Below are 144,179 nucleotides of genomic sequence, written 5' to 3' on the forward strand. Positions count from 1 at the left end.
TAAGTTGGCAAATTTCTAGAGCCTGAGTGTAGACTAGCTTGAAAGATGAAAACCCCGCAAGGGGGAGGGGTTCCCAGACTGATGGGGCCCCCCTGCTTTATTGCAGGTTTTACCTCTAGGAGCTTTACCAGGTTTTAACAGTGAAGATAGCAAAAAAAAAAAAAAAAAAATCCTTCATGTTTGGTCAAGGGATGGCGAAAAGTCACAGTTTTGAAATAAACTCAGTATTCTCCATAACAAAGACTGAAAACCTTACATAAATGACTCTTTGCCTCTGTTTCTTTTCTTTTTGGAGTCAGGAATTGAACCCAGGCCTGCTTAACCAATGAGCCACATCTCCAGCCCTTTTTAACTTTTTTTTTTTTTTTTTTTTAAATTATGAGACAGGGTCTTGCTAAGTTGCTTAGAACCTTGCTAAGTTCCTAAGGCTGGCTTTGAACCTATGATGGTCTTTCCTCAGCCTCCCAAGCCTAGGGTTACAGGTGTGCAACACTGTAACCTCAGTTTCTTTTACCCAAACATCATATCCCTCTTTTAACATAAAATTACAGGCATCTAAAAGGCAAGGGGAAAAAAATCCAACTGAAGAGAAAAAGCAAGCATCTGAATCACAATCAGATATGCCAAAATTTCAGAATTATCAAATTAATATAAAGTAACTTTAACAATCTAAGGACTCTGATGGACAAAGTCAATGACACGCAAGAAAACAAGGGTGAGCTGGGTGCGATGGCCCATTCATGCCAATCCCTCATGCCAAGGTTGAGGCAGTAGAATTTCAGGTTTGAGGCCAGCCTCTGGAATTTAGTGAGACCCTGTCTCAAAACAAAAAATGAAAAGGGCTGAGGATATAGTTAGTTGGTAAATCGTTGCTAAGTTCAATCCCTACTACCAAACAAACAAACAGACAGACAGACAGACAAACGGAAACTGTATTAAAAGGAAATATAGACATCAAAGCCCCTTTTACCAAAACAAAAAGAAGGCCTTTGATGGACTGACTAAGCAACCTACTGGACATGGTCAAGGAAAGAATCAGTGAAACTGAAGAAGGCATATCAATAGAAACAGCTCAAACTAAAACAGGGAAAAAAATGATAAAACCAGAGCAGAATATTAAAAAACGGTGAGAAAATTACAAAAGATATAACATGTGCATAATGTGAATACTATAAAGAAGAAAAAAAGAAGCAAAAAATATATTTGAAGTAACCATTAAGAATTTTCCAAACTTAATGATGGTATTCAATCCACAAATCTAGGAAGCTCAGATAATAAATAGAATAAATAGAATACATAGAATAAATAATAAAAATGTACATGTAAGCATATTGCATTAAAACTACAAAAAGCAAAGATGAAGAGAAAATGTTAAAAGTAGTCAGAGGGGAATTGCTCTTGTGCCTATAGAGAAACAGGAATAAGAATTATATCCGAGGGCTGGGGATGTGGCTCAAGCGGTGGCGCGCTCGCCTGGCATGCGTGCGGCCCGGGTTCGATCCTCAGCACCACGTACCAACAAAGATGTTGTGTCCGCCGAGAACTAAAAAAAATAAATATTAAAAATTCTCTCTCTCTCCTCTCTCACTCTCTCTTTAAAAAAAAAAAAAGAATTATATCCGATTTTTTTTTTAACAGACATGCAATGATAACAACAAAAATCATTGGTGGTAGACATGTACAATGGCAAAGCCATTCTAGAAAATAGTTTGAAAAATATATTTACCATATAATCTAGCAATTGTGCTCCTGGTTACAATGTATTTGTTCTGTAGTATTTCTTTTTGGTTTCATTTCTTAGTTTATATTACCTCTGTGCTTGCATGATATTTATTTTTTCTTTTAGAATTCCTAGCTCTATCACAACCATGATCATAATTATTTTATTTTTCTGATACAGAGTCTCATTATTTAGGCCAGACTGGCCTTGAACTTGCAATCCACCTGCCTCCCAAATAGTTAGGATTACAGTTACAATGGCTCTCTCATGGTTAAGAACATATTTTTAAAATGTATCTAGTACTTGGCTGAGCATGATGGTAAATGCCTGTAATCCCAGGAAATTGGGAGGCTGAGGCAGGAGAATTGCAAGTTCGTGGCCAGTCTCAGGGACTTAGAGAGATCCTGCCTCAAAATAAAAAACAAAAAGGGTTGGGTTATAACTCAGTGATAAAGTACTCCTGGGTTTTTAGTGTTCGCCGAAAACTAAAAAATAAATGAATAAATATATATATATATATATATATATATATATATATATATATATATATATATATATATAAAGAAATATACACATCTCAAATTCAGTCATAGACAAACAAATGGAGAATGGACTTAATCATGAAGAGACATTTCACCAAAGCCTCTACAGATGGTAAATGTGCACTTGAAAATACGTTCAACAATATTAGCCATTGTAGAAATACAAAGCAAGACCACGATAAGTCTTACTACAAACCTATCAAAACAACTAAAATACAAAATAGTGACAGTATCAAATGCTGATAATGACTCAAAGAAGTTTGATCTTTCCATCATTGGTGACTGGAATATAAAATGGCATAGCCATTCTAGAAAAGAGTTTGATAGTTTCTTAAGAAACCATCCATATGATCTAGCAATTGCACTCTTTGCCATTGATCTCAGATAAATGAAAACTTACATCTATCTGGAAAACATGCATTTTTAAAATATTTTTTTAGTTGTAGATGGACACAGTTTATTTATTTATTTATTCATTCATTCTTTTATGTGGTGCTGAGGATCGAATCCAGGGCCTCACATGTACTAGGAGAGCACTCTACCATTGAGCCACAACCCCAGCCCCTGAAAAACATGATATTCATAGTTGTTTGTTATAGCCCAGAATTGTAAAAACCAATGGCCTTTAACTAGGTGTATAGTTAAACTAACTTGTAGGTGTCTAGCATAGAAGACAGACATCAATAAAAAAAAGAACCAACTATTGATACACACAACTTGAATACCTCTGAAGGACATTATGCTGAATGAAAAAATAAAAAATAAAAAGTCATGTGTTATTCCATTCACACAACATTCTAGAAATGAAAACTTTTAGGTGTATCTATCAAATTGGTTGTTGCCATTGGCTAGGGAGACCAGGGGGTAGGAAGATAGCTGTGACTATAATTGGTGTAGCACAAGAGAGATACTACTGTTGCGGGAATAGTTCTGTGTCTTGGTTTTGGTGACGGTTACACAAATCTATATATGATAAAAATGACAGAAATATTCATATATACATTATACAAAATCAATTTCTGGTTTTGCTATTGTACTACAGATATTTGAGATGAAAACACTGGAGACCAGGCTAAATAAAGGGTACAATGGAGACTCCTCTGTACTATTTTACAATTTGTGAATTTGTAATTATTTTTCAAATAAGAAGTTAAAAATATATGTTTCTATTCAGATAAGATAGCTCTTTTAAGGGAAAGGTTTAAAAAAAGAGAAGTTCAACTTTCTTAGAAGCTCTGGGTTACTCTGGGTATGATAGAGTAGCCACCTCTTTCCTACTCTGCCTATGGTAACCACCTTTGTGTGGAAATCAATGCAACAAAGAATTCTTACTACCCCCCGCCCCCCATACACAATAAGAATCTCTGCAGTACCATTTAGTTTTGGTTTTGTTCAGTATCATATAACAGACCAAGTCAACACAAAAGAAAAGAAAAAAAACTCCCACAAAACCAATTAAAATATTCTTTTTTTTGGGGGGGGGGCGGGGTGGGTATTGGGGATTGAGACCATGACTTCAGAATGTGCTAAGCAGGCTACATCCCCAGCCCCTCTTATTATTATTACCATTTTAAATTTTGAGTCAGGGTTTCACCAAGTTGCTCAGGCTGGTCTCTTACTGCCTCAGCCTCACGGAGTCACAGGGATTAGAGGTGTGTGTCACTGGCCTGCAACAATTCCTTTTTTATGAAAGCATCACCTGTCCTGATTTTAAGGGGGTAGAAAACACACTATGGAAAGCTACTTACACAAAAATTCCCGCAGGAAATAAATTTTAAGACGCTTATATTCAAGAATTTTTTAAGCTCCATTTGTTTTTTCTAGAAAAGCTAACCCAACAGCTAGCTACAGAAGTTCATAAGAACAGTAGATACACAACAATTATGTTGAGCAAAGGTTTTTTAGTCTTTGTTCTGACATTTGCAGGGAAGGTCATCTTTGTGTCATATAATTAATAGTCAGTGAAAATTGTACACTTTTTAATGTGGTTTTCCAAGTGTTCTTGGCTTTTAGTTCACTTTGACTTAATAGTTAAAAATAGACCCTTCAGAGAGGCATTCACTTCTGCGTGCGTAAAACGATCTGTTCCGTGGGCACATATTCTAAAACAATTCCACACTGACTTATATTTGAAAAAAAAAATTCATAGGACAAAAATTTTCGTTCCTGTAGACTAAGTTGCCACTGCCCCTATGATATCCAATAATTTAGTCTTCGTCCCTTACGTCCCACCCTAGTCCCCCTGGAACCGAAGCTGTCAAATTTTAGGTTTTCGAAGAAAGTCTAAGATGCTCAGAAACATTAAGACAATTTGTCTTTTATCCTACAACAGTGGTTTTAATTAGGGGAGATTGGGTAGGCCACAGAGTCAAGATCGGAAAAACTGAAGACCGAACTCGCTTTCTGGCTTCCCCAGGGGGTAAAGCTTTCAGGTCTTGGCCGCCAGGGGTAGGAACCTTCCCCAGACCTGGCTGACTCGCCGCCGCCTACACCGCGCTAGGGGACGGGGCGGGACTAAGGAAAGGGGCGGGGTCTGCCTGGAGACAAGATGGCGGCAGCGCGACGCTCTGGACCGCCTTGGTCACAACTCGGTATTCGGAAGTCCTCCAGTCTTCGCCTTTAGGAAGCGGAAGTAGAGGGGCGGCTGGCTGCTAGGCTTTTGCTCTGGGACCGGCTCGTGAGCCGAGCCGCGGGAAAGGCGCGTGTCGGCTTCTCACTGGCGCAGCCTCTGCCGCTGTCGCTGCCGCCCCGCCCCGGCGTAGTCACAGGCGCTGTAGTGGACTAAACGCGGCCGGTGCGTGGGCAGCCAGGGGGTCGCGAGCAGCGCGTGTGTCGCGGCTGCGCGACCAGTGACAGGTACCCAGGGGCGGCGTGGGAAGGCCTCGTGGATGAGGAGAGGGTCTGGGGCGCGAGGCGACCCTGTGCTCAGGTCACCTTGAGCTTCCGCCTTTACCCTGACTCAGTTTCTCCTCCATCGTTTCAGCCTTCCTCCTCCTCAGGAGCCCAGGTTGTCCGCAGTGGTCGTCGGTGCAAGGTAGCTCTTGCTCCGGGGTGGTGGCGGACTCTTGATCGGTCTCAAGCCTTCTTTGAAGAGCTCTTAGACCCACGTACGAAAGTGCAGATGGAGGAAGTGCCCTAACATGAATCTAGACCAAGCCTGACCCTAAGTAGGTCGAGAACCAGCACTTTGCAGGATTCTGATTGATGAACTCTTTGGTCTTTTTTATAGATTTCTGTTTTCCTTACCATGAATTCGGGGGAGGTATATTGGTTGCCGTTTTCATTTAATGCTAGGCTCTGTTGGCTGGAAATTGGGTGATCCGGTTTCACTTTTAGTGTGGGACCTTCCAGAAGAATATCTGCGTGCATCGCCAATAAGTTATGAATGTTAACTGTTCTTGTTCCTTGGCCGAAATCTCTATCTTGTTTGGCGTTTTTTACAGATTTGTGAAGGGACATATTTTGTTTATTCTTAGTCCTGGTGTCTTATACCTTACTATGCTTTGGAATCATTCATCGGTGCACTTGGTGAACAATTTTAGTATAAAGTGCCCTCTTTTCTTGAAATACCTTGTACCTGGCAACACTTGAAGGCATTTTAAATAGTTTAACACCACAAAAGTGGAGATGATTGTAGCCTTTCCACTAGGTTTGCTTTTGATGAACTTATTTGAAACTTTTTATTAAGAGAAGTAAACATAATACGTTATACACACACACACACACACACACACACACACACACACACACCCCACTGAGTCATATCCCCAGCCCTTTGTTGTATTTATTTAGAGACAGGGTCTCACTGAGCTAAATTGCGGAGGCTGGCTTTGAACTTGTGATCCTCAGCCTCTGGAACTGCTGGGATTACAGGCGTGTGCTACCGTGTCCAGCTGCATCAACACAGTATCTTAATGCAGGTTTAACTTCAATGGAATAAGTTTAACTAGGAGAAAATTTAGTTATTACTTCTGCAATTAAACTTCTCTGATCATTTTCAGGTTAAATACAATATACTTTTAGCTGAAATTAGATTTATGTTGTTCACCGCAAACTTCTTTGCTAATTGATATGCATGTATCAATGTAAATCTAATTAGTTGAGAAGTTAATTCTTAGAAGTTGCTTCTTAATAGTTTTTCTCTTTACTACCAACTATGTTGAAACTTAGCTGACCACATAAACTTGCAGATTGCAAGTTATTTTTAAAATGTTTGTTAGCTGTTCTCTCCACTGTAAAAATGGAAGATGAGAAAGTTGTGATGACTTAACATCACTCTGCCAGTTGTTTTCTAAAAAATGAAGTATTAACCATACATAATTTTTCGTTTTATATACATATATTTTAATACCTTTATTTTATTTATTTTTATGTGGTGCTGAGGATCAAACCCAGGGCCTGCTTGTGCTAGGTGAGCACTCAACCACAACCCCAGCCCTAATTTTTCTTTTATATTTTCTATATCTTACTGTAGATAAATGAGCAAAAGGTATCATTTTAATTTAAGCATAGTAGTATCTTACAGATATTTGATGGTACAGTTGGACTTAGAACCTAAGAGTGTTTTCTATTTAGCCATCATAGTACAAGCATTGTGCCTGTGATTGTACAGTGCCACACTGCACAGTTTGACAGCTCTTATCACTCAGACTGTTCATCTTTATGAGCAACATTGAAGAGCCATTAGGATCTGAATAATAAAAGATCTCATAAGATGAAGACATCCACAAACAAACAAACAAAAAGCACTTGAGTGAGATTCTTCTGTTTCTTTGGACAACCTTTTCCTGTGGTGTTACTTGTAGAAACAATGTGGGGTTAGGCAAAACTCTTTAATGTGTACCTTTTCTCTTGTTCTCATCTCTAGTGGTGTTGTGCCTTCTCAAAAACAGACACTTTCTCTTTAAACAGAACAAGGGGACCTTTGGGTAACTCATAGATATGTAGGATTTTCATTTTCATCTTTCTTATAGTCCTAGCCTATTTGTATGAGCTTTATTCTTGGGGCCACACTCCCTTCTTTTTTAATTTTGTTTTTATTTTGAGCAGAGGTCTTGAACTTCTTAGGCTCAAGCAGTCCTCCTGCCTCAGCTTCCCAAATGCTGGAGCTATAGGTGTACATCACCATGTGCCTGGCAAATTTTAGATGTTGCCAAACAGCAATTTGGAGGGGGATGTGCTGGGGAACAACCCAGTTCCATACTTCTTTCTGTTCTATTGTTTTTTTTTCTTCCTTTAATGAATGAAGCTTGTTTATTTCAGGCTGAGTACCTCCTGTGTTCTAGACAATATGCTAGGCTCGGTGACCATGACAGAATTTCCTGCTTTTGGGGAGCTCACATTCAGTCCCTGAAGCTAATCTAAGTATGGATTTGTCAGGCTTGTTTGTCAATTTGTTTTCATTCCAGGTTCAGGCCTACTTCCTTGGTTTTGGGTTGAAACTGTTCCTCTCTTAGCCACTTGTGTCCCAGGTTCTTGTTTCATGAAAAATCCTTGGATTTGCCTTGGTTCTCACAGTGAAGCCTTTGCTTATTCTCAGTCTGTGCGGTATGAATTTTTCTTTCTCCTAAAACCAGAGAACAAGGGGAGACAGGATGGTACTTTAGAACTTTAAAAACAGGTAGAAATGGGTTCCAAGGTGCTGTTTATTAGTTGCCCAGTATGCCTAAGGTAAAAGCCCCTCTTAGCTTTTATTTTCTTGAAGTGGGGATGTTATTATCCATTCATGGAACATTAATGGACTGCCTACCATGTGCCAGGTACTTGTATTGTTTACTATTTTGAAGAAAGCAAACAAGGTTGCTACCTTCAAGGAACTTCAATTCCCAGATTATTATGTAAAGATTAGGTAACATGGTACCTTTAGAACATCTTTTTTTTTTTCCAGTTTTTTTTTTTTTTATTGGTTGTTCAAAACATTACATAGCTCTTGATGTATCATATTTCATACTTTAGATTCAAGTGGGTTATGAACTCCCATTTTTTTTTTAATATTTATTTTTTGGTTCTCGGCGGACACAACATCTTTGTTTGTATGTGGTGCTGAGGATCGAACCCAGGCCGCATGCATGCCAGGCGAGCGCGCTACCGCTTGAGCCACATTCCCAGCCCAATGAACTCCCATTTTTACCCCGTATACAGATTGCAAAATCACATCGGTTACCTTTAGAACATCTAACATGATGCTTAGCCCAAAGTCATTGTTCTGTAAAGGCTGAGATTTCTCAGAGGGCTTTTATTGTGCCCTTAGTTCCCTACTTGCTGTCTGCCTGGGGTTACTGTGTAGTGGTGTTCAGTTGTCATCAGGAATCACCACTTTGTGGGTATTAAGCATCTAGGCCCTTTCAGGACAAATTGTAAACATAGCCAGAATCATAATAATGCTTCGATATGCTTCAATTTAGAAATTCAAGTGACTTTTTTGGAGGATTTTTTTCCTCCTAGCCACAGAGAATAAATTTCCAGGGCCTATTTTTGATGATGTGTCATTCTATAATTTACAATTTGTTTTTCTTATGATAAAATGTTTTATTACAGTGATTGATTCTGGGATAGTAGTTTTTGCACTTTACAAAGTGATTTTCATATTGTCTTTTCATTTTCACAGTGATTCTGTGTGATAGATTGTTATTCCTATTTTATAGTTGAGAGTGATCTAAAGTTGTATGTATAAGTTGGGGCCCTTGCTCACTCTTCTTTGGGATATGTCAGTAACTTTACTAGATTCCTGTAGCTGGTAATCACTTCTTATAGGTTTCATTGTCAAATATCTGCTTTGGTTAGCTCTATTTTCCAAAGATTTTATTTTTTGCATATTTTCTTTGATAGCAGCAGGCATTCCTTGGCTTGCAGTATAATTGAATGTCTACCTGTCTTCACCTGGCATTCTTCCTGTGTCTTTTCATATTGTTTTCTGTTTCTGTGTCCAAGTTTCTCTTTTATAACATTGGTTATATTGGATTAGCCCATCCTAAAGACCTCATCTTTATTGATCACTGTGTAAAGACCTTGTCTCCAAGTAAGTTCATAGTTTGGAGGTTAGGTTACTAGGGATTAGGACTTCAACATATCTATTTTTGGAAGATAAAATTCAACCAATAACAACCATCCATCATTTGTGTTCCATCTGTCTCAGCTTTATTGCTATGTTTTATAAAATCCGGTTACATGCAACCTGCTGTGCCACCCACTGACTTTTATATTTCTGTTAGTATAGACTGGAGAAAGTGAACTGGACCCTCAGTAGGGAAGAATAAAATATTCTACCTGCCTTTAGTTATGTATCAGTTACTCAGAAAATATCTATTAGACTATGTAGCTATTAAGTGCTGTGTACCTTTCAAAAATGTTTGTTTCTGTAACTTTAATGTTATTTTGTGGCTCCTAGTATTAATATTGTTATTTTTTTTTAATCTCTAGGTACTAAGATTGTTATTTTGTGTCTCCAAGTATTAAGATTTAAACTTTACCTTCTTTTTCCCCTTTTAGGGCTTTGCTATAAAATGGAACTTCTGATTGCACTCACTGGACTATGGCTGTTCTCTTCAGTAAAGGCAGATTCAAAAGCCATTACAACCTCTCTTACAACAAAGTGGTTTTCCACTCCACTGTTGTTAGAAGCCAGGTAAAAAGACATTCTTCTCTTGCACATATTGGAGTGTAAAAGTAGGCTCTGCCATGAATATTCAGGTGTTTTTTAGGGAGTGAGATTATGATCCTCAGATACATTTATTAAGAGCCGCCCCTTTCAATGTATACTATAATACCTCCCATAGAAAGCCTGTTAGGATACAGAACCTGTCTTTCCCTAGGACAGGGCTGTATTGATTCATAGAGACATTTAGGAACTTTCTTAGATAAATATAATGAAGTGATTAAATTATCATGTGAATTTTTTTTTTTTTTTTGGAAAAGTTTAAGTGTGGGAATAATGGAAGAGAGTATTATACTTAAAAAAAGTCTTTGTTTATTTGAAGAAATGTTTAATAAATAGAATATAAAAGAGGTTGTTAAGGTAGGGGAACGAACGAAGACACATTTTTCCTAAGAACTTGGAAGAAGACCCCAGGACAAAGGAGAGCAGGGGGAGGGGAAGAGCTGAGGAAATGACCATGCTTTACCTGTTCTAAAATGTACATTGTTTACATTTTAACATTTCCCAAATCAGGATATGTTTTTATCAAATCAGGAAGTTATCTTTAATTAAAATTGGTAGTATTTTCAACAAAACTCTAGTATGTCTTCAAATCAATAAAATATATAGACAACAATTTCTTGGGAAATCTTGTATTCCCAGTGTGCTTTTTAGCTAGTGTTTATAATATAAATACCATATTTCAGTTACCTTTGTGGTTTATCTTTGTCATCTTCAACTTAGAATTTTGTCTTCTAATATTTTCTCCTTAATTCCTCAAAAAATATGAAAGCAGAATTTTGTTACATTGATTATTTATATGAGTAGTTGCCCTTTCTAAGCACAAAGCAACATTTGGTATTGCTAAGAGGGTCCATGGGCGTGGGGCACATAGAAGCTGAGTTGGACATGTTCAGGGCCTAGTAGACATTGCTTAACAGATTTTCCATTACTTCTTTGCGTCCCCTTTCCCAGCATCGAAATGACAAAAAAGACAAAAAGCCCCTCCAAAACATACACTATATTTCATAGGATATTACAATAACTAATTTGATAAATATATTGAGCTCCTCAAATGTCAGAACTTCATTAGTAGTCATAAAATTGAAGTAACTGAAGGTTATTTGACTACCTGAGCCAGGACTCTAGTAACTAAAGTTTTTTTGTTTTCTTTTGCTGATTTAATTTTGGATCATTTGTCTGGTATAAATCTAAGTCATTGAGACTCGCTGTTATTCTCTGAATAATCTTGAAGAATTAACCGTAACAGATGTTTTGTGATATTCTGCTTAACATTCTTAACTGACTTACATCTCACTTTTTTTTATATTAACTAATTTCTTGGTATTTGTACTTTGTCCTAGAAGATTTTTATGACATATACTTATGGATTTTTGGGAATGCCTGCTAAAATTGCAGCCTTAATTGCTTAATATTTTTTTCTTTTTAATATTTTTGATCACTATGAAAAAGGTAGAATATGATGTTTCCTTCACCAACTTCCTCATCACAAACATCTCCCCTTTTCATGATACCCCTGGTTGTTTGCCTTTTGGGTCATTATTTTTAGGCCTTTTCTGTGGCTAATTGCAAATAGATGTCCAAGGTAATGGGACTTATAGACAACTCAGAATGGAACTCTTCTTATCTGAAACCACTCCATGTTTACCTCCAGAGCTGTCTGAGGCCACTATTTTTCCCTCTTGTGTGTAATGATGGGCTATGGCACTTTGTCCATTTGGTTGAGGATGAATGGTCAGAATCTTTTTCTACACATCAAGGTGTGTAGGTATTACAGACCGTTTTGCTTTCTTTGCCTTTAGCCCTTAGGGACTAAAAATATTCCTGCATATATTTTAGATTATGCCCAGTGTTTAATGAAGGGGGTTGTAGTTTCATGGTCACTAATGTATTTGATTGAAGTAAAACCCTGAATATGGTTTTTTTAAAAAAAATTCTTTTTAGATGTTGATGGACCTTTATTTTATTCATATATATGTGTTGCTGAGAATTGAACCCAGTGCCTCATACATACTTGGCAAGTGCTCTACCACTGAGCCCTAGCCCCAGCCCCTGAATATGTTTTGACAACTATAATTACTAATAGAAATGTTATGTAAATAGTTATTACTTTAAAATATATATAATTTTTAATATCTTTATTTATTTATATACGTGGGGCTGAGGATCGAACCCAGTGCCTCATGTATGCGAGGCAAGCGCTCAACCACTGAGCTACAACCCCAGCCCTGTAAACAGATATTTTTTTTTTTTTTTTAAAGAGAGAGAGAGAATTTTTTAAAAATATCTATTTTTTTTTTTTTAGTTCTCGGCAGACACAACATCTTTGTTTGTTGTGGTGCTGAGGATCGAACCCAGGCCGCACGCATGCCAGGCGAGCGCGCTACCGCTTGAGCCACATCCCCAGCCCAACAGATATTTTTTTTTTTTTTAAAGAGTGAGAGAGAGGGAGAGAGAGAGAGAATTTTAATATTTTTTTTTTTTTTAGTATTTGGCGGACACAACATCTTTTGTTTGTATGTGGTGCTGAGGATCGAACCCGGGCCGCATGCATGCCAGACAAGTGCACTACCGCTTGAGCCACATCCCCAGCCCCAACAGATATTTTTAATAAAGTTGAAATCAATACTCATTTATTGGGTGCTTAGTATTTTAATGGCCCAAGAGTGTAGCATCATAGAGATAGATATCAAATAGACATGAATTTATATTCTGGATTTTTTCATTTACTAACTCTGTGCCCTTAAAAAAAGTTTCTGTTGCCTTCAAATCACAGTTTCTTTATTTAGAAAATGCTTATAACTGCTGGTAGCTGTAAGGATTTGTTGACATTGATAGATATGCCAAGTATAATGACTGCTGCATAGCAGACCCTTCTTATACTTAAGTCCTTTCCCTTCTTCTTCTAGTCCTGTGTAGAAAATACCTCTTCTGATCTCCAACAATAACTTTAGAAATCTAAGAAAACAAGTTAACCACCAGTTTGTGCTATCTGATGGATAGTTAGGTTGTTTGCAGGTGTTTCTTTCTTTCTTTCTTTTTTTTTTGGTAAGTGAAAAGCTTTTTATTATGAGAATTCTTTTTTTTAAAATATATTTTTTTGGTTGTAGTTGACACAATACCTTTATTTTATTTATTTTTTTATATGTGGTGCTGAGGATCAAATCCAGAGCCTCACACATGCTAGGTGAGCGCTCTACCGCTGAGCCACACCACAGCCCCTTATTATGAGATTTCTTAGTAAGTAATTTTTTTCATGTCTTGGACATTTCTTTTATTTTTCCAGACTTTTGTTTTGTTTTTGTGGTGCTAGGGCTCAAACCCATGGTCTCTTGCATGCTAGACAAGTGTTCTATCACTAAACTACATCCCCATCCCTATTTTGAGACTTCAGAATGCTTACAAATGGAGAGAACAGTATAATCTGTTCTCCCTGTACCTTTTAGCAATTATTATTTGAAGTCCAGTAGCTACCACCACCCTTACCATCTTATCCCCTTTTCCACTGGCATATTTTTAAAGCAAAATCTCAGCTATTATATAATTTTCATCTATAAGACTGCAGATTTACTCAGTGAAATGAGTATAAGAAACAAAAGAAAAAGTGAACTTAGTTATGTTGTAGAAAAATGGCAGCATTCTTTTTAATAATGTCTTCTATTTACTTCTTTCCTGGATTATTTCAGTGGATCCAGTAATTCATTTTCTTAAGACTCTTCTAAGCTAGATCTGTAAGACTTATTTATGTAGTGGGATGTAAAAGAATGTGTATTTCAAGAATTTTTCCTGTAATTGTATGAAAAGCACATATTTAGCCTAACTGAATCTTTGTTCTTATCACAACTGATGAGTATGTCACATACCACCCCTCTGCTAACTTATGAACACAGCTGTAATTCATGAATTTTGTGTTTATTTGCAAATCATGACATATGTTAGTACCTATTTTCTTAGACTGTAAGGTATTCTATGGTTGGTCTTTTGTCTATGTCAGTTACTAGAAAGTTGAGAAAAATAGTACCCTCAGGAGGCACTAAATAATTTAATACATTATGATAAGAGGTGTTTTCAGCAACCTATTTTTAGAGAAGCTGTGCATTACCAGGAAATGTTTCTTATTTTTCCCATATTTCTGTGTCTAGCTGTGGAGTAGAGTGAGAGTTGTACACCCCAGTGTTGACAAGTAATGGGAAAGTCTTCCTTTGGCTAGGTAAGCAGAGATACAGATCTGTAGTTTGCTTTAAGACACTGAAAGATCACCACTGCATTAGTTTTGTGGCTTGGAAGCTAAGATAACCAGTTTACATGAATCATTCTTTCAGTTATTACATGCATTTTCTCTTAGGGATTTTAAGATTATTTAATAAAGGGAAATTCAGAGTGGTCATTATTTTAGGGTAATAGTTTAAGGCTGAAAAAATATTAAGATAACATTAAGTTCTGAGATCTGATTTTGTTAGATCAGTGCTAATTTTAGATTCAAGTTTGATGATCTTGAAAATTTGGATTTTTGGATGTTAGCAAAATTTTAGTCTCCTAAAATTTTTTTAGGGTTCATGTTTTCTGTGGGAGAACCTTAGGCAAAACTTTTTATTCTTTGTAAGGTCTTTCAGAAAATCATAGCAGAACTAGTACTAGAATTATCAATTCCTAATTCTGCTTCCATTACCAATAGCATTTTTACTAATGAGGTTTCATAAGCTTTCTTTATATTGGGACTTCCCTGTTAACAACATTTTTATTACTCCAGGTTTCTTAAGAAATAGCTGTTAACCTATTAAATGAAAAAGTTATTAATAAGTTATTAATTGAGCTAATGAGCTAGTAAGACTTGCTTAGCGTTAAGAAAATATACATTGTATGTAAAAATGTATAACATATATTATAAATTAAAAGTCAAACTATGGACATTTGGAAACTTCGAAACCTCTTTTTATTCTCTGTAGTAATATATTTTATATTAGAAGATTTTATTAAGTTTTTTTTTTTTCTGACATTTCCCCCTTTTCTCCCAGTGAGTTTTTAGCAGAAGACAGTCAAGAGAAATTTTGGAATTTTGTAGAAGCCACTCAAAATATTGGATCATCAGATCATCACGGTAAAATTGAAGCAAATGCTTCTTTGACTTTGGTGTCTGGGAAAATATTAGAAAAAGTGGTTTCTTTTATAGTATGTGTGACATGACAGTTAATGGAAAACATTTTTATCTGTAAGGGCTAGAGTTGTGATGGTAGGCAGGAAGAGCCAACACAGCACACATAGTTATTTATTTTTGGTGTTAGGGATTGAACTTGGAGCCTTGTGAATGCTAAGTACATGCTCTACCACTTAGCCATACCCGTAATCCCCATAGACTTATACCAATTATTTATTTATTTATTTTTTAAGAGATGGGATCTCTTACTGTGTTGCCCAGGCTTTGAACCCCCCTGAGCTCAAGCAGTCCTCTGACTCAGCCTCCTGAGTGGCTGGGACTATTGGCCCAAATAATAATAATATCAACAATAATAATAATAATTATTATTATTTTTGGGACTGGGCATTTAATCCAAGGGCACTTTAGCACTGAGCTGTATCCCTTTTATTTTTTTATTTTGAGACAGGGTCTCACAAAGTTGTTGAGAGTTTCATTAAGTTGCTGAGACTGGCCTTGAACTTTCAATCCTCCTGCATTTGCTTTCCCAGTTGCTGGGATTATAGTCCTGGACCACTGCATCTGGCCCAAATAATTATTTTTGATGCAGTTTATAAATTTGAGTATAAGCCTTGACTTTTTGTCCCAGTATTTGTATTGTTCTTTTATTAGAGTGTGGAAGTACATTTGATTTTAAACCATTTAGTGTTAATTTAATATCCATCTGACCTGATTCACTCTCTTTTATTACGAAATAATTACACAAGTGATCTATTATCTATTAAGTTTTATCATTAAGTTCCTGCCATCCAGAATGTTTTCCATTATGCCTGCCAGCCACCCACCACTTAAGTGTCAAGGTATCAAATTAGTGATATATCCTGGGTCACTCATTACTGTTTATGATGTGCTTTCACAACACTAATTTGATACATTGCACACCTCTAAAGTGGTGGGTGGCTGGCAGGCATACATGGAAAACATTCTGGATTAGCAGGAACTTAACTGCATAAACATTAATAGATATAGATCACTTGTGTAATTATTTCGTATAAAAGAGAGTGAATCAGGTCAGATGGATATTAAATTAACACTAAATGGTTAAAAATCAAATGTATTCCACACTCTAATAAAAGAACAATACAAATACTGGGACAAAAAGTCAAGGCTTATAACTCAAATTTATACTGCATACAAAAATAATTATTTGGCCAGATGCAGTGGTCCATGCCTGTAATCAGCAACTTGGGAAGCGGCAGGAGGAAGTTTAAGACCTGCCTCAGCAACTTAATGACCTAAACAAGTTAGCAAGACTCTATCTCGAAATAAAAATTAAAAAGGGCTGGGTATGGGAATCAGTGGTAAAGTGCCTCTGGTTTCAATCCCCAGTACAAAAACAACAACAACAAAAAAACCCAAAAAAACCCCAAACAACCCAAAACAACTCATTCCTTGAATATTACATTTACAGGTGTAAGTCCTTATTAAAGAAGAAATTTTGAAAACTATATAACTGCTGTTAAGTATTAAAATTGATTTTTAACTCTTTTTTTTTTGAGATGTGGGTCTTGCTATGTGTCCAGGTTGGTCTTGAACTCATGGGTCCAAGCCTTAGTCTCCCATGTAGTTGGAACTACAGCCGTGTGGCACCATGCCCAGTATAACTTTTTAATTTCATTAAAATAACACCAATTTTATTAGAATAATATACATTTTAATAGTTGTCTGAATCTTTTTTTGGGATAGAAATATATAAAGGTTTTGAATAAGCATTCTTATATATATTTTAGAGTCAACTACAATTAAGTTATGAAAAATCATTTTACTTCAGGATTTCATGGAACAAATTAATCAAAGTTGATTTTATCATGAGACTTGAAATTTGACATTTGAAAGGAAATTTCCTCAATATATTTGATATATGTTCTTGGTTAAAGTTTCAGGAGTATGAATTCTTGGAAGTGATCATAGAGTATGTTAAACATGTTATTTATTTGAAATATTCATATTTCTACCACCCAAAGATTGACACCATTAATATTCTGGCAACATTTTGAGGTATTTCTTTCTGTTCTCTTTTTCTGTGTAAAAGATGCTAATATTGTATAGAACCTTTTATATTCAGCTTTTAAAAATGTTAATACTTTTCCTTTTAAAATTGAATAATTTTTTAAAATTTTTTACAATATACAGACACGTGTGTATGTATATACACACACATATACACACACAGACAAGACAGATATATATCCTTATTTCTCATTCTTTTGGTAAAAAAACATAGTTTACTATGTACATTGTTTAGTACCTTGTAGTTTTTATTTACCTGGGAAATTTTTCATACTAATAGATGTTTTTTATTCCCGTTCAAATAATTTGGTTCAACTTTTTGTTTAAATGTTTTTCAAACTTTATGAATTTATCAGTTTCTTTTAATGCCTTGTATTTTCTCATCACATTGCTCAGTTTCTATTTTTTTTAAAATTTGTTTTAGTTATTTGAGTAAATAGCATATGCTAGGTAGAAAACATATGCTAAGTACCCAGGATACCCAGATAAATAAGTCATGGCCTCTGCCTGTGAGGCCTGAAGTTTAGTTTAGTAGATAGACAGTGAATAAATAATTTAGTAAATGATGTGAAAGCAAAGAAATATTCTGGGATCCAAGAAATACTGTAACTAGTTCATTGATGCATGGAGTAGAGATCTGGGTGACTTCCTAGAGTAGGTGATTTCACAGTTAAATTCTCCTTTTGAAAGTAGGGAAGAGTAAGTCATCCAGGTAAGTGGGAAAATAGTCCAGGAAGAGGTAATAGTTTGAACCAAAGGATGAAGAGAAGAATAATCCAACTGCATTGTATATTCTAGGGAATTTTTAAGCATTTGACAAAAGTTCAAAAAACTATCTTATTTGATATCTCATGTCAAATACAACTGTTTTGGTTAATTTTCTTCCTCAACAGGTACTGATTATTCCTATTATCATTCGATTTTGGAAGCTGCATTTCAGTTTTTGTCACCTCTACAGCAGAATTTGTTGAAATTTTGTCTGTCTCTTCGTTCCTACTCGGCTACAATTCAGGCCTTCCAGCAGGTAAATCTAGTGCTTCTAGCTAACAGCATTTTGAATGGTGTATGACATGATAATTGGATAGATTACAGTTGTTCTGGAATTGAATTACAGAGCTATCACTTTTTTGCCTGACTTTTTCTGGGATTTGTGATTTATTTATAAATAATAAGCAAAACAGCAAAACTAATGTTAAGTCTTCAAATCACAGATACTTAAAAATGTAATTTGCACTTATGTTTATATGAGAAAGGAAAAAATATCTGCACAAAAAGGGGAACCAGATTTTGTGTGTGTAATACTGTCTGGGAGGTGTAATCTTGCTAAACCAATAAACCTAAATCTAATCACAGCCTTTAGATCTGAAAGCAGTTCACAGGAAATACAGGAGACAGGAAGTGTCAAGCAGCATCACAGGGATGTAATCAGGAAAATTTATCATTAGGGAAACTTTTTGCAGTCAAGTGATCTGGTTATTTCAATGAATAAATGATTAAAGGAAAAGAAAAAGGACAGAACAACTTCAGGAGAGAATTTTAAAAATGTTTAATGTAGTGCAGGAATCTTGTTTGAATCTTGACAAAGACGGGAGCAGAAGAGACAAATATGTGTACATTAAGTGGACATTTGATATGAAAGAAAAGTTCATTTAAAAACCATTTTGTAATATTAGATAGGTATAGAGAACCACTCACAATGGTTATATAGTATAAAGAATTATTTTATTTTTTTAAAACCTCTTTTACCTCTTTTTCTTTTCATTCATTCATTTATTCATTCATTTAATGTTTTATGCCGTGCTGAGGATTGAACCCAGTGCCTCTCATACAAGGCAAGCATTCTGCCACTGAGCCACAATCCCAGCCCCAAATGAATTATTTTAAAGTGAGCATTCTTGTGATTTTCACCTAGTCAGAGAAATAGGACTTAATCAGGCACCCTATAAGCACTCCATGTGCTCTGACCCCATCACAGCCACCTTTTGTCTTCTGAAAGGAACCACATTGTCATGTTCTGTTGGAATCTTCTCCTATGGTTCTCTATCATTTTACTGTGTAAGCATGCACATCGACTCAATTTAGTTAGTTTTGCCTAGTGTTAGAAAATTTGATATCTTTGGAAGAGGTTTTCTTAATTTATTGTTTTCTTCCATCCTTTTTCCATTGTATGACTTGGAGTGTTTGCACTGTAGTTTTTTTTTTTTTTCATGGACTATATTTTGTTGATCACATACTTCTGGCACAGTTCAACTTTTTCCTCTGTTGTCTGTTTCCTACAAATTGGCAGTTGAGTCCAGAAGCTTGATCAGAATTGGGTCTTGGGGCTGGGGATGTGGCTCAAGCGGTAGCGCGCTCACCTGGCATGCGTGCGGCCCGGGTTCGATTCTCAGCACCACATACCAACAAAGATGTTGTGTCCGCCAATAACTAAAAAATAAATATTACAATTCTCTCTCTCTCCCTCTCTCACTCTCTCTTAAAAAAAAAAAAGAAATTAAAAAGAAAAAAGAGAAAAACAAACAAACAAAAAAACAAAACAAAACAAAACAAAAAAGAATTGGGTCTTTGTTCAGTCTATAGGTAATGTTCTGTTCTTAGAGACACCTAATAATTGGTTTCTTTTTTTCTGATTTAGCAGTCATTATTGCTCTGTGCTAAATTATTAATTCTTTGGGGGTTTGTAAAGTGGTGATTCATCCTGTCATTTCTTATTCATTTTTTCTGGAATGTGATATATATCCTAATCTGGTATTGTTCGGTGATATTGTTCCACATAGGAAAGGCAGAACACCTACTTGATTCTTTGCCTTTATTTACCAGAATTCAATATCATCCTTTTAGTTTAACCATTTAGGTTTTTGTTTATTTTTTTCCTTTATTTTGGTAAAATACATATAACATTTATGATTTTTGCTGCTCTTAAGTTTAAGTGTACAATTTATTGATACTAGGTGCATTAATGCATTTTCAGAACTTTTTTCACCTTACAAAAAAAGATGTTATTTCACTGTTGGCCACATCGTTTTACATTGCCATTAATAATGCATGAGGGTTCTAATCTCCATATCTTCCTCAACACTTGGTATTTCCTGATTTTTAAATTGGCCATTCTAATGAGTTTGTAGTGGTTTGTTCTTGTGGTTTTGATTTGTGTTTCTTTTTTTTTTTTTTTTTAAAGAGAGAGTGAGAGAGGGGGGGGAGAGAGAGAGAGAGAGAGAGAGAGAGAGAGAGAGAGAGAGAGAGAGAGAAATTTTTAATATTTATTTTTTAGTTCTCGGTGGACACAACATCTTTGTTGGTATGTGGTGCTGAGGATCGAACCTGGGTCGCATGCATGCCAGGCGAGCGCGCTACCGCTTGAGCCACATCCCCAGCCCCTAATTTGTGTTTCTTTAAGACCAATAATATAGAACATCTTTTTATCTATTTAGTGTCATTCTGCATATCTTCTCTGGGGAAATGTCTTTTTAACTCCTTTGCCCATTTTGAATCAGATTGTTTGATTTTTGTTGAGTTGTAGGAATCTTTATATATTCTGGATAGTAGTTCATATCATAATTTGATATATAAATCAGTTGACCTTATATGCAAACATTTATTTCTGGGCTCTCTCTTCTAGTCTTTTGTTCTGTCTTTATTTCCAGTACCACATTGATTGCTGTACCTTTGTAGTAAGTTTGGAAATCAGGAAGTGTGTATGTTCCACTATTCTGTTTTTTTTTTTTTTTTTTTTTTTTGTGTGTGTGTGTGTGTGTGTTTGTGTTTGTGATACTAAAGATTGAACCCAGGGGTTGCCCTGCCACAGAGTTACATCCCAGTCCTTTTCCTTTTTGTTTTGATATTTTTTTTTGGCTTACTTTAGGCTAACTCATTTCATCTTAGTTCTATAATTACTTATATCTTTATTACTCACCACTAGTCTAGGCAAATGTCTCTAATTATTTAGCTTTTTTGATGTTGCTGTTTGCAGATTACTCAAGAATGGCTCATGGGAATAATATTTACTCAGTTTTTGTATGTTAAGGTAATTGTTTCTATGTGCCCTTTGCACTTGAAGTCTAGATATGAAACCTTGGTTCATATTTTCATTTCTTGGATATCTTAACCATTCATTTCTCTTTTATCATAGTCTTCCACATATAATGTGATAATAATCTCAGTTTCTTTCCCTTGAAAGTTTTTTGGCACTATTTTTTTGTCCATAGTAGTGCTGAAATCAAACCCAGGGCCTTATTCATATGAGTCAGCTTCTTTACCTCTGAGCTATATTCTCAATCCTCTTTTTGTCTATTAAGTCCAGAGGATTTTTTCTTTTAAGTTATAATTTACTAGAATATTGGGGCTGGGGATGTGGCTCAAGTGGTAGCGCGCTCACCTGGCATGCGTACAGCCTGGGTTCGATCCTCAGCACCACATACAAATAAAGATGTTGTGTCCACAGAAAACAAAACAATAAATATTAAAATTCCCCCCCTCTCTTTCTCTAAAAAAAAAGAAAAAAAAGAATATAACTTAGTGGTGATTTTTATGAGTCAATATTATTTGGTATATAATATGTGCTTTTAGTACAGAATTTCAAATAGTTTCTTTGTTTCAGATTTTTTTTTTTACATTATAGTTTGTTCTTTCCCCTTTTTTTTTGTTTACATATTTTCTCTGGTGATTCATATTATATATGTTGATTTTTCTTTGCTGATCTTCATTGTTCATCCTATTCTCTTGAATGTCTTCTTTCTTTCTTTTTTTTTTGTACCAGCAATTGAACTTAGGGGTGCTTAACCACTGACCCTAGCCCTTTTTTTTTTTACATTTTATTTTGAGACAGGGTCTTGCTAAGTTGCTTGGATTCTCACTAAATTGCTGAGTCTTTGAACTTGTCATCTTCCTGCGTTAGCCTCTTGAGCCTCTGTGATTACTGTGTATGCCCAGCTTTTCTTCTTTTTTAAATTTAAGAAAATTACTTTTGTTTCTTTATTTCTCTGTCTTGGGCTGGGAATCAAACCCAGGGCCTATTCATGCTAAGCATGCACTGAGCTATACTCCCAGCCATTATCTCTAACTTCTTTTTTTTGTTGTTTTGTTTTGTTTTGTGGTGTTGGGGATTGAATCTAGGGGATCAGACATAGGGCTTCACACATGCTAGCCAAGTGCTGTTACCTTGAGCTACTCTTAATTTCTTTTTTTTTTTTCAGTACTGGGGATTGAACCCAGGGGCACTCAACCACTGAGCTACATCCCTAGCCCTTTTTATTTTTGAGACAGGGTCTTGCTAAGTAAGCAGCCCAGGCTGGTCTTGAATTTGTGATCCTCCTGCTTTAGCCTTGGAAGTTGCTGAGATTACAGGCATGTGCCTCTGTGCTTGGCTGAGCTACTTTAATTTAAATCATTACTTGTTGTGTTTATTTTTATATTCTTTCTAGCTTAGTTTTTATTTCTAAAATGATTTTTTAAGTCTCTAAAATTCTTTAGTTTTATCACCTCATTTGTGAGTTTTTCTAACTTAAAGTTATTTTTTGTCTTGTATTATCTTTTTTTATTATTTTGTTGTAGATCGACACAATGCCTTTATTTTATTTATCTATTTTTATATGGTGCTAAGGATCAAACCTAGGGCCTCACGTACCAGGCAAGCATTCTACCACTGAGCCACAATCCGTTGTATTATCATCTTAATACATTTTAACTTGTTTGTAATAGATTACATCTTTAATCTATCTTCTGGCTGTATATTTCTGACATGGTTTTATTGCCTCTAGCTATATTGTCCAATATGGTAGGCCCTGGCAATGTGTGGCCTTTTAAATATAAATCAATTAAAGTTAAAAAAAAAAGAAATTACCTCTTCACTTGAACTTGCCACATTTTAAGTGCTCAGAAGCCGCATAAGGCAAGTAGCTACCACTTTGGACAGTACAGATATAGATAATCTCTCTCTCTTCTTTTTTGTGGTAATAGGAGTTAACCCAGGGATGCTTTACCACTGAGCTTCATCCACAGCCCTTTTTTTAAAAATTTGAGAAAGGGTCTCATTAAATTGCAGAGGCTTGAATTTAGGATCTTGGTGCCTCAGCCTCCCAAGTCTCTGGGATTATAAATTTGTGCCACTGTTCTGGGCAGATGTGGATTATTTCTATCCCTGTAATTTCTGTTGTATAATGCTCGTCTATAAATGTTAATTCTGTTTCTTTTTATGCCCTTTACAATAGTTTTGTATGGGATTTGATATAGAGACTTTTCTGCTCATTTTGTTGTGAGATTAGTTTTTCTTAGCTATTAGAAATTAACATTGCTCCCCCTGCTGTTGACTTTATATGGTGTTAAGAAAATACAATGGCTTGTTGTTTGAGATTTCATTATTGTTCCCTTCCTGCATCTTTTTTTTTTTATAACCTTAGTGTTTTCTTTTTTTAAAAAAATATATATATATTCATTTTTTTAGTTGTAGATGGATACAACACATGCCTTTATTTTTATGTGGTGCTGAGGATCGAACCCGGTTCTACTGCCGAGCCACAATCCCAGCCCCCCTTCCTGCATCTTTATTTGGACCTTCTCTTCCATGGTTTCTGTGTATCTGGCCTCCTCAAGTTTTCAGCGGTTTCTCCTTTCAGTTGAGCTCTGTCCTGAAAGAGAGTCTTGGCTCATGAGTTTTGAGAGATTATACAGAGTGGCTATATCTCCCCAGCCCTTTTCAACTTTACTACTGATGCTTCATGCTCACCTGTTGCTTAGTTGGACAGAAATCATTGGGCCACCTTCCTTTCCATTGAGAAACTATTGTCTGTTTTGGAGTTTTGTTGTTTGAAGGATCTTTACATCCTCTGTTACTTCCCACTACATGACCTCTGCATGTTTGCAGGTCTTATTGTATTTTGTGTCATAGAAATGTCTTCTCATGGAGCTTTGCTGTTTAGTTACTCTGTTTTTGTGGAGTAAATTAGGAAGATTGAACAACTATGAAGCCATTTGTCATCTTTGCAGAAGATTTAAAAAAAAAGTGTGATAGTGGTATATTTTTAAAAAAGATCTCTCTTATTGATATAACTAAGAGACTTTATAAATAAAACATTATAAATAAGTTATTTGGGAATTGTGTCAAAGTGGAGTATGGTGGAAAGGTGGATGAAATAAGATTGACAACCAGTTGATATTTATTGAATTTGGGTGATGGGAATGTGAGGATTTGTTATATTATTCTTTTTTTGGTTCGTACTTTTTAAAAAATAATAATTAATAAAAATAGAAGAATGTAATGAAAACGTTAATATTTTCAGTTTTTTATAATAGACTTTCCATTTTTCCCCATCTTTCTCAATTATTTGTATTACATATATAGAAAAGGACATCTTAACATTAGTATGTTGCATAGATGATACGAGTGTACACACCAGGGCTTGTCATTATATCTTTTCCTTTTCCTATCTGTCATACTCCTCTTCAGAGTTCTTCTTCTTAAAGTTGCAGTACATTGTCTCTTTTATTCCTTTGGTGTTAAATGTGTTTCACCCACTCTACACAAAAACTCATGTCTCATTCAGCCTTGTTCTTGAATATCTTTGTGCAGTGCTTATAATTTTCCTTTCTATCTGAAGGGATTTTTTTTTTTTTACTCAATTAATTTTTAGAGTCTGTAATTCTTCCTATTCAGTGAGGGGCTTAATGTTAATTTACATATTATCTTTAATTAGAACAGCATAGTTATACCTTGGCACTTAAAATTGACATTTTGAGCTTCATTTTTTACATGCTACATTCTATATTCATTCCATAGATATCTTTCAATATCTTCCAAGATGTAATTTTAACATTTATTTTGGAGAACTACTAGCACCTACCTCCTGATGTGGGAGGAACTGAGTGATATACGAAGAGCACTGGCCTGGAAAGCTCTTACTTGCCTGGCTCAGAGTGGGTGTTGAGTAGATGTTAGTTTTGCCTTTATTGGTGATATCTTTTTATAATTTAATCACATATTTAGAACATACATGTTTTTAACTTGACTTTGGTAAGAAGCTGTAAAAAATTATTGATATTGTCTTCTACAACAGATAGCAGCTAATGAGCCTCCACCAGAAGGATGTGATTCATTTTTTTCAGTTCATGGAAAGAAGACCTGTGATTTTCATACTTTGGAAACTCTTCTACTTACAGCATCTGAGAGGTAGATTTTCTGTTTTTTAATTTAAGTGTCATGCATTTTTTTTTGTGTGTGTGTGTGTTTTTCCCTGTGCTAAGTCTTCCTTCTGATTTTTCTTTTCTATTTTATAGTCTATAGGTGTAATAGTTTATAGTCTGGATTCTGAAACCAGAGTTACTGGATGTGAATCTTGTTTCCATCACTTAAAATAATTTTGCAAAATGAAGCAAAGTACTATCTTTCCTATTCTCGCTTCAAAATGGAGATAATAACAGTATAAATATTCCTGTTGATTTAGTACTGTTGTCTGAGCTATATTAACTAGGCTTTGTCATTAGCTTAGCAGGAATACTGTGTGTATAAAATCTAGTGCCTAAAGTAATAATATTAATGATAATGATCTCTCATGATATTATTAGCTTAAGACAAAATAAAAGATAATTGCATCCTGATTTTAAAATGAAATTGGTCTGGAGGTATAGCACAGCTAGGTGGTAGAGCTCTTGTTTATTATGCACAAGGCTATAGGTTTGATCCCTGGTACTGTTAAAAAAAAAAAAATCAAAAACCAACCTCCACCCCACCAAATTAGGCTTCTTTGCCTAAAGAGATTTAGGTTTCTGTAATAAACAGCAATAATAAGTACCTACTTTGCTGTCTGGCGGTAGCAGCAAACCCTCAGTACCTCCTCTAATGCTGCTGTAAATATAATATAGTGGAGGTCTGCTCTATCAGAAATGCTAATGGCATTTTTGGTGGTGTGAATCTCCTTATGGACATTGTGTGCCCAGCTGTGTCTGCCCACCAAATGACATTAGTGCTCTTAGTGAGGTGACAACCACTGTATTAAGTGTATGTTCTAGGTAGCTCAGGGTCAAGTCAAGAACATTCAAGAATGGCTGCATAGTAAAATGGTGCTCTCTTGAGCAAACAAAATTAATAACTTAAAATTCTTTAAAAAACTTTAATCTATTATAACCATAATGCAGACCTTTATAAAGAGAGCAATGGTGTCTCCTCTTCTGAGAGGCTATAAGTACTTTTCATAATTTGGCATTTATCCTATTAGATTTTTTTCATGGTAAGAGGCATCTTTCCATTTGGTACATTTAGGTGTACCTCAGTGTTTTAAACACAGGCATAAAACTTTTATAAAAAATGTCTTACTGATGGTTTTTCCATTTTTTTGTTTTTATTTCTTTCTGCTCTTCTAAAAAGGCTACAATGAACAACTTCATTCATATGTCTTTTCATTCTGTTGAATGTGTCATAGTAGGGATTAGTAGGTAGTACATTAAGATCTATTAGTATCATGATCACACTTAGGGATTTTTTTTTTTTAGAAATTTTAAAACATGTGAGGAAACAGAAATGTTAGATCCATTAGTGGAGAGACTATAATAGTTGCAATGGTACAGGAGAGACTTGCTATAATTGGCATCAACTTTGAAGCTTTTTGCAGTATTTGTACTTAGGTTTTTAGACAAAAGAATCATCATTTTTATATGGTAAAAAATATCCTGCAGAGTTAGTACTGAGAGATTTGGATATGTATTATTTTTCTTGCCTTTACCCCTTCTCTAGGAATTGGTACAATTATTAATCTGTGTTTGTATTTATAGTTAGTATTTATATAATGTATTTTTATTTTTTGTAATCATGAACAAGTCAGGCTTGCACCTGACAATATTCTTACCAAGTGACGACTAAGACTGTGATACCATTTATATAAAGATTCTTATAATCTTTACTTAAGTCATTTAGCTATACTTTACATTTTGTACCTTTTTTAATGTTTAAAATCTTTTTTAACTTGATAATTTTGAGCTTTCAATGTTTATTTCCAGACCCAAACCTTTGTTGTTCAAAGGAGATCACAGATATCCCTCATCCAATCCTGAAAGCCCAGTGGTGATTTTCTACTCTGAAATTGGCCATGAGAACTTTTCTAATTTCCACCACCAACTTATATCAAAAAGCAATTTAGGCAAAATCAATTATGTATTCAGACATTATTTATCTGTAAGTATTGAATTATATTTTAATTTTTGTATATTAATTTGCCTTCCATGACCTTAGAACATAAGCTCATAATTTCCCTTTTTATGAAATAACTTAGGAGCTGGAGTTGTGGCTCACAGGTAGAGTGCTTGCTTGCTTAACACATGTGAGGCACTGGGTTCAATCCTCAGCACCACATAAAAATAAATAAACAAAATAAAGGTTTTGTGTTCATCTGCAACTAAAAAATATTTTAAAAATAATTTAGTTATTTGAACTTCTTTTTGAAAAATCAAATAGATTTTATCAGATCTATTATTTGTGCATAGATATTGCCTGGCTTAACTTTTTGAAGAGATATAAAACAATTTTACTAAAAAAGTGGCTTAATAAAGTGTGCATTTTATTTCACAATTAATTATGTAAATGATCTTTGTTAAATTTAATATGGCTGTCATACTATGAAATTGATTCTTGAATTCAGTTCCTTTACATACCTTTTTTTATTTTCCTTTTTGGCACCTTTTCATTTGTAGGAAAAGGAAGATTTCTAAAGAGGTGAAATCAGGCAGAATTGATTTAAAATTAAGCTTTTTGTAACATTTAGCATTTAAGATATTTTTATGTTAAGATTGTTAGCCTTCAAGGTTTGTGTGTAATCATGAGTTTGGTGAACATTGGGTGCTAAATCTGTACAAGTAAAATAAAATTTTAAATGAAAATTTAAATGAGCAGAAACAAATTTATCAAAGTCGAGTTTTTAACAACTTTTCTCCCTCTTTCTTGCTAGACCCTTGTTGGTTTTGAAATTTAAACGTCTGAAGGGGCCAGGCATGGTTCTGCAAGCCTATAATCCTAGCTTATGTGGAGGTTGGGCAGGAGGATTTCAAGTTTGAGGCTAGCTTGTGCAACTTAGTAAAACCTTGTTTCAAAATGAAATAAAAAGAGCTGGGGATGTAACTCAGGGCTTACATAGCCCTATGCAATGTCCTATGTTCAAACCTTAGTACAAAACAAAACAAGTTTAAAAGGACCATCATTTATTTAGGATGGTGGTGAGCCTGTGGCATTTTGTTAGCTCATGCCCTGCCAGAAGCATTTAAATTTAGTTAAAAAAAAAGGCCGGGTGTGGTGGTGCATGCCTGTAATCCCAGCGGCTCAGGAGGCTGAGGCAGGAGGATCTCCACTTCAAAGCCAGCCTCAGCAAAAAGCAAGGTGCTAAACTAAACTCAGTGAGATGCTGTCTCTAGATAAAATACAAAATAGGGCTAAGGATGTGGCTCAGTGGTTGCGTGCCCTTGAATTCATTCCCATTACCAAAAAGAAAAAAAAATTCAGTAAAAAACATACATATACACATATGGTACTAACAAAGCCCTTCTGGGTTTGAGACCTCACCAGTTTTCAACCCTGCTCTGTATGTAGGTTCTAGAGCTACTTGTTCTCATTCTCCATTTTCTCACATGGTTTAGAATCTTTGCCCTTTCAACTGTCCATTCATCTGATTTTTGCTTCTACATTGGAATTTTAATTCTCACAGTCCTGGAGATGCAATATGTAAAGGAGGCTAGGATTTTCTGGAGAGAGAAAAATAAAGTTGTAATTGACTTTTTTTTTCCAAAAATAGAATGAATATTTTAATGGTAGATAAGTGCTTTTATTACTGTTGGTATGTAGCAAACTCTCTTGAACACACAGTTAATATCCTTAAAAAAATAAGCTAAAGATTTTTTTTTTTAAGAAAGAGGAGAGGGGGAGAGAGAGAGAGAGAGAGAGAGAGAGAGAGAGAGAGGAGAGAGAATTCTTTTTTAATATTTATTTTTCAGTTCTCGGCAGACACAACATCTTTGTTTGTATGTGGTGCTGAGGATCGAACCCGGGCCGCACGCATGCCAGGCTAGCATGCTACTGCTTGAGCCACATCCCCAGCCCCAAGCTAAAGATATTTTAAGTACATGATCTTAAGTGATATCTAATAGATGCAATGTTAATGATGTATAGTCAAGTGTGCTGTGACCCATAACAAACTTTTTTTTGGGGGGGGGGCTGTACTGGGAGTTGAACTCTACCACTCTACCACTGAGCTATATCACCAGCCTTTTAAATTTTTATTTGAGAAGGGTCTTGCTAAGTTACTGATGCTGCTCTCCAATTTACTATCTTCCTGCTTGAGCTTCCCAAGTTGCTAGAATTACAGGCGTGTGCCTTATAACAAGCTAGGTAGTAATGATGGAATACTTGCTTTATCTACAGAATCCCAGAAGGGAGCCAGTTCATCTCTCTGGTTATGGTGTGGAATTGGCCATTAAGAGCACTGAGTACAAGGCCAAGGATGATACTCAGGTGAAAGGTGAATTTATAAAATTAAGACCAATGTGTTTTCTTTAAATATAAACTAAAAGGGAATTTGTTTCCATATGAAAAAGAACAGATTTAGGAGTCATTACTGCTGTTTTCTTTGTCCAATAATTCTTTAGAGGTTGACCTTAAAACAACTTCTCTAGGTCCTAATTTTCTCTCACTGTAAATGCAGGTGATGACAATATTCTTCTTTAAGTATTTTGGATGAATAAATAAGTAAAGAATTTAGCATAGTTTTTTGCACAGAAAGTTTAATAAATATTAGTAGTAGCTGTTTTTTGATGTTATGATTTGCAAATAACCGTTAATTTGTGATTACAATGTGAAATTTTAAATATACTTTAATGAACAGTTTTTTATTATTTTCTCAACTTAAATGGTTTACTCTGAATTTTTCTTGTTCTAATTTTGTGGGATTTTGAAATCATTATTTCAACCACAAGTTTTACATGCTGTCTTTTTTCTTTTTAAGCATAAAAGTTACCAGTTTGGGTAGTGAAGCAAGTAGAAAATAGCCTCGTACTCATTTTGGCTTTTCAATAATTATATTTAGGATTAAGTTGCCTAATTGCAGGTTCTTCAGAATTTTGATTTTGAAGAACCCTTTGTTCATAATATTAAAAGCTGTTAATTTTGAAATTCTAGCATCTGAAATTTTTTACAGTTTATGGGAAAAATATTCTTTTTGATCACAGGAAATGTTAAACACATTTTTAAAAGACATTGCAAAATGATAATTGGGGTATTTACATTTTAAATGGTTTTATTTCAGGTGTTTCTGACTTTTATTTTTACATTACTCAAATTTTATCAAATTATAACATTTGTATTTCTAATCTGAACCATTAGACATATATTTACTGTTTTTATAGGAACTGAGGTAAACACTACAGTAATTGGTGAAAATGATCCTATTGATGAAGTTCAGGGATTCCTCTTTGGAAAATTAAGGTATGTAAGTATATTCTATTTATTTCTAAAATGTCCTTTATTCTCTTTAAATCTTCAGAGTTCTCTGTATTCCTGGTGTCATCTCTTTCATGATTATTTAAGTACAGATCTAATAGCACTTTATATTTATAGTCTAAACTGGAGAAATGCTCACTTTGCTTCTAATTAAAAGTAAGCAATTTTCAGTTATTGTGAAATTTGTTAATTTTATTTATTTATTTATTTTGCATTACTGGGGATTGAACCCAGAAGTGCCCTACTATTGAGCTACCTCTTTGTTTTATTTTGAGATATGTCTCAGCAAGTTGCTGAGGCTGGCCTTGAACTGGAAATCTTCCTGTCTCAGCCTCCTGAGTAGCTGGAATGACAAGTGTGTCCCATCACACCTGACTAAATCTCTTTTTTCTTAAATGACCTGCCTGTAGCTTCAGTTAATTTTCTTTCCCTCTCAGTTAATGGAATAAAGTTAAATACCAGTTTTTGATTGAATAATAGGGTGAATCAAATTGTTTTATTTAATGTTTTCTCATAGATGGGTTTTTAACTTGGAGTGATTGTAGCTATTTGCTTATCCTAAACATAATCTGAAAAAAAGTAAAAGATGTATAATAGATTTTGTACTTGCTCAATTAAAATACATTTTATTAGACTAGGCTTTATGAAAGGGGAAATTTTTTATTTATTTTATTTTTTTGTACTGAGGATTGAACCCAGGGGTGCTTATTCATTGAGGCACATCCTTAGCCCTTTTTTTTATTTTTTATTTTTTATTTTGAGACAAGGTCTCACTGAGTTCTTAGGAACTTGCTAAGTTGCTGAGGCTGTCCTGGAACTTGCTATTTTCCCGTCTCTGTCTCCAGAGTGTTTGGGATAAGGCTTGCACCACCACCATTTCCAGCTAGAAAATATTCTCTTTTTTTTCATACTGGGGATTGAACTCAGGGGCACTCAACCACTGAGCCACATCCCCAGCCCTATTTTGTATTTTATTTGCTTAGCACCTCACTTTTGTTGAAGCTGGCTTTGAACTTGTGATCCTACTGCCTCAGCCTCCCAAGCCACTGAGTTTTACAGGCATGTGCCCCGCAAGAAAATATCCCCCCCCGCCTTTTTTTTTTTAAAGAAATGTAAGCAATTTTTAAAAACATTTTTTTAGTTGTAGATGGACACAATATCTTTATTTTATTATTTATTTTTTAAATAAATGTAAGCTTTTTAAAAAATATACCTTTATTTTATTTATTTATTTTTATGAGGTGTTGAGGATCGAACTCAGGGTCTTACACGTCCGAGGCAAGCACTCTACCGCTGAGCCACAACCCTAGCCCTGTTGTTTATTTTTTATGTGATTCTGAGTATTGAACCCAGTGCCTCACATGTGCTAGGCAAACGCTCTACCACTGAGCCACAGCCCCAGCTCCTAGAAAACATTCTTCTTCTTCTTTTTTTTTTTATTAGTTGTAGACAGACGCAGTATCTTTATTTTTATGTGGTGCTGAGGATCGAACCCAGTGCCTCACGTGTGGGAGGCAAGCCCTCTACCACTGAGCTGCAGCTTCAGCCCCTCCTAGAAAATATTCTTTAAAACAAACAAAAAAATTTTTTGTGTTTATTTTTTTAGTTGTAATTGGACATAATACCTTTATTTATTTACTTAATTATTACTATTTTTTTATGTGGTGCTGAGGATCAAACCCAGGGCCTTGCATGTGCTAGGCAAATGCTCTACCACTGAGCCACAACCCCAGCCCCTAGAAAATATTCTTAATGATACTATTTAAAGTTTCACAATTCCAAACCATTTTTATGAAAACATCGTAGTATTTTATAAAGAAAAGTCTTCTTAGACATTATTTTATCCTACTATTTATTTATTTTGGTTCTGGGAATTGAATCCAAGGGCATTCTACTACTCAACTACATCCCCTGCCTCTTTTTTTAAACTTTTTATTTTAAGACAGACTAAGTTGCCCAGGCAGGCCTTGAACTTGGGATCCTCCTTTAGTTTCCCAAGTCATTGGGATTTCACCCATGTGCCACTGTGCCCATCTTCTAGAACCTCTTTCAAGGGAATAAATCCCATTTATGAAAGTTCTGTCCTCGGGCTCGGGATGTGGCTCAAGCGCACCTAACATGCGTGCGGCCTGGGTTCGATCCTCAGCACCACATACAAACAAATATGTTGTGTCCGCCGAAAACTAAAAAATAAATGTCAAAATTCTCTCTCTCTGAAAAAAAAAAAAAAAAGAACTGCCCTCATGATTCAATCACCTTCCAACAGCCCATCTGCTAATAGTGTCACATTAGGGGTTAAGATTTCAACATGAACTAAGGGTGTGGTGGGAACAGTCCATCAGTCTGTAGGCATCATCTATAGATTCAAGATTAAAAAGGCATAATCAATTATCTCTCTCTGTTTTGAAGAAAAAAGAGAGATAAGTGTCACAGTAGAATGGGTAGAGAGAGGTGATGGGAGGGGAGGAGAGGGGAGGCAGGGGATAGGGAGGGCAGCAGAATACAACTGACACTAGGATTATTGTATGAATGCACATGGATATATAATCAATGTGATCCTGCAGTCTGTACATGTGGAAAAATGAGAATTCATACCCTATTTGAATCAAATGTATGATATGTCAAGATCATTGTATTGTCTTGAGTAATTAATAAAAAAAATTACGCTACAGAAAAAAGGGAAGAAAATACCCTCCCCCCCCCAAAAAAAAAACGGCATATCAAAACAGGATATGGTGGGGCAGGAATTGTGGCTCAGCAGTAGAACACTTGCCTAGCACATGTGAGGCCCTGGGTTTGATCCTTAGCACCACGTGAAAATAAATAAAATAAATAAAGGTAATGTGTCCAACTACAACTAAAATATAAATATCTTTAAAAAAAAAACTGGATATTGTGGTATATACCGATAATCCCAACGACTATGGAGGCTGGGTCAGGAGGATCCCTTGGGTTGTTTGGAAGGTGAGGGATCTGAGAGAATATTTTAATTTCTTCATTTTGCATTTAAGAAATTTTAAGTTTCTAGCTGGACTTACTCATGTAATTCCAGCTCTTTAGGAGAACTGAGTCAGGAGGCTCACAAGTTCAAGTTCTACCTTGGGGATTTAGGAAGACCCTCTCTCAAAATAAAAAATTTAAAAAAAGAGTTGAGCTTGTATCTTGGTGATTAGAGAAGGTTAGAGTACCTCTTGGTTAGGGTAATTGAGTTTTTAGCACTTAACAGAATGTAATCTCCCAGCCATAAGTCTGTCTGACATAAATGTTACATCTCTGTCTCTGATAACTATTTCAGTAGCTTTAAACGGATTGTACTGTATTTCAGTATAAGAATTCATAACTGATTAGACAATTTATCACTATATATAGGCTGAAGGAAATTCATCTTGGGACTGGAAGAAATTTTTACCCAATTTTCTTTGAGAAATTAAAAAGATCTAGAAAAGTAGAGAGAATAATATATACCCATACAACTCACCGCCCAGAATTGATTGTTGGTATACTTGTTTTTGTATTCTAGAGAACTACTTTGTAGAGTTTTCTTTTTTTCCAAATCCTAATATAAGACTTCTTTTACTTAAAAATAAAACAGTTCTAGTAAAAAACTACAGGTAAAGTTGAAGGCCCCATTTTTTTCTTCAAAAAAGAAACTCCTAGTTTCACTAACTTCTGCTATAGTTGGGAATCCCTATTATAGTGCTTTATATTTCAATGTGTAAATTTTACGGTGTTTGAAATAACTGATTTCCTATCTTATTTTTAGAGGAATATAATTGTATTGTAATTTTTTTTACCTGTATCCAAGAAGGTTTTTTAGAGTTGAAAAGGGGAAATTGTGAAGTTGGAGTCCTTGTACAAGTGTACTTTGAGAGAGAAAAAACAACTGAGAGGAAAGGACTGATTTTATATTTCTTTCAGAGACTTACACCCTGACCTGAAGGAACAGTTGAAAGAACTCAGAAAACATCTTGTAGAGAGTACCAATGAAATGGCACCTTTGAAAGTTTGGCAGTTGCAAGGTGATGAAAATTTAGAGAGATCGTTTCTGTCCTTATTTTATAAATTTTGTTGTATTAAATGCAGAATTTGAATTTGATTGAATGTATTCACATAATTCTAAGATTTTAAAGACCAAGCAGGTATGATTAATTGACAAGAAAGCAAGTCCTTTTGTAGACAGAGAACATTAGGCCTTAAGTACAGCATAAATGAATGTCAGATCTTTCAGTGACCAGACGTATAAGCTTGAATGTCAGAAATATGTATCTTGTCTTTATGTTCTTATATGTGTACTTTTTTGTTTTTGGTGATACAGAGGATTGAATCTGGTAGTTGCTACGCAAGGACTCTATCATTCAACTACAACTCTCATTCCCCATTCATTTCTTAAAATATATACCTATATATATTTTAAGGAATGTGATATAATGTGAAGGAATGTAGGGGGTAGAACATGCGTGTGTACTTTTCTGTTCTGAAGAGCAAGTTACCAAGCCCCCCCCAATGTAATTTACTAAATGTCTTAATGTTATATTGTGTGCTATATTGTAAATTCAGAAGAAGGAAAAGAATTTGGGCTTAATTTAGCCTCTTCTAAAGGTGTTAGTATGTGTCCTAGTGTTTTATTACAGAAAGATCAGGATTGGCTCAGTGAACACTCTAGGGATCCATGAGGTGGGAAACCTGAAATTGCACCATGGGCACTTTTTGGAATGGTTGCATTCTATGACATTCTTTATTATCAAGAAAATAGTGGGAACAAAAGGTGGTGTTTATGTGCTTCTCATTGTGTTAGGCTAATACCTTCTAACTGGTATCTGGCATTGTTGCAGACCTCAGTTTCCAGGCTGCTGCCCGAATCTTGTCTGCTCCTGTGGAGTTGGCTTTAGTGGTGATGAAAGATCTTAGTCAGAATTTTCCTACCAAAGCCAGGTAACATCGAGTAAGACTTTGATATGTTCTTCTTCTTCTTAGTTATATACCAATTATCTTCATATTTACATGCTAAATGACATAAGTAAACTTTGAAAATGCTTAGAAAATATAAATTTTTATTCATCATCACTATTGTGAGTGGAACCCTCTTTGTGAGAAGAGAACAAGATCATGCATGGTGTGGTTGACAGATGTAGGCAACATTCTTGTCTATTTACTAGTTGAAGTGACTTTGCAAATGAACAATTTCTATTTACATCACTATCAATGATAGAGTGGGAATAACAATACCTGCCTTTTAGAATTGAGTGAGTCACAGAGTATAGCATATGCTGATGTTACTAATCTAGAGTGTGCCAGAGACCATGGCTTTCTCAGGGGTTGTACGTGTGTCATCTCATCGAATCTTGAAGAAGAAACTGAGTCAGGGAGATGAAGTGACTTGTTAATGGTGACAGAATAAGTTTTTTTTTTTTTTTTTTTAGATTGTGCTGAGGATCAAACCCAGAACCTTATGCATTGCTAACCAGGTGCTCTAACACTGAGCTACCGCCCAAGAATAACATTTTGATTTTTTGTTAACATTGCTTTCTATTATTAAGATTATTTAAAATTGGGGCTGGGGATGTGGCTCAAGTGGTAGTGTGCTCGCCTGGCATGCGTGCGGCCTGGGTTCGATCCTCAGCACCACATACCAACAAAGATGTTGTGTCCCCTGAGAACTAAGAAATAAATATCAAAAATTCTCTCTCTCTCTCTCTCTCTGTCTTTCTCCTCTCTCACTCTCTCTTTAAAAAAAAAATTTTTTTTTTAATTGTTTTAAAAGCCAAATTTTTAGAAAGCATTGAGATAGATGGTTGCCTGCTTCTTTCTTGAGTCACTGCAGTGTTTTGACTTTTGATGTGGGATGTTTTATAAATAAATTTGTTTTTTACTTAAGTGTTGTTGGTCTAGCATCCTACTTGAAGATAAAGATGGAGAATTCCACCTTCACCATAAGTGCTTAAAAAGGATGTACAATCTGCTGCCTTAGTTATTTAATATTATCTTTTAGTCTGTGAGCAGTAGAAATCATATATAGGAGCATGGTACACATTTAAGTAAGAACTTGGAAATAACTCCACTTGTTTTAAAGTACTGCTATTTGCTTCTTTTTTTTGTTTGTTTTGTTCTGTTTATTTATATTTTATTTGTTTTTCAGTACTGGAGATTGAACCCAAGGCTTTGTGCATGCTAGGCAAGTGATATATAGTGATTTAAAATCGGACATGTATGAGAGTAGAAGTATGTTTATCAATTGTATAGGTTTAAAATTTTGTTCATTTTTTGTAATTTATTGAACAATATGTTTTATAATTAGAAAAATAGAAACTGAAGATTTGTCTATTGTGAGCGCTGATAATGATTTTGTTCCTTAGAGCAATAACGAAAACAGCTGTGAATTCGGAACTTAGAACTGAAGTGGAAGAGAATCAGAAGGTATTAACCATTGGAAAACATTGACTGTTTTGTGTTGTACCTTTCAAGAAGAAGTCTGAGTTTAATCAGTAGCATTTAATACTGCTACTTTTCATTTGTCAAGGATGGTGATATTTTGTTCATTTCTATCTTATGTTTTTAGTTTTTGACCAAAATTGAATATGAATGTACTTGAAAGATCAAGTGGTTCTACCACATTATTTAAAAAACAGCATTATCTGATGTTTCACCCTGTTGAGTTCCTAACATGTTCCCTAACAGCATTTCATACTATGTTTACCTCTTCTTAGAGCATCCACTTTCAACCTTTAGCTGATTCTTCAGATAATTTTCTTCAGATTTCTAGTATGCCTAAGTTGGTATTTTATTTTTTAGCTTTCTATTTCAAGGATGATATTTATCTTTCTTCCACTGTCAACCCCTTAGTGTGCCGTTACCTCTCCATATTGGTACTTGTCCCATTTTGTCAGCCTTCCCTATTGCAATTTTATCCAGTTTTGATCACTCAAATTTGGATAAGTTGCTTTTTATGTCAAATGTGTACAAGGCATCCTGGGGCTTTCCTTTAACCGCTTTTCTTGGGTTCCATGTCTTCTTTGTTTTTCCTCTCATTTTGATACAGTATATCCTTCTATGTGAGAAAGTTGCAAGGGAGGTCAATTTTAACCTTTGTAACATAAATTTTTCACTTGTTTTCATTGATCAGTTGCTAGGTATGTGGCTTTAGATTGGGAGTCAATTTAGAAGTTTGAAGGATTACTTTTTGAAATTTTGATGTCCATTGTGCTCGTTGAGAAGTATGAGACCTCTTTATGCTTCCTGGAATTATTTGGAACCTTTTTTTTGACTCTAGTAATTTGAATAAACTGATTGGAAGCCTTAAGGATGAGACTTTTTTACTATAGGGTGTTCTGGTGTGGCCATTTCCTAGGGTACCCTGATTTGTAGAGACTGCCCAGGCCTATCAGATTCTTAGTGCTTTGCACTTCAATATAAGCAGTTAGCCACTTATCACTAGACACCTGAGGAAAGCCTCCAATACCAAAGACAAGAGACTGACATCCCAAACAGGCTGCTTTAGAGGAAGTGAGCTGGGCACTGTAGTCCAGCCACTAGAGAGGCTGAGGCAGGAAGGTCATTTGAGCCCAGAAATTCAAGGTGAGACTAGACAACATAGCAAGGCCTGTCTGGAAGAAGTGGGGTGGAAACAAAAACAACAAAAAGAAGAGGAAGTAGGCATCGCAAAGAGAAGAAAACAAAGGCACTCTTTTCATTCTCAGAGAGCCATGCGAATACCAGCAAAGAAGAATTCAAGAGCATGAAAAACTCCTGGAATTTAAAAATTTGACAGCTGTAGGAAAACTCTCATCAAAGAGACTGATCAGTCTCCAGAAGATTTGTGAATTTTCTGCCTGGAGTGTATAGTCTGGCTGCCAGGGTTATAGAAACCTGGTAGGGAAGAGCATTTGGAAACATCTTCAATCTCCCATTTTCAGCAGGGATGCCTGTGCTTATCTATAATTTCCTACAGCCCACAGATTCTCTGTTTTGCTCTTTCTAGGCCATGAGCCTCCATTTTTCTGGAGTGTAGGGTTCAGTGACAATAGTCACCTGGCTGTGTGGCATCAACAGGAGGGCCATGTCTTTTTTTTTTTAGAGAGAGAGAGAAAATTTTTAATATTTATTTTTTAGTTTTCGGCGGACACAACATCTTTGTTTGTATGTGGTGCTGAAGATTGAACCCGGGCCGCACGCATGCCAGGCAAGCGTGCTACCACTTGAGCCACATCCCCAGCCCAGGGCCATGTCTTAAAGAGGCTTTCTGCCAGCCTCTTTTATACATGTGTCCTTTGGGCTGTGAATTCTTGAGTCTTTGGGTGCTCCACAGAGTAACTTGGGTTTCTTATTGACTTTTCCTACCTTCTACCTAGCAATAAGCTTTCTTGGAATTACTAGTCCAGTTATTACTTACCCCTTTCCCTTCGGCTTCCAAAATTTGTTGGCCTTTTTCTTTTCTGTTCTTTTTGCCCTGTGAACTCATAACTAAAAAAGGTTCTTTTCCTGTCTTTTCAGTACAGTTTCAGGAGGGAAAAAAATACTTGTGTTCAATTCACTGCCTTTACACCAAATTTCCTTAACTTTTATGTGTAGGATACTAATTAATTAAATAGTTCTGAGAAATAAGTAAACCAAGTATTTCTCAAATATTGACTGAATTGATAAAACTATTTAATTCAAATTTCCAGAATAATAATATCAAATATTACTTAGGCTTTCCCCCACTAAGAAGACAGAACATTAAATTGTTCAGGATAGGGCTGGGGATGTGGCTCAAAAGGTAGCGCACTCACCTGGCATGCGTGAGGCCCAGGTTCGATCCTTAGCACCACATACAAACAAAAGATGTTGTATCCGCCGAAAACTGAAAAATAAATATTGAAGAATTCTCTCTCTTTCTCTCTCACTCTTAAAAAAAAAATAAAATAAATTGTGCAGGATATATTGGTGTTTCCTGGGTTCTTATTGCTTTTGAGTAAAACATTTTATTAAAACATAAAGTACATAAAAAATGCATCCCAAAGTATAAAACATACAAAAATGTGCCCAGATCCCGAATCTTCCGTTTGATTAATTTTCCCAAAGTAAACTCACCTGTGTTACTAGTGTCCAGATCTAGAAACAGATATAAACTGTATTTACCAGCTGAGAGTCAGTTTTTCTGACTCTGGAATAAGTGGATGTGTGTAGTTCTTCTCTCCCATGGAAGAAATGCCAATTCTCTCTCTCTTTTTTTTTTTTTTTTAAAGAGAGAGAGAGTTTTTTTTTTTTTTATTTTTATTTTTTTTTTTTTTATTGGTTGTTCAAAACATTACAAAGCTATTGACATATCATGTTTCATACATTAGATTCAAATTGGTTATGAACTCCCATTTTTACCCCAAATACAGATTGCAGAATCACATCTGTTACATATCCACATTTTTACATAATGCCCTATTAGTATCTGTTGTATTCTGCTTCCTTTCCTATCTTCTACTATCCCCCCCTCCCCTCCCATCTTGTCTCTCTACCCCATAGAGAGAGAGTTTTAACATTTTATTTCTTAATTTTAGGCAAACACAACATCTTTGTTTGTATGTGGTGCTGAGGATCGAACCCGGGCCGCGCGCATGCTAGACGGGCGCGCTACTGCTTGAGCCACATCCCCAGCCCCGAAATGCCAATTCTCAATTGATGCAACTCTGCATTGTCCCCTTACCCCCCTTTTTTTTTAAATTGGCAAGTATGTATTCGTGATATACAACCCAATATTTTGAAATATATGTGTATTTTAATATTATCCCCTTATCTTGCTTACTACTTAATCCTGATGGCCATGAAGCAACAGCTCTGGCTTCCTCATTGTTTTGTTCTTTTCCCATGTGACACTAGATCTTAAAAGTATATTTTTTCTTAGTCTGCCTACAATTAGTGGGTGAAGGGAGCTCAGTGGTTCCCTGTCCAGCTGTAGATTCCTAAGGGATTAAGTTTTGCTTCTGGTATCTAATTTCTTCTGGTTTCCACTATGTGGCTCAGTTTCCTGTGGTATAGAATATACCAATAATAGTTTCTTTTGAGAGAAAGAGGAATTGAATGGAAAGCTCATTATTAACAGATACTTCAACATGAAATCAGAGCAATTTCCATTGGCTCAGGCAAATCTCAGAGACTGCATAGCCACCTGAGTGCAGGGCCGTCAGCATCTGGGGTCTGGCAGGTGAAAGACAGCATGGAGGGCAGATCTAGGCAGCAGGAGGCATTGTTGTCCCCAGCACAGCAGCTTAGTTTTTTGGTGTGCCTTGGTTTGAAGGAAACCCTTTTTGGTGTGATCCCTGAACTTCATCAAGAGGGTTCAGCTGTTATTATTGACTGCTGTCACAGCCTTAATTGATATCACAGATAGGGAAAACAGCAGAAATGTAAAAAAGATAAGGATAGAAAGCTTGCCCACTATTGTCTGGCACTGGTGAACAAAAGTAAGAGTCTTTGGGTGCTCCACTGAGTAACTTGGGTTTCTTGTTGACTTTTTTTTCAGACAGGTTTTAGAATTTCCCTTATCATCATTAGAATGAGGGAAGGAGGAAATGGAAGAAAGGTGTATGTCCTATGTATCAGCACTTTCATTTATTATATTGAATTCAAAGAAGATGTGTGAGAGTATATGTGAGAGTATATGGAAGGAAATATTAACCCCGCCTTAGAATATCAAGATTTGTACAGACAGTAAACCCCAGCAATGCAGAAGGGTTTGTTCAATACTCTCTCACCATTCTCTAATAATTTCCTTTTTCTTTTTCAGTATTTTAAGGGAACTTTAGGATTACAGCCTGGAGACTCTGCTCTCTTCATCAATGGGCTTCATATTGATTTAGATACACAGGATATATTCAGGTACAGATGATATTTTTTTTCTCATTTTTTAAGTTTTTATAATGTGTATGTAGCTCCTTGTGATGTGTTCAGATTGTTGTCCCTTCTTACTGTGGCATGAGGCAAAGACAATTTACCAGGCTGTACTCCCCAACCCCAAAGGTGTGGAGGTGGGCCCATGCTGTCCCTGGGGTGGACATTGTGATCTAGTGCCACCTTGTAACATAATGCATGTTCAAGGACTCTGTTTTTCAAGGATGCCCTTTTAGAGCTAAAGTTAAACTGTTAAGGATAGCATCAGAAAAGACCTCTTGCTTTTGGAATAGTGCGAAGGGGTTTATTCAAAATGCTGTCTCTGAAGGCATTATTATTTGAAAACCTACTTTTTTGTTATTCTTAAAATGTTGTTTAAAACTATTTAGCCCCAAATTATCTTTATGATTTTGGTGGGAGGGGATAGTCAGGTAGAATTCAGATTTTTTCCTTGGAATTAAAATCAAGACAGTTGTTACTGGCTTCCTAATTGCAAAAATAAAAGTAATTGTTAATACTTCAGAAGTAGTTTACACAATAAAATATTTTCATATTAGTTATTTTAATTAAACATTTATGCCTGTTTATTACATTATGAAGCTAGTGATAAGTCAGTTAAATGGATATGAATACTTTAAAAAAATTGTTTTTATTGAATGGTTTATTAAAAACATATACAGCCCTTTTTAGTATATTAAAATGGTGTACTTGCTCATTAAAACCAATGCAAAATAATACAGAGATAAAGGAACTAAGAAGTAAAATTTCATCCCATCTTATTTCATCCAACTCCCTTTCTTTTTCCCCAGCAATTCTCCAGATTTTTTCTGCGGTCGTGTGTGTGTGTGTGTGTGTGTGTGTGTGTGTGTGTGTGTGTGTGTGTATGTGTATACATGCCTCTGTCAATTAATATTGATATAAACATTAAAGATATATAATTTAGTATCTTTGTGGTGTTTTTTTAAACTTTATTTTGAGATAATTGTAGACTCACATGCAGTTGTTAGAAATAATGCAGGGAGGCTAGTGTACTGTTTTTAAAAACATGCAGTGTTGGGCTGGGGATATGGCTTAAGGGGTAGCGCACTCGCCTGGCATGCGTGCAGCCCCGGGTTCGATCCTCAGCACCACATACAAAGATGTTGTATCCGCCGATAACTAAAAAATGAATATTAAAAAAATTCTCTCTCTCTCTCTCTAAAAAAAAAAAAAAAACATGCAGTGTAGTGTAGATTTAGAGTTATTTCATCCTCAAATTGTATTTATACTTAGAGATAATCTATATATACACTGAGAAGTGTAAATAAATAGGAGCCAAGAAGCGTGTTCTACCCCTCCTCTCTGCACACTTTGATGGGATAAAACAAGGGGAAAAGTTTCCTTGTTGAGTTTCTCAGTTTAATTTGGCACTGAGTTTGACCTGATGAATCTTCTTTTCTTTTTTTTCCCCCACAGCAAGGATCTAAATTTTTCTTACTAAATACCTAGGTTTGCTTTTTTAATTTATTTTTCCCCCTAGTTTGTTTGATGTATTAAGGAATGAAGCCCGGGTAATGGAGGGTCTGCATAGACTGGGAATAGAAGGCATCGCTCTGCATAATATTTTGAAGCTGAACATCCAGCCTTCTGAGGCTGACTATGCTGTAGACATCAGGAGTTCTGCTATTTCAGTGAGTATTCCTTTGAGGTATCAAGGAGCATTCTAGTCAGGCATCTTAATTATCTAATTTGTCTTTTTTGAGAGTTCAGCTATTCCCACCATCTTTTGTGTTGCCATCATAGATTTGCAACTGTTTATGTGGAACTATGCATATACTACAAAGTAGCTCTTAAATGCTCCTAAAAGTTGAGTTATTGTCACTGCTTTGGTTGATAATGATCTCTGTCTACATTATATCCCTAGGATTCAGCTGAGCACCTCTCAGGAAGGAGAGTCTAGTTTGTGTTTTATCAGCTACATACAGTCCTATGAGATTTTGTGGCAATGTGTGTGATTTAAAACTGCTAAATAATTCACAGTTTTGGAGGGGGGGAGGGCTAGGGAAGAATAGAGTTACTTTAGATTAGGTAGAAGGGAGTGAAGGGAGGGGAAGGAGTATGGGAGTATGAAGGATAGTAGAATGAATCAGGCATTATTTCCCTATGTACATATATGACTATATGATTGGTGTAATTCTACATCATGTACAACCAGAAGAATGAGAAGTTATACTCCATTTATGTATGATGTATCAAAGTGCACTCTACTGTCATGTATCATTAGAACAAATGAAAAAAACTAAAAAAAGTATGATGTTTAGTTAATAACCTTTCTTTCTAGAAATTTATTACCTACTATGTGATCTCTCTGAGCCTTTGTCAGCTTTAAGAAAGAATGTGGGGAGTAGTGTCATCGTAGGTGGTCATGGTAATAATAAGATTGGAGTAGACCTCATATGGCTAGTACATCTTAGCACCCTAGGAATTTTGATAGAAAAAACTGTTATGTATTTTCATTAATACTGTTATGGCATTTGTTTTTATGATTAAAATGTTTTACTTATATTATGAGTAAAGAGAATAACATAAATATGACATATTTGTTAATAAAGGGATTAACAACTGTATGAGCCATCTATATACTTTCTAAATAATCATTTTGTGTCAAATCTCTGGGAAAAAATATTTCAGTATTTCCCTTCCCAGTTTCACTTGTTTCCTCCATGCAAGTAATTATTCTCTGTAGTTGATATGCATTCCCCTGTCCCTTATTTTATTATGTTATTTCCTACTAAATGTTTTAAATATTTGGATAGTCTATTCCCCTATCATTGTCTTTCATCAGCTTCCTTTTTTAAGCAAGTTTTTTCAAGACTTGTAGGTTGATGTTGATACATAGTTTTTTATATCATATTTTATGTTTTACTTTTTTAAAGAAAATCTTTTATACATTTTTAGTTTTAAAATATAAAAGCTTTATGTAGTGCAAATCGTTATCCAGCCATCAGTTTTCTCCTCAGAGTCAGCAAGGATCAGCATTTAACTTACATCCTTCCAGAAATACTCTATGCATCCATGAACAAGGAAATAAACACATAATTCCTTCACCCCTACTCTTTTTAAAGAAATGATAAGTACATAGATACCTACTGTTTGTTCATTGTTTTCTCTGTGGATATTGAGTCATTTCTAATTTTACTATTGAAACAGTGCTTTAATGGCTCTTTTTGTACATCTTCCCTTGAGCATGTGCATGTGAAATGTCTTTGGGGTAGATAACCTAGATCTGGAGTAATTAGGGGTAGGGTACGAATCAAGTCTTCAGCTTTATTAGGTCTGTTTCTCTAAAGTGAATGTTCCAGACGTCAGCATTGGGTGAGAGTTCATATTGCTGTACATTTTTGCCTGTTCTTGGATATTGACAAAGTTTGAATTTGTTTTCAGTTTAATGAATGAACTTTCATTGTTGTTTTAGTTTATATTTTCCAGATTACAATTGAGGGTATATGCTTTCCTTGTATTTATTGCCCATTTGGATTTCTTCTGTAAATTACTTTCATATTCTTGACACATTTCCTTTGAATTGCTTGCCTCTTTTTTTTTTTTTTTACTGGTATTTCATGACTCTAGCCCTTTATTGTTTTTATTGGCTGAAATAATTTTATTTATTCTGTGGCTTGTCTTTTAGGCACTTATTTTTCTACTTGATTCTTATGTCTTTGAAAAGGGTCTTGTTCCGTGTAATTCTTCTCAAAATAAAGTCTTAACTGCAATTTTAGTAACTAGTGACTAAAGTATATGTGCCATATTGTGTTATTTTTTTCTAGTGGGTCAATAACCTGGAGGCTGATAGCAGATATAATTCATGGCCTTCTAGTCTACAGGAGTTGCTTCGACCTACCTTTCCTGGTGTTATTCGGCAGATTAGGAAAAACTTGCATAACATGGTAAATGAAACTTCTACTTATTGTTTGCCTGTGAACTCTGTTTCTCCCTTCCCCTCTTCCTATCTTTTTGTCCTTTACTAGTTGCTTCCCCACAACTACTACCATCACCAGTTCAACTTCTTGTTCAAACAGAAAGGGTTTTGGAATGTATGGATCTTTTATTGTGCTGAGATGCTACATCAGCATTGCAGCCTGTATCAGTGTGTGAGGAAATGCTCCGCATGTGTAACACAAAGCTTTAGATTTAGGCTACATCATTTTAGTTTTTTGTTTGTATTTGTTTTTGCAGTGCTGGGGATTGAACCATACCTCACATATATGAGTCATACATTCTGCCATTGAGCTCCAGCTCCAGCCTCTGGTTTAGTTAACACTATTTTTTAAGAGCAGTTTTAGGTTCATAGCAATTTAAGTTTTAAGACAGTTCTCCTTTTCACTTAGAAGATGCATATTACTACTGGTTTTCTTCAATATCTTTTTTTTTTTTTTTCTGGCAATACTTTCGATTGAACCCAGGGTTGCTCAATAACTGAGCTACACACCCAGCCCCTTTTATTTTATTTTGAAACAGGGTCTTGTTAAGTTGACCAGGCTGGCCTTGAACTTACAATCCTTCTGCCTCAGCGTCCTGAGTGCACCAGGATTAAAGGTGTGTGCCATCACACCCTACTGCTTTTTTTTTTAAGTATATTAATTTCTTAAATTTAGTGATTCAGTGTAATCCCTTAAATAGGTCCTTTCATCAGCTTCTACTTATTGTTCCTCATTTCACTGCTTTAGAGAAATTGAGCTAGAGGGTACTTAGCTGGTCCTCTTTTTCCCTTTCATTTTTTTCTTTGAAAGTGGGGCCAGTTGGTGCTAGAGTGGGCTTCTTTAGAGCCTTTGGGGAACCTGCCTGCTGTATTTTTCTCACTCTTTAAACTATATTTTTCCAAATTTTTTTTTTTTTAAAGCCACGAACCCAGAATTCTTTTTTTTTTTTTTTTAAAGAGAGAGTGACAGAGGAGAGAGAGTGAGAGAGAGAGAGAGAGAGAGAATTTTTTTAATATTTATTTTTTAGTTCTCAGCGGACACAACATCTTTGTTGGTATGTGGTGCTGAGGATCGAACCCGGGCCGCACGCATGCCAGGCGAGCGCGCTACCGCTTGAGCCACATCCCCAGCCCCTCCTTCCAAAAATTTTGTTCTTCCTTTTTTATGGAGAAAGAACTTTACTAAATAATAGAGTATGTGTAAGTTGCTTAGCACCTAAGTGCTCAATGTTTATGCAATAGCTGTTATTGTGGTCTAAGACTTGAGTTCTAAACAAATTCTTAATTCAGAGATCCTAAGCTGATGTGGTGGGGCATGCCCAGCTGCTGGGGAAATTTAGGCAAGAGCATCACTTGAGATCAGCTTGGGCAGCATAGAAAGACTCCATCACAAACAACAAAAAAACAACCAAACAAACAACAAGGGGAGAGAGAGAGATAGAGATAGAGATAGATAGATATCTTTAGAAATAAACATACAAAGAAGGACTCTCCCATTTTCTAGGGTGAGAGCATTGATACAACATTTTTGGTTTGATGTAGTAGAAGAATAGCTATCAGCTGTCTAGAATACTGTTGCCATGTTACCAGAAGAAATCCATGAGGAAATCTTCGCTCTTTACTAAACACATTCTTTGACAAAGATGGATATAGCTGCTGGTTGTCTTAATTCCTCTTTTATGTGGTTCAGTAGTAGATACAAAAATCTTGGCTTCATGTAAGATGACTAATTTCTATTGGCCCGGGAACATTTGAATAAATGTCATTTCATGGGTTCTTTTCCTTACTCTCTCCCTACAGGTTATCATAGTTGATCCTGCACATGAGTCCACAGCAGAGTTGATTAACACAGCTGAAATGTTCCTCAGTAATCATATACCATTAAGGTAACACTAGTATTGATTTGATAATCTCTGTAATTTAGCTGAGGTTTTGTTTGTCATTCCAAAGTATAAATCTGGGTGCTACTGAATTGTAGGATAATTAATAGTGAGGATCATTAATGGCAATTTTACCTTCTACTTGGAATTGAAGCCAGTATCTTTTGGGGCTCAGAATTTGATTCTCAATGAATAGTAACTTACCACCATTGAATTATTAATAAATACCTATTTAAAAATAGTTCGTGGTTTCAGCTTGCTTTCCAGTTCAGGAGAGTTTTCCTAGGTTGAGTGACCACATCACAAAGCCAGTTTCCACTTTCGGCAAACATATGCCATAGTTGCTGTCAGACCATCAGGGACTAAATGTTACAAAGTGTAACACAGCCTTTTATAGTGCAGACACATTTATTTCAGTCACATTGCCAAATTTTCCAAATTTCTAGTTTTTTTCAAGAACAAAAAATGTTTAAAGTTTTACATTTAAGTTTAAGATATTTTTACTTTTATTCTGAATGCTTCTGATAATTTTACATGTTGATGAAATTTGTATTCTTTGAAAATCAAGAAAATAAAGATGGAAAGCACTGTTTAGCCAGCAAGTATTAGCATGTGTTTCGTGTTCAACACCAAACTGTTGTGGATGTTTTAAAAGCTGTATTCCTACCTTCTTGGAAGAAATCTTCAAGTGTATTTTCAAACACTTAAGACTTCTAGAAGATCAAGTGCTAGATTATATCATACTAGCTATAAATGCTTTAGAATTCAGGGAAACAAACAATAGACTGAGAAGTTTGGCATGCTCAGGTATCTCAATCTGTGGAAGAAGTTGTTTTTCAGAGAGACTTTGAAGAAAACAATTTCAAATGCTAAGAAAGCAGAGATTTTTTAGTTCAGTAAAACATTTCATATAAAATGCGAATGTACTTGGTAAGATGGAGGAATAAATTACTGAATCACAACCAGAGCTATATTTTGATTAAAAGGGACATCTAAGAATATGGAAGTGCTCTCATGGTACACAGTGGCACTGATGAAATATTTATTGATTGTACTGATGGACAGGAAAAAGGATTGTGATCTTCAGTTGACAAAGGTAGATAAGAATAAGGCACCCAGACTCTGAGGTAACGAAAAGTGTGATGTGAACAGTTTTGGGGGAGACGTGAGCAGGCAGGCTTTACTTTTGCTCTTGGTGTGGGTGAATGTGGTCCTGCACTAAGGTTTTGGCAGGGGAGAGGTGCCTACAGGTTTTCAGACTACCTCCTGATATCTGTGGACGGAGGGCCCAGAAGATAATTCCTGGCCAAGCTAACAAAAAAACCTTTGAATCCTGTACTCCAAATTGGAATGAGGAATTAGTTATAAGGAGATAATAAGGTTCTGCTGCTCTAACTTGGTGTTAGCTCATATGTTTGCTTACATAAGAATATTAGACTGCTTTTCATGATTTCAATCAGAAGTGGGATTAAAAAAAATAAGACAGTTTTCAACTAAAAAAATCTTTCTATCTCTGTTCACATAAACATCCACCTCAGCAGAGCTAATCAATTTTAACAATTTGATATATAACTTTATATTTTCCTCTGTTTTTAAGCTGTAACCCCTCTATTCTAAAATTAATAGATTGCTTTTCCAGAACTATGTTGATTAATTAATTAATATTGGTACACTAATATTAACTAAACTTCAAAGCTTCTATTAAGATTTACTGTTTGTGTGGCACATGGTAAGGGGTTTTGATAAAGGACAAATTTGGAATGTCAAGTATCTGTATTATACTATCATATGAGTTCAAGTCAATGCCCTAAAAATCTACTGTGCTCCACCTGTTTGTTTCTTCCTCCATTATCCTCAGAGCCTTGGCAACTATTTATCTTTTAACAGTCTTCCTAGTTTCGCCTTTTATAGAATGGCACATAGTTTCAGTCATGCAGTATATAGTATATAGTCTTTTTTGAATGAGCTTCCTTGCATTGAAGATTCTTCTGTAGCTTTTTTTTGGTGCCTGGGTTTGAACCCACTGAGCTACATCTCTAGCCCTTTTTTATATATTTTATTTAGAGACAGGGGTCTTGCTTAGTTGCTGAGGCTGGCTTTGAACTTGCCATCCTCCTGCCTCAGCCTCCTGAGCCATTACAGGCATGCTCCACTGTGCCTGGCCTCCATTTCTTTGTGAGTTGATAATTTCATGTCTTTTAATCCCTTTTATGGATATATCACAGTTTATCTCTTCACCTGTTGAAGGACATCTTTGTGCTTCCAAATTTGGGCAATTATGAATAAAACTTCTGAAAACGTCTGTATGCAGGTATTTGTGTGGACACAGATAACATTGCAAACATTGGCTAAATACCAAGCAAAATTTCTGGATTGTGTGATAAGCCTATGCTTAATTTCAAGGCTGACTCATCACCACTTTGTACACCATCAGAGATACAACTTGTTATGGCCATTTGTCCCTATGCAACATCCCTCATGCACCAAATCCAAGTGGGTTTTTTGGTATATGTAGCTTTTATCTCGGTATTCAAGTCTTCTATCTTATTTGAGAAATGAGCACAAATCTACTTATCCAAGACAAATCATGACTTAATTCCACATGAGTACTAAAGAACACTGATGTTATTAACCTTAATATTAAAAGGACATCTGGCAAAATCATTCCTGTGGGCAGGTACTTAGTTTGTATGAATGTATTGTGTATTTTCCAGAGGAAGAGAACATTTTTGGCTCATTTTAATTTGTTAATATGCAGATAAATATTAGTGTTCCTTGTTTCAAATCTTCCATTTAGTGCCTGAGATGACTAAAAACAGTTAGCCAGAATTCACTATTTATTCAAGTGCCTGTACAACTCAAATCAAAGGGCTGGTGTCTCTGTTGGTCTCCAGTCACATAAAACTCTCCTGGGATGCTTTATCCCACCTCTAACCTTTTTTCTCTTTTATTGCCAACCTCACTCTCAAGGGTTCTAAAACTAGCCCCCAGTTGACTCTCTGCTCTGAAACCTATACAGAGATCACAGAAGCAATATTGTGGCCACTGTTAACATTTATTTTGCTCCCAACGAGGCACCAGTGTTCCTCCATTAAAATGCTTCATTAGAATTAAAGAGATATTTGATGGGAAATGTTGGGATTGCTATACTAGAGGCTCCCTTCATGGATATTACTTTAGGATGGGGCCAAGGAGAGAAGAAAAGGACAGGAGTGAGGAAATAAAAACAGCAACAAAAAATAAAACAAAAGGGCTGGGGATGTGGCTCAAGCGGTTGCGTGCTCACCTAGCGTGTGTGTAGCCCGGGTTCGATCCTCAGCACCACGTACAAACGAAGATGTTGTGTCCGCCGAGAACTAAGAAAAAATAAATAAATGTTAAAATTCTCTCTGTCCCCCCCCTCACTCTCTCTTTAAAATAAATAAATAAAATAAAATAAAACAAAAGTGTATGCTTAGTTGTCTTACAAAGTAGCTGCACTATTTTGCATTTCTACTGGCAGTGAATGAGAGTTCCTGTTGTTCCACTCCATGCCAGTATTTTGTATTGTCAGTGTTTTTGTGTTTGGCCATTCTAATAGACGTGTAGTAATATATCTTTATTGTTCTAAATTATAATTCTGCAATGACATAGGATGTTCTGCATCTCTTTTTTGGTAAAGTGTCTGTATAGATCATTTGCCCATTATAAAATTTGGTTGTTTTCCTAATGTTGTTTTCAGAGTTGTTTTTATATTTTAGCTACCAGTCCTTTATCACATGGGTATTTTGCTAAGATTTTCTGCCAGCCTGTGGCTTTTCCTTCTGGTTTTTATAGAGCAAAAGTTTTTAATTTTTTAAAATATAATTTTATTTTTATTTGTTCTTTTTAGTTATATATGACAAATAGAATGTATTTTGACATATTATATATGCAATGACGTATAACTTTCCATTCTTGTGATTGTACATGATGTGGAGTTACACTGGTCGTGTATTCACGTATGAACATAGGAAAGTTACATCTGATTCATTCTAGTATCTTTCCTAATCCCATCTGTAGATGCATAATAGCATTTTTCTTGTGGTGTATGTCTTTATTTTAAAATGTAATGAACTTAACCTTGGTTGTGGCTTTTTGGTATAGGACAATTATAAATTTTTATCCATATTTTCCTTTTATCTATATTTCTGATGTTGCTTGTGTTAAATCTCAGAAGCTATCCTTGTTTATTTTTAGTGTCCAAAAGCTTTCATTTCTCCAATTTTTTGTTTAAAAGCAGAATAAAATTTCCATCTAGAACTAAGTAAGTAATTCCCTTCATGTCAGTAATGGAATCTCTGTATGATTAGAAACAGCTTGCTTTTACATTGGAAAAGCCTACAAGAACCTACTCTTATTTTGTATGTGAAGTGTGACTGCCTCTGTCAACTGAGTTAGAGTGGGGTGTGAATTGTGCTTTTCACTTACTAATTGTATCCTTATGTTATCTGCAGTACCTCAGGATGGGATGCTGTTCCTTTCAGCTGGTTTTCATTCTTTGAGATGTTTCTTCTTCTTTCCCCTCTAGAATTGGTTTTGTATTTGTGGTTAATGACTCTGAAGATGTTGATGGGATGCAAGATGCCGGAGTGGCTGTTCTTAGAGCATATAATTACGTTGTCCAAGAAGTGGATGATTATCATGCCTTTCAAACTCTGACACATGTATGTTTTTGTTCAAAATGACATATAGTTTTTTAAGATTTAACTTGGTGTAAAGCATAAGATGTGGTAAGAAGGGTTTTGTTTTTCTGTATATTATTCACATAAACTATGTGTTTTGTATTTCAGGGATTGCTTTTACTATATTGATTTGCTAACATCAATATTAGATTGCTAAGATTTCATCCAAGATGAGATTCTTTAGGAGCCCTGCCAGAGCATCTTAGTCATCTGTCATTTGGTGCTTTGAAATCACTGGTTAATATCTTCTATCAAATATGATAGTCTCTACTTGTTTAAAAAAATGTTTACTTTTTTTCTTAAGACTGTCATGATTTTTTAAAATTAGGATTTAGCGTAACATATAACTTATAAAATTCTTATTGATCCTAGTCTTGTTTTTCTGTTTGTTAGAAAATCTGAAATGCTCTGACTTGTATGTATAGTCAAAGGATTTACTTATACAAGTTCAATCAGAATTCTCTGTTTTCTTGTTATTTCTTTTTTAAAAATTTTTGAATATAAACAACTTTGTAAGTAACAGTTGTTTTGTTTTCAGATTAATGATAACCTTAAATAATACATTAAAGCATTTAATCTCACCACTTCTATCCAAATACATGATGTTAGTTAGTCTGCATGTTATTATATTTATTGTTTTGAGTTTCATTTGAGACATTTTTTTGTTCATTAGAATGTTCACTTACTTTTTTGGCAAACATTTATTGAAGACCCAGCATGTGCCAGGCCTAGTACTAGCTGTGGTGAATACAAAGACATAAGACTTCACCTTTCTGTAATATAGCTATTACAGAAAGAGAACAGAAAATGGGAATCAAAATAGTTTAACCCAGCATGGCTACTTGTGCCTGTAGTTCCAGCTACTCAAGAGGTTGAGTAGCACAACTCAGGGGAAAATTCAGAGAACTAAGAAGAAAGGTCTCAAATTAATGGTCAAGGTTTCCTCCTTCAGAAACCAGAAAAAGAAAGGCATATTAAATCTAAAGCATGCAGAAAGAAGAAAATGAATATAAAAGCAAATTTGAAAATGAAAACTGAAAATCAATAGAGAAAGCCAATAAAAAAACAAAGCTGGGGCTGGGGATGTGGCTCAAGCGGTAGCGCGCTCGCCTGGCATGTGTGTGGCCCGGGTTCGATCCTCAGCACCACATACCAACAAAGATGTTGTGTCCGCTGAGAACCAAAAAATAAATATTAAAAATTCTCTTTCTCTCTCTCTCTCCTCTCTCACTCTCTCTCTCTTTTTTTTTTTTTTTAAAAAAAAAAAAGACTTCACCCTTGTCTTCAATGACATTACAACTTCCTGGAGGACAGATACAGAGAGAGAGGTGTTCTACAGTGTGGAGAACATAGCTGGCTATGTGGCACAGGGCCTTTGTTCCAGCTGGGAAGGTCTTGGGTGTTTTTGTGGAATGGAAGTTGTCCCAGCAGAGTCTAGAAGGAAAAGTAGTAATCAGTTAAGCAGTTGCAAGTCAGACATAGTGATTCCAAGTTGTTAGTGTGAGCTGGGGATTATGAGAGCAAAGTGGAAGGGGCAGCTATTCCTCAGGGCCTGTGTAGTGTAGGCAGCTGGGGTGTGTGGAACATGGCAGACAGATTTAAAAACTCAATTCTGCTGCAATGTGGAGATTGATCTCATGCAAGGCAAAGGGAGTAACTGGGATTCTAGTTGATGACCTGCTCTGTTATCTCCATGAGAAATTATGAGGAAGATAGTTAGCAGTGGGGTTGTGGAGAATGAAATAGAAAAAGAGGCCATTCAGAATAACAAATGTTTTAAAAGTCTGCTTTTCAAAGCTCCTCTCCCCCACCTTCCTGGATAGGCATGTTAAGGAAAGGATAATACAAATTTTTTTTTGTTTAATTTTTATTATAAAAATAATACATGTTTATTATTAAAAATTTCAAATAATATTTGTATCAGCTTACAATTTCTCAGTCTCACCCCTTTCCCTTCCCTGATCCTCTTTAAAAGTAGGTATCATTAAAGGGTTGCCTTGCAGTCTTTTAGATGTTGAACTGTACACATATAGACACAATTTGCTATTTATTTTTTATCTGCTTTTTTTTTTTTTTTTCCAGTACTGGGGATTAAACTCAGGGCACTCGACCACTGAGCCTTAGTCCCAGCCCTATTTTGTATTTTATTTAGAGACAGGGTCTCACTGATTTGCTTGTCTTGTCTGAGCCTGGCTTTGAACTCACCATATTCCTGCCTCAGCCCCCTGGGGTATAGGTGTGCACCATATCGCCCAACTTTATCTGCTTTTTAAACACAGGGATGTAGCCATATATAATTTCTACCTTTTTTTACCCTAAACATCATGGAAATGCATCCTCATCTCAGTGATTACTTATAAGTGTTCGGATTTTCCTTAATGAATTTTGCATTTGGAACTTAATGTGATTATGAATTGATTGGAGCACTTAACTTTTTTAATTTAAACTTTTTTTTGTGCCATTTCAAAATTATTTAGTTTCTCACCTAGGAAGGCATTTTAATGAAATATTTAGAAAAGGGAGAATTCCTACTGTGTTCCAATTTGACCTCTTAAGAAAAATGAGTTTTTTTCTACATTCAGAAATCTTTCATAATGAACATTTTGAAATTTGGGTTTAAAAGTGTGGTTACCTGTTGGTTTCTTTGTTCAGATCTATAACAAGGTGAGAACTGGAGAAAAAGTGAAAGTTGAACATGTGGTCACTGTCCTGGAGAAGAAATATCCATATGTGGAAGTGAATAGCATTTTGGGAATTGATTCTGCTTACGATCAGAATCGGAAGGTAATAAATTCTTTGATACGTCTCATTTAACTGCAATATTGTACTGTCTTCTTTTGGGGAGGGTTGTTAATGGTGGGAGTGTAGTTGAAGTGTTCAGTACTTAATATTTAAAAATTTAATAGCTTTTGGGTTTTTTTTTTTTTGAGCCATGGCCTCACCATATTGTCCTGGTTGGCCTCAAACTCAAGATCCTCCTAAGTCAGATACTGCAGGCACACAACACTTAACTGTCTAGCTTTTAAAAAATTAGAAGTGTGGTATATATATACAGTGGAATTTTATTCAGTTATAAATAAAATTGAAATGATGGCATTTGCAGGAAAATGGATGGAATTAGAGACCATCATGTTAAGTGAAATAAGTCAAATTCAGAAGGTTAAGTGTTGTATGTTTTCCTTTCATATATGCAGAAGCTAGAGAGGAAAAAGAAAAACAAAAATGGGGTTGGATCTCAAAAAAATTCAAAGGGAGATCTGTAGAAGGAAGAGACAATGGTGTGGGAGACGGGTAGGAAGGGTGGTAATGCTGGGGAGTGATATTGGCCAAATTATGTCATTATATTGTGTGCATGTAGGAATATGTAACAACAAATCCATTAATAATGTACAACTATAATGCACCAATTAAAAATGTGCAAAAAATTTAAAATAAAAAACCCTTAGAAACCAGATCACTTTTTAGTGTTTGAAATAGTAGTTTATATTTCAGTTTTGTGAAGCTATCATTGATTTTAACTTGCATACTAACTATTAAATTGCAGAATAAATACTTTTTATAATTTAGTAGTAGTGCTTGTATGAAGTATGTTCTAGACAAAAACTTTGAAATGTCCAGCTGGGAGATGATATACAGCTTATAATATATATCATATTGGCTTTAATTGTTTGGGCTGGAGATGGTAAAATATTAAGAAATGTGATAAACAGGAGTGACAAAGCGGTAGTAAGGATATAATAAGGAAATTTAAAATTTTTAAATTTAAAGATAATTATTTTTCTTATGAGACATTAAATACAATAAACGACCTTTACCTATTATAAGCAGGAACAATTTGGTCAGCTTATTGAAAATGTATGTTAAGGCAAGAAATCAAAATACATTTCTGAAACATTTTAATTTAAAATGTATGAGGTGGGGAGGAAGCAAGAGGGTAGAAAAGATGGTGGAATAAAATGGACAACATTACCCTAGGTACATGTATGATTGCACGAATGGTGTGACTTTATGTCCTGTACGGCTGAGAAATGAAAAATTCTGCTCCATAGCTTTCTATTGTCATGTATAACTGATTAGAACTAATAAAAATAAATAAATAAAAAAAGAAAAAATTTTTGAGCTATCATTCCTTTATGAACCACACTCAGTGAATTATTTATAATTTTTTTTCATTTAAGCACAGAATCCTTCTAGATTTTTATAATCTTCTTTCCAAGCACTTTAACTTGTCTGACCCATACTCAGTTTAGCCTCAGTTAGTTTTATCCTTATCTTTTTGAGTTTTCCAGTCATTCAGTTTGTAGGTAGAACAACCTTTTCTTTCTGTACTCATTTATTGGTTTATGTAGCATTAAATTGTGTTATTTTGGGGCTGGGGATGTGGCTCAAGCAGTAGCGCGCTCGCCTGGCATGCGTGCGGGCCCGGGTTCGATCCTCAGCACCACATACAAACAAAGATGTTGGGTCCGCCAATAACTAAAAATAAATAAATATTAAAAAATAAAAAAAATCCCATAATACAGCTTTATTACTACGTATTCAGCCTGCACATGGTACTTTTTTTTTCTTAATAGTTGTAGTTGGACGCAATACCTTTATTTTATTTATTTATTTTTATGTGGTGCTGAGGATCAAACCCAGCACCTCGCATGTGCTAGGTGAGTGCTCTACCACTGAGCCACAACCCTAGCCCCAGTACTTAGTTTTGATATGTTTTTATCACTTATCTTCTGGACCCAAGAATTGAGGGAATGACTTAGAGAAAAGATCCCTGAACCTTAACGTTTTCTGTCTCTTAGTGGGAATGTTATAACTAGGTAAGTCACTATACCTCTCTGAATTGTAATTTCATAATCTCTGAAGTGAATCTGATATTTTCCCTACTTACTTCATGGGATTATTTGAGGATCAAATGAAATAATATGCATAAAAAGAGTTTTGGTAAAATGTGCAGTATAGACATAGGTTCCAATTACATAGTTGTATGTTATTCCTCAACTCCTGGTCCCAGAAGGTAAGTGATTTAAGCATCTTGGGTATAATCTAAACTCAATTTTTTTTAGTACCTCACCCTCATTTTCTTATTATTTATTCAACTTTTTGCAGGATATAACCAAAGACCTAATTCTAAATTTAGATCTCAAATTTATGCTTCTCTACCAATGAATACTCAAGGTCACAAATCATATATTTTTTTTGGAGACACTCTTTCTCTGGCTTTAGTCTAAAGGAACATTGGTGATATTAAAGACTATAGGGCTGGAGTTGTGGCTCTCTGGCAGGGCGCTTGCCTTGCATATGTGAGGCACTGGGTTTGATTTTCAGCACCACATAAAAATAAATAAACAAAATAACTAAGAAAAATTCAAAAAACGTTTTTAAAAAAGAGACTTTAAAGACCAAGGAACTTGAAGAGAAGTCAGAGGAAGGGACATAAAATATTAGCGAACTTTAGTTCTTTAATTTTTTTCTTTGGTGAGAGAGTTCAGTGCAGAACTTTAATGTAGCTAAGACTTGAAACTTTTGGAGAGAATGTAAACCTTGATGAGGTAATTTAAACTCAAATTTTTAAGTGCATTATTATGATAGACCATGATCTTCAAAAACTTTGTGCTGTCCCAAAGTGCTAGAATTTGAATGCCAAAATCAAATTGATTCATATTCTGTCCATTAATGGTCTGTGGGTTTCCTTAAATGAAGTTAATACTTAAGTGTTCTGCAAAGCTGCTGGGGATCCAAGGCTCTAAGAGGACTACCTCACCATACTATAGTAGCAAGTGTTTATTAATCAGGTAATTTAGTTAATTGAGATTTGTTAGGAGATATACTACTCTAAGGTGATTCAAGTTTTAGAGGGATTGCACAAAATACTATTTAGCAAGAACAAGACACAAGATCATAACTAGAGAAATTTCAGAACTGTTTTGGAGTAAGGAATAAAGTTTGAATTCTAAAACAGTAATAATACTGGGCAACTTCCTGCTATCAGCCCTGATAATCCTACTTTGGGGGAATTCACACAGCTTCATTGGAAGAGACAAAGAGATGAGAACAGTATTGTTTTGATGATGGTGATGTTCTGAGTGTTCGCTCCTTGTTTGTGAGGGCCCAGTGCAGAAAAGGGCAGTTCTGTCACTTTGGGGCAAGAGGAAGCCTGAAGGTCTCTTGGGAACACTGGTAAATGAGGTCTCAGAGTAGCCTGAGGATGGCTACCTTGTGTTCAGTCACTTTTCTGTCTTTTTTTTTTTTTTTTTCTCCCTTGGGTACTAAGGATTGAATCCAGTGCATCCAGCGTGCTAGGCAAGCATTCTGCTGCTGAACTACACCTCCAGCCCCTTTTCTGGTTTTTTTTTTCAAAATGAAACAATAAAACCTAGTAATTTTTTTTCCATATTGATACAAAAACAGCAGGAACAATAGTCTGTAGGAAAAGAGTAAGTGAAGTAAAGGAAAAGTGGGATCATTTTGGGAATATAAAAAATTTGAGAGAATTTATGGAATTTTCTCATTCATAACACTTAGAAATGTTTAACTTTCATTTTCTCTTCACCTATTGAAGAAAAAGTACAAGTGGCTTTTTTTTTTTTTTTAATTTCCGATGACTGCTTTATCAAAAGTATTTGCTTTGGGGTTGGGGGTGTACATGTCTAGTGTATGAGGTCCTGTATTTAATCTCTAACATTACATTAAAAAGAGAAAAAAGTATTTGCTTGAAAATTTTTGAATAGAGGAGACAAATTGGGAGAAAGGTTATTTTTACTTGTGTTTAAATCTTGCTTCTGCTAAAGATCTGAAGAGAATATCACAGACCAGGCTCTTAAGTACTTCCCCAGACTTGACCATTTTCCTCATCTGTATCAACAGATTTAAACTGCTTAGTTTCCTAACTATTTAGGTAAAGTTCTCTCAAAGCAAGGATGTTGAGAAGATCTCAGAAGTCCTAAGAATCTAATGATTAATAAGAATTTTTAAACTGCAAGAGCTTTACCTACACACATACACACATACACACACACACACACACACACACACACACAAATATGCCAACAGGTTCTTCTGAAATAATTAGTTTTAGGAAAAAATGACTGCTTTTAGCCTATATAATTGTACTTATGAATATATCTGTGCCTTTTGTTAATAAATCTGAAGTAATAATATCTTTTGTGTGTGATAAGTAGACAATGCAATTTAAGTAGAACTTTTTAGCTGAACAGATTTTTTTTTTTTCTGATTAGGTATATTTATCTTTCAAAGCCATTAGGAGAAGTTTTAACTTGTACATGCAAACATTTTACTTTTGACATATATAACCATGAGTATTAATCTCATTTGTCATTTGTGAGTGGCTCATTACAAGACTTTGACAGTAATTAATGGTTGTTAGTAATTTATCATTAACATTTCCAGTGATTTGTTTATAGAAAAATCTCACTTGTCATGCTTAAATCCTACTTTGCTAACTGGGTTGTTTTGTTATTTGTATTATAAACTATATATATACAAGTGGTGAAAAAGGAAAGCAAATTAGTTAAATTGCCTCCTTCCATTCCTGACTGTGACTCCAATACCTTTCTATATATAAGATCCATGTTACTTATTTATTATTATCTCTTGGAATTATAATGTGAGGTTTTTTGTTTTGCTTTATTTTCAAAATTTGAGATGGGATCTTGTTGTGTTGTGCCTGCTGGTTTCTAACGTGGGCTCAAGTGATCTTCCCACCTCAGCCTTCTGAGTGCTGGGACTATAGGTGTGCACCACCTTACCTAACTTGTTTGTTTTAATTGGTAGAGGAGGATGGTATCAAAGCTCAAGTTATATTAAAATTGAGTTTTTAAGGACTTCTGTGATATAGTTGAGGTTTTAAAATAGAATTAATATGGTATGAGTTTGGAAGTGTTAATTTAAACATTTTAAACAATGAATGGTGGCTCATGCCTGTAAGTAATTCCATCAATTCTAGAGGCTGAGGCCAGCCTGGGCAACTTAGGGTTGGATCCCTACATCAGTAGCCCAGTGGTAGAGTGCCTGTTGGTTCAATCCCCAGTACTGCACTAAATAAATACATACATACACACTGAATACACACTGAAATCAACCTAGACAGCCTTTTTGACTGTACTGTATTATACTCCATCGGATACTTATTACTGGGCTAGATCTGACTAGAGTCAAATCTATTATTGATGACTAATATTAATTATTAGTTTTTTGTTTGGCCTATCTAAGAAAAAGTTATAAATAAATTGTGCAACTTTCAGAAAAGATCCACTTAAAAGGTATTTGTTACATCTTAGGTAGTAATGTAGTTTTTAGTCAGAAAAGTTAGTTTGAGGGAACAGTACCCTTGTTAACAGGAGAAGTGTTCATTTCAGATCTATTTACCATTTTGTTGCCTTGGTATTTTCTTATTAAGAAACTTCTTTTGTACTAGAAAAGGTGAAAGATTTGACTTAGTATTTCTTAGAGCAATTTTTGAACCCTGTTTTCCCACAAACCTTATTTTGTTTTCTACAGGTATAATTTTTTGATCGTGATATGGACCCTTATTTATTTTGAATTGGGTGTAAATATTTCAGGGCATTCTGCCCAAGAGCATTATTAATTTATAGTAGAAACTAGCTGTGCTCATTGGTTATGGTAACCCCCCAGCTATATGTGGTCTTTTAAATGGAAATTAACTAAAATTGAAGATTTAGTTACTTAGTCATTGTAGCAATATTTGAAGTGCTCAGTAGCCACAGGCAGTTAGTAACTACTACACTGAACAACACAGAGTATTTACATCATTACAGGAAGCTCTGTTGTACTTATAATGTTAACCATAGTATATGCAATATGTAGCCTGCAATACACACATAACATTTCTAATTTGATTTTTTGGGGGTTTTATACTTCAAACTCATTTATTCCTATTAGAAGAGGTATGTAAGAAAAATAACCTTTGTTCCATTTGTGTCATGACGGGCAAAAAATGTATGGTTTTGTGCTCCCTTGTGTTCTAGGAAGGAAGAGGCTACTATGAGCAGACTGGTGTCGGTCCGCTGCCTGTCGTTCTGTTCAATGGAATGCCCTTTGAAAAGGAACAGCTAGATCCTGATGAGCTGGAAACCATCACAATGCACAAAATCCTGGAGACTACTACCTTCTTCCAAAGAGCTGTGTACTTGGTGAGTAGCATTTCAGGGCTGACTTTGAAAGAAACGAGTTTGCTTATGTTTTTGATGCTTCTGTAGTTGGCAGTAAAACTCTCTTGCAAGAGAACAGTTAGCTTTCATTTTTGTAGCTTCTGTAGTATGCAGTAAAACTCTTTAAGCAGCACTGTTTTCTGTGTGCCACTAATTGGTTTGCAGACTCCTGGAAACTCTTGCTATAAAGAAAAATATTCATAAAACTTCTGTATAGTATAATTGAAATAACAATTTTTATTGGTTTCAGGATTAAATGTTTATTTTATTATTATTATTATTTATTTACAATGCTGGGAACACCATATTTACTCTATATATCCAATTTATTTAAGTCTCACTTATTCCACTATAAGTGATGTTCATGTTTAACTCTTATACAATCTGATTTTACATATCATCACTTTTCCAGGAGAGTCTAATATTAAGACAAAAGTTTAAAAAAGAATATACAGTTTCTTCACATATAAAGCTGACCTTAATTGAGTATCCTAAAAGGGTATGTAAAATAAGAATGAGTAAGGTTTAATATATTTTAGAAATATACTCATATTAGAAAATGGTTCATATAAAGAACCTAAAAGCAGATAATTATTAATAACAATACTATGAACATAAATTCCATATATACACTTTCTCCAAACCCTTCTACCTCTAATATTCAATTTTAAACTGATAGAGAAAATAACTGATAAATATTTACTCCCTGATAATCACCATAGCATTCCAGCACAGTAAGCAGAGGTCTTATCAATTCTAGTTTTGTTTGTTTGTAGTACAAGGGATTAAACCCAGGAGCTTGTATATGTTAAACAAGTACTCTATCACCAAGTTACACTTCCAGTCCTTTTAAAATTTTGAGACAAGTTCTTGCGAAGTTTGTCCAAATATGCTGGGTGCCGCAGTCTGGATGGGCACGAAATCACGAGCCACTCAAGTAGGAACAAACTTTATTTCTTGAAACTGCTGCCAATGCCCCGTGCGTTCCTGGGAAGCTTGGCGTTCTCCCGGCTCCCAAGAGGAAGTTCCTCCTCTGGAATTCCCTCCTACCGCACTTCCCCAATCAATGGGAACTCTCCAGGAGTCCCAATGGGACAGCAGGAGTCCAATATCCATATGAATGCAAATCTTTTTTTTTTTAAAGAGAGTGAGAGAGGGGAGAGAGAGAGAGAGAGAGAGAGAGAGAGAGAATTTTTTTAATATTTATTTTTTAGTTCTCGGCAGACACAACATCTTTGTTGGTATGTGGTGCTGAGGTTCGAACCCGGGCCGCAAGCATGCCAGGCGAGCGCCCTACCGCTTGAGCCACATCCCCAGCCCCATGAATGCAAATCTTAACATAATCATATCATCTCAATGGCTAGCTGGCGTCACCTTTCAACCCAAAATGCCATGCATCATATTACTTGGCTGTGGCTCTTAGCATCTCCCCCCCTTCTGTTTAATTAAGCAACAAGCAATGTGGCTAGGGACTGTGCCTGTTAGGTTTGTCCAATTCAACATATGGTTCTTACCCGTCATCGGATAACTGGGATAACTGACCTCTAGGCGTCAGCCTCCTGTCTTAGGTTGATACCACTGCAATTGGATCATACCCGTCACTGACTACCGGTCCAGCATATAGCCATACTTGTGGATAGGCCTATGTACCAGTGGGGGGGTGAGGTTCTTTGCCTCACCTCTGTTGGCCCCCAAAATTAGACCATCACTAGTAGAAGGGAGGAGGATACAGAAATGCCACGACACCAAGTCAATTGACAGCTCTTTAGGAAAAATTGCAACACTGGCGACACATCAGCAAAGATACGCCAGCAGTACCATAATTTGATGCACCAACAGATAGATCACAATGCATACAAGTGATACATAGTCCAGGCAAGTTCTGTAAGCAGTTCAAAGCGGAGGAATCTATCAATATGTCCATATCCTCCCAAAATAAATCGACTTCTTGAATGAGCATTACTTGTTCAGTTATTATTCATTGATCCATCAGTTTATACAGTTTGTTGTGATAATTATCGAAGAAACTGTAATTTGGTTTTATCTTTGTCTTCACCGGCACTGGGATGAAGAATGGAATTCTGACAATGATGCATCTATCTGGTATTGATGCTATTGACATGCTTAGTAAGACCACAGTTGATACCTGCAAACTCTACACCTCTTCCTGTTATCCAACATAAAGTCTTCTTACATTTCAGTCCCCGGAATACTCAGGTCCATAAAACAGAGCATCTTCTTCCTACAAATTAAGTACCTGCTCCTGGAGCGGACGGAGGGCACCAAAGCCGGAGCCGAGTCTATTTTGTTTATTTTTATATGGTACTGAGGATCGAACCCAGTGCCTCACAGGGGCGAAGTAAGCGCTCTATCCCTGAGCCACAACCCCAGCCCCTGTTGTTTGTATTCTTAATAGCTGCCATTCTGACTGGTGTGACATGAAAATCTCAGAGTAGTTTTGATTTGCATTTCTTTAATTGCTAGAGATATTGAACATTTTTTCATATGTATGTCATCTTCTGAGAAGTATCTGTTCAGTTCCTTGGTCCATTTATTGACTGGATTATTATTATTTTTTTGGTGCTAAAGTTTTTGAGTTCTTTATATATCCTAGAGATTAGTGATCTATCTGATGTGTATGTGGTAAAAATTTGCTCCCATTCTGTAGGCTTTCTGTTCACCTCACTGATTGTTTCTTTTGCTGAAAAGAAGCTTGTTAGTTTGAATCCTTTCCATTTATTGATTCTTGATTTTATTTCTTGTGCTATGTGAGGGCCTAATCTGACATGAGTTTTGGGCCTACTTTTTCTTGTGTTAGATGCAGTGTCTCTGGTTTAATTTGTAGATCCTTGATCCACTTTGAGTTGAGTTTTGTGCATGGTGAGAGATAGGGCTTTAATTTCGTTTTGTTGCATATGGATTTTGAGTTTTCCTAGCACCATTTGTTGAAGAGGCTATCCTTTCTCCAATATATGTTTTCAGCGCCTTTGTCTAATATGAGATAACTGTAATTATGTGGGTTTGTCTCCGTGTCCTCTATTCTGTACCATTGGTCTACAAATCTATTTTGGTGCCGGTACCATGCCATTTTTGTTTCTTTTCCTATGCCACCTGCTTCACTCTTGCTAAGGATGGCTTTAGCTATTCTGGATCTCTTATTTTTCCAGATGAATTTCATGACTGCTCTTTCTGTTTCTATGAGGAATGTCATTGGGATTTTGATTGAAATTGCATTAAATCTTTATAGTGCTTTTGGTAGTATGGTCATTTTGACAGTATTAATTCTGTCTATCTAAGAACAAGAACGATCTTTCCATCTTCTAAAGTCTTCTTTAATTTCTTTCTTAATCATTCTGTAGTTTTAATTTTGGAGGTCTCTCACCTCTTTTGTTAGGGTGATTCCCAAGTATTTTATTTATTTATTTTTTTGATGCTATTATAAATAGGGTAGTTTTCCTAGTTTCCATTTTAGAGGATTTGTAACTGGTATACAGGAATACCTTTTATTTATGGGTGTTGATTTTGTATCCTGCTACTCTGCTGAATTCATCTAGTAGTTCTAGAAGTTTTCTGGTAGAATTTTATGGGTCTTATAGGTATAGAACATATGGTCGGCAAATAGTACTAATTTGAATTCTTCTTTTCCTATCTGTGTCCCTTTAATTTCTTTCATCTGTCTAATTGCTCTGGCCAGTGTTTCAAGACCTATCTATTTTAAATAGAAATGATGAAAGAGGGCATCCTTGTCTTGTTCCAGTTTTTAGAGGGAATGCTTTCAATTTTCTCCATTTAGAATGATACTGGCCTGGGGCTTAGCATAGATAGCCTTTACGATGTTGAGATATATTCCTAATATCCCTAGTTTTTCTAGTGTTTTGGACATGAAGCAGTGCTGTATTTTTTCGAATGCTTTTTCTGCATCTATTGAGATGATCATATGATTCTTATCTTTGAGTCTGTTGATGTGATGAATTACATTTATTGATTTCCATATGTTGAACCAGCCTTTTATCCTTTGGATGAGCCCCACTTGATCGTGGTACACTATCTTTTTGATATGTTTTTGTATTTGATTTGTCAGAATTTTATTGAGGATTTTTACATCTATGTTCATTAGAGATATTCTCTTAAGTTTTTTTTCTTTGATATGTCTTTGCCTGGTTTTGGAATCAGGGTGATATTGGACTCATAGAATGAGTTTAGAAGTCTCTCTTTATTGATATTCTTCTTTGAAGGTGTTGTAGAACTCAGTTGTGCATTCATCTGGTCCTGGGCTTTTCTTGGTTGGTAGGATTCTGATGGTGTCTTCTATTTCAGTGCTTGAAATTGATCTGTTTAATTTGTGTATATCATCCTGATTCAGTTTGGACAAATCATATGACTCTAGAAATTTGGCGATGCTTCGATATTTTCTATTTTATTGGAGTACAAATTTTCCAAATAATTTCTAATTGCCTTCTGTGTTTTTTTAGTGTCTATCATATTTCCTTCTTATCATGGATGTTTGTAACTTGAGTTTTGTGTCTCCTCTTCGTTAGCATGGCTAAGGAGTTATCAATTTTATTTATTTTTTTCAAAGAACCAACTTTCTGTTTTTGTCAATTTTTTCAATTGTTTCTTTTGTTTTAATATTATTGATTTTGGCTCTGATTTTAATTATTTCCTATCTTCTGGTGTTGATTTGTTCTTCTTTTTCTACGACTTTCAGGTGGAATGTTGGGTCATTTATTTGTTGACTTTTTTTCTTCTAAGGAATGAGCTCAGTGGAATGAACTTTCCTCTTAGTACTCTCTTCATAGTGTCCTAGAGATTTTGATATGTTGTATCAGTATTCTCATTTACCTCTAAGAATTTTTTAATATCCTCTTTGTTATCTTTTGCAACCCATTATTCATTTAATAGCATATTATTTAGTCTCCAGGTGTCAAGAAGCTTCTATTTTTTATTTTATCATTGATTTCTAATATCATTCCATTATGATTTGATGTAATGCAGGTAGTATCTCTATTTTTTTGTATTTGTTTAGAGTTGCTTTGTGGCATAATATGTTGTCTATTTTAGAGAAGGATCCATGTGCTGCTGAGAAAAAAATGTATTGACTCATTGATGGATAAAATATTCTACATGTTAGTTAAGTCTGAGTTATTGATTGTATTGTTAAGTTCTATAGTTTCTTAGTTTAGCTTTTATTTGGAAGATCTATCTAGTGATGAAAGAGGTGTGGTAAAGTCACTCAGAATTATTGTGTTGTGGTCTGTTTGACTCTTGAACTTGAAAAGAGTTTGTTTGAAGGTATAGATGCTCCATTGTTTGGGGCACATATATTTATAATTGTTATGTCTTGTTGATGTATGGTTGCCTTGAGCAGTACAAAGTATCCTTCTTTATCCTTTTTGCTTAACTTTTTCTTGAAGTCTACTTTATTTGATATGAGGATGGAAATCCCAATGATTTTTCCCAACCTTTCACCTTTAGTCTGTGTCTTGTCTTATGAGATGAGTCTCTTGAAGGCAGCATATTGTTGGGTCTTTTTTCTTTTTTCAAATCTAATCTGCCAGTCTGTATCTTTTGATTGGTGAGTGTAGGCCATTATTCAGGATTATTATTGAGACATGATTTGTATTCCTGGTCATATTTATTTATTTTTGGTATTTAACTTGACTTTGTTTAGTATTTAGTTTAGTGTAATACCTCCCTTTGCTAATTTTCATTGTTGTTTTTCGTTTTCTCCTCACAGAATATTTTGCCAAGGATGTTCTGTAGTGCAGACTTTCTTGTTGTAAATTCTTTTAACTTTTAATCATGGAAGATTTTTATTTCATCAAATCTAAAGCTTAATTTTGCTGTATATAAGATTCTTGATTGGCATCCATTTTCTTCCAGAGCTTGGTATATGTTGTTCCAGAATCTTCTAGCTTTCAGGGTCTGGGTTGAACAATCTATAAATATCTTAATTGGTTTTCCCCTGTATGTAATCTGACTCCTTTCTCTTGTGACTTTTAAAATTCTCTCCTTATTCTGTATGCTAGGTATTTTCATTATAATGTGCCTTGGCGTGGATCTATTTTGATTTTGTACATTTGGTATCCTGTAAGCCTCTACGTATTTGATTTTTCCATTTCATTTTTCATGTTTGGAAAATTTCCTGATAGTAATTCATTGAATAGGTTGTTCATTCCTTTGGTTTGTAACTCTGTGCCTTCCTCTATCCCAGTAATTCTTAAATTTGGTCTTTTTATGCTATTCCATAATTCTTGAATGTTCTGCTCATGGTTTCTTACCATCTTTGCTGTGTGGTCAACATTCTTTTCAAGATTATATATTTTGTCTTCTTTGTCTGAGGGCCTGTCTTCCAAGTGATCTAATCTGTTGGTGATGCTTCTGTTAAGCTTTTAATTTGGTTTATTGTTTCTTTCATTTCAAGGATTTCTGTTTCTTGTTGAAGTCATCTTTTGCTTCCTGTATTTGCTTATTTAGCTCTTTCTTGAAATGATCTTCTGCTGCCTGTATTTTCTCTCTTATATCATCCTTCAATTCATTTTAGCCATGTACATCCCAATTTTAAGAATAATCATCTATTTTGTCTCCTAATATTGAACAGTGCTTCTAGATTTTCACAGTGCTACAGTGAATATTATAAATGTGTATCTTTGTACATTTTTGAAAATGAATACCAAGAATTAGAACTGTGTGTCAGAGTAGTGCACATTTTAAATTTTGGTCTAAACTCACTGTTCAAGAAGATATGCAATATAGATGGTATGAACGTCAAAATACATAAATAAATGTAAGGATATATAGTCACAAACAACATCTAATTGGGAGTTTTTAGATTTGTTTATATTCAATTAATAATTTTTTTAAAGTGCTTTTATGTTGAATATTTTAAGTATGATAAATTTTGTAGATTTCCAGTTACTAACTCTAAGATCACTTTTAAGAAATACAATTATTTGTATAATATGAAATACACAAAAGAGTTGACTAAATGACAGATGATTTCTCCTCCCTACAGTGTAATCATGACTTAAGAGATGCAGGGTTACTTGAATTCCTGAGATTGAAAAAAACTACGAGCGATTTTATTACAAAGCATATTATCTGATTGATAATAGTGCTTTGACTTTCCCTTTAGAAAAAAGGGAGCTATTAGTAGATCTCAGTGAATTTCTGCTTGTGTTCATTCTATTGTGTATCTACTTGGTGCTATGGATTGAACCTAGGGATGCTCTACCACTTAACTATGTTCCCAGTCTTTTTTATTTTTTATTTTGAGACAGGATCTTAATAAATTGCTGAGGCTAACCTCAAACTTATGATACCTTTCCCCCAGCCTCCTAAGTTGCTGGAATTACAGGTGTGAGCCACTGTACTGGGCCTGCTTATATTAACTCTTAACTGATTTGAAGTGCTTGCTTTTTCTCTGAGGAAGCACAGTAGTATGTAGAGAGAACGTTTGCATTTCATACTCTCTTCTTATTAGCTCTGTAACTTTTAGTAAGTTGCTTAACTTTTCTGTGCCTTAGTCTTCTGATCTTTAAAATGAATGTTAATAACATCTACCTCACATTGGTGATGTAGTTAGAGATTCTGCACATAAAACACCTATCTATCTATGTTTGGCAATGACATGTAACTTCTGTCTTTAGCTGTTATCAACATAAAGAAGCTATTATCAAGCTGATAGTTTTTTTTTACTTCCTAGTGAATTATTATCGGAGATATTTGCATAACACCCCTGTCCCCTCTGTTTATTTTTTTACTGTAGGGTGAACTGTCCCACGATCAAGATGTGGTAGAGTATATCATGAACCAGCCGAATGTTGTTCCACGAATCAATTCCAGGATTTTGACAGCTGAGCGAGAGTACCTGGATTTAACAGCAAGTAGTAAGGAGCATTTCAGGAACAACTTTTGGATTTTTGATTTGTGCTTCAAATTCTTTTCATTTATTAGACTGTAATGTTAATAAGAAACCCAAGGTTATAACACAATTTGATTTTTTTAAACTCATTGCACCTTGAGTTCATAATATGAGCTTTCAAATTCATAAGAATTCCCTTCTAAAGAAGATGAATTCTTCCTAGGTAAAACCAGAAAGTTTATCTTTGGAAAACATTCAGTGCCACTTAAATACCAACTTATTGGCATTCTTACAGTCAAATAGCAGTTGAGGTTTCTTAATTCTCTAGATTTAGTCATTTGTAATGTCAACAAATATCTCCAAAGATTTTACTCTGAGAACATAAGAATACCTTTAAAAAATATAGCAGCTTCATTGAGGTATAATGTATATGCTGTAAAACTCAACCTTTTTTTTGGTCTTCCTAAAGATGGAACCCAGGTTCTAACACTTGCTAGGCTATTCCTTACCATTGAGCTATATCCCCATCCCACAGTTTAGCCTTTTGGAGTGCACAACTTTATGGTTTTTAGTTCATTCTCAAAGCTGTGCGGTCATCACTATCTAACTTTGGAACGTTATCATCGCCCGAGAAGAACCCACGGGCCACTGTCCACCCCCGACTCCTCCTGTCCCCCGGCAGCCCAGTTCCTATTTTTCCTATTCTGGACGTTTTATTATTGGAAGCCTTTTGTGCTTGGCATTTTTCCTTTAGCATATTTCTGTAGCTCTTCTATGTTGTAGCATATCAGTAAATATTTCATTCCTTTTTAGTGGCTTAAATATTCCATTTTGTGGACTATTCCACTCTTTCCTCAGTTGATAGATATTAGATGTTTTCCATAGCAATACCTTTTAAGAACTTGGTTATGCCGTCATGCAGTTTGTTTCTTATTCTTTCCACTGGGACTCTGCAGGCCACTTCAGCAAACACCTATAAATAAGGTGAAGCTGTCATCATCGCTGGGGAAGGAAAGGTGAAATCATAACCAAGTGTATTTGTTGGTGTATTTGGGTATAATTAAAATGCAAATCTATTTATAGTTCTTATGACTAATCTACTTGAGACTGAATTTCTTTCCTTTTAGGTAGAAAAAAATGTAAATTTATGCTTATTTGAAAAATATAATGTATTTATATTCATAAACATAACACACAGAGGAAAAATAAATATATGCTTATATGTTAAAAAGAAACTGCTCAAAAAATGAACTGTGTTAGCTTCTTACTAGAAGTTTTTTTTTGGGGGGGGTGGTGTTGTGTGTGGTACCAGGGATTGAACTCGGGGCACTTGACCATTGAGCCACATCCCCAGCCCTATTTTGTGTTTTATTTATAGACAGGGCCTCACTGAGTTGCTTAGCGCCTTGCTTTGGCAGAGGTTGGCTTTGAACTCAGGATATCCCAAGCCCCTGGGAATACAAGCATGTGCCACTGTGCCTGGCTTTTAGCACAAGTTTTAATAGAGTAAGGCAAGCAGTATTACCTACCATTCTTTGTTCTGAGCTTTGTTGTTTTATCATTTTTAATTAGATTTGAAGGGCAGTGTTTGGAGTATCTATGCATAAGGAGCATGGTAGCAGTTGGGGGTTTGGGGATTTCCTTTTCCACCAAAGGGTGTAGTGATGAGCTGTGAAAGAGTGCTGGTCTGTAATGGCATAGCTGCAATTTGCACTTTGAAGCAAGTGCAGATATTAGTGAGCAGGCACTGGCATCCTCCTGACCTTCACCTATCTAATCTTCTCTGGTCTTTACTGATTGGGACCTTTTAAGAAGAGTATTAGTCAGATTTCTGTCACCTGTGACCAAATACCTAAGAAAACCAAATTAAAAAGGAGGAATAGTTTATTTTGGCTCATGGTTTCAAAAGTTGTATTCCGTGGTCAGTTAGCTCTGTTGTTCTTGGACCTGTAGCAAGCAGAACACTCTATTGGGAAGTGAATGGTGGAGCAACACTGCTCATTTCCTAGTGGCAGGAAGCAAAACGAGATGGGAAAGGCCTGGGGTCCCAATATCGCCTTCAAGTGTCCCAATCATCTAACTTCCTTTCACTTGGCCCCATCTCCTAAAGGTTCCACCACCTCCCAGTTGCACCGCAGGTTGACAACCAAGTCTTTAACATAGAATCCTTTGGAGTACATTTTTAAGATTCACACCATAACAAAAAGGATCCTTGCTTTAAGACTGTGGTGTTCTTTCTCTACCCTCATGTGTGATGTCATGCGACATGTTTTCCAGTATAAGACAATCAGGATGCTTCAAAATTTTTTTTTAATTTGTTCCTCTTAGTTTTACATTACAGTAGAATGTATTTTGACATCATACAAACATATAGTACAACTTCCCATTTATGTGGTTCTACATAATGTGGAGTTACATTGTTGTGTATTTATATATGAACATAGAAAAGTTATGTCTGATTCATTCTACTGTTTTTTCCATCCTCCCTTCCCTTCATTCCCTTTTGTCTAATCCAGTGAACTTCTATCCCACCCACACTCCACTGCCCACTTATTGTGTTAGCATCCAAATGTGAGAGAGAATATTTGGCCTTTGGTGTTTTGGGATTGGTTTATTTCACTTAGCATGATGTTCTCCTGTTCTATCCATTTACAGGCAAATGTCAGCATTTCATTCTTCTTTATGGTGGAGTAATATTCTATTGTGTATATGTGCTGCATCTTCTTTATCCATTCATCTGTTGAAAGGCACCTAGGTTAGTTCCATAGCTTAGCTATTGTCAATTGAGCTCCTGTAAAACATTGATGTGGCTGTGTTACAGTAGTATTTTAATTCCTTTGGGTATATGACCAGGAGTGGGATAACTGCGTCAGATGATGTTTCCATTCCAAGTTTTCTGAGGAATCTCTATACTGCTTTCCATAGTGGCTGCAGCAATTTGCAGTTCCACCAGCAATGTAGGAGTGTAACTATTTTCCCATCCTCATCAATAGTTGTTGTTACTCGTATTTTTGATAGTTGTCATTCTGACTGGCGTGAGATGAAATTTCAGTGTAGTTTTAATTTGTATTTCTCTAATTGCTACTGATGTTGAACATTATTTTCATATATTTGTTGACCAGTCATATTTCTTCTTTTGTGAAGTGCCTGTTAAGTTTCTTTGCCCATTTATTGATTGGGTTATTTGTCTTGGAGTGCAGGGGGTTAAATTTTTTGAGTTCTTTATATATCCTGGAGATTAATGCTCTATCTGAGGTGCAGGTGGCCAATTTTTTTTTTTTTTCCCATTCTGGAGACTCTCTCTTCACGTTCTTGATTGTTTCCTTTGCTAAGAAGAAGCTTTTTAGTTTGATAAAATCCCGTTTATTGATTCTCAATTTTCTTCTTGTGCTTTAGGAGTCTTGTTGAAAAATTCGGTACCTAATCCAATATGGTGAGATTTGGGCTTACTTTTTTCTTCTAATAGGTGCAGGGTCTCTGGTCTAATGCTTAGGTCCTTGATCCACTTTGAGTTGTTTTGTGTAGGATGAGAGATAGGGTTCTAGTTTCATTTTGTTTCATATGAATATTCCAGCTTTCCTAGCACCATTTGTTGAAGAGGCTATCTTTCCTTCAATGTATGTTTGTGGCTCCTGTGTCTAGTATGAGATAACTGTATTTATGTGGGTTTGTCTCTGTGTCTTCTATTCTGTACCATTTGTCTTCATGTCTGTTTTGGTGCCAATACCATGCTGTTTTTGTTACGTTAGCTCTTTATATAATTTAAGGACTGGTATTGTGATGCCTCCTGCCTCACTTTTCTTGCTGAGGAGTGCTTTGGGTATTCTGGGCCTCTTATTTTCCAAATGAATTTTATTACTGTTTCTTCTATTTCTGTGAAGAATGTCATTGGAACCTTAATTAGAATTGCTTTAAATCTGTATAGTGCTTTTGGTACTATGGCCATTTTGACAATATTAATTCTGCTTATCCAAGAACATGGGAGATCTTTCCATATTCTAAGGTCCTCTTCACTTACTTTAGTATTCTGTTGTTTTCATTATAGAGGTCCTTCATCTCTTTTGTTAGATCGGTTCCCAAATATTTTATTTTTTTAAGGCTACTGTGAATGGGAATAGTCTTCCTAATTTCTCTTTTAGTTGATTTATCACTGATGTATAGGAACATAATTGATTGATGGGTGTTAATTTATATCCTGCTACTTTACTGAATTCATTTATGAGTTCTAGAAGTTTTCTGGTGTAGTTTTTTGGGTCTTCTAAATATAGAATTATGTCACCCCCAAATAGTGATGGTTTGAGTTCTTCTTTTCCTATTCGTATCCCTTTAATTTCTTTCTTCTATTGCTCTGACTACAGTTCCCAGAACTATGTTGAATAGAAGTGGTGAAAGTGACTATCAAGGTACTTTCTTTTCTTTCTTTCTTTTTTTTTTTAACTTGTTTTAATTATTTATACATGATAGCAGAATGCATTTTGGTTTATTGTACACAAACAAAGCATAGCTTCTCATTTCTCTAGTAGTATATGATGTAGAGTTGTACTATATGTGCCATCAAAAATGTACCTAGAGTTATGATGTCCATCTCATTTCAGAGTACTTTCTTGAGTGAAAAAATAGATGGGTAGTGGGTGCACAGACAAGTAGATAGGTAAGCGGGCAAGCAGGTGTTCTTGGAGAACAGTAATGGGGAAAGGTGTGTGTATTATGTTGTAATAGGAATTAAGGTGGGGTAGATTGCTTGAGGCAGTCTTTTTATGATAGTAGACAGCAGACCATTTTATGGGAAGAAATTACCCGGTAGTTTACAGCAAGGGAATGACTTGATGAAACTGAGGTCTTAGCAGGAGTGATCTCATTAACCATGATAATAAGAATGCTACCTTTGGGAAGTAATTGAAGAAAATACTTACTTAAAAATGGTGAAAATGACTTTTTGTTTCTGTTAAGGTTAGAGAAAAAATGTTATTTTCTTAGACATGGAAAGTAAAAATCATATTCTTCTTATATCTTCCCCCTGTGATCTAGAGAGGAGTATACTCTAGTGATGAACTAGAATAAGGAGAGATGAATTGAGAGGATCTCTAAGAGATCTCTAAGAGTTGCAAAGTGACAGTGGAAACAGGATGCATTTAAACCATTAAACTGATGCATATGCATACATGATAGATTTGTGAGGCATGTTCATGACTCATTAACTTTGTGTCTTGAAGTTTGATCAATGGGGTAGGGATCATGCTGTGAACTTGTTCAGTACACATGGAACTAAACATATTGTTTCACTCGTGTATTTTTATACATCTTATTATGATCAAAGCAGGTAATAAGTTGAATATTAGCAGTATATTCAACTGAAGTATATTAATTATACATCTATTTCATTTTTTCTTTTCCCAGATAACTTCTTTGTGGATGATTATGCTAGATTTTCTGCCTTGGATTCCCAAGGCAAGACTGCTGCTCTAGCTAATAGTATGAACTATCTGACAAAGAAAGGTAATTTATTTGGGGCTTATCTTGGATTTAATATTTTTTCTTGTTGTTTTGGTATTTATAAACATAATTTAATCTTAATATCTGGGGAATGAGATTTCACAATTTCTTTTAACTTTTTGAGTCTATAGAAAATGCCTATTTAAAATTTAATTCTTTATATATGTTTAAAAATTCAAATGTTATCTTTATAAATTTTATATTAGCTATTAAAGTTAAAAGGGAAAAATCCTTTAAGGTTCAAAATGGGAAAATATGATATAAAAATGGGTTAATGGATTGAAAATAGGTTTTTACTTGCCTCTTCAGTGACACCATAGAGTAATTTTATTTTAGAGTTTATAAGATAAACTAGGTTCTAGAAAGACTGGTGTAAATTTTTTAAACTGATTTTTTTGAAAATGTAGAGTTGCTTAATTAAGCTAAGACTGTGTAAAATAATGCTTTTTCACTAGCAGGGAGATTCTTTCCCTCTCTGTTCATATTTACTATCCTTTCAAAAAAGCAATGCCTATCATTTAACATAGCTCCATATTTATCCCTGTGATGATCTTCTCCTAGGGAGGATTTCTGGTTCCTCGGGTATATATGAGTATAGGCAACTACCCTACTAGGTTCCTCTAAGAAATTGTTTTAGTGGTCCTGGGACAGTGCTGTAGCACTGAAGAGATTAAAGAACTGAAAGAAGCAGAGATCGTGTTATCCATCATTTAATCTTTTGACTCTTATAGTGGGCGTTAATTATAGAAATGACATTTTGTTTTTCTTCTACTCTTTTTCCTTCACCTTTGTCCAGGAATGTCCTCCAAGGAAATCTATGGTAACTCAAAACTTCAGAATGTTTTATTCTTTTTCTTAATTATCTGATGTTTATATGATGTTGCTGGAACTTGTGGGTAACAATAGGCTATATTAATGCAGAGAAATTTTGCAAAAGTTTTTGCAGAGCATAATAGTTTCTAGTTATCAGTTGATGTGATTAAAGTCTATTCTGTGTTACTCACATGTTTCATTCTATATGTTAACAGATCCCCAGACCTCCTAATTAATCAGTGCATGTTCTTCATTTCTAATTAAGCCACTTGAAAGTTTACTCTGCTTTCATTTTAGTAGAGAAGTTTCACTACTTTTGCTTTGTATCTTCATTAAACTGGTCATTTTCTTTCTTTTTTGCATGGTTTTTAGAAATTATTTGGCTTCGTAACAATATCTAAGATGTGCTTTTTTCTTTCAATTCAGTTTGCTATTTTTTTGTTTGTTTGTTTGTTTGTTTTTTACAGATGATTCTTTTATCAGGCCAGTAACTTTCTGGATTGTTGGAGATTTTGATACTCCTTCTGGAAGGCAGTTATTGTATGATGCTATCAAACATCAGGCAAGTACCTAGGACTTCATTTTGTAATTTTGTTTGAGACTGCAGTTGTCCTCCTAGGTGTCTCTGTGCTGATGTGATCATTCTGATGGGTATTGGGAGCCCTGCTTGCTTAGTGCTTGAGGGGAAAGAGTGTTAGGTCTTCAGAGGTCTGTCAGCTCCTAAGAAATGAGATCAAAGACTGTAGTGTCCTGGCTTTATTTAAAGGAATACATTCTTTTAGCGAAAAAAAAAAATTAGTGAGACCATATCAGACAAGTTTCTCTTGGGTGACTGTGTTCTTGCTCCAGAGATGCTACGGAGATCTTGTGTATCACAGAGAGAGATTCAAGAGAGGCCAACTTTTCAGAAAAGTAGATCAAGTTACACAGAGGAATATTCACAGAGATGCTCTGAAAGATGTTGCATATGAGAAGAAGGACTTGAGTGAATGACAATGCTGAGTGGTTGACAAGAAGCTTTCTTCTAGAAAGTACTGTTGTCAAAGGATGAGGGGTCAAAATTATTTTACCTGAACTATTTGAATTTGCAGCTTCATTCAGACTTCACTACCCTCTTTGTGTCTCCTTTCCTTCCCGTGCCCTCAGAAAGGCTTACTGAAATAAGGAAGTACATAGATGATTTCAATTTTATTATGGTGCCAAGTACATCTATTGTGCAAGGTTAAGTCAGAGGCAGTTCTAGTGAAAGGTGATTTATGTATGAGGCACTAACAAGCTGATGAACCACTCAGATGGTATTTGAGTGGGAGAACTGGGAAGGAGAATACCGTTTCAAAACATATTTTTATTGAGGTAAAATAAAGATTAATAAGTGCTCAAATCATAGGATAGTGTGTTACCCATGTGACCCCTACTCAGATCAAGAAATAGAGAATTCTTCAATTCCTGAAATCCCTCCCCCACCAATTCCCCGGTCACTACCCACTCTCTTACCTCTTCTCACATCACAGAACATCTATCTGTGTTTTTCTTTATTTAACTGGAATCTTAGTATATGGATTTGTTTATAATTGGTTTCTTTGCTCAGTGATATTTAGTTCTTTTTCTCTGTGTAGTATTATATCTTAATGGCTGTACCATAAAATTTTGTTCTTTGTGTAAATGGTTTAAGGGGCCATTAAAGTTTTTAGTTAAAGTTTTTAGTTGGGGCCATTGTGAAGAATGAAGCTATGAATATTCTTATGTGTGTCTTTTGATACATAAGAATTTATGTTGCATATATTCTTGATACAAGCCCATTTTAGGTTTTATGGGTTCTAGATATCTTCTTCCACGTTGATTCCTATCTTTTCACTCAAGGCAAGATTAATTTTTAGTAGGCAGGTAGAAAGACCATATGCATGAAGACAGATTTGAGCGGGGCCCTGAAGAGTGATTGGAACTTATGGGAGAAAAGATGGAATGTAGTTGAGGTCCACAGGCCAGCCTGAGGCATGATGTTTGTTAGAAGAATGTAAAATGTGTTGGGGAAAATCAGGCTCTGATGGTCTGTAATGTCTGCTGTATTACAGGGGTGGTAAGAAATTAGGTTTGAAAGGAAGGTTTGGGCCAGTTAATGTAGGATTTTGAAGATGTGACTAGCATCCGAATCTCATTCTGAACATGGAGGAGAACTACTGAAGACTTTTAAGGGAGCAGTTATTTCACTCTTAGAGAACTTATGATTGGTGTTAATGCTGCTTTTTAAGTCTGAAGCATCTGCCTCATACTTCTTTATTCCATTTTGTGAATAGAAATCTAGTAACAATGTTAGGATAAGCATGATCAATAATCCAAGTGAAGAGATAAATTATGAGAACACTCAGATCTCCAGAGCAATCTGGGCAGCTCTCCAGACTCAGACCTCCAACTCTGCTAAGAACTTCATCACCAAAATGGCCAAGGAGGAGACGGCAGAGGCCCTAGCCAAAGGAGCTGACATTGGGGAGTTCTCGGTTGGGGTAAGGCTCCATGCGTTCCCTGTTCTGCCATAGCTGTTCACTCCCTTGGGCTTATGTGTCCTATTCAATATCAGGATTTGTGATTAGCTCGTGTCTCAAAGGACTTTTTTTTTCTCTTTAATTTAGAAGAATCTTTCTAAGAAATGATTCTGATGCGACCCTACTGTTGTTCCCCCCCGCTGTTCTGAGGATCAATCCCAGGGACTTGAATAGGCTAGGCAAGCACTCTGCCACTGAGCTACATCTCCTCCCTTTAGCTTTTAAACTTGCCTACGTTTCAGAGACAATGCCTTTTATTCAGTTTGAAAGACAGACAATATTTGATTTGTTTATAAAGTAAAAAAAAATGGAGATTTGAGCCACTTATGAGTTACAGGCTTCTCTGTTCTTGATATATTTCTAATAAAAGCCAGCATTTATTTATTTAGTTAATGTTACTTATTTTTGATAGTGTTTGTGGTTTTAAAATTTCTTATAAGATGCTAGTTATACTGAGTTTCAGTTAGAAAAAATAACTCTCTTGAAATTAACAAGATTTAAAAATGCAAAGTAAAGGTATGGAAAAACAGACTGCCAATTGAACAAATTACATGATAGAATAGGAGAAAGGAATGGGTATTTTATTGAGGGGGGGTGGAGAATTGAGACATAATGTTAATTTTGAAATTCACTTGTCATAAAAGAGCATTTTATGGTTTATTCATTGATTACTCATCATGGCTTGCTTAGTAACAATGACTTTTCCTTAAAAATGATTACTTCCCTAGGGCATGGATTTCAGTCTTTTTAAAGAGGTCTTTGAGTCTTCCAAAATGGATTTCATTTTATCTCACGCCGTGTACTGCAGGGATGTTCTGAAGCTGAAGAAGGGACAGAGGGCAGTGATCAGCAATGGAAGGGTGAGGAACTGTCAAGCTGAGACAAGCTTGACTTCACATTAGGTCCATGAACACTCTTTTGCAGCATGCTCCTCTGACCTAGTAAACTCTTCCAACAGAGCCACCTTCTTTCCAAAGGTGATTAGGGCTTCTGAGGTGCCAGTGATATTTCTGCTCCTGTTTTCAGGGAAGTGTGCTTTTGGATATAGAACCTTCTGCTGTTTGTGTCTTGACTGTGGGAAGTAGTGAGAGTGTGTTGGCTCTCAGAACCCAACTCAGTACAACTTTGATACATAGAAGTAGGCTTTATTACTGATATTTGGTGAGAACGGATGAAGACTACATTACATTACTACTTTACTCTGGAATTTGCTTACTGTAAAATAATGTGAAACACATACATGTATAATCTATGTGCCTGAGATATTAATAAGTAAACACATAACTATGAGTTGATTCATGATTCATGCTTTTCTTTTTATTTTTTCACTTTTTTTTTTTTTGGTTTGTACCTGCCATGGGTCTAAGGCATTTGGTGTATGAGATAGCTTGAGGCCAGTAGAGGGGCTTCTTAGCTGCTACTGCTGAATGGCTTGTCTGCTCTGACCACCTACTCTTCTTTTCCTCATAGATCATTGGGCCTCTGGAGGACAGTGAGCTTTTTAACCAAGATGATTTCCACCTCCTAGAAAATATCATTTTGAAAACTTCTGGGCAGAAAATAAAATCTCATATTCAGCAGCTTCGAGTAGAAGAAGATGTGTAAGTTTAGTCATAGAGAAATTAGTTCATGATATAGAGTTTATATTAATTAGACTTTTCTCACTATATATTGTTCACTACCTAGTCCAAGATGTTTTATTTCTGGCTTTAAATTGTAATAATCCTCATGTTTTAATTTATCTTTCTGTTAAAACAGCTAATTCATTTCACAGGCTGCTATTTAAAGAACTCAATTATCCCAGTTTTATTTATTTTTGATTCTGGTATGTTGTCAAACTTTTGATATGTAGACATAGCTTATTTATTCTTGGAATATCTACAGAAAGAGAGACTTTCTTATTTAATCTTATTTTCCTTCAGTTTTATTTTGTTCAGGAGAGGAAAGGCAGATTAAATACTTCTTTTCCTCTCCTCTCCTCCCAGTACAGAATATAGAGTTGTTGCTCTTGCATCCTCCAAAAGTGATGTTGGTTATTGTTGGCTTTTTATTTTAATTATTTTAATGCTTATTAACTAATGTATTTTAGTGAGTTATTTCTCTTAATGAAAGAAAGTATTTGAAAGGACCATGTACCTGCTATATAACTGGAGCTTGTAGTCACACAAACCTGATTTCTACACTAAATATCACATATATGTGTATTTTGAGGATATAGCTCTATATTTAATTGTTTTAATATAAGTTTTATATTTATTATTATTATTTGTGTGTGTGTGTGTGTGTGTGTGTCTTGCTTGGGATTGAACCCAGGGCCTTATGCATGCAAGGCAAGCACTCAACCAACTGAGCTATATCCTCAGCTACCTTTTTCCTCAGTAGCTGCACCATTTTATATTCCTACACATAAGGGTTTCTCCGAATCCTCATCAACACTTGTTAGTCCCTTTTTTTTTTTTTTAAATGTGTGTGTGTGTGGTTTTAATAGCCATCTTAATAGGTTTGAAGTGGTATTTCCTAGCAGTTTTGAGTTGCATTTCTGTAATCTTTAATGATGTTGGATGTCTTTTCACATGCAGATTGACCATTTGAATATCTTTGGGAAAATGTCACTTAAATTCTTTGCTTATATTTAATTGGGCTGTTTGGTTTTTTGTTATTGTTTAGTTGTAGGAATTCTTGATATATTCTGATGTCAGTTCCTTATTAGGTACATGTATTGCAGATATTTTCTCTTGATTTTAATTTATTTTTTTTTTTTACCAGGGAGTGAATTCAGGGGCATTCGACCACTGAGCCACATCCCCAGCCCTTATATTATTTTTAATAATATTTATTTTTTTAGTTTTCGGCGGACACAACATCTTTGTTTGTATGTGGTGCTGAGGATTGAACCCGGGCCACAGGCATGCCAGGCGAACGCGCTACCGCTTGAGCCACATCCCCAGCCCTTCTCTCCATTTTATGGGTTGCTTTTTCACTCTTTTGGTAGTATTCTTTGATTCATAGTTGGATGATATAAGATTTTAAAGTTGTCTTATTTTTCCTTCATCTTTTTCATGTACCATCTTGCTGTAGAGTTCAAGATTCACATTTTAGTGACATTTGACTTTGATAACTGCCAGAGTAGTCTATTTTTCAAGTCTCATGTAATCTTCTAGATTACATGATATCTTCTAGATATCTGTTTTAAAAATGATACCTAGGATCAAACACAGGGCCTAATGCATGCCAGACAAATTGCTGTTCCACTGAGCCGCATCCCCAACCCTGGAAATAAATGTTTTTTTCATCTTGGCCAATACCAGGGCTATAGAGAAAGAAGTTCCCTCCTACCTCCTACCTCAGTGGCTCTTGAGTGATGCCTCTTGTCCCAGGCTAGGAAATGCTTCCCTTATGCAAACCAGGAGATACCTCATGCATTGAAGCAACCATGTCACACCTAGACTTGGTTTGGCATGCCTTTGGAGCAATCCCTCTCTCTGTGGCTGCTTTCTGGGGAGCTCCTTATGTCTTTGTAGACTGTATCATTGCCAGACTCTTCCTATAAGACTCACTTTTTGCCAACAGGAAATGACCCTGGGTCTGTTCATCCCTATTTAGAGAAATAAGGTAGTCATGGAACTTCTAGGAAATTGATACTAAAACTCAGAGTCTCAGAATTCCCTTGCCGGTGTAGGGTTTTTATTAGTACCAAAGCAGCTTCATTTTGGAGTGGCTGCTCTGTTACAGTCACAGCTTGTATTCATAACCCAAACCTAAAGCCATAAGGCTGTTCTGAGCCTTCTGAAGCTTGACTGTGTACTCTTTATCCATGGTACTTTGTGAACCTGTAGGGAATTACTTGTTAACCTTCTCACACCATCCCACATAACTGGGTGTCCCTTGCCCTGTTTTGTGACCATGTTAAAGTATCACAGGCAGAAGATAGCCTGTTCTATCTGTATTCAGAATTAGTATTGAAAAATTAAACCAAAAAAGCCAATCTGATATAGTTCTTTTGTTCAAATAAAAATATATAAACTTGATTACAGTAGAAATATAGTCACAAGTGCTTTTAAAAAAAAAAAAAAAAAGTCTTAAAATAAAAGATTATTTAGGCTCCTGACGTAGTTCAAGATCTTTCTTGGTTAGAAATCAAGTTTAGGGATGGAGGTGTAGCTCAGTAGTAGAGTGCTTGCCTAGCATACTGAAGGCCGTGGGTTCATCCACCAGTACCACAAAAATAAAGAAGTCAACTTTAGAAGAAGTAGGGAAAACAAATACTTTTCCTTTCCAAATTGTTCACTATAGTGTTGATTGCAACAACATACGTATGTTTAATAGCTGCTTGGTTTAATAGATTATGATATGTGTATAGTATATTATAATACAGTTTTTGAAATAAAAATATATCCTTGCATTTATTAACTAATAAAAAGGTTTTATGATGTATTTTTAAGGAAAAGTTAGATTATCAAATATAATCCCACTTTTGTTCATATATATTTAAAAAGAATTATGAGTTACAGTATCATGGCTAATTTTTTGATGGTGATTATTATGTGTAATCTCATGTTCTCCTTTGTATTTCTCTCAATGTTTTTCCAGTGAATTATTACTCTAATATTCATAGAACGTAATAACATCATTTAAAAGCCAGTGAAGGAACTTTTTTTTGTTTTGTAAATAATATTGACAACTGTCATGAATCAGGCACTGTGCAAAGTGCTTGATATGTTTAGTCAGCACAGTATTTACAAGAGTCCTGCAGAGTTGGGCTCTGTACTTCATATATGCAAAAAATAAGTAATGTCCTTAAGGCCATCCACCTAATCACTTACAAAATCAGTACTATTTTTTAATGCATGTTGGTGTGAGTTCATGCCTTCTTTATTTTTTAGTTGTAGATGGACACAATACCTTTATTTTATTTTTATGTGGTGCTGAGGATTGAACCCAGTGCCTCAAGCATGCTAGGCGAGTGCTCTACCTCTGAGCCACAACCCCAGCCCCTCATGTCTTCTTTAAACCATCCTGGTCAGCATTCAGTATTGGGGCTGGTGATGTGTTTAACAATGATTAGAAAACCTATGGTTAAACTAATGGTAAGATTTCCTTAATCTCTTCTTTCAGGGCAAGTGACTTGGTAATGAAGGTGGATGCTCTCCTGTCAGCTCAACCCAAAGGAGATGCAAGAATTGAGTACCGGTTTTTTGAAGACAGACATAGGTATAGAATTAATGTTGAATTTGTACATGTTCTTGCATATTAAACTCTTAGGTTTACCTTTACCTTTATTTTTCTATCTCAGGTTTGTGTATAAGTTGTTATAGAAATGGAAGATTTGGTGTACAGTTTTCATATAAACAAATTCATGTGAATATATATATATATATATATATATTTGTGACCATGTTATTTTTTTGTACATATAGGCATATGTGTGTGTGCATGAATCTCCTGAATATAGGAATGTCTTCCACAGTACTGATAGCTACTTCAGAAATTTAACTTTGATGCAGTAATGTTAATACACAATCCTTATTTACATTTCTATAGTGTCTCAATAATGACCTTTCACAAGTGCTTTTGTTATTGTTGTTTTGATCTTAATTACACACGTTGCAGTTAGTTCTCCTTTTAGTCTCTTTTAGTCCAGAAGAGTCCCCCTTCCCCTTTTTTGGGGGGAGGGGGAACTATTGTCTTTTGTGACATTGGCTTTTTTTTTTTTTAATATTAGTTATAAGTAAACATAGTACCTTCATTTTATTATATGTGATGCTGAGGATCGAACCCAGTGTCCCACGTGTGCTAGATGAGCACTCTTCTGCTGACCCGCAACCCCAGCCCCAACATTGACATTTTTTAAGAATCCATGTCTTTTGTTTTGTGGAATGTTCTAGAGTCTGGTTGTTCCCTTGTGATTCCACTTAGACTAAATTGTTTTGGGGGAGAACTGTACAATTGCCTGGAAAGTATGTAATGTGATTGCATCTTAGAATCCCAGGAAGGCTTTAAACATGACTCTATGTGTGCTTCTCTTGTGTGATTCTGACCTGATTTACCTGGCATGGATTGGTTGGTGTAGTCACTTGTGATTTCTCACAGCCAATTCTGGTGGGGATTAGATTGTCTGATGATAGCAGGTTGGGACTGATCCCCTCTCTACTTGCATTGGATGTGCCTCCTAATTGTGGGTGGAGACTTCTGCAGCTCCCATCTAACCTTCATGGAATTTTGCCACTAGCAGCCAGATTGCACCCACTTTGCACCCATCTTTTCAACACTGCATACTTCTTGATAATAACATATTATCTATATCCTTTTCTCCATGAGTTTTATATAATTAAAGTGCCCTAATTACAAATTTTATTACAATACAAATTATAATTAGAGATATTCTTATTGGGGTTGTCTCAGCTAAATGAATGTTTTTCATATTTAAATCAGAAATTTCTCATTTATGCTAGAATGAAAAGGTCTGGACCATAAGTTTGTATACCCTTACTGTCACAGTGTGGACCATGCTTGTGAATATCATCATTAGTGAAACACAGTATTCTTGGATATTTGCTTTACTCACTCTAAGTAAATATATATATAAAAATCTCGAAATCTTGTTCCTCTATCATGTTTGGCTTTTTTCCTGGCTTTTCTCTTACTAATACTGCAAGTATATTTAAATGTAATATCATTAGTTTATATTGTTCCCATTTGCACACCAACATTCCTCTCTTCTTTCGTTTTCTCTTGCCATTTTCTTGTTGTATAGTGTTGGGGTGGCTAAAGGCCCTCACAGGATCATTGGCTGGGCATGCCTGTTGCAGATCATTGTGCTGGTGAGATCCTGAATCCAATGCCTCACACATGCGAGGCAAGCACTCTGCCACTGAGCCACAATCTCAGCCTTATAATGCTATTTTCTAATGAGCTTTTCTGCTAGGATTCCAAAGTAGCACAGAATTACAAATTATATTAGTGCAGTAGCACTCAGATTTTGGCTTTTATTCAGAAGCTTTTAAAAATGCTGATTGTTAGACCTGCCCCCAGAGTTTCTAACTGAATAAATCTGGGTGGGAGCCAGAAAGTTTGATTCTAGCAAATGTCCAGGTGGGGCTGATGAGACTGGTTTGGAGCCATATTTTGAGAATAACTACATTAAGGTAAAAGTGTTTTGTTGTATTGGAATAATCATTGTAGGTGATTGAATCTGAAGTTGTTAATATTATGAGATTGCAAGCATCTGCTGCATAACAAGCTATTCTAAATTGATTATTATTTCCAAATCACTTAAAATTTGAAATAACTTCATCAGCATCTAATTATTACCCAATTGTAATAATTATGTTCTGCTTTGTGTTATACTTTTGTTTTCACCCCACTGAGTAAATGCTCTTGCATATAAGAGTAGAGATCAGCATTGAACCACAAGAATATACTTACCAGGTTAAACAAAACAAAACCAGTCATTTTGAAAAATTGGGTGAAGTTTAAATCTATTCAAATTTTTAAACTTCATTAGAGGGCCCTGCTTCTCTTGAGTCACCTAAGTCAGTGTGACTTAAGAGGGAAACGTTGTAACAGGAAGCTTTATGTGAATAAATGTATAATACTTGTTTCTAGAAAACCAAAGAGTGACCAGCTATAAGAACAGACAAAATATGTATAACTTAATTCTAACAAAGATGTGGTGTGATTCATTGTTTTGCCTTGCATATTACTATAGATCTTCAGGAAAAGCAGTTTAACAACGCATATTAGTCACAAAGATATTTGTATCCCATGACCCCATAATCTTCTGTCTAGATCTTCTTTGATTCTAAAGAACTTTGCAGATATGGAGAAGCTGTCTATACAGACTGTTTATAGGCTGAAAGCTGTCTAAATTTTCAGCATTGAAGAGTAATAAACTGTGGCAGTTTCACTTGGTAAATAAAATATCATTTCTTATTCAGGATGCTTGGTGTGTAACAATATATGGAAATATTTATGTTGAAGTGGTTGGGGTTGGAGGAAATTATTTTAAATTTCCTAAGTCTATACTTAGAACTAATTTTCATATAAGTATCTAAAAAGGATTACATAGAAATGGAGCTAGTCATTGGGATAATGAGGTTTTTGTGATTGCATTTTTTTCTTTTTCTCGGTTTTGCAGATTTTTGGGATCTTCTTATGTTCTTTTTAATTAATTTATTTTTGTGATAGTAGGGATGGAACCCAGGGCCTCACATATGTTAGGCAAGTACTTTACCACTGAACTGCATCCCAGCTCTATTACTTTTAAAAATGATTTATTTCTTCTTTCCTCATACTCTTTTTGTCAGGAAGTAAAAATCAGCGTGATGTTCCAATAGTTGTAGAACCTAACATCAGTAGCTTTTAGTAGTTTGGGGAAAAATACTGTTTCAAGCTGGTTTTCTTCTCTTCATATACATCTTTAAAACATTTTGAGTAAGCCTGAGTTATCAGGGCTTTATAAACTTTAGTAATAGATTAATCTTATGGTTGGCCACCATCGTAGTATAGTTGTTCCAGATCTAAAGTTTTTTGAAATGTTGGAAGGGTAATAGGTTATGTTGAACCAAAACAAAAACATCACAATAACTTAAAGTTGTTTCCTGTTTCCTCCATGTTAATGTTTTATCATTTGTATGTTTCATAGTGCAATTAAACTGAGGCCAAAGGAAGGGGAGACGTACTTTGATGTTATGGCTGTCGTTGACCCTGTCACCAGAGAAGCACAGAGGCTTGCCCCATTGCTCTTGGTAAGGACCACTTTCATTAGTTCATATCATTTTTATCTGAAGTAGTCTTGTACTCTTGAATTGTCTGAAAACTTCCTTTAGCCCTTTGTCATCTTCAAGGGGAATTGGAAAATGCTACAGGCATCTTCAACAGAGTATTCATCATAAAGTTTGTAATGGCTTGGAAAACAACTTTATAACTTTAGGAAGTTGGTACAAGTTTTGTTGGCTATTTCATATAATTAAAAAAATTAGTAGCATCCTCATTCAGAGCAAACTATTTTTAAATTAATTTATGCTATATTTTAATTTCTAGTAGCAAAATCATAAGTAAGGTAAAAGAATTTTGCTTTTCACTATCCTTTTTTATTATTACCATGGACTTTTTGTTGTAGCTGTCTTTTAGCTTTTATTATAAAGATGTTATAATTTTAAATACGTTTTGAAGGCGCTAACCAAAACACTTCAACATTTTATTTGTTTGGATTTTTTTAAGGTAATAATTTTTTTGAAGTATAATTACCTAACCGTGTGTGTGTGCGTCGGGGGGGATGTTGGGGATTGAACCCGGGGATACTTAACTACTGAATCATATCCCCAGCCTTTTTAGTATTTTATTTAGAGATGAATAAAACTTAGTCTTGCTAAGTTGCTGAGGTTGGCTTTGAACTCACAATCCTCCTGCCTCAGCCTCCTGAGCCATTGGGATTATAGGTGTGTGTCACTGTGCCCAGCTATCACCTAGCCCTTACGTTTTCCTTGTGGATAGATATTTATCATGTATCTGATATTTGTCATGTATCTGTTGCTTCCCTATGACTTTGTGTTAAACTTCTTTATAAAAGGAGCAGTGATATGTGATAGCTTATTTCCCCCTCTACCCAAGTCATATGTATATGTGATGTAAATTTTGTGTAGGAGTTATGATTTCCAGAAATTTCCTCACTACAAACATTATGTCAGTTATCTTCCCCCCCCCCCTTTGGTATGAGGGATTGAACTCAGGGTCACTTAACAGCTGAGCCATATTCCCAACCCTTTTTACTTTTTATTTTGAGACAGAGTCTTGCTGAATTGCTTAGGTCCTCGTTAAGTTGCTGAGGCTGGCTTTGAACTCACAATCCTCCTGTCTCAGCCTCTCAGGTTGCTAGGATTACAGGCATGCACCACTGCACCCAGCTTTATATTTTTTCTTGAGGTATTAAGAAATCTTCTTGAAGAACAAAATCTCTGAAGAGAAAATTTTAATATTTTGTCATTTGATTTGGTCTTTTAGGTTTTAACTCAGCTTATAAACATGAACCTAAGGATATTTATGAACTGCCAATCGAAACTTTCGGACATGCCTTTAAAAAGGTAAAACATACTATTTAAGACAACAATTGGAAAAATGGAACCAAATCCAATAGGAGGATTAAATATTAAGGAGTTTAGTGGGTTTTAGGTAGACTTCATGCTTGAAAGGGTCATTTAATAAATGTTTAGTTGTGCCAAATCTTAGCTCTAATCTGAACTTCTAAGAACATAGTGTGGGCTTGGGAGTATTTAGGTGCTAGTGAAAAACCAAGTTATTTGTACTTGCTTTTCATCTTAAAGGAGTGGTCACTTCAGGTTGCAATGGATATATTAGAGGAAACTTGCTTAGGTTAGTTTACATGTATCTTGAAAAAGAGAACAGGCTTAGCTCTCTATTGTCAAAGGCTTTGGAATGGTTATTTATGGAAAAAGTAATATAAAAAGAAGTTAATAGTGTAGCATACATTCCTCAATTGCAAATGTGCTATGTTCTATAGGTTAAATTCTGAGCCTTTTGAAAGAGTCTTAGCAAGTGACCAAAGGGTTCCCAGCTTTCACCATTGTCCTCCCATAAAGAAATGTTTAAGTTATTATAGGTAGTGTTTTTTTAGGGCTAGCCTGAGAACTCAATCACCATTTAGAACTTGTTTATTTGTTTGTGTACCTGGGATTGAACTCAGGGACTCTCAACCACTGAGCCACATGCACAGCCCTTTTTTTGTATTTTATTTAGAGACAGGATTTCACTGAGTTTCTGAGGCTGGCTTTGAACTACGATCCTCTGCCTCAGTCTCCTAAGCTGCTGGGATTATAGGCATGTGTGCCACCACACCTGGTTCAGAACTTAGTTTTTAAGGGAAAAAAAGTGTTCAGGAAATGCTTGTGACCTTGACTGCAGTCACCCATATGAAGGAATGGCTCCTTCCTCAATCCTACTTCTCCTTCCCTTCTTCTGCATCTATAACTGGAAGCATCATTAACTTAAACGATAGTTTGGGAAGTACTTCTCCCAATCTGGAAGGATATTCCTCCAAATCTACTTTGTTTTAAGCTGTGTTTACTTGTATTGATGCTTGCAAACTCAAGGACTATGGTTGCCTAGGAAAAAAATATAACATACTTCTTTTCAATTTCAGCTTTTACCGTTATGTCTTAGAACCAGAGATTTCTTTCACTTCAGATAATAGCTTTGCTAAGGGTCCAATAGCAAAGTTTTTGGATATGCCACAGTCTCCACTGTTCACTCTGAACTTGAACACACCTGAGAGTTGGATGGTAGAATCTGTCAGAACACCATATGACCTTGATAACATTTACTTAGAAGAGGTAAGAATGTCATTGCTTCCAAATATTTAATCATGTATAAAACCCATTTATGATGTTACTAGTGGTGGTTGACTGAATAAAATGAATCAAGGGACCTTTGAGAAATTAGTATCTGAATAAAATGTATTTTTTTAAAAGCCATAGCTTGGCTGGGATTGTGGCTCAGTGGTAGAGTACTCGCCTAGCATTCACAAGGCACTGGGTTTGATCCTCAGAACCACATAAATGTAAAATAAAGATATTGTGTCCACCTAAAACTAAAAAATAAGTATTAAAAACACAAAAAAAGTCATAGCTTTATTCAGATGTATTCTTATACCCTCAAATTTACCCTTTGAAGAGTACAGGCCAAAGGTTTCACACAACTGTGCAGCGGTTACCACTAATTCCAGATATGTTTTATCACCCACAGAAGAAGCTCCATACTCATTAGTAGTCAATCCCTGTTCCCTTGGTCCAGGCAACTATTAATCTATTTTCTATTACTGTGCATGTACCTATTCTGACATTTTGTCTATATAGAGTCATGTAACACATGGCCTTTTGTGACTGGCTTCTTTCTCTAATAAATGGCTTCAAAGATTCATCCATGTTATCACATGTGTTGGTACTTCATTCTTTTATATTACCAGATAATATTTTTTTGAATATGTATACCACACTCTATTCATTCACAGATGGACATTTGGGTTGTTTCTACTTTGAGCTATTATGGGTAATGTTGCTGTGAATGTTATGTACAAGTTTTTTACTAATCCATGGCTGTAGGATGCCTTTCCATTTATTTAGGTTTTTAAATTTTTTCTATAATGTTAGGAGTATTATTCTATTTTTGGAATGACTTTCATGTTATTTTTTCTCCTTTCAACCCAATTTTTATAATTATACACCACCATCAAGATACAGAACCTTTCTTCATTGCCAAAAGGTCCTTATTCCCCTTTGCAGGCAGTCCCCCACCTTGGCCTCAGGCAATACTGATTTGCTTTCTGTCACTGCAGTTTTGCCTTTTCTTGAATTTCATTCAATATGATCATGTAATATGTAAGTCTTTTTGACTTCTTCATTACTTTGTAAAAATGTATTTTGGACTTATCCGTGTTGTTGCTGAATAGACTCAGGTAATTTGATTTTGATATTGCAGGTGGACAGCATAGTGGCTGCTGAGTATGAGCTGGAGTATCTGTTACTAGAAGGCCACTGCTATGATATCACCACAGGCCAACCCCCACGAGGACTACAGTTCACATTGGGAACTTCAGCTGACCCAGTTATTGTGGACACCATTGTTATGGCCAATCTGGTAAATAATCAGAGAATCAGGTGGTGAGATGGCAATCACATTGAGTTGGGCACTGTCATTTACGATGGAACAATCAGCATTCTGAACCATAAAGTGAGAATGCGATTCATAATTGACAGAATTTGGTTAATATAAAAATCATTAGTTTGCCACAAAGTCTTGGGTTCAATCCCCCATTGCAAAAATAAATAAATAGAAATTTAAAAATAAAATATTAAAATACAACATTGCTAAGGGTTGGAGATGGGAGGTAGCTCAGAGGTAGAATGTTTATCTAGCACGTGTAAGGCCTTCCTGGGCTTAATCCCCAACACTGAAAGGAAAACAAAACAAAACAAGCAACATAAATATTATTAGTTTGGTTAAATTTGGAAAATAGAATTATATGTCAAGTTTTTAAAATAAAGCAAAAAAATCAACATGCTGCAATACAATGCTCTAGCTGAATTGGATCCTGGAAATGCATTATTCATGAGCTGTCAACCTTATTCTTTTCTTTAGGAAGTTTACAGCTTATTTAGTCATCGAACATTGACTTTTCCCTGGAGTTTCTAATGTGTAGTTGAATTATTTGGTTTGTTTTTGTTTTTTTGCATTGCCCAATTTGTTAACTATCTTATTTATAAGATAAATATCATATTTTAGACACCCAGAGGAGTAACTGTTTCTAAGAAATAGCATTTTGATGTTTTTAAAAAGGAACTAAAATTTGGCTTTTGTTCTTCTTCTCCTAGGGCTACTTTCAGCTAAAAGCCAACCCAGGAGCTTGGCTTCTCAGACTTAGAAAGGGGCGGTCTGAAGATATTTATAGAATCTACAGGTAGGATTATGTGATGCAGGTACATTTTTCCTAAGCATTTTGAAATGTGAATCAGCTCTAATTGGATACTACCCTGGCATTTTGCCAGGCATCACCAATTTAATCTATAGTCATATGTGTGATACTTTTCCAGGAAAGTAAATGTGCTATAATTATTAAGAGAGAATTGAATAATAAGAGGCGTAGAGAGTAATAGTCAGGTTTTATGCTTCAGTGATTCCTTTGTGCCAGCACTATCTCAGGATCAAATCATTTTATCACTATGATGCACTCTATAGGCAGATGAGAAATTTAGTCATTTGAAGAAGGGAGAAAAAAAGAAATTCAAACTTCTCTACCTGGAGAGTATATCCAACCTGAGAGATTTGCAAATACATAGGCCATATGAGCCTCAGCCATTCTGTCTGCTCCATTTCTTCCCTGTGGTGGTGTGGAAGAAGTAACTGTTCTAGAACATTTTGTCAGTAGCTGGGTTTTTGCCTTTAAGGTTTATGTCTCATATCTATTAGTTAAAAAATATTATACTGCCTTTAAATAAGTTTGGTCTAAATTCAGCTTAACATGATTTAAATTAGTTTTAGATTATGAAAAAAATTCCTACCGATTTATTTAGTGAATGGTTTTCATTAGAGTTTATTTGAAATACTCCCTTGTGTGTTGCCTTGGCTCCATAGCATTACTAACACACATGAAAGCAATGTAGATTAGTTCATATTTCTTACCCGGGAAATAGAAATTTGTATTATAATAACATTTTATTTTAAATAGTGGGTTTTTCTCAAATAATGTTTTCTCCAGATAATGGTCTTAGAGAATTTTAATTGTGTTTCTAAATTCTCTCCCTTCTGTGTGTGACTTTCCTGTCTTCCCTCTTCCTTAGGGTTATGGCGTACCCTTTCTTCCAGGCTGTCTAGCATTTGCCTCTGGGTATATATTCTCTGATGCTGGAGTGTTTCATACTTCAGGTTTTTCCCTGTCAAAACCTTATTTTTGTCAGAGAGCTCTGTTCTCTGCTGTATGGCAGCAAATGTAGTGCATTCACATTATTATTGTGACCTCTGCACCTTGAAATTTGGTGTTTCAAAGTTTTAAGCATTACAATTGGTTGGTAGGAAAACCTTATGTAAATTTTTTCTTCCACTGTTGTGTCTGCCTACAAATTAATTATAGTTCTTCCTGATCATAGTTCTTTTTACTGGAGGCACCAAATTGAGTTCAGGGCCTTGACTTGGCAGTTTATATACCTCCAGACAGAGGGAGAGTAGAATTCTTTATAATGCTGTTCCAATTAAAAAGTAGAAGTGAGGTAGTTCTCATGATGGTTCAAAGTAGCCAACCCCTTTGTGGTTCTTTACTCAAAAGTGCCTTGCGTGGGTCAGACCTGTGAGCACATGCTCTTGTTCAGTGCTCACCACGTGCGTGTTCCATGCCTGGGAACCTCTCAGTCTATGACAAGTGATTCGGAGGAGAACTTGTGAAGGAAGTTTGAGTACTCACCATATAGAGAGCTCAACAGGTGCTTCTGTGCAGCTTGAAGGGGTTTCCTTCAGGTTGTAAGGAAATTACTGGTTCTGAAAAACTCCTTTATGATAAAGGTGATGAAAAAATAGGGCATATTGTTGGCTGACCATCTACTGCATTTTGAGAATTATGGTTTGTAATATCTGTATTGCTTTTCTCTCTAAGCCACGACGGTACAGATTCTCCTCCCGATGCTGATGAGGTGGTTGTCGTCCTTAACAACTTCAAAAGCAAAATTATTAAAGTGAAGGTGAGTTTGCTGTATGAAAGACATCCCTCTTTATAGTTGGTCAAAGTAGTAGTACTCTGTGTTCAGAAGATAACATGTAAAGGGCTGGGGATGTGGCTCACGTCGAGAACTAAAAAATAAATGTTAAAAATTCTCTCTCTCTCTCTCTCCTCTCTCACTCTCTCTTAAAAAAAAAAAAAAAAAAGATAACACGTAAAAATACAGACAGCAGTTCCTCCTTAACCCTAGGATTCAGTCACCCACGGTCAGCCATGATCTGAAAATACTACTATTTTTCTTGATTTGAGAGAGAGAGAGAGAGACACCACATTCACTTTAGTTTCATTATAATGTATCGCTGTAATTGTTCTTTTTTTTTTTATTGTGAATCTATTACTGTGCCTTACTTATAAATTAAACTTTATCACAGGTGGGTGTGTATAGGGAAAAAGATAGTATATACAGGGCTTGAGGTTTCAGGCTCCACAGAGAGGCTTGAGTCATTGAACATGTCTCCCATAGATGGGGGGGGGGGGAGGAATGAGTGCTGAAACCAGCCCAAGGATTCTCTTTGGAATTTACTGTAGCAATATTAGGAATGTTGCTTTAAGCCACAAGGTCTTTGTAAATGTGAACTGGTGATTTTCTTTTACCAAGAGATCGTACCTTTTGGGTAGTCTCAGTGAGCAATCATTCCCATTTTATATAAAATGTTTTCAGTAGAGAAGTGTTGCTATGTAGTCACAATTTATAGTATTATTCATGTTTTCATTCTCAGAATATTCAGGGAAAATGACAATGAAAATTGAACAATGAAATGGTAGTTCTTCCTCAACATTTTGAAGTTCTTTGTGCCTTCAATTAAAGTAAAATGTATTTTGGAATAAATAATCATTACACACAGGAAAACATAGAGTCAGCCTGCATGGTTGAGCAGAAAACCATGCTATTGAGAAAATTCACCCTGTGTTTGTGTTAGTAAAACCTGAAAACAGGTCATGACCTAAATGTCTCTTTCCTAGAATCCACTGTTAGCTTGGTGACTTGTGCCTCTAGTTTTATTTAGACTACATTTTCAATGCATCTGAATTTGAGGTTCTTTGCTCATTATACAAATTAAAAATGGTTATTTCATTAAAAGAGATGACTGTCTTCTCACTTAAAGCTTTAATGTGAACATCAGATGAAGGCATTTATATTGAATTCTGATAGGCTCCATCTGGGGCTGTAACTGCTTATGAGAGAATTCACAGCATACATCCAGTGTAAGTTAGTTTTACGTCTCTTGGACATACTAGGAGGAATATAATCTGCCATATACATTGCAGGTTCAGAAGAAGGCAGACATGGTGAACGAAGACTTGCTGAGTGACGGGGCAAATGAGAATGAATCTGGATTTTGGGACTCATTCAAATGGTAAATTGGCATCATAAAATAATGTTTTTAAGGAAAAACAGATATAAGCACCATCCATCCCTCCTTTTGAGTTAGTATCTGGGACTTTCCATTCTGCTTCTCGTAGCCAGATTTGGAATAGGTGAGTATTCTTACTTTGGAATAGATGAGTATTTTCCAGTTAATTAACCAAAGGAGGTTAGTGTCTCCTGATGGACTTACTTCTGTTCCATGCTTCTTAACTTTTGTTGGGCTGTGCCTGCTCTTTGGAGAAGTGATTGATAATTGCTTAATTTACTTCTGATTGTACAGACTGTATCTGTGGAGCCCGTGTGCCACCTATTCCTAAAGCAACATAATGCCTTGTTAACATGAGCATCCTCCTTGTTAGCCTGTGGGTGGACTTCTCAGCCTTGTGCCTGTTCCCAGAGTGCTGGATGCTTTGTGACACCTCTGCCCCTTCTTACCCTCTTGGGCAAGAATAGGAATGGGAAGGCACTCTCTTTCCAGCATCTCATGGAGTCTTGTTTTGTTGTTGTTGTTTTGTTTTTAATAATTATTTTATTTGTTCTTTTTAGATATACATAACAGTAGAATAATGGAATCCTGTTTTTGTCTCTTGTTACAGGGGTTTTTCAGGAGGCCAGAAGGCAGAGGAAGCGAAACAAGATAAAGATGACATAATTAACATTTTCTCTGTTGCATCTGGTCATCTCTATGAAAGATTTCTTCGGTTAGTCTTGTTGATTATTTTGGTGTCTGTAAGTGAATTTATCATGGTATTCCTATTTAGAGGTTTTTTGGGATTCTGCCTGTTGTATTTAAGTGTATTTAGAGCACTCTGAGGACTTTGAGTAGCTTACTATATGCAATCCTCTTTTTTTGATCTGGTCAGCTCCATGAAGCCTAGTAGTGAATACCTCTATGGATATTGTAAGACTATGGATTTTGAATATCATGTGCACACTTTATAGATAGTATTGTTTACTTGGCTACTAAATGTTAGGAGATGGACATAGAGAATAGAACAGGACCATGAACACTTCACCTTCTACAGAGTCAAGAGAAATCTTAGTTCATAGGTAAGAAAACTTCTGTTTTATACAAACTAAGACCTAGAGCTGGAAGGGACTTGCCTAGGTCACATAACCAGAGGCAAGAGGGACTATAGGTTTTGACTTGTTGACATTGAGGCCACCAGAGAGGAAGGCACTTGAGAGTCTCGGTTCTAAAGACATCCCTTTGCCTGATAATCAGGTCTCTTTTTTCTTTTTTTCACTGCAAATCTAATATAGAAAATAATCAAAATGTCATTTTTATCCTTTAGTTTCTAAAAAACCTCTGACCTAAAATAATGACAATGGTAATGATTTATTTAATTAAATGCCTTGATTGAGGAATCTTGAACCTGTCCACTGTCCTCCCCTTGCTCTTCCTTGTTCTCCTTGGCAGGGCTCTCTGTCCAGTCTGAGGGAGGCAATGCATGTATGTACATGTTCTCAGGACCAATGCTGCTGTGCCTTGACAGGGGTGTTGAGGAATGATATATTCAGTTACCACAACCTCTAGTGTTTACTTGTACTATAATTGATATATCAATTCATAAGCAGTTTACTTAAAGGTACAGCAGAATTGACATTTTCCTCAGTTAGCTAGGTATATTTTTATAGAGAAATGCCCCTTCTCTCCCATTCAGTGATAACTTTATAAATAAGAATAAGTACATTTTCCATTACTAAGGGTCTCTGTTTGCTGTGCTGCCTTGTTATTGATTTTGTTTAATGTTATTGAGTTAAAAAGCATTGAAACATCATCATTATTATTATTATTATTTGTTTTTGTTTGGCAGCATAATGATGCTATCAGTGCTAAAGAATACTAAGACTCCTGTGAAGTTCTGGTTCTTGAAGAATTATTTGTCCCCCACATTTAAGGTTTGTTTCATAGGGAAAAGAAAACTGTTCTTATTAGGGAGATATTTACAATTTTTTTTTTACTTCTTTTGTTTTATCTTTATATTTTAAAATTTTCCCTTTTATTTGACTACCCTAATTTAGTTGTGTATGTCTGTGTTGATTTTCCTTACAGATTGTTCTATGGATGTACATGTGTTACAAAACTATGACCTGTTTGAAACTTAGATAATATAGGAGAGTCTAATCTTTTTAAGAAGCAGTGTTTTAATGAAATAGCATTCCCTTCCTCTGAAACATGCATGTCTGGCTTTAATTAGAAAAGTCAGTGATGGTTTATGTGGAGGAGAAGGATTAATTTTCTCCTGAACCACTGCCAGATGATGTGTGGAGTGATGGCTTCATCTACGCAAAACAAAAACACACCTGGGAAGTCTTCTGCTTTATTTGTATCAGTTAGGATTTGTCACCTAAATTAATTTTTCCCCCTTTATCACACTAAACACCTTCTAATATATTCAGTAACATCACTTATAAAGAAATAATTCTGGTCCCCTAAACGTATTTGTATTTAGAATCTAAAAGTTTTATTTATTAATGACAATAAATTTATGTGTAGTTTTGGCTTTGCCATCTTATTCCCTGGTTAGAACTAACCTTGAGAAAAGCTCATAATCAAGCTCAAAAAATATTTAACAGGGAGCTGGGAATATAGCTCAGAGGCAGAATGCTTGCCTGGAATGCCCAAGGGCCTGGGTTCAATCCCTAGCATCATCAAAAAACCAAATATTTTTATTTAAAAAAAATATTTTTACTGATATCAGATTTAGACAAATGAACTTGAAGTTCATATGTCTTAAAAAATAATTTACTGAAAATATATTTTTACTGAAATCAGATTTAGACAAATTAACTTGAAGTTCATACGTCTTTAAGTGTGTGCATGTATGTATGCACACTCGCGCCTGCGCGGTTTTAGATCTAAAGCCTTCACCTGCAGATTCTGTCATTTCATGGGGTAACTAAAAGTCAAAAAGAAAGGGTTTTAACAAGAGGTTTACATATATTCTTTAACGTAATCTCAAGTCAGTTGGTTTCCAATTTTTTTGTTAGACTGCTGTTTTGGTAAATGTGTTTTACTTGTACCGTAAGCACAGTGGTTGACTTATATTATGAAGTCAATTTTCTTAATCGTAACGAATGATTGTTGTTCCCTTTGTCTAAAAAAAGGAGTTTATACCTTACATGGCAAATGAATACAATTTCCAGTATGAACTTGTTCAGTACAAATGGCCTCGGTGGCTTCATCAACAAACTGAAAAACAGCGAATCATCTGGGGCTACAAGATTCTTTTCCTGGATGTACTTTTCCCATTAGTTGTTGACAAATTTCTGTTTGTGGATGCTGATCAGGTAAGCTCTGAAAGTCCAGATTGTAATAATTTGTCTTAAAGGCAACAGACTTCTGTTTTTAAAATGTTATTTTCCAGTTATGAAAAAGTGCCTGCTTATGTTTATACTATTAAGAAAATATAGAAGGTATCACCCAGGTGTGATCAATTTTTAACTTTAATTTGCATTTATTATATGTCCTTTTATCTTTTTCTGTGTCTTTTTAACAGTAATTATGATAACATCATGAATGCAGTCTTATATCGTAATTCATTTAACAAAAAAATGAAAAATTAGGAAATAAAGTTTTAACAGTATTTGCCACCATCTTCATTATTCTGCCCCAAAGATAAGGTGTTATTGGTCTAGGTGATAGAAAAAGCTCAAGTGGATGCTTGGCCTTGATAATTAGGACTGCTACAGATATTCTTCCAGTTATCAGGATTTTACTTAATCACAAGGAACACATTTTAAAGCATACAAACTCAAATTGCATAAATGTACTTATGCCCTCCAGCCTTCTGTCTTACCCTCAGCTTGAAACCCAAGTTACCTGAATGAAAGTGATATAATGTGTGCAAAAGTCATGTGGACAAAAAAGTTTTACTACCTCTTTGGAACCTCTTGTTTCAGGTGGCTCAACCTGAAATACGTTTTCCTGATTGTAATATGGCCATATTCTGTCCTTGTGAGCACTTACATTGGAGAAGGCATTGTTCCATAGCTTTCCGTATGTTAACTCATGTCATTCCCCCAACAACACTGTGAGATTGGGACTATCATCATCTCCAGTTTATAGATGAGGAAACGGACGCACAGTAAACCTAAGCATTTTAAGTTTATTCTACTTTTTTTGAATAGTTAAAATATTATTTGCCACATACTAGGCTAAGTGTCTTCCATGTTAGTGAGAGCATCCTGCTACGAAGTGGAGGAATCTAGGCTTGAAGTGTGTCTGTTAGAGCCTGTGCCATCACTCACCTAACTGCCCTCCCTGTCACCTATGTGAGGCACTCTGTATTCTAAGGAAACTGCATTAGAGATGTCTGCATGGTAGCTTAACAAATGACTTTTGATACTTTTTTCTCTAGATTGTACGAACAGATCTGAAAGAGTTAAGAGATTTCAATTTGGATGGTGCCCCTTATGGTTATACTCCTTTCTGTGATAGCCGAAGAGAAATGGATGGCTACAGATTCTGGAAGTCAGGGTACTGGGCTAGTCACTTAGCTGGGCGAAAGTATCATATCAGGTACTGAAAAAAGAAAATGCCTAATAATGTTTTGTAGTTTTTGTTCTTTAAACTTAATTATGTGTATTTAAAATTGCAAATAGCTGATACATTAATATGGTTAAAAAATGAAAATTGTGGGGGGAAAAACCAATGGAAAAAACCTTCCTATTTCTCTCTTTTACCGAGTTCCCACCCCCACAACAGATAACCTCCCCTAAATTTACTATCTATTCTTCTGGAGGCTAATTTTTATATGAATAGCTATGAATGTATGTCCTTTTTTTATACAAAATATACCGTCTTTTTTAATACTATTTTGTTACTTTTTTTTTTTAAACTAAATACCTTATCTGTAGATCCTGTATCACTATATAGAGAGGGACCTTTTTCCCCTTTTTAAGCTGTATATTATTCGCATATGTGTGTTATTTGTAGTCTCTTCCTATGACATACCATAATGCAATGAGTAATCTCTTAAATATATTATTTTGCATATTTCAGATATATTTATAGGATAGATTGCTAGAAGGAGACTTCTTAATTTAATCATTGTATACATTCATTGCATTTCTAATAAATTCTTCATTGTTTTCTCTGGGAAAAGTGTGATTTAGACTATTTGGAGGGCAGGGGACCTACCTGTAGGAAGTGGCACCTACAGGTGATTGATGCAATGTGGTGACTAGTTTCAGTCTTTAGGTTCTGGTCCAAAAACACTATAATACTGTAGGTATTTTCCTTTGTACATATGGGAATCATTAGGATATCTTTGACTAAAGGTTCTTTATCAGTTGTTATAGCTTTATTCCAAATATGCTGTATTTGTAGAAGTCTTTTGCCAGAGATTATTTCTTGGAAGACAAATAAGGAAGAGTGACCAAGATGAGCTACTGGGACAGAGTAGGAACTTTGCAGTAACTTTCTTATTCATCTTCGTGGTATCGTATACTGTCATTTAACTCTACTATAGGGCTGTAATCCACCTTTTCACAGAGAAACCAGAATGTTTGGCTATTCCATTATTCAGTGGGTTTTCTTTTTCTGCCATAAATCCATGGTTGGTTTTAACAAAAGAGGTCTTCTCTGTTTAGTGCACTCTATGTTGTGGATCTGAAGAAATTTAGGAAAATAGCAGCTGGTGACAGACTCAGGGGACAGTACCAAGGTCTGAGTCAAGATCCTAACAGCCTTTCAAATCTTGACCAAGTAAGTGGCCATTTTTTTATGGTTAATAGTTTCAGTGATGGGTATAGTGTGTTGTGTCAGAAAAACAAAGTATTATTTGTGTCTCAAATCTCTACTCTCAGAGCTGTGTCTTATTTCTTCGTGAAAAGGTGTGTGTGTGTGTGTGTGTGTGTGTGTGTGTGTGTGTGTGTGTGTATGACATTTACATCTGACCTCAAGAGAAGGCATAGCAAGAGTAAAAAATGTCAGAGACCTGATGTCGGTTGACATGGAAGGAGGGAGTTGTCTTTCGGAACCATTACCTTATCTTTTAATTTTGTATTTAACCTCATCTGATAAATTTGTTTCTCTGCCTGTAGGGTCAATCCACCCACCCCACCCCAGTTTAGGAACTAAATAGCTCAGGATTCACATAATTAAGTGTAGTATTGCAGTTTCCCTTTTTTCTGTTAGAAACCATGATACGTTGCAAGAAAGTTAGCTGAATTATTGTTTATTAATGCTAAGCATTTTTCAGAGTTGATATTGGAGTTTTAAAAAGCTGTGATTTATTTATTTATTTATTTATACATACATACATACATGGGCACAGTATCTTTATTTTGTTTACTTATTTTTATGTGGTGCTGAGGATCAAACCCAGGGTCTCACACGTGAGAAGCCAGTGCTATGCCGCTGAGCCACAACCCCAGTCCCAAAAGCTGTGTTTTAAATACATAGTTTCACATACTTGTTTTGCTTAAGTTGCCTTAAAAATTTTGCCAGGTATAGTGGCACACACCTGAGGCAGAAGGATCTCTAGTTTAAAGCCATCCTCAGCAAAAGTGTGGTGCTAAGCAACTCAGTGAGACCCTGTCTCTAAATAAAATATAAAACAGGGCTGGGATGTGGCTCAGTGGTTGAGTGCCCCTGAGTTCAATTCTCAGTAACCACCCGCTGCCATTTTTTTTTAACCTTGGCTGGGCACTGTGGAACATGCCTGTAATCCCAGAGGCTTGGGAGGCTGAGGCAGGAGGATTATGGGTTCAAAGCCAGCCTCAGCATCTTAGTGAGTCCCTAAGCAATGGAGTAAGACCCTGTCTCTAAATAAAATATTTAAAAAGGCTAGAATATTGCTCAGTGGTTAAGTACCTCTGGTTCAATCCCCAGTATAAAAAAAGAAAAAAAAAATTCTAACTTTTATTGTGCTATGCAGTGTCCATGGAGTGTACAAAACAAAAATATGCATATTCAAATACACCAAAGAATTATTTCAAAGCATAAACAACAACCTCATTTAGTAATCCCAGTGATTTGGGAGACTGAGGCAGAAGGATCGCAAGTTTGAGGTTAATCTCAGCAATTTAGTGAGGCCCTAAGCAACTTTAAAAAATAAAAAGGACTGGCAATCTTACTCAGTGATAAAGTGCCTCTGGGTTTAATCCCTGTACCCACCCCCAACCCGCTGAGGGCAGGGGGAGCTAACCCTTTGTATTTTTATATAGTCTATATGTATTATGCGCCCATCAACAGATTTATAATTATTTCTTTTCATAGTTGTTTTTTAAACCAGATAGGAGGAGGAAATGTTCCAAATAAGAAATGCATTGGTACTATCTCTAATATTTACTGGTGTGCTCTTTTTATTTCCTCATGTGGATCCCAGTTACTCTCGAGTGTTATTCCATTTCATCCTAAAGGACCCTCTTTAGTATTTCTGACAGCATGACTTCACTATTTGCAAACTTTCATAGGGCGTGGAAGTTTCTCTTTTATTTTTGATGAGTTTTGCTGGGCATAGAATTTTTGCTTGACAGTTTTTATTTCTTTGAACCCCTTGAATATCTTGGCCTCTAAAGACTTCTGGCCTCCGTGGTTTTTTTTTTAGAATTTTAACTTTTATTTATTTTTTCTTAATTCTCGGCGGACACAACATCTTTGTTGTTATGTGGTGCTGCTGAGGATCGAACCCGGGCCGCACGCATGCTAGGCGAGCGCGCTACCGCTTGAGCCACATCCCAGCCCCCCTCCGTGGTTTTTGATAAGAAATTAGATGTAGTCTTAGTGAGATCCCTTGTACATAACATGTTGCATTTCTAATGATGGTTTCAAGATACCCTCTCTCTATGTCTCTCTATTAATCGTTTAATATGTTGAGATGTGAGTCTATTTCAATCTGTCCTACTTGGAGTATGTTGAACTTCTTGGATATGTGTAGATTTTTTTCATTACATCTGGGAAGTTTTCATTATTTCTTCTATTCTTTTTATACCTTGTTCTTCTTCTCCTCTTCCCTTCTTCCTTCTTCCTTCCTCCCTCTAGTTCCTCCTTCTTCTAGGACTCCCATTATTTGTATGCCAGTAGACTTGATGAAAAATATTTTAAAATTTTTCTTTGTGTCTGTTCAACTAGTATCAATTTTTTTTAGTTTTGTTGTCTATGTGTCTTTATTTTACCTTTAATATTATTATTATCTTTTGATGTTTAGTTTTTAGTTATAGTTGGACACAATACCTTTATTTTATTCATATATTTTTATGTGGTGCTGAGGATCGAAACCAGGGTCTCGCACATGTGAGGTGAGGACTCTATCGATGAGCCACAACCCCAGCCCTAATATTATTTTTAATCATGGGAAAATATACATAAAATACCATCTTTTCCACTTTTGGAAGTACAATTCATTAACATCAGGTACATTCATAGTCATGCAACCATCACTATCATTCATCTTTAGAACTTTTTCATGTTCCCAAACTAAAATTCTGTGGCCATTAAATAATCTTCTTGTCTGTAACCCTCTTCCACTGTAAATTCTTTTCTACTTTATGTCTCTATGAATTTGGTTACTTCTGTGTCCCTCATATGAGTGGAATCATGTAACATTTGTCTTTTTTTGTCTGGATTATTTTGCTTAGCAAAATGTCCTCAAGGTCCATCTGTGTTGTGTAGCATGTCAGAATTTCCTTTCTATTTAGTCTGAATAATATTCTTTTGTATATGTGTATACATTTTGTTTATTTATTCATCTATTCATAGATAATTGACTTATTTCTACCTCTGAATATTGTCTACAAGGCTATTAATGAACATTGGTATGCAAATATCTATTTGAATTTCTGCTTTCAATTTGGGGAATATACCAAGAAGTGTAATTGCTGAATCATTTGGTAGTTCTCTGTTTAAATTCTTGAGGAACTGCCAAAATGTTTTCTACAGTTGCCGCATTATTTTACATTCTTACCAGAAATGTACTAATAAGTGTTCCATTTTCTCCATACAGTTGCCAAAACTTCTTATTCTCCACCCCTTTCCCCACCCAGTTTTTTTAAAAAAAATAATTGCCATCCTATTGGGTATAAAATGAGATCTTTGTTTGTTTGATTATCTGTTTAATTTATTTTCTTATACAACAAGCCATACATGTCCAGGGTCTAGTGAGAGGCCTTACATTGTTTTGCTAGTAACAGAACCAAAAACAAACAAACAAATAAAAAACAATTTTTTTCTATTACAATACTGACTTTTCTGTAATAAGAGCAGTTTATAATAATTTAAAGAAAGGTATTTTATCTTTTCCTGAGAAGTATTCAAACTTTCAAAGGAATATTCACTGATTTTTCACCCAAATATCAAATATTTGGGCCAAAGCTGTATTCTGATGATCCAATTACCTTTTTCTTTTAAAATTATAAAAATTTCTGTAGAAAAATGCTTACTTTACCTGAACACCCAAAGTCTGTTTTCATTCATTGAATGAATTTAATTGTCTTTGAAAGCATTTTTTTCTTTAAATTTTTCAGTGAACAAAATCATCCTAAAATGAGATCTTATTGTAGTTTTGATTTTTATTTCTCTAGTGGTAAAAATATTGGGTGTCTTTTTATGTGCCATTTATGTTAGCCATTTGTTTATGATCTTTGGAGAAATATCTGTTGAAGTATCTTGCCCATTTTTAATTGAATTTGCTATTGTTGAGTTGGAGTTCTTTATGTTCTGTATATTAACCCATTATCAATTGTGAGTTACATGGCTAGGGGAGTAGCTCAGTGGTAATGCTTAGTATATGCTAAGTCTTAGTTTAATCCCTACCACCTCCAACTCCACTGTGCTTTTGCTGTCACATCTAAAAAATCTTGCCAAATCCAGTGTCGTGAAGATTTCCCCTGTGTTTTCTTCTAAGATATTTTTGGTTTTAGTTCTTACAGTTAGGTCTTTTAAACATTTTTTGGTTAATTTTATATATCATACAAGGTAAGGGTCCATCCAGCTTCATTCTTTTTCACTTATTCTTTTTGTGTGTGTGTGTGGTCCTGGGGATTGAACCCAAGTCTTGTGCATGCAAAGCAAGCACTCTACCAACTGAGTTAAATCCCCAGCCCTGCAATTATTCTTGAAGAACATTTTCACTGACTTTAAAATTGCAGCTTGGCAGTTATTTAGTATTTCAGAACTTTAAATACAATTTACCTTTCTATTATCTTTTTCAAATGTTTCCGTTATACATTATTTACTGCTCTAATTGTTTTTCCTTTGGAGATTATTTTTCTTCTGGCTCTGTTTAACATTTGTATTGACTTTCAGCAGATTTCCTTACAATATATACCTACTTTTTCACTTTGATTTTTCTTACATGGTCTTAGGGTTTCTTGAGTGGATTTGGAAAATTCCCTGTGATATCCTTGTAATGCTCCTGTCCTGTTCTCTACTTTCTAATATTCTAGTTACACGTAAGCTAAACTTCTGTTATTGAACTCTGAATTTCTCTAACATCCTTTTTTTCTATTCCCTTATTTTCTTTCTGTGCTTCATTTTTGTTATTTGCTGTCTAATTTATTTAACTTTGTCTTTGTTTTGGTTATTTTGGTTATGATATTTTGGCTGTGTGTTCTCATTTAGATATCTTTGTTTTCAGTTCTGTGCTGAAATTCTCATTTTAAAATTTTTAAATCTTGTACATAGTGAATATCTTTAAAGTCTTTGTGTGATATCTGGTGTGTATCAATTATGGAGTTACCATGGACCTTATTTTCTTGTCTGCCACTCTTGTTCTCATCTCTCATATATCTTTTCATTTTTTTTTTAGTGTGTCAGTCATTGTTTTTGCCCAATTATTTATGGAGATAATTTGAGGCCTAGATTAATGGTATCATTCAACAGAATTTATGTTTTATTCTGTCAGAAACTTGGGGGCATAGTTGTCCAGGATGATTTTAATCCAGGTTTAGGATTTTGATGATTTGAAATTAGACAGTCTCTAGTGGAGCTGATTCTGTCTCTAATCATAGGGTGTGTTCCTTTAGTACACCAGCCCAAAGCTGGTCTCACCAGAACTCCCCTCAGCCACCACAGGCCTTATATACAAATATTTGTTACCTTAGGCCTGAGTTGCTGTTAAAAGCCTCAGGGAACCTTATTAAACTATGTAGCCCTGAGTGGAAAACCCCAGGTTCTAGAGTTATCTCTGTGGGTCTCTTTTCTCCTGTGTCCCCATAATTCTTAGTGTCCCTTTAGCTCTCCCATGCCTTCAAGTGCCTTCTTCTTCCTTTCTTTTCATTTCTGCTAAAGATTGAACCCAGAGCCTTACTCTATTCCATCAGTGTTTTGTTCTGTGTAAGTCTTAGGGCAATGGAACATTTTTATTGTGACAAACTTGAAAAATGTGGGCCTCGTCTTTTTGGGAGCAGAGTTCAACACATGAAGGATTCAGAGCTTCTCTTTTTTGAAAACTATAAATTTTAAGAACTCACTTTCAAAAGTAAGCAGGAGTATTTTTCTTATTATCGCCTCCATAGAAGGAGGTGTGGGTATAAGCCAGCATTTTTTTCTTGTTTATTATGGGTAGAGTTTTCAGTTGCTCATGGATTCTCTAGAGTTTGAAATTTCAAAAAATGCCATAAATAAATTCCTTAATTTCTCTTAGTCTTTTGGTGAGGACCCCTTTAGTTCTAAACATTTATGTTTGGTATGTGATGCATAGTGAACATCTAACATCACTGCTTTGCAATGCATTTATTTAAATTTCCTCCAGAACTTTAGATTCTTGTGTTTTATTTTCTTTACCAAACAGGATTTGCCCAATAACATGATCCATCAGGTGCCAATCAAATCCCTCCCTCAAGAATGGCTTTGGTGTGAAACATGGTGTGATGATGCTTCTAAGAAAAGGGCAAAAACCATTGATCTGGTGAGCTGTCTATGATGTTCCACCCAGGAAGCTAACTCCCCTAGCATCAGATGGGACTGTTTTCAGGACTTACCTACTGCTGAGTCACTCTTGTCTTCTGGCTCATTTCTGTGCCTTTTAATTTTCCTACTGGACTTTTGCTTTTGTTGCCTTCTGGCAGCTCTCCACATCTTCTTCATAGAAGAAGTAACTACAGCTTTATATAGCCTACTCCCATATTGCTTCTGCTGACTATATCATTGAGATTCTCAGTATTGTTCATTTTGTCCAGTTAGGACTTTTAACCCACGAATAGAGACTTATTTGGATTCTGTATATTAATGCACCCTTTCTTCAACTCAGCTGAATTGTGTTTATTGGTTTTTACAGTGTAATAATCCAATGACCAAAGAGCCCAAGCTGGAGGCTGCTGTGCGGATTGTCCCAGAGTGGCAGGACTATGATCAAGAGATCAAACAGCTACAGAACCGTTTTCAGAAAGAGAAAGAAATAGGAATACTATATAAGGGGAAGACAAAAAATCAGAGCCAAGAAGGTAAGTGCAGACATTTGGCTTTGGGTAAGTGCTCTTCTGTGTTTCTGATTTGATGCAAGAATGACAGAATGATGAATGAAAGGAAAAGTTAAATCTCCCTTTAATCCTTCCATCAATCAATGTCTATTTTTCATTTTGCCTTCTAAGCAATGTTTATTAATTCATTTGCTCACCTCCCTGCCTGACTTCTTTCCTCCTTTCTTTCTTTTCTTTTGGTTGAGGGGGGAAAAAGATGCTTTAATCATGATTATTATTTAGCTTTAGGAGTTTTGTGCCATTGAAGCCAAGCCTGATATTTTGGGAAGCTCTTCTCAGATTCCCAATTTTTTTAGTTTAGGCACTAGTGAATGAACAAACTTAGGTCAAGACAAAATATTGTATTGATTTGAAAAATATATTATTTATTTAAAATTGGCATATGGAAATGGATTTTTTAAAATAGTTCTCGGAGGTGAGGATGAAATGTTTCTATTTAATTCAAGCTAAGGATAAAAAGGACTTAAGTCTTTATACTATGTTCTCCCTGTTATATTGAATGGTAGTCACTTGAAAAATATTCATTTGAATACAAAAGTGACTTTAAAGAAAAAAACTATTAATAAACCAGGCTCGGGAAGTTAAGATTTATTCTGCTTTAAACTAATATATAAAAGCAAATGCAGAACATGGACCTGAATGATTTGCCTGTACATCCTGAAGACTGTACTATGATGCTGAAATGTTACATAGTCATTATAAAAATAATTCAAATTCATTTATAAAACCTCAAGGATTTCCATAGACAAATGGAAAAAGAATGTGAATACACTGTTCCAGTAAGAGAAGAACACAAATACTAAGTGGATTTTAGCAAACAGTAATCAAGTTAAAGTAGTCTGTCATTAGTAAAAGTAGACATATTGACACATTTGTTGGGGAAGATGGTGATGAACTGTGTGTGTACTTTCCCGAGGCTTTGTGTATTAGGACACCCTTGTTAAAAAGCAGTGTATTTATCACCAGGCTTTAAAGTGCTATGCCCTCAGATTCTTGGTTGAGAATCTATCTTAAAGAAATAATTCAGCACAAGAAAAAAATTATGTACATAAAGAAATTTATTATTATTTGTAAACCAAAAGCAATAAAAACTATTTAAACTTCCAAAAGTGAGCTACGCTGATATGTAGAGAAATATTTATATGATAATAAGTGGGAAAAGAAGATAGCTGACTGAAAACACTGCTCATGTACTGAAAGTTAACGCTACACAGTGAAGACAATTCATTTGGAATGGGGTTTGCAGGTAGTTTCAATGTTTTTAAAAATAAAAGTGTCCTTTATTTTATTTTTGCTTTCAAAAACATCAAACTAAAGCTCCTAAAATTAAAGAAAAAGTGATACAGTGGAGGTGGGGGTACAAATCATAGGTTATAAAAGATGCCCACTCTTTTATAACTAGAGGATAATCTGTTTTATTTTTTATTGTTTTCCTTCTCTATAGAATATCAGAAACATGAAGAATTATGATCTCTGGAGAAGATAAGAAATGACACCATTTGAAAAACAGTTTTATACTAAATGCTAGTTTTTTCTGATCTGTCTATACAACTGCTGGTAATTGACTGGGCAGGTGTGCCACACCTTTTGATTCTGAGCATTTGACTTTGACTTCCAGTGGATGCTGGATTTGGGGGGTTAAGACTCTATTGGATTTGTACCTCAGAGGAAGACAAGTGGCTGATCTTTTGGGACTCTGTAAAGAGCAGTCTTCTCACTAGAAGAAGAAATGGCAGCAGCAACTGGAAGAAAACAAGTCCTTTTTTTTACCAAAATGATCACATACATGCTGTACTGTCATGGGAAGGAGACCAGCAGAGATGCCATGTTCTTCCTTACCTCAGCTTACCTGTAGCTCAGGCTGCACTGCAGATGCCCACCTGTTCTGGTTCAGGCCAGCAGAAGCCTTATCCAAGGTCTACACACCTGGAGGTTTATGCCAACATGTTTCTTCCTAGCCCCCTTCTCCCCACCCCTTACCAACCCCACATTGTTTTCCCATCATTGTTTAATTGAAACCCATCCAACAATCATGTATCTTTAAGGTTGGCTTGGTGCAGTGGCTAAGCAAATTAATCTGAGAGCTGGATGGGTGTGGGTTGGGGAGATGGTAGGGAAGATAGCACAGTAGAAGGGCTCTGTGTGTTGGGGGAGGAAGACTAGAAATTGGCCATCCTCTTTTATAAACCATCAGTAGTATCGTGGCTAATTTGAAATGAAAACATTATTCCTGTTCTCTACCCAGTCCCAGTGAACTTTCGTAAACAGTTTTTGTACTTTTGAAAATCCTTACTTTTTCCTCCCACTTTCTTAAAAGAACATCTGTTATCAGTTTCCTGACTGGACACAGCCATAGTAAGTCCCTCTAGTGATCCATCTCTGAGGGCTTGGGCTCCCTCAGAATGGTCACCGTATTGTTTGCCCTTTCCTGCTTACTCTTCTCTCAGACCCAGGGGACATTTGGCTTGGACTTTTCTTACCAAAATGCTCCTGCTTCTAAGTCCAGGAAGGATTCTGACTTCAGAACTTGTATTTTTCTCTACACTATCCCATATCCCTTTTACTTTAGATCTGTTGGTTACCTTCAACTTCCAGAAAATGACTGAGTCCACACTAGTTCTGACACAATTTGACTGCATCACAAAGCACTGTCAGCCCTTTAGTCTATTTTGTGTATCTTCACTGCAGTGGCTCAGTGTCGCCCCATGGGAGCAGCCTTTCCTAATCGATGGGCCGTTAGGTTCCTGGATGTGGTGTTGGCCTGAGCAGGTGTGAGGTGCCATCTCTGCCCAGGCTCGTGGAGTTCAGCAGTTTGTGCACTGATGGGCACCACATCTGCCTACCAGTTCACACAGGCTTATTCTTTCCTCTTTTGCCTGCTTTTTTAAAATATGAAAAAGGCTAAGGAACTCGGTGGTAGAGTGTTGGCCTAACACGAGCAAGGCCCCAGCACCACCAAGAAATTTTAAAAATGAGCCGGCACAAGTGCATAGCCACATCCTCACCCTTCTGAGCCAGGTAACACGCTGACGGGCAGTCTTTTTTAAAAATCACAATCTTACCACAAATACAAATAACTTAATTTTTTCTGTTTTCAAATGCAGAAGTTAGCTTAGGAGCCTCCTAGTCAGTCTGGAGGAGCTTTTTTGACTCTGGTTTCATTATTTCATTAAAAGTTGGGTAGGGGAAAACTCAAAGAGAATTCAATAGATAAGTTTGTCTGAGACTGGAAAGGTCACTCAGAGTGGCTGCTGTGACGAAGGCTGTGGCATGATTTCACCCTGCCCCACCCCACCTCTCGCCTGGTCCAAGCAGCTGAAGGAATAGGATCAGTGGAATCAAGAAACATTTGTCCAGGCTTCATCTTCACATTTAGTTAAGCTTTCAGAGAGACTGCTGCAGCTGCTGTCTACAACTGTGGGAAGAAATGAGCATTTTCCCATTGTGTCGTCTGGGAGGTTGAGCAGGAAATGCTTGAGTCACTGGGACATGCTTTTAAATGCTGTTCCCACCAGCCATCCTTCTCCCGGCTCTCTAGTCTTATGCTTATTCTGCATGGAAGAAAGATATACAGAGTAAAATGTATTCTCTGTAGGGTGTGTGTCCTAATGTCATTCATTGTCTCTCTTTTGTCACCATCCTGACATCTGTCTTATTAATAGCTGATGCTGATTATGTGAGGCCCAGTTTCTAGAGTGGTCTAGACCTTCCTTCTGCCAGTTTCTTTTCTGGCTGCATGTGGCATAATCACTTCTCCAAATTAAACAAATGCTCCAGGAAAGGATGTTGCCACTAAAATGGGTTCCTAATCAGCTTTGCTGCTGTCTCTACTGTGAGAAAGCATCCTGTGACTAAAAAAACAGATAAGAAATTTTATTTTCCAAGAAGCAAGAGCTGATTGTGCAGAATGTTCTAGCTTCAGGGAACTGATCACAGCACATTGTTCTTAGAAAACATTTGTATGTAATTTTTTTTTCTTTCTTTTTCATCATGCCATAGTAGAGAGTTTCCTTTATGAATCAGTTGGCAGAGTAATATGAAATAATGTGACATGCAGGACTGTGAGCCTGTTTTTATGTTCTGTGAACAGTGATATGTGATTGACATCACTGCCTACTTCTGGGCTGGGGGGCATGCCACCATCAGAGTCTCTGAACTCCTGGGTTTGGTTAAAAGTATGCTGAATACTTACCCACATGGACAGTGATAGCATGTTGGTTTTCTATAAGATTGACTGTGAGTCTGTCAGAATGTTGCATTTCAAGTTGAACATACTGATGTGTGCATATCTAAGCTATCTGATAGGCCTATGCATTGTGTTTGATTCCTGGGAGACGAAGATTACATGAATTATGTATATTAAGAAACAATTTGCATAAATGGAGCTTAATTTCTTCTGTTCTTTCATCCTGTCCTGTTCTGAGTTTTGTTAAAACTCTGCTTGAATAACTTTTACTTGGTTTGGGGGACTGGGCCCCTGAATGAAGGCTGAGGGGGGGGGGGTGGAAGTCAGTTATTGAAAGACTGGCCCAGGTGATAGGGAGGAAAGAATTCCTAATTTAGGTAAGAAGTATACTTCTCTGACACCTTAATTTGGATACTACCTGAATTCTACCCACAAAAAAGTGACTCCCTAACTCCCATCTCCCCCATGAATAAATTTTTACTTACATGAAAGCAGTCCTTTTCTAAGATTGCTGTTCATCGCTCTTCCTAATTTGACATAAGTTAAAAAATAGTTCAATTTAGGAGTTATGAGAGCTGGTCCATTTTTCTAGATAGAATTTCATGGAAATAGAAGTGGAAATGTCCAGCCACCTGATGAACTTTGTCTTGATAACAAAAAATGGAGGCTGTATTATGTGCAAAGTTATTTAAATATATATTCCATTGTTATGTAATTTTAATAATTAGTGTTTTAAGGGAATTTTGGGGACAATCTGAGGTAATCAACTGAAATATAGCTTTTCATATGCCTACTTTGGTAGGGTAATGATTTTTTATTTAAATTCATATTTTTTCTGCCTTAATGTAGTGAGAAAAAGATCTTAATGAGGACTTTGGTAATTACCTGATTTAATTCAGGCGAATTAGACATCATTAGCTCAGGCTGTTACTGGTATTTCAAAGTATCTGGCGGATACACATTTCTCATTATTTGGTTTGTGATTCCTCCACATAGTATAGAAACAGCACTTGTGTATCATATAGTGGTAGTGAGTCAGTGAGTTGAGTACAGGATTTCTCTCCCCCAGGGTGTCACTGAATGCTAAGAACTTGCCAGACCAAACCACAAAATTAGCTTCAAGCAGTTGCATGCTTCCCAGAAGAAGTCCATAAAGTTTAAACTCTGCAGTGATGTTTTGCAAGCAAGAGGCCCTCTCCTGAGCCTTTCCCATTCCTTAGCAGTGCTGAGGCCAGATGGGGGAAGGTTTAACTGTATTTATGCATTGCCTTACTTGTCACAATTTAGATTTTCCAAAGAAATGGGCACAATTCCTCTTAACAAAAACAAAAAGGCAAATTACCAAGGTTGACAATTTGGAACAAAAGAGTATCAACTACCATGTTTTCCCACCAATTATCCATGGAAATAAGGTAAACAGGGAAAATGGAGGTAAAGCTTAGAATTTTTAAAGAAATTATGTCGTTTTAAAAAATCTTTATAAATCATGCTACTTTGCTGTAATCCTGTTCCTTTAAATGCAACATCATGCTCAGGTGCTGCCTGCCCCTTGCTTGGGAACAGCATTGGGGTTTTAAATGTCTGCAGAATCTCTGCATCCAAAGGGAATTGAGAAAGAATTTCCTGATACTGTAATGAAAATAAGGTCTGCTCAACACAATAAACTTTTTCCTCTCTTCTTTCAAACTGTTTGGCCAGTCATTCAGTTTTTATGTCCAGGAAGGGCAAATCTATAAAGTCAAACTCCTTCATGTGACAGAAGTTGCACAGGAAGTGACGGGATGGAGGACTCTACCTGAAGTCTTGTCTCACTTCAGAGCTGGGTTCTGGTTGCAGCCAATGCTATGGATTCTCTGGGTAGCACCCAGGTCCCCTCCAGGCCCCAAACCTCTAGGAGCTGCCCCAGGCAGAATCTAGCAGGCAGGCAGCCCTGACAGCTCCAACTTTGATAGAGAGGGAGCCAAACCTTAAGGTGGCATCAGAAATAGCTGGGCCTTGCCTTCTTGCTGAGTTCTTCAGAGGGTGGCATGGTCTTTGTTTATTCTACCAGTTCTCTGAGCTCCTACTTTGTATAGGTCCACAAGAATATTTGGGGCTGGGATTATGGCAAGGCGCAGGGTTCGATCCTCAGTACCACATAAAAATTTTAAAAAAAAAAAGATATTTTATCCAACTACAACTAAGAAAAAAATTTAAAAGAAAAATTTTCTTCGGAGGTGGGGCGGTGGTGTACCAGGGATTGAATTCAGGGGCACTTGACCACTGATTACCAGCCCCCAGCCCTTTTTTTTTGTATTTTATTTAGTTGCATAGTGTCTCACTTTTGCTGGGACTGGCTTTAAACTCGCCATTCTCCTGCCTCAGCCTCCCAAGCTGCTAGGATTACAGGCGTGTGCCATTGTGCCTGGCTATCCTAAAGACCACATTTGAATTTTCAACTATCAAAAGAAGAGAAATACATTAGGCAAAATTTCCCATTTAAAGTAATGTACCTCCTGTGGCCCACAGGAAATGGGACATAAAATGAGGGACCAAGGTAGGTCAGGGCTGGCTGAGTAGCTGGAAGCTGAAGGGGGAAATCCCAGAAGGAGAAGCCCCAAACTCCCAGAATTTGCCTTACATGTTCCCCTGGATCCCTCAGCTGCCTTCACTGGGCATAAACAGCAGGATTCTAAAAGGTCCAGTGGAAAGCAATACTGGGAAGGCTGGAAAAACCAAGTCAAGATTCCAGTAAGTGCTGGGCACTGGGGAGGAAAAGTTGGGAATTTGTATCCCATTAAGTTAGAGGGACTTGATAAATATTTCAGGCTTTTTACTGAAAACTCGGATGTGGACCTTCAGCATATTCTGTTTTATTCCTGTGTACTTATTCTTAAATACCGTATCTTAGAACTTGGGTTCTAAGGCCCTAGGACTGGAGACAAAATAAATAGACCCACTCTAACTCAAAACAAACAACAACAACAAAAAAAAAACTACAGAAAAAAAGATGAATAAACTTGATGGCAGTTTAATAGAAATTATCCAAATTGAAGAACAAAGAATTTTTTAAAAAGATTAAAAATAATTAATGAGCAGGGATTCAATAACTTGTGAGAAAATATAATAAATACGTAACTAGAGTCCCAGGAAAGGAGGGAAAATGTGGCAGAAGAGAAAAAAAATGTATTTAGAGAAATATGGCCATTTTTTTTTTAAAGTTAAGATTTAAAATATCAAACTTAGGAATCCAAGCATCTCGGTAACTCCCTGTAATAGTTTGTATTTTTTAATGCTGTCTTGACCCAGTTTTGAGGCCCTGGCTAGAGGCCAGAGGACCAGTTAAGTTCACACCCTCAGCCACCTCCTATACTGGGTGCTCACCCTGCCATCCACATGGCCAGGTGTAGACCCGCTCCCTCCTGGGGAAAAAAAGGATCCTGCACACATTTCCTCTATGCCCAGCCAATTCCCTCACTTCCCATGAGTGGCCCTGCATTGGCATGCTGTTTCTCCCCAGGGGACTGTGAGCATAACAAAGTTGTAAAACTGTTTCTCTTCGTCTTTATTAACACGTGTGTGTGTGTGTGTGTGTGTGTGTGTGTGTGTGTGTGTGTGAGAGAGAGAGAGAGAGAGAGAGTTACACCTCCAGCATCCCCTTCTACTTAAAGCAGGGTATACATGAGTATAAAGAAGAAACACCTAGTCACATTGTAGCCAAACGCTGAAAGAGAAAGAACATCTTTAAAAGGTTGGGCATGGTGGCACACACCTGTGACCCCAGCTCTTCATGAACCTGAGGCAGGAGGATTGCAAGTTTGAGACCAGTATGACACAAAACCAAAAAGAAAGCAACTTAGCTAGACCCTGCCTCAAAATTAAAAAAGAACTGGGGACATAGTTCAGTGGTAGAGGGCCCCTGGGTTCAATCCTCAGTACAGCAGGTGGCGGGGTGGGCTGGCGGGCAGCCTTAAAAAGTGGGAGCTGGGGAAACAAAAAATACTTGATACAACAATGAGAATGATAATTGACATTTCATTAAGAAAAATGGAGAACAGATGCCAGTGTAATAGCATCTTTAAAATGCTGAAAAAAGAAAAGCTAATCGTTTTCCATATGCAGGAAAAATATTCTTCAAATATGAAGGTGAAATAAAACTGTTTCAGGGGCAAGTAAATACTTACAGAATTCATTGCAGGAAATGGACACTACAAAAAAATGCAAAATGTTCTTTAGGATAAAAAGAAATTGATGCCAAAATTAAATTCAGATCTACAGGAGGGAAAGAAATAGTAGATATATGGGTAAATATGCTGTTCTTTTCTTCAGTTCTTAAAGAGACCATTGATTGCATAAAGCAAAAATGATATGTATATTGTGGGGTTTATAACAAATATATGACAATTGCATAAAGGAATTTGAATTGTAAGATACTTAAATTATGTGTGAACGATTAAATCATAGTGCACACACACACAATAATTACCCCGAAGCAGAAAAGGTAGAATGCAATGCTAATTTTAAAATAACAACAACAATAAACCCAAAACATAAAGCTCAATCAACTCAAGGCAGGAAGAGAAAAAGAACAAAGAAGTTTAGAGAAGATAAATAGAAAAAACAAATAGCTAACTAGTAGCCATTAGATTGAAAGATATCAATGATTACATCATAAATTAAATAAAAGACTAAGATTTTCAGATTGACATTCAAGAAGCAGTTTACCAGAGATGCATATTAAGTGGAAATAGGTTGAAATCAAGAAATACATGACTCCAATACTACCAGTAAGAAAGTTGGTGTAACTGTGTTAAATATCAGATGAAATGAACTTCAAGACAATATTACAAGAGAAAAAAGAAGGGCATCCTTTAATGATAAAAGTCAATTAATCAATAAATCAATAACCTAAGCAGTTCTGTGTTGCTTTACAATGAGGATGCATTGTGAGAAATGTGTCATTAGGTAATTTCATCATTGTGTGAACATCAGAAAGCATACTTACACATCTAAGACAGACAGACAAGACATCCCTGGGTAGTAGAATATGCAACCTCCATCACATATGCAGTCTGTCATGGACCAAAATGCCTTTATGATGTGCTTGTGGGTATGTACCTAATTATATAACTTAAGAATATATGAAGCAGGAATGATGGCCTGCAAAATTCCACAAAAGTCTACGGTGATCATTGCTCTGAATCATCTACTGATCTGGCAAGATCAATTGGAACCAACTGTTTGGGAACACTGGAACCTCTTCAGACACTTAGAACCTGTAGGGGGTGCTTCATGAAGGAAGAGGCATGAATTAACTACCACCCCCTTTCCTGGGTGCCTCCTTGGTACAGGGATAGCAGCCTGCATTCTTGGAGCACCTGTCTGATACTAGGGTAGGCAGTGGTGATCTCCAAAATTTTAGATTTGTGCATTTTGGCTACCCTGAGAAACTGACATGGACATTTGTTTGTTTCCTCTTGGCAGTGATGGCAATGGGCTACTTGGTGCTATCTATCAGAAGATTTAAAGAGCTATGACCCCCACCCTCTGCACCATTTTTTTTTTCATGTTGGAGCCAGGCATTTGGGGAAATTGTCCTCAGGTTGCTGACTGACTATAGAGCTAACAAAACAGAAACTTCAAGACTACTACACATAACAAGAAATACATACTTTGCAAAAAAAAAAAAAAAGTAGTTTGGAAAAGTTATGCTTATTTGGCTCTACCCTCAATAAACAAAAAAATCTGGGAGAATCAGGTTTCCGGAGTTAACATATAATAATACCCGGATGTCCATTTTTTCAATAAAAAATTACAAAACATACTAGAAAACAGAAGAGTATGGCACCATTACAGGAAAAAAAAATAATTTGAGTCATTTCTGAAAAAGTCCAGACATGGAAATTATTAGAAAAAGAAATTAAATCAACTGCATTAAATGTATTCAGTGAAATAAAACACAAAGAATTAACATAAAGCAGAATAATGATGTATGAACAAGTGAAGATATAAAAGAGAGAAGTTACAACAAGGAACCAAACAGAAAATCCAAAACTGAAAAGTATAATAACTGACATGAAATATTTATTCCAATAGCAGATTTGGGCAAGCAGAACAAAAAGGATCAGAGAACCTGAAAACAAGATAATTGAAATTATCCAGTCTGGAAAGCAGAACAGAAGATGAGTAAAGAAAAATGAGCAGAGCCTGAGGGACTTATGGGACACCACCAAGTCACGTGCATCATAGGAGTTGTAAAAGAGGAGACAGTGACAGAAGAACAGAAAAACTATTTGAAGAAATAATAGCCGAAAACTCTCCAAATCTGATGGGGGACATGAATCTATATATCCAAGAAGCTCAATGAATTCAAAGCACAAATTGAAAGAGATCTACATTAAGACACATGGCCAAACTGTTGAGACTCAAAGAAGTTTGAAAGTGTTGAGAGACACTCCTCACATATAAATAATTTAACAACTGAATATTCATCAGAAATCTTGGAGATCTGAAGGCAGTGCAATCATATATTCGTGTCCTGAAAGAAAAAATAAATCCTCTCAACCAAAAAAAGAATATTATATACTAAACATAAAACTCTAAAAAAAAAAAAAGAGGTCAATCTAGGAAAAATTATGCACACACCTAACAACAGAGACCTAAAACATATGACCCCAAAATATACAGAATTGATGGGAGAAACAGTTGTACAATAATAGTTGGATACTTCAATATCCCATTTTCAAAATTGATAGGATATCCAGACAGAAAATCAATAAGGGTGTAATAGAAGAATTGAACAACCATTTAAACCAATTAGACCTAAAAGATACCTACAGAGCACCCAACACAGCAGCAGAATACATGTGTTCTTTTTCATGCTCATATAGAACATTCTCCAGGGCACACCATGTGTTAGGCTCTAAAATAAATCTTGATACATTTAAAAATTGAAATCATGTAAAGTATCTTTCAATCACTATTAGAAGGAGAACTGGAACTTTCACCAAAAAAGTGAAAATTAACATTCTAATAATCTAGCTGTACATTTTAAAGAACTAGAAAAAGAAGAGTACATTAAATACAACTAGAAAATTGAAAGGAATCATGCTTATTAGAGCAGAGATAAATTAAATAGAGGATAATAAAGACAACAGAGACCATCAGTGAAACCAAAAGTTGGTTCTTTGAAAACATCAACAATATTGAGAAGGTTGCCAAACAGAACTCAAATAATCAAAATGAAAAAATGTAAGTGGTAATGGAACATTACCACCTGTTTTGTAGAAATAAACTGTATTATAAGAGAATGCTATGAACAATTTATGCCATTAAGTTGGGTAATCAGCATTGAAAGAGAAATTCCTATAATTATACTAGTCACTAAAATTGACACTAGAAAAAATAGAAAAATCAGACCAGACCTATAATATGTAAGGAGGTTAAACTAGTAACTAAAAGCCTCCTGGTCAGTCATGGTGACACATAATCTGGCAGCAACTCAATCCCAGCAACTCAGAAGGATGAGGAAGGAGGAAATAAATTTAATTTTTTAATAAAAAAATTAAAGGGTTGGGTATATAGTTCAGTAGTAGAGCGCTTCTTAGTTCAATCCCCTATACCATAAAATAAAATAATTTTAAAAAATCTTATCAACAAAGAAAATCCCAAGACTAGATGGCTTCACTGGTAAACTATATCAAATATTTAAAGATGAACCTACACCAATCCTTAAATACCTAAAAAAGAGGAGGGAACACTTTCTAATTCATCTATGAGTGTTGGTCAGCTTTCTGTTACTATGACAAATGCCTGATAAAAATTAATTTATAAAGAGGAAAAGGTTATTTTGGTTTATAGTTTTAGGTCTCTGGTGTTTCTCTCTGGATGGCAATGACAGATTGCACATGATGGAGAAAATTACTTCACAACCAGAAAGTAAAAACGAGGAAGAGGAAGGGACCTGGATCCCTCTCAAGGGCATTCCCCCAATGACCTAAAAAACCTTTAAATAGGCCCCACTTCTGGAATGTTCTACCTCCAATAGTACCACTCTGGGGGGAAAGTGTGTAACACATGGGCCTCTGGGTGACATTTAACTTCCACCTATACCAATGAGGCTGATGTTGCACTGATACCAAAGCTGGACAAGACTTCTACTAGAAAACTGGAGGCCAATATACCTTGGAAGATGAAAAATTCTCAACAAAACACTATCAAGCCAAATTCTGAAGCATATGAAGTCCTATTATATACCATGAGCAAGAGCTGTTTCTTTCCAGAACCAGGGAAGTTTAAACATACAAAAATAATTCATTTTAATAAACATTTCACATTAGTAGGATGAAGGAAAAATACTATGTGCTCATCCCGATTGAATTAAAGTAATTGATAAAATCTATAATGAAAATATTCACACAGGGAATAGAAAGGAATGTTCTCTACATGATAAAGGCCATATGTGAAAATCCACAGCTGACTTCATACTCTATAATAAAAACCTAAAAGCTTAAGATCAGGAACAAGTCAAGGATGTCCACTTTATCACCTCTATTCAGTGTGGTACTGGGAGTTCTGGCCAGGAAAATGAGGCAGAAAAAAGAAATAAAAAGTGTCCAAATGGAAAAATTTTTTAAAAAGTAATCTCTTTTCACAGATGATGTTATATGTAGAAAAATCACAATGAATCCAAAAAATATTAGAACAAAATAATGAATTCAGTAATGTTATTGGATGTAAAGTCAACATAAGTTGCTAGGAGCCACTGCAAAAGTATTACATTCATATGGAAATTGGACTCCTACTGTTCACCTAGGCCCATTTGGGAACTCAAGTTACAAGACTCCCGGAGAGTTCCCATTGGTTGGGGAAGGATAGTAGGAGGGTGTTCCGGGGGAAGTGGAGCCCCCAGTGTCCGGTAGAGACACACGTGTGTGCGGACCGGCTTGTTAGGGGGACGCACACGGCCTCTCACAAAATAAAACTTTGTTTCAGTTTGACTGGCTTGTGTTTTTGTGCTCAGCTGGGTTGCAGGATCGCAAGCCGGCGTGCACTGACAGCGACCCGCGGAAGCGCCCAGCAGGAAGGCGGCAGGTGAAAACAGCAGCGGGCAGGAGCGGAGCTAAGGCTCACGCGGCCCCCACCGTGCAGCCTGCAGCAATAAGTCAGTTGTATTGTTGTATGTTACTGGTGAATAATCCCCAAAGAAATTCCACTTATATTGTATGAAAGAGCATAAAATACTTAGAAATAAACTCAGCCAATGTTATTGTTTGGGTATGAGGGGTTCCCCCAAAGTTCCTGTGTCAGTACAGGAATATTCAGAGATTAAATTATTAGCTTTTGAGATATGTAACCTAGTCAGTCCACAGCTTGGACACAGCTGGAGGAGCATGACCTTGGGCCATGCCCTGAAAGAATTTATCTTTTTTTTGTGATACTTCTGTTTCTTAGCCACCATGAATGGAGCCGTGCTCCTCCACCACCAGAAACAGTTCTACTGCCATGATATTCTGCCTCACCTCAGGCACAAAGCAATGGAGTTGGCCCACCTTGGACTAAACCTCTGAAAACCAGGAGCCCAAATACTTTTTGTTCTTTACCGTTGTTTGTGTCAGGTATTTTGGTCACAGTGACAAAAAGCTGCCTAGCACAGGAATTGGTACCAAGAAGTGGGTGCATTGTTGTGACTAGTCTGACCATATGGTTCAGAATCCTTGGAAGCTGATTAGCAGGAAGGATTTGGAAAAGTCTGGAGACGAAGGTTGCATAAGCCTTAGAATGTTGTAAGTGGAACTTCATGGATGGTTCTGGTAAGAGCTCAAAAGACCAGAATGCAGACAGTAAAGACTGGGCTCATGGAGTTTCAGAGTGGAATGAGGATTCTATGGGGAATTGGACTAGAAGCCACTCATATTCGGCCAAAGAACTTCTCTACGTTTTGTCCATGTACTGAAACTTTGTGTAAGACTGAATCTAGAGATGATGAACTAACTAATCTGGCAGAACCAATTTCAAGGCAGCCCAGCATTCAGGCAGTGACATGAATATTTCTGGTATCTTTCAGCCAGATTTACTGTGACAATCAGGAATTGAAAAACAGAGCTGAAACAGGGTTTGAAAACTTGCAATTAGACCAGAAAAGTCTGGGTAAAACTGGGACCAAAAAGATGTGGTTGTTGAAGAGATTACAGCCCCAAAAAAGATGCTAAGTATTTTGCACAGATAGAAAAAAAATGGCTTAAAAGCATATCAGGAATTTGTAAGGAACACACCCACTGCAGGTTCAAGGATGCAGAATGGAAAACTCATTTGAGAAGAGATCATGGAGTTATTCAACTAGGGGTCTAGGAAGTTTCATCACGCTCAATCACCCGAGCCCTCAGAGGCCACTGCAGCTATGATCCAAGGGGGGTCCAGCTACTACCTGAGTTGGTGGTTGATCCTGGTGCCATCCACATAGTGCTGATTCTGCAGGAATGCAGGATGCTAGAGTTAAAGGCTCATGGAGGCTTCCACTAAGATTTTAAAAGAAGGCCTGTAGAAAGTGTAGCAGGGTCCACATCCCTGTGGACTGCCCCTGAGAGGGCGATATGTGAAGCTGAAATGAAGATTTCAGGAATTAGGAGATACATGGACAGTCTGCTGAAACTGCTGACTTCAGAGAAATCCAGATTGAAATATACCATGAAAGCTGCCACAGACAAGGCTAAACAGTACTGCTTGAGCCCTTTGGAGAGCACATATTAACACCCTAAGTCCTAGATGCTATACGCAGACTCATAGGAACGGTTTGCCTGTCTGGGTTTCAGCCATGCATGGATCTCATTCCTTCTTTGTGTGTTCTCTTCCTCCCTTTTGGAATGGGAATGTTTACTCTGTGCCATTCATTGTATATGGAATATATGTAACTTGCTTTTGATTTTGACAGGAGATCCCTGTCAAGATTCTACCTTGAGTCTCAGATGAGACTTTGGACTTGGACTTTTGTGTAATGCTGGAACTGTTTAGGACTCTTGGAGATGAACTTTGTATTGTGAGATGGACATGATTAGTGCAGGAGGTGAATGTTTAAATTGTGAGATATGTAGCCTAATCAGTGTGTCCTCGTTTAAATGAACTTGATGGTAGCTGTAGGCAAGTGGGGTGTGGCTGGAGGAGGTGGGTCACTTGGGGCATGCCCTGGAAGTATTCATCTTCCCTACAGCCCCTTACCCTTTCTCTTCCTGTTTCCTGGCCACCAAATATGGAGAAGTATTCTGCCACCATGAACTTCCACCATAATGTTGTGCCTCACCCTGGGCTCAAAGTAATGGCGTTGGCCCACCATGGACTACACCTCTAAAAACTGTGAGCCAATAAACTTTCCCTTCTCTAAGTGGTTCATGTCAAGTATTTTGGTTACAGCAAGAAAGAGTTGACTAAAACCCTATTGCTTTGTAAGATTTGCAATTGGGAGGTGTTAGTGTTTCTACTTTGTTCTTTTTCAGTTGGCTTTGAATACTCTGTATCTTCTGATATTCTATTTTAATTTTAGGATTAGCTCTTCAATTTCTGCAAAAATAGATCTGAGATTCTGATAGGAATTGTGGTTGAACCTGTACATCACTTTGGGTGTGTTTTAGTCAGCTTTTTCACTGCTGTGATTTAAAGACCTGACCAGAACAGCTGCAGAGAAGGAAAAGTTTATTTGGGGGCTCACAGTTTTAATCCATGGACAGCAGGCTCCATTCCTCAGGGCTCAAGGCAAGGGAGATCATCATGGCCAGAAGAGTGTGTCAGAGGGAAGCAGCTCACATGATGATCAGGAAGCAGAAAGAGGGAGAGAAGGAGAGAGGGAGAGAGGGAGAGGGAGAGAGAGAAGGAGAGAGGGAGAGGGAGAGAGGGAGAGGGAGAGAGGGAGAGAGAGACGGAGAGGGAGAGAGAGAAGGAGAGGGAGAGGGAGAGGGGAGAGGGGAGAGGGAGAGAGAGAGGGACACAGGGAGAGGGAGAGGGAAAGGTAAGGGAGAGGGAGAGGGAGAGGGACACAGGGAGAGGGAGAGAGAGAGGGACACAGGGAGAGGTAGAGGGAAAGATAAGGGAGAGGGAGAGGGAGAGGGAGAGAGGGAGAGGGAGAGGGGAGAGGGACACAGGGAGAGGGAGAGGGAAAGGTAAGGGAGAGGGGGAGGGAGAGGGAGAGGGAGAGGGGAGAGAGGGAGAGAGGGAGAAGGGAGAGAGAGAGGGACACAGGGAGAGGGAGAGGGAAAGGTAAGGGAGAGGGAGAGGGAGAGAGGGAGAGGGAGAGAGAGAGGGACACAGGGAGAGGGAGAGGGAAAGGTAAGGGAGAGGGAGAGGGAGAGGGAGAGAGAGAGGGACACAGGGAGAGGGAGAGGGAAAGGTAAGGGAGAGGGAGAGGGAGAGGGAGAGGGGAGAGGGACACAGGGAGAGGGAGAGGGAAAGGTAAGGGAGAGGGAGAGGGAGAGGGAGAGGGGAGAGGGAGAGGGAGAGGGGAGAGGGACACAGGGAGAGGGAGAGGGAAAGGTAAGGGAGAGGGAGAGGGAGAGGGAGAGAGAGGGACACAGGGAGAGGGAGAGGGAAAGGTAAGGGAGAGGGAGAGGGAGAGGGAGAGGGGAGAGGGACACAGGGAGAGGGAGAGGGAAAGGTAAGGGAGAGGGAGAGGGAGAGGGGAGAGGGAGAGGGAGAGGGGAGAGGGACACAGGGAGAGGGAAAGGTAAGGGAGAGGGAGAGGGAGAGGGAGAGGGGAGAGAGGGAGAGGGAGAGGGGAGAGAGGGAGAGAGGGAGAGGGAGAGAGAGAGGGACACAGGGAGAGGGAGAGGGGAGAGAGGTAGAGAGGGAGAGGGAGAGAGAGAGGGACACAGGGAGAGGGAGAGGGAAAGGTAAGGGAGAGGAAGAGGGAGGGGGAGAGAGAGAGAGGGAGAGGGAGAGAGAGAGGGACACAGGGAGAGGGAGAGGGAAAGGTAAGGGAGAGGGAGAGGGAGAGGGAGAGGGGAGAGAGGGAGAGGGAGAGAGAGGAACACAGGGAGAGGGAGAGGGAAAGGTAAGGGAGAGGGAGAGGGAGAGAGGGAGAGGGAGAGAGAGAGGGACACAGGGAGAGGGAGAGGGAAAGGTAAGGGAGAGGGAGAGGGAGAGGGAGAGGGGAGAGAGGGAGAGAGAGAAGGAGAGGGAGAGAGGGAGAGGGGAGAGGGGAGAGGGAGAAAGAGAGGAACACAGGGAGAGGGAGAGGGAAAGGTAAGGGAGAGGGAGAGGGAGAAGGAGAGGGGAGAGGGGAGAGGGAGAGAGAGAGAGGGACACAGGGAGAGGTGAGGGAGAGGGAGAGGGAGAGGGAGAGGGAGGGGGAGGGGGAGGGGGAGGGGAGGGGGAGGGAGGGAGGGAGAGAGATTCCACTTGCCAGATACATATACCTCAAAGCCACACCCCAAAGCCTCACCTCCTCTAGCCACACCCCACCTGCCTTCAGTTAACACTCAGTCCCATCAGGTGATTAATTCACTGATTTGGTTAAGGGTCTCATAACCCAATCATTTCTGCTCTGAGTCTTCTTGCATTGTCGCACACGTGAGCTTTGGGGGACACCTCTCATCCAAACCATAACAGGGTGAGAGTGCCATCTTAATAATTCCAATTCTTCCAGTCTGTGAACATGGACTATTTTTCTACTTATTTATTTAGATCTTTAATTTATTTGAACAATGTGTTATAGTATTTAAGTGTAAATTTTACATTTATTTTGTTACATTTATTGTAAATGTTTTATCCTCTAGTTGCTGTTGTAAATCAAATTGTTTTCTTAATTTCATGTGCATTGTAAATATGTATGAATACTATTGATTTTATTTTTTTTTTTTTTGTAACAGGGATTGAACCCAGGGATGCTTTACCACTGAGCCACATCCCCAGCCCTTCTGTATATTTTTATTTAGACAGGGTCTCACTGAATTACTTAGGGCCTTGCTATGTTGATGAGGCTGGTTTTATCCTGTGATCCTCCTGCCTCAGCCTCCCCAGCCACTGGGATTACAGGCATGCACCATCATGCCTGGCTACAATTGATTTTTGTATACTGAGCTTTACATTGTGTAACTTTGCTGGCCTAATTTCTTTTTTTGGTGGATTCCTTTTGGATTTTCTTTGCACAGGATAATATCATTTGTGAATAAACACAGGGTGACTTTCTCCTTCCAATCTAAATGCTTTTTATTTATTTTTATTTTGTAATTTTTCTGGCTAGAATGTCCAATACAATTTTGAAAAGAAGGGATTGGAGCAGATATCCTTGTCTTCTGCCTAGGAAAATACTCTTTCACCATTAACAATGATGTTATCCCTTGCCAGGGGAAGTGGTACATACCTGGAATCCCAGCAATAGGAGGATCACAGGGTCTAGGCCAGGCTCAGGCCTAGTGAGATTGTGTCTCAGATTAAAAAACAAAAAGGGGGGCTGGGGTTGTGGCTCAGTGGTAGAGCACTTGCCTAGCATGCATGAGGCACTGGGTTTGATCCTCAGCACCACATAAAAATAAAATAAAGACATTGTGTCCTCCTTTTAATAAAAGGTGGGGGAACTGGGATATAGTTCAGTGGTAGAGAATTCCTGGGTCCAATGCCCAGTACCCTGCCCCCCCCAAAAAAGGGATGATGTTAACTATTGCTATTGAGGAAGATCCTTTATATTCCTAGTTTATTTTTTTTTAAATCATGAAAGCTCTTGAATTTGTCATATGCTTTTTTCTATGCCTATTGAGACATAAAAATGATGTTATTTCTCTATACTCTTGATATGGTAAGTTGCATTAATTGCTCTTTCAACATTCAACCAAACTTGTATTTCTGAGATAAATCCAATTGGTCATGAAATACAATCCTTTTTTAAAAAATATTTTTTAGTTGTTGATAGACTTTTATTTTATTTTTTTATATGAGGTGCTGAGAATCGAACCCAGTGCCTCACACATGCCAGGCAAGTGCGCTACCTCTGAGCCCCAGCCTAGCCCCTACCATCCTTTTAATATGTTGCTGTATTTTGCTTGCTAGAATTTCATTGAGGAATTTTTCATCTACATGCATAAGAGATTGGTCTTAGTTTTGTCTTGTGATGTCTCTGTTTAATTTTGTTTGCTTTTAGCTTCATATTGAATGGGACTTAGTAATATTTGAGTAAATATATCCATATTATAAATACGAATTTATTTGTAAGGATGTTATCAACACCCTTAACCAATACTAGAAAATATACTATACTATACTATTATATTTTAATAATGTTCTGGAGATTTAATCCAGGGTCTTGAATATACTAAACACAAGCCCTCCCTGTGAGCTTCATCCCCAGCCTCTCCACTTTTTAAATAAAATTTGAAAAGGTTGACAATCAGCAAAACGGGGGAAGAAAATGATAAAATGATCTGATCCCACAAATAAATTTGATATGCAGAAAACAGACTATATTTACATACAGAAAATAAAAATAAAGATTCCACTTCGAGAGATCAACATTTTCACATACATTCACATATGCATATGCATTTCAGAAGTAGGACCTTGTTTTGTGTACCATTTTTTAAAATACAGTTTTACTTTTAGCAATTTGATGCATGAATGGAGTTGGATGCTTTCAGTGGCAGAGGGGAGGAAACCCCCTGCAGGCTGGCATACCTAATCAGAAAATATGATGACGCTTCCACAGCAGAAGCTAGAGTAGAGACAGTCTCCTGGATGAGTGACTCAGGTATTCACAGATGTCATGCAGGTCCCAGGCTCTTCCTGCCATCTGCCCATTCATACCATCAGCTTTGTACTAGGATGGCTGCCCAAAGCATGTGACCATACAGGTTTCCTTGCCACGTGGTGGGAAAACCTGGCTTCCCACAGAGACCACTTGCTATTCAGTGTCAGGAGTGGCTTAGGGGTAGAGTGCCTCTTTTTCCAGAAGACTGGGCAAGCCTCTTCTATTCTTCAGCCAGTCACTAGGTATCAGTCCAGCTCACCTCTGGATCTGAGATCAATTCCCTCAGTGTCTTCGCTGCTGTGTCACAGGAGCCCAGGTGGAGAGAGGAGTGGATTATTAGCAAGTCCATCACAATGTCCACTATGAAAACTTAAAAAAACAAAACAGTGCTTAAAAAACATGAAAACCAGCAGATTGCTGGGAGCAGTGTGCACATCTGAGATTCCCGTGACGCAGGAGGCCGAGGCAGGAGGATTTTGAGTTTGAGGCCAGACTTGGCAACTTAGTGAGACCCTGTCTCAAAATAAAAATAACGGTCAGATGTGGTGGCGGACTTTGTAATCCCAGTGGCAATCCTGGGGGCTTGGGAGGCTGAGGCAGGAGGATCGCGAGTTCACAGACAGCCTTAGCAACTTCACAAGACCCTAAGCAACTCAGTGAGACCCTGTCTCCAAATAAAATACAAAAAGGGCTGGGGATGTAGCTCCGTGGTTGAGTGCCTCTGGGTTCAATCCCCAGTACCAAAACAAACAAACGAACAAATAAATAAATAAGGATTGAAAGTGTGGCTTAGGGGTAGAGTGCCTCTTGTTAAGTCCCTAGTACAAAAAAAAAAAGAAAGAAAAAATAAAAGAAATCAGAGGGTTGACAATTCAACTCTGCTTCATCCAAAGGCAAATATATTTCGACTTTTTGTTTGTTTGTTTGAGGTGGGCTCTTCCAGTGTTTCCCAGGTAGGCTGCAAAATTCATGGGCTCAAGCGATCCTCTCAGCTCAGCCTCTTAAGTAGCTGAAACCATAGGTGTGCACCACCACATCCTGCTCTTTTTCAACTCTTTATGCCAATTTTTTCCAGTATTCTCCAAATTTTCAAGAACATACTTCTATATTGTCATTGTCAACATATCTAGTATGAAAACTGAGGATTTTGCTCCCCTACAGCAATATCTTTTGCCTTCCCCTTTCTCCTACGTCATTAAGCCAAGTAGCTATCATGGACTGTAACTGTGTTTCTCCCAAATATGTTGAAGTCCTAATCTCCTAAAATGACTGTACGCAGAGATAAGGCCTTTAAAGAGGTAATTAATGTTCAAAGCATTCGAAAAGGTGGGGCCCTAGTCCAACAGGACTGATGTCCTCACAAGAAGAGAAAGAGATGTCACAGATGTGCATGCTCAGGAGAAAGACCACGTGAGGACAGATGAAAGGGCAGCTGTGCTCAGAAGGAACTGACCTGCAGCTCCCTGATGTTAGACTTCCAGCCTCAAGAAATGTAGGGGGAAAGAACCACATTTCTGCTGCTTCAGCCCACTCAGTCTGTGCTATTTTGCTGTGTAGACAACACAGTATTGGTGATTACTAATTAGAAGACTAACAGAGTACCAGAGTAACAGGGTACCAAATCAGTAGTGATTTAATTGTTGTCATAATGTAAATGCTGGGGAAACATGCTTTGTATTATAACTTTTTTACTTTCTGGAATATATGATCTTGTTTTAACTACAGAGTCTGCCCACCTGTTTTTTTTTTTTTTCTTTCTTATTCATCCGACTTTATTAAAAGAAAAGCTGAAGCCAGTTCAACGTAACAGTTTCCTTGAGCAAGGATCCTGGCATCACTCTGAACCAAAGATGGTCCAGGATGCTCCTCACCACCACAGGTACAGGTTATATTTATAGAAAGAAAAGTCACACACACGATCAGATTGGTGGTAGTCAGCACTTGCCGTATATGATCAGGTTTTGGCAGCTTCCAGTGTCAGATTGGCTGGAAGTTCAGCTGAACTTGCTACGATTGGCTGCAACTCAGCTCCTTAGTTACAATGATTTACTCTGATGTTAGATTGCAAGTTTTTTACACATCCATCCATGTGCTTTGGACTAATCTTTATCACCCAGTTACAGAGGCAGGTATAGGCCAAACTTATGTAGTTCTCTATACATCTATATTTTTCCCCAAGTGACCCATTAAAAAAGAATGAGTCACATCTTCCTGAATGTGCACACCTCAAGCATCAGGAGGTGTGTATTTGCCCTCCTGGGAGCTATCTTGGAGTCTGCCTCTGCCTTGAGTGGGCTCCAGGCCACAGGGGCCTCCCTTTGCCTCTCTCCTCCCAAAGGCCTGTGTTTGGGATTCCCTCTCTCTGGAATTCACACGTGAGTAGACTTGAAGCCATTCATGCCTGAAGGTTTTGTCTGTTTGCCATCCTGGGGATTAAACTCGGGTGCTCTGCCATTGAGCTCCACTCCCAGCCCTTTTCACTTTATATTTTGAGACAGGCAATCACCAGGTAGTCAAGGCTGTCCTCAAACTTGCCATCTTCCTGCCTCAGCCTCCTAAGTCTCTGGAATTATGGCCGTACATCACCGTACCCAGCCTGAAGATATTTTAATTCTATCCTGACATATGATAGCATTGGTTGAAAATGGAACTTAAGACTGGGAATAATTTTCCTACATTATCTTTCAACACTTTCAATTGTTTCCATTTTTTTTATATTATGAATACTGCATTGAGTGCTAATTTTTTTTTATAAAGAGCTAACCTATTTCTCTAGGATACATTTCTAAAATGGCCAAAGTATTTACACATTTTTAAGGTTTAAGAATAACATTGGTTGCAAAATGCTTAGAGAACCAGCGGTATATGCCTACTTTTTGTATTTTCATCAGCCATGGATGTCAACATTCTAAAAAAAAATGTTTTTCTAGTTTAATTAAGAAAATGATGTATTAGAGAGCTGCCTCTGGTGCCTGTAGAGTGCGTAGGAGTAGAGATGGGAGTGTGTATGTGTGAGAGAGACAGACAGATGTACACACAGACAGACAGACAGACATGCCCATGCAAGATGCTGGTCCTCCCTCCACCCTCTTTGCCCACATGGGAACCAGTTATAGCCTGTGAAGGCCAAACTTGCTGGGTAAGGTTGCATGAGCTTTTCCAGTCCAAGGGTGTGGACCAGTCGAGTCTATAGCACTTCCTGGACTTGTTTGGGGCTGACAAGAGGCAAACTCTTTTTCCCAGGTCTGTCCCTAACCCTTCCTGTTCACATCCATTTGTGCAGCTATAAATATCCATATAAATATGAGAATCTAAGGCTGGGGTTGTGGCTCAGCAGTAGAGCACTCGCCTAGCACGTGTGAGGCCCTGGGTTCGATCCTCAGTACCACATAAAAATAAATAAGTAAAATAAAGGTATTATGTCCAACTACAATAAAAAAATAAATATTAAAAAAACGAGAATCTAATTGAGCTCTAAACATGACTTAAAAGGGAGTTCCAGTGTTTTAATGTACCCTCTACCCGTCCTTGCCTGTGGGATCCTGGATGGGTCATGGTAGCTGGCTCTTATAAATGAAGATGCTGTGGCCTTTGGGGGGACATGTTTTAATTTCTTCAGGGTACATATCAAGGAATGGAGAGTTGAGATTATGAGAAGGAAAGAAAAAAAAAACCAACAAAACAAAGCAAAACCAATGGGGTAGCAGTGGTTAGGAAGCACTTAAAATGGAGCCAGAAGCCATTGTTAATCTCATTTTAGACATGGTGCATCTGAACCTTTGAACTGGACTACAGATATGCACTCCACCCCCTATGCCAGCTGACTCGAGGTCTAGGTCAAGCTACAGATTCCTGAAGCACTGTTTATTTACATCTGCTGACCTTCTGTACAAGGGACCCCTTCTCCCAAACTACTCAGAGCCTGAGACCACACAGAATTCCTTTCTTACCAACAGCTTAATTCTTAGAGCACAAATATAACAAGGAATGTAACCTCCGGCCCCTTTACAGCTTAAAGCAGAAATAGAGCCACCATTTTGCAGAAGCGCAAATACATTTTCAGGACTGTTGGTGTTTTCACAGATTGCAACCCTAATTAGCTCCCAGATAAATGTAATTTTCTTCCTTCATGACTAGGTTGATTTTATTCTCAGGAAGGTGTGTGTTTCGCTTTTGGAAGAGACTGCCCAAATAATTTTTTACCATTTTTTCATTTCTACCAGTAGAGGATAAGATTTCCCGTTTAGCCAGGCGTGGTGGGCCGGAGAATCACAAGTTCAAGGCCAGACATGGCAAATTAGAGAGATATTGTCTCAAAGTAAAATTTTTAAAAAGGGCTGGGGATGTAGCTCAGTGGTAGAACAGTTTCCTAGTATGTTTGTGTTAAAAAGAGTTTGCCTCAAGTTTGCCTTAAGTCAAAATAACACGTGGTATTTTGCCAGAGAAATGTTAGAGTTCGTAAACAAGTCTGGATGGTGCCTGGCAAAATGCCAGAGGGAGTGGTTTGAGAAGTAACAAAAGCAAGCCATTAAGTGTGGAGATTCCTTATTGGTTGACTGATGTATCTAGTTTATGCTAATTAAGATAAGCTGTGCAAAATGTATAAATAGCTCTGTTGTCCTACAATAAACGGCTCCTATTCCTGCTGCATCAACGTACACAAGTTATTCGTCACCCCCCGGCATGTTTGAGGCCCTGATTTCAATCCCTAGTACCACCAAAAGATTTCCAGTTTCACCACATCTTTGCCAGTACCTGGAGTGACCAGTCTTTTAAAATCGCAGTTGCCCTAGGAAGTTATACAACTAGTCCACAGTGATTAAAGTTTTAATCTGCATTTCCCTAATACTGGTGATAGTGAATGTTTTTCATGTGCTTATTGGCTGTCTGTATACTACCTCTGATGAGGCATCTGTTCAAATATTTTGTTCTATTCTTTTTTTAGAGCTTTTTGTCTTCTTCTGTTGTAAGAATTATTTATGTATTCTAGATACAAGCCCTCTGTTAAATACATATTTTTGAAATATTTTCTCCCAACTTATGACTTGCTTTTTCATTTTTGTAACGTGTGTGTGTGTGTGTGTGTGTGTTGTGTGGGTGTGTGTGTGTGTGTGTGGTGCTGGGGATTGAACCCAAGTCTCCATATATGCATTTAAATAACTTTAATTTGGGGCTGACCGCTGTAGCTCAGTGATAGAGCACTTGCTTAGCATACACAAGGTCCTGGGTTCAATCCTCAGGGAAATTTTTATTTTAAAATAACTATGGACTCAAAATTGAAAAAACCTATGAGTCCCATTTACCTTGTTTCATTTTCTCCCAATGGTGACACCTCATACAACTAAAGTGTTACATTGAAATCAGGAATATGATATGGTACAATCTTGGTAATTAGAATACAGACCCAGTCAGCTTTAGTCAGTCTGTTTTTGCAGTACTGGCGATTAAACGCACAGCTGTTCTACTACTGAGCTGTGTCCCAGCCGTTTTATTGATTGATTATCTTCAGCAGAGTCTTGCTAAATTGTTGAGGCTGGCCCTAAACGCACAATCCTTTTGCCTTAGCCTGCCCAGTAGCTGGGATTAATAGCATGTGCCACCACACCTGGGTAATCAGTTTTGATACGTACTCACATCTAATACATAAGCCTAGTTTGCAATTTGACCTCATGTATAGATTTATGTTGCCACCACCCCAATAAAGACATAGAAATGTTCCCTCACCAAGAAGAAATTCCGTTGGGACACCCTTTACAGGGGCTCTCAGCTCCCACATCTCTACCCCTATGACAAATCTGTACTTCATTTCTATAGTTTGGTCATTTCCCAAACACTATCAGACAGAAAATGGAATCATAGAATATGTGACTTTTGATATTGACTTTTTCTCACTAAGCATAATTCCCCTTAGATCCATTTAAATTGTGTGTATCAATATTTTGTTGCTTATTAATGCTGTGTAGTATTCCACTGTGTGGATATAATAAAGATTTTTTAAGCCATTTGCTTATTGAGGGAAATTTTAGTTATTTTCAGCTTTTAATACTATTAATAAAATTGGATGAACATTTGTGTACAGGTTTTGGGGTAAAAATAAGTTTTCATTTGTTTGGGATAAAGGTCCAAGAGTGTGATTTCCAGTTGTTTTATAAGTACATGGTTAGATTATAAGAAACCATCCAACTGTACCATTTTCCATTCCAATCAGAAACATGAGACATCCCATTTATTTATTCCCTTACTAACATTTGGTATTGTTATGACTTTTTATTTTAACTATGCTAAAAATGTGTAGTGATATCCTGTTATGGTCTATATTAGTCTGTTTTGTTTCCATAATGGAATACCTGAGATAGGCTAACTTTAAAAAGTAAAGAGGCTTATTTAATAAGCTCACAGTTCTGGAGTGACAGATGTGTCACAAGGGAGCATGGGCAGGGGTGTGTGTGGAAGAAAAAGATCATAGGACTAGACAGGAAGCCTGAGAGAGAGGTAAGGGCCATACTTGATCCTTCCAAAGCAACTTTCTTGGGAGAACTAACTCAAAGGTCCCATAGAACAACCTCAAGCCCTTCTGAGGAAATTTATGTCTAAGTTCATGAATATTGGTCTATAATTTTAAGTATGACCTTTCTCTGGTTTTGGTTTCAGGGTCTCGTAAAATGAGATGGGAAGTGTTCCTTACTCTTCTATTTTTCTAGAAGAGATTATATAGATTTAATATAATTCTTTAAATGTTTGGTAGAACTCTCTAGTGAAACTATCTGGGCATGGAGATTTATGGAGGCTTTTAAATTATAGATTCGACTTATTTAATAATTATAGGATGTATTCAGGTTATCTATTTCATCTTGGGAATATTTTGATAGTTTCTGGTTTCCTGGGATTTGGTACAATTAATCTAAGTGATTGGATTTCTGTGCATATAGTATTTTAATAATGTTCCCTTGATAATCTTCTTAATAGCTACAGGGTTTGTACTGATAACCCCTTTTCCATTTGTGATATTGGAAACTATATCGTTTCTCTTTTGCTGTTTGTCAGGTTTGTTCAAAATTTATCAAGTGCTTGATCATTCCAGTATTTGTTTTATTGATTTTTCTCCACTTTTTTTTTCATTTTCAATTTCATTGAAATCTGCTTTTATTTATGTACTTATTTATTTTTGGTACCAGGGGTTGAACTCAACGGCACTCAACCACTGAGTCACATCCCCAGCCCTATTTTGTATTTTATTTAGAGACAGGGTCTCACTGAGTTGCTTAGTGCCTCGATTTTGCTGAGGCTGGCTTTGAACTCATGATCCTCCTGCGTCAGCCTCCTGAGCCTCTGGGATTACAGGTGTGTGCTATGCTCTTATTTATATTCCTTCTTTCTTCTAACTTTGAATTGGTTTTGCTATTCTTTTCCTAATTTCTTGAAATGGGAACTTATATTAAGGACATAAAATCCTTTCTCCTTTGTGATGTAAGCTTTTATTGCTGTACATTTCTCCCTCAACATTGCTTCTGATTTATCTCAACAATTTTGATATTTTGTATTTTAGGTTTCATTCTATATATTTTTTATTTTATTTGAAGTTTTCATTTTTTTTACTCAAATATTACGTAGAAATGTATTGTTTAGTTCCCATGTGTGTGGAGATTTTCCCTCTTTTTATAAGTAATCTTCTTAGTTTAATTACATTACTTAATTTGTAATAACTTGCTTTATGACCTAGAATATGATCTGTCTTGGTGAATATTTCATGGGCACATCTGCCAAGGTCTCGGCTTGGCACCAAAATCACGAGCCACCACACAGCTTTGTAGGTTCAAACAGCAATTCTTTATTCCAGCTCTCACACCGCCTCCACACAGGTCCAGGGGCAATCGCGTTCTGCCGTCTCCCGCACAATTCACCTACTCCACGAGGCTATCTCCAAAATCCATTTTAATCTCACGAGAACTCAACAGGAACAAGCAGCAGGAACACCCTAATCCCAGCAATAATCTTCAATCTCCAACTTCCCTAAAACCCATTATCTTAAACTGGCAACGCCTTAAACTCAAGGAGCCGGTTACTTCCTCAAACCTGATCAGCTCTAAACCCGGATCCGCCTTGGTCCTTGAGCAAGGTCACCTTATTAAAGCATGCATGCAATGTCCCATCGAATGTCCTCTAAGCAGCATGGGGTACGCTTGGCAAGGAAATTTCGATGCGTCATTCCTACTTGGTAATGGCCCTCAGCACACATCATAAGAACATAAGAATGTTCTGTTATTGGCTGGGATATTTTGTAAATGCCAGTCTAACCTTGTTTGACAGTTTCACTCTCTTCTTGCATGTCCTTACAGGTTTTCTGTAGGATTGTTCTATCAGCTTCTGAAAGTGAGATGTTGAAGCCCTGAGCTATGATCATAGGTTTGTCTACTTCTTTCATTTTTTGTTTCATGTGTTTTCAGGCTCCTTTGTTGGGTGTTTACATATTAGGATTGTCGTGTCTTCCTGGTAAGTTTTATCCTAGTGTAATAATATAATTTGTCTCCAGTAATGTTCTCCCTGTAATCTACTTTACATGACTTTAAAAAAAATGCTTGTGTTGTTTATCATTTTCCATCCTTTAACTTTCAACTTACCTATGTTGCTGTTTAAAATAAGTGTCTTGTAGATAGTATGCAGTTAGATTGTAGGTTTTCTATTTTTTTTTTTTTTTGGTACCAGTGATTGAACCCAGGGGCACTTAATCACTGAGTCACATCCCCAGCCCTTTCATGGATTTGATTTAGAGACAGGGTCTCACTGAGTTGCTTAGGGCCTCACTCAGTTGCTAAGGCTGCCTTTAAACTAATGATCCTCCTGCCTCAACCTCCCAAGCTGCTGGGATTACAAGCATGTGTTACTGAGCCTGGCCCATTTCTGTGTTAAGTGGTAATTTAAATACTGTAGACTTAATCACTGATATGTTAGGTTTAAGCTACCATGTTATTAGAGGTGTTGTGTTTGTTTCCTATTTCTCATTCTTCTTTTTCTTTTTTCCCCCCTTCCTGTGGATTATCTGAACTTGTTTTTTTTTTAGAAATTCATCTTGACTTATTTATATAAATATAGTTTTAAAGCTCAGTTAATGCTGTGGTTTGAGTACAATTTGTTTCCTCTGAAATGCATATTAAATCTATTGTAAGGTATTAGGAAGGTAGAAACTAAATTCGATTATATTATTTAGAGGTGGGGCTTGGGGTAGGTAATTTGGATTAGATAGGATTGTCAGGATGGGGTTCCTGAAATTGAATCCTAGTGGCTTTATAATAAGAGAGAGGCTCTCTGAAGAGACATGTAGACACATATGCACCCTGTTTTAGTCAGGTTTTTTTAAAATTATTTATTTATTTTTTAGGTGTAGATGGACACAACACAATGCCTTTATTTTTATGTGGTGCTGAGGATCAAACCCGGGTCCCGCCCATGCTAGGCGAGCGCTCTACCACTGAGCCACAATCCTAGCCCTTTAGTCAGGTTTTGCATTGCTGTGACCAAAATATCCAACAAGAGCAACTCGGAGAAGGATAAGTTTATTTGGAGCTTGTGAGGTCTCAGTCTATAGATCCTGACTCCATTACTCTGGGTCCAAGGTGAGGTAGCACATCACTGGGGAAGGGCCCAGCTAAGGAAAAGTGCTCAGTTCATTATGGGCCAGGAAGGCGGGGGAGGGGCCACAGGAAGATCATCTTCTCCTTGGCATACCCACTGTGACCCACCTCCTCTAGCCATGCCAATCTTCTTATAGTTAGTCCATCCAACCTAGGATGACTGATTGGGTTACAGAATCTAATCACTTCACTTCTGAATATGCCTGCATTAACACAAGAGGAAAGAGGGAACACTTCATATCCAAACCATAACATCCCACCTCTAGCCTTCCAAAGTATGTCCATCTCATAATCCAAAATGCATTTAACCTCTCTTCAGGAGTCCCAGAGTACTTTTTGCTGTTGGGGCGTTGGGGTGGGGCGTGGAGGAAAGGGATTAAACCCAGCCCTCCTCCACCGAGCCACATCCCCAGGCCTTTTTATTTTCGTTTTGAGACAGGGTCTTGTTAAGCTGCTGAGGGTCTCACTAAGTTTCTGAGGCTATACTCAAATTTGCAGTCCTCCTGCCTCAGACTCCTGTGTCCCTGGGATTACAGGTGTGTAGCAACATACCCAGCGAGAGTCCCATAGTCCAAGTTCAAAGTTTCTTCTGAGATTTAAGGCAAACTCTTTGCTGTGAGTCTCTGTAAAAATCAAAAGGAAGTTACATAAATCCAATACACAGTGGAACAGAGTGACATTCCCATTCCAAAAGAGAGGAATGTGGGCAAAGAAAGAAGGGAAGGGTCAAAGCAAGATCAAAATCCAGCTAGGCAAACAGGTACAGGAACTCTGCCTACAACTCTACTGCAGCTGTGAGATGTGTTCTCCAAAGGGGTGGAACAGACCCCCCTTTGGCTATGCCTGTTGCAGTGCAGATGGACTTTCTTTTAGCCTGGCTTTTCCCACTGTCAGCAGCTTTTCTCAGCAGACAGACCCCCATAATTCCTGGGGTCTCCATTCTTGCTTTTGCTCACTTTTACAGCCTCATGCATTGCCCTCCGGGGGTGGGGGCAGCCCAGGGACTCTGGCCCTGCTACTCTTTGCCTGGCCTCCCAGGCCTTCCTTTGAAATCTCGGTGGAAGCCTCCATGACCCCTTAACTTTCCCATCCTGCCTCCATAACCAGCACCATGTGGATGACACCACCGTCTGCTACCAGCTCTTGCAATTCTGAGCACCCTGGAATCATGGCTGCAGTGTTCTCTGAGGGATCCTGTGGCTCAGCATGGTAAAACAACTTCCTAGCCTCTCCCCTCATGCAAACGGGAGAGCCCTCATGATCTAATCTCAAAGGAATTTTCCCTTTTAGACTCTTGAGTCCACAATGGATGTGGTCATACAAATTACAGAGATGCCCTTAAACCATTTTTCCTACTGTCTATGTGCAAAATACTAAGTGTCTCTTTAGGGGTTATAATCTCTTTAACAACTGTGCCTTACTTGGTCCCAGCTTTCAATGAACTTTTTTGGTCAAACTACAACTTTAAAAAAATCTTTTTTTTTTTTTTTTTGTTATTGTTGCACCCAGGGCCTTCTACCAACTGAGCTATATCCCCAGCCCTAAAAAACCCCAAAAAGACAAAAAACAAAACAAAACAAACAAACAAAAAAAACCTTTAAATTCTGTTTCTTGCTCCTGATGCTCATAGTAAACCTAGCTAAAAGCCGCCAGCAATATCCAGGCCACTAACTAAATGCTGTGCTGACTTGAAATTTCCTCTGCCAGATTAATCAACCCATCCCCTTTAAATTCAACCTCACACAAAGTCTCCAGAAATGGGCAAAACATAGCCAAGGTCTTTTCTGGAATATAAATGAATGGTTTCTAGTCCAATTCCTAATAGGGTCCTTGATTCTTTCTGAAACCTTGCGAGCACGGTTCACTTTCTCATTGGCATTCTGGTCCTCTGAGCTTCCATCAGAATGGCCCATTAAGTTTTGCTAACCACATTCTAAAGCTTTTCCAGTTTGCATCTCATAAATTTCCAGAACTTAAGCTGCCAGCCAGCTCCAATGGCTTCTGAACCACAGGGTCAGGTTAGCCACAGCCATGATCCCACTTCTCAGTACCAATTTCTGTTTCAGTTAGCATTTGCAATCCTGTGACCAAAATACCCAACAAGAACAACTTATAGGAGGAAAAGTTTATTTGAGGCTCATGGCTTCAGAGATCTCAGTCCATAGATGGCCAATTCTATTGTTCTGGGCCCCAGGTGAGACAGCACAATCATTGTGGAATGGTCCAGCAGAGGAAAACTTCTCAGCTTGTGGTGGAGTCAGGAAGCAGAGAGAAAGAGGGAGAGGAGGGGACACAGGAAGAACAACCCTCTGTTACCACCCAGTGAGCCCATTCATACCAGGATGGCCTGATTAGATTTCAGCTCTCACAGTCTAATCATTTTACCTCTGAATATTCCTGCATTAACAGGGGCTTTTGGAAGACACCTCTTGTTCAAACCATGACCCACCCTGTCTCTCACCAGGTGAAGTCCTATGTCACCTTGGAAATCTGCCAGAAAGAAAGCCAGCACCAGATGCAGCCCACTGACCGTGGGTCAGATTTGTAAGCCAAAGGAGTCATCAGTTTCTTTGGAACCTACCCACTCTCTAGTATTTTATTATCATCAGTAGAAAACAGACTAACACAGGTAGTATAGTCCATCTAAACCTAAGTGCTCCAGGGACATGGCCCCAAAGAGGTGTACGTATCCAAATAAGAGTATTAGAGTTCATCAGTATTTCAAATATTTCTAATATTGCTCTGTTGTTCTTTATGTTTCTTGTTCCTCTGTTTCTTGCTCTCCTCTGGATTACTTAGATCTTGCAGGGGGGCTTCCATTACTATTTCTCTATAGATTTTTGTAAAACTTATCTCTATGTATACTTTTATTTGTGTGTGTGGTTACTCTAGGTATGAAAATATACATATAGAACTTCTCACAGACTACTAGTACTTATGTTTTACTACATAAAATGTAGAAATAGTCCTCTCATTTAGTTATTTTTACCCTCTTTACTTTAAAATATAATTGTCTAAAGTATTTCTTTTACATATATTGAACATCAGATCATGTTTTAATTTTTGCTTCAGATACCAAATATGATTTTTTAAAAAACTATAAGGAATATGGTTTGTTACATCTGCCCATTCCATTCTTCTTCTTTTTTTAAAAAAAAATATATTTTTTAGTTGTATTCGAACACAACACCCTTATTTCACTTATTATTATTTTTTTAAATTTTTTTAAAAAAATTAGTTGTAAAATTTTTTAGTTGTAGTTGGACACAATGCTTTATTTTATTTGTTTATTTTTATGTGGTGCTGAGGATTGAACCCAGGGTCTCACATGTGCGAGGCCAGCGCTCTATCACTGAGCCACAAACCCAGCACCACCCCCACTCTTCTTTCTTTAACATTTTTCTTGCTTTTCTTATTGAAGTTCCAAGATTCCTTCCGTTATTGTTTCCTTTCAGTACAGAGAATGTCTGTAAAGCATTCTTTCAGAGCAGGTCAGCTGCTAACAAGTTCTCCCAGCGTTCCTCTGTCTGGGAATGACTTCATTTTTCTTCATTTTTCAAATGATATTTTCATTCAGTGCAGAGTTTGGCATTGACAATTCTTTTCAACATTTGGGAAATATTGAGCTATTTTCTTCCATCCTCCATGGTTTCAGATAAGAAATCTGCTATCACTTGAATTGTTCTTTTATGGGTAATGCATTATTTTTTCTACCTGTCTCAGAAATTTTTCTTAGCTTTTAGTTTTCAGAAGTTTAATTATGATATGTCTTGAGTGGGTTTCTTTATGTTTCTCCTGTTTGGGATTCATTCATCTTCTTACTAGGTTTATGCCTTTTATCAAATTTGGGGAATTTTCAGCCATTACTTTTTTCAAATATTTTTCCTGTCCTACACTTTATGCTCTCCTTCAATAACAAAAATATTAGATCTTGTTTTATTTTCCCACAGATTTCTGAGGCTCTGTACATTTCTTTCTCATTTATTTTCTCTATCTTGGTCAGATGAGGTAAATCCTATTGGTTTGTTTTCAGAGTTTCTTTTTAATATTTATTTTTTAGTTGTAGATGGACACAATATCTTTATTTTACGTGGTGCTGAGGATCGAACCCAGGGCCTCACACATGCTAGGTATCCACTTGGTTCTTCTTATGTTTTCCATTGCTTTACTGAGATTTTCTATTTTCTTTTGATTTGTTTCAAGAGTATTGAAATTGTTCACTGAAGCATTGTTATGGGATCTGTTTCAAAATCCTTGTCACATAATTTCAACATCTGAGACATCTCAGGGATGGGATTTGTCTTTTCTCCTTTCAGTCGAAATTTCCTTGACCTTTGGTATTGCAAGTAATTTTAAAAATTGTATTCCAGACATTATAGCTACTATACTCTGTGACCCTGGGGTTTAATAAATAGTATAAAATAAAGTATTTCTAAAATAAATATTTAAATATTTATTTTAGAAATACTTTATTTTATACTATTTATGTATATTTATATGCTATATTTATTCAACATTTTATTTTAGCAAGCAGTGATCCATAGGTTAGTATGTTGATTCTGGTCTACTTTTTGAAGGCTGTAGCTTCCTGTTACAATTTTTTGTTGTTACTGATTTTTGGTACTGGGGATTGAACCCAGGGGTGCTTTACCACTGAGTTACATTCCCAGCTCTGTATTATTTATTTATTTATTTTATATTTTTAAACGGTCTCAATACCTTTACTTATTTATTTATTTTTATGTGGTGCTGAGGATCAAGCCCAGTGCCTCACACCTGCCAGGCAAATGCTCTACCACGGAGCTACAACCCCAGCCCCCCTTTTTATTTTTTGAGCCAGGTTCTTGCTCAGTTTCTGAGGGTCTGGCTAGGTTGCTGAGGCTGGTCTTGAATTTGCAATACTCCTGCCTCAGCCTCCCAAGTCATTGGAATTACAGGTGTGCACCATGACACCCAGTTCCAGTGACAGTTTGGTTTCCATGTCCTTGCATGCTCTTCTAGTCTGCTTTCTTGGTGTGATAGCTAACGGTTGCTCTGAAAACCTGTATCTCCAATCTCTTAGCAAATTCACTGTGGTCAGTTTCTTGTGTGCATTGGTCAGCCATCAGCTCAGGATATCCTGTGCAGATTTAGAGAATCCCTTTCCCAAATTTTCTTGTTTCTATAATCCTCCTGTCATTCCCTCGTTGGGAGGGTGACAAGTAGCTCTGCCTGCCATGGTTGGGTGGGAAGTACAAGCACAGGCTTCCCACTTGGTTTCCACTGGTGCCGTCCTTGGGAAGGAAGCACTACTTTGGACACTATGATGCTGCTGGGCGGTGGATGGAAGTGCAGACTCCTCACCTGGCTAATGCAGCTGGTAGAGGTAGGGGAGAAAGTGCCACCTGTATCATCTGCTGTCCCTGTCCTGCCATAGCCCATCTGCTTCCACTGGGTGGGGTGGTTGCAATCCTGAATGCCCACCTGGTATCTGGGGGCACCAGGCCTGTGGGAGAGGAATATATCACATCCTTTGCTGATTGCCTCTGCTGGCTGGAGGGAAGTCTCCCGACTCATTTTCTATGGATGGCATGTTGCCAGGGCAATAAAGTGCTGTCTCTAGGCTGCTTGTGCTGCCTGCTATTGTCTAGAGTCAGCCTGCTTTCCTCTTTGCATCTTTCATAGTCCGTTTTGAGGGTCTTTGTTGTCCTTCGTGGAAGGAGCAGGGAGAAATGGGTCTGTAGCATCTTCTCTGAAACTCCGATGCAGCTAACAACAACTCCTCCTCCTTCTCCTCCTCCTCTTCCTCCTCCTCCCCCACCTCTTCTTCTTCTCCTTCTCCTTCTCCTTCTTCTTCTCTTTTTTTTCTAGTTCTGGGGATTAAACCCAGGGGCAGTCTACCACTGAGCCACAGATCTTTTTATTTTGACAGAGGGTCTCATGAAATTGCTGAGGCTGGCCTCAAATTGTGATCTACTTGCCTCAGCCTCCCAAGTAGGTGTGTGCCACTGCACCTGGCTTCTGCTGTGGTTTTTACCAAAAAATGAATTTTTAAATTTTGATTAAAAATCTGATTTATGTGAGGCCCTGGGTTCAATCCTCAGCACCACATAAAAAAATAAATAAATAAAAGTATTTAAAAATCCGATTTATGAATTTTTTCTATTATACTTTATGTCATATTTTGTGTCATATTTTAAGAACTTTTTGCCAAGCTCATTGTCACTGAGTTAGTTACCATATAATAAATTATGCTCAAGATTAGCATCTTTAAACAATAAACGCTTTTATTACTTCACAGTTTCCATGCATCAGGAATATGGGAGCAGCTTAGCTAGGTAGTTCTGGCCACCCAATCTTTCATGAGGTTGCAATCAGCTGTCCCTTGTTTGTGGGGGTCGTGGTCATCTTCAGGTTGGTGAGGGGACTATCTGCTGCCAAGCTCATGTGTGAGATCGATGGTAACCCTCCTGCTCCTCACCACAAGGGCCTCTTCCAATAGCAAGGCAGCTGATTGCTCTCTTCCCTGGGAGTTTCATGCTATGGCAATCGGTGTCCCCTGCAAAGTAAATAACAAACAGAGACAGACAGAGAACCCACAGTGAAAACTGCAGTTTTTTTTATACACGAATCTCAAAACTGACGTCCCACCATATCTGCTATATTCTCTTTGCTAGAAGAGAATTTGGTACCAGGGATTGAACTCAGGGGACACTCAACTACTGAGCTACATCTCCAGCCCTATTTTGTATTTATTTAGAGACAGAGTCTCACTGAGTTGCTTAGCGCCTTGCTAAGTTGCTGAGGCTGCCTTTCAACTCACTATCCTCCTGCCTCAACCACCTGAGCTCAATGCTGGGATTTACAGGCCTAGCTAAGCTCCACCTCTTGAAGGGAGGAGTGTCCCTTTAAAATTTGTGGACCGTACAGTTGCTAAATTTCCCTATTATCTTTTCTTCCAGAATTTTTTACTTCTTCTAGCAGTTTTATGCTTTTAGTTCTCCAACTTACATATGTGACTTATTTCACGTTAATTTTTGGAAATGGTGAGAAGTAAAGGTTAGGCTCAAATTGTTTTATATATGACTATTTCTTAAAAAAAGATTATGCTTTCTCCATTGAACTGCCTTTGTTGACCATTAATTGACCATTGCTATAGTTTGGATCTGGAATGTCAACCAGAGTGTTAAAAGCTTTCTCTCAGGGTGGTGCTGTTGGGAGATGGTAAAAACTTTAGGAGGAGGTATGTAGCCTGGTGGGAGATCTTAAATCAGTGGGGCATGCCCTTTAAAGGGGATGCCTCAATCATCTTCTTTTTGTTTCCCAGTTTTCTTCTTTTTAAGTTGATATACCTCAGGTACTTGACAGAGCAACGGAAGGCTGACAGATAAAAGCTTATATGATTGGGTCTATTTCTGTGCTTTCTATTTTTTCCTTCTTTTTATGGATCTTTAGATCCATATCATACTGTCTTGATTTCTACAACTTTATAATAAGTCTTGAAATCAGGTAATGTAAGTTTGTTCTTAGAGCTATTTTGGCCACGATAGGTTCTTTACATTTCCATATCAATTTTACAATAAACTTGCCAATCTCAACTAAAAAGCTTGCTGGGATTTTGATTAAAATTGCAGTAATCTTTGCCAGGTACACACAGGGAGCACTGGCATTACTGGCTACTGGGAGGCACCTTTATTAGGTGTTCACCTTTATTAGGTCAAGT

General features: G+C 36.8%; 1 protein-coding gene and 1 long non-coding RNA gene across 8 annotated transcripts in view; one reads left to right on the top strand and one right to left on the bottom strand.

The window, feature by feature from the left end:
• Positions 1–4,864: 4,864 nt before the first annotated feature.
• On the top strand, positions 4,865–112,831 carry Uggt1 (UDP-glucose glycoprotein glucosyltransferase 1). Of its 7 annotated transcripts, none has more exons than XM_078017285.1 (42): positions 4,865–5,056; positions 9,751–9,886; positions 14,932–15,014; positions 18,014–18,144; positions 25,169–25,281; positions 27,105–27,279; positions 29,512–29,608; positions 30,492–30,570; positions 34,504–34,604; positions 35,418–35,517; positions 36,939–36,999; positions 41,339–41,430; positions 42,962–43,112; positions 45,249–45,368; positions 47,201–47,286; positions 51,830–51,965; positions 54,636–54,767; positions 60,989–61,153; positions 68,940–69,060; positions 73,394–73,438; positions 74,433–74,531; positions 75,325–75,348; positions 75,809–75,903; positions 77,636–77,842; positions 78,610–78,741; positions 79,352–79,482; positions 82,997–83,092; positions 86,526–86,628; positions 87,884–87,963; positions 89,040–89,229; positions 90,374–90,532; positions 91,267–91,352; positions 93,039–93,123; positions 94,431–94,519; positions 95,127–95,231; positions 96,348–96,432; positions 97,642–97,824; positions 98,895–99,055; positions 100,129–100,243; positions 106,272–106,388; positions 106,758–106,923; positions 108,404–112,831. In XM_078017285.1, exons 2-42 carry the CDS (start codon positions 9,765–9,767, stop codon positions 108,427–108,429), a joined length of 4,644 nt encoding a protein of 1,547 aa, XP_077873411.1. In that variant the 5' UTR covers positions 4,865–5,056; positions 9,751–9,764; the 3' UTR covers positions 108,430–112,831. The 7 variants fall into 7 exon arrangements, with proteins under 7 accessions (XP_077873411.1, XP_021577387.2, XP_021577394.2 ...); XM_021721712.3 differs by having other exon boundaries at positions 4,866–5,118; XM_040294219.2 differs by lacking the exon at positions 4,865–5,056 and adding an exon at positions 5,175–5,296.
• A 29,886-nt stretch (positions 112,832–142,717) lies between these two features.
• The window catches only part of LOC120893018 (uncharacterized), a 3,260-nt gene continuing 1,798 nt past the window's right edge, over positions 142,718–144,179 (bottom strand). The window contains exon 3 of the long non-coding RNA XR_005737921.2: positions 142,718–143,015. This is a non-coding gene — a long non-coding RNA (uncharacterized LOC120893018). The remainder of the gene's footprint in view (positions 143,016–144,179) is intronic.

The sequence above is a fragment of the Ictidomys tridecemlineatus genome, chromosome 7 (genome assembly GCF_052094955.1).
Source record: "Ictidomys tridecemlineatus isolate mIctTri1 chromosome 7, mIctTri1.hap1, whole genome shotgun sequence".
NCBI classification, from domain to species: Eukaryota; Metazoa; Chordata; class Mammalia; order Rodentia; family Sciuridae; genus Ictidomys; species Ictidomys tridecemlineatus.

What these genes read in the sequence shown, in the direction of transcription:
- Uggt1 (XM_078017285.1), top strand. Translation starts at nt 9,765, where the DNA reads ATGGAACTTCTGATTGCACTCACTGGACTATGGCTGTTCTCTTCAGTA. An exon ending in TTCCTCTTTGGAAAATTAAG is followed by an intron (nt 30,571 to 34,503) that starts GTATGTAAGTAT and finishes TATTTCTTTCAG; the next exon opens with AGACTTACACCCTGACCTGA. An exon ending in TTGGGGAGTTCTCGGTTGGG is followed by an intron (nt 77,843 to 78,609) that starts GTAAGGCTCCAT and finishes TTACTTCCCTAG; the next exon opens with GGCATGGATTTCAGTCTTTT.